Genomic DNA, 144,179 nt, shown 5'->3' with positions numbered 1-144,179 from the left:
CAGCTGCAAGGACTTTGAGGTTTGAATTTGAGCTAGGACTTCATTTGGTGCAAAAGAATGTGAAGGGGGAGGGGAGCCTATGGTTTGTTTATTTAAAATTTTCCTCTCTACGTTTATGATTCGGCAACCCTCCCCTGAATGTTAGTTCAAATTATACTTGTACAAGTGAGGATGGAAGAAAGCGGATAAAAAATATGGATTATAACATCAAACGGAACTGTGTGTGTGTGTAAAAAAGGGGTAACAGGAGGGAAGCTCTATTTTGTGAAAGGTTTACAATGGAAACTTAGAGCTGACTCTTCCCCATTCTTTGTTATCTACAAAGTAAACTGAATAATGCTAAGAGGGCTTGGAATTTAATTTAAATGGAAGGATAATTGGCCATATATCTTCAGCTGGAGGGATGAAAGGAGTCTGTGAGATGCCAAGGAACTGATAAGGGTTTTTATTAAGTCATCTATAGTTCAGCAGATTGCACTGCTTCCCAGGCTGAGGTGAAAAAATGGTGACAACAGTTTATTTACTGGGACAGAGCAACTTTTGCATCTGTTGTTAAAGTTCTTGGTGCAAAACCATAAAGCACGGGATGAAGCAATGGAGAAACTTGTGGAACAACAATGGGATATCAGCTCCACCCAAGGCATGATGTATAACAGAAACAATCAGGGGAAAGAAAGACATAACATCTTACAAGGACAGCAAGAAACATCACAGACAGAATAATTGCTACACACAGGAAAGAACAATGATATAGTTTGAGTCCCTCACTTGAAGTTTTATAAATCCTTTAACGTGTCAACACAATTGGAAGTTACTAATATTGCATCTGTTGTATAAGGGATTATTATTATGACTGGAATGTAATTGAAACTAATAAGATTTTGGAGCGCAGAAATAAAGAAAACCAGAAAGCCATCAAATCTAGCACACTTTAATTGTATTATATAATTTGGTATTTGAATGATTGGCATTAATAATTGTATCATAAATTGACATTGCCATAATGAGACTATTATTGGAATGTAATTGAAAATATTTATGAAACCATGGTATCACTGCAGTTCCTAGTAGTCAGGTGCCTTCACAGATCCTGTGTTGTGTCATCACTGAGTGCACGTGTAATCTTTATATTCTTCTCATTCTGACTAGTGGAGGGAGATGAGGGTAAAAGCAGGATGTAGCCGCACTGCTTGCTGAGCTCTCTGACTTCCTGTGCTGTGGAAGTGGGCAGTGAAATTATCAGGTTAGTGTGGAAAGAATGTGTCAACCCAGTTGCCTTGGCAACGAGAGCAGTGTTCCTTTGTCCATCCACCATTCAAGATAAGGGCAATGAGATGGCTATGTTGGCACTTAATGACCAACAATGATTGGCTACATAATAGAATGATGTCATCATGCTGGCTGCCTGGTCCCTGATTGGCTGGGATCATGCCACCAGCCTGGTAGAATTACACTGAAGTGAGGGCAGTGTGAGACTGCAAACAAGCACCAACAGGATACATTCAGAGGAATATTTTTGGCCCCCTAAAGGTCTCTTTTTCATACTGAAAGATATTGAGCCCCCAAAATGCAGCATATCATTTCTTTATTTCTTTGGCAAAAAAAAATGGATAACATGTATTTCAGGAAAACATTTTGTCATTTATTATGTCATAAGCAAAAAAGAGTAAAATAAACTGTTTATTATCACGCATAAAATGCTTTTGATCAGCCAACTGAAAAACTAATTTCATTTTCTCATTACACTGCCTCAGGCATCCTTTAACGTCAATTTTTATTACAGACAAAGCTGGGGAAATTAAAATGATCAGTTACAGTGGAGGGAAAAACATTCATTTCAGAATTTCCAAAAAGTAAGAATAACAAGTAGCAAACCCATCAGTCTTTGTAATTACAATTAATTTTGCAGCAATGGAGGAGTAGATCTTATGGGCTATGAAATGCTATACTTCTTTTTTTAAAAAAAGCAGGGATGCTCTGGCATGCTGGTAAATGCAAGTGCACCTGGGCAGCATAAAACCAGCAAATGTTATTGCCAAAATCCTTACACATACACACAGTTCCACATGCATAATAAGCAACAGAATCTCTATATTCCCCATAAGAAAGAAACAGCAAAAAATCTCTAGGGAGCACATAGTCAAGCCAGAGCTAGCGTCAAAAGTCAGAATGCTTGGGTACCTGCCGAGGACCCATGCTCCCACAGGGAGCACACTCACAAGATCTCCCACTAGACCTGCTCCCCCCTTCATTAGTGCTGCCCCACCTCTTGCTTTGACCCAGACAATTGTGGTGGTGAGCAGGAGGAGCATTCCATTTCATTGCCTGCTACCTCCCTGCCTCCCAAGCAAATCTGTGGTAGCAATGAGGAGGAGAAGGACCATCAGCTGGTGGCAATGTTGGAGAGGATGTACCAATGATGGGTTACCTGTGGCCCACACTAGGTGGGGTTGGATCCCCCTATTTCTCCTCCCAGAGCTACAATTCCCAGAGTTCCCTGTGAAGAAGGGATTGCTTGTTAAACCACTCTGGGTTATAGCCAGAGGTTTCCTCATGAACTGGGAGTTTCTTGTAGGGGTGTGGCTTGTGTGGCTCTTTCTAACCACTGGAACTGGCACCCAGCATCCCCCATAAAACAAAGACTGTCCCTGGTAAATTGCAGTAGTTGGAATGCGGGTGGCTCTGTGGTCTAAACCACTGAGCATCTTTAGGCTTGCCGATCAGAAGGTTGGCGGTTTGAATCCCCACGACGGGGTGAGATCCCTTTGCTCTGTCCCAGCTCCTGCCAACCTAGCAGTTTGAAAGCATTGCAGTGCAAATAGATAAATAGGTACTGCTGTGGCAGGAAGGTAAACGGTGTTTCCATGCACTGTGATTTCCATCACGGTATTCTGTTGCGCCAGAAGCAGTTTAGTCATACTGGCCACATGACCTGGAAAGCTGTCTGTGGACAAACACCGGGTCCCTCGGCCTGAAAGCAAACTGAGCGCCACACCCCATAGTCGCCCTTGACTGGACTTAACCATCCAGGGGTCCTTTACCTTTTTTTACCTAGTTTGAATGTAGAGTGTGATCCATTTCCTGACATTAAGTTGCAATTTCTACAGGGGAGGCAGGGCCATTTGTGTGAATGGGACACTGTTCCACCAACGCACCTTCTTACAACCAGTTTAAGGGTTGTGCAACAAGCACTGCCTTTTCCGCTTCCTCCTCCCGAGTCTCAGTTCTGTCCTTGTTTTCCTCAGCAAGGAAAGGGGTAGAAAGAAAACTAGAGTTAGTTGGCTCTGCCTACCATTGGTCCTTGTTCTGCCTAATATTGGATGTGGGTCCCCCTGCTGTTGGCTCCCTGCCTTTCACCCTTCCAATGAACCAGGGGTGCCAACTCTCCCTCAGGATTGTGGGTGCCCAGAGGCTAGAGTGCGTGATATCGCACATCCGTGTTGCAGCAGTTGGCAGTGGTAGCTCCTTTTCCTCCTCCTCTCTGCAGTAAGCGAGGCACCCTTTTCCACAGGGAGGGGGATGGACTTGGAGACAGAGAGACTTGGAGACAGAGAGCCTCCACATCCATGCCCTCTCCCAAGAAAAAGGTGTCCAGCTGGGCTCCGAGGACTGAGCTGAACTGCTTCTCTCTCAGAGGAAGCATCACTGCCACCTTCCAGGTTTTCTCACTGAATTTGTGGATGCCCGGCCCCCACAATTATATTATTGTGGGGGCCCAAGCACCCATGGCCCCCTGGAGTTGGCTCCTATGCAATGAACACCAACCACCACTGCATTTCTATCAGTGTGTCAGTTTTTAGAGCAAAACCATTCATATACTTTTCTTGGCAATTTGTCTTCAGTCAACTTGTTATCCCCCTCCCCCTCCCCACAAGTGAGACACTACAAGGGGAAACCCAATCATTATTATCTATTTACAGATAGGTAGCCGTGTTGGTCTGCCATAGTCAAAACAAAAAAAATTCCTTCCAGTAGCACCTTAAAGACCAACTAAGTCAGTTCTTGGTATGAGCTTTCGTGTGCATGCACACGAAAGCTCATACCAAGAACTGACTTAGTTGGTCTTTAAGGTGCTACTGGAAGGAATTTTTTTTCATTATTATCTATGCATGTGTACAATTTAAAGCCAAGCTACCATTGGCCTGTGTGAGGTCTTAAGCATGAAAAATGATAGCAAGGTAAAAGGCTCTGGGGAGATGTATGGACAAATGAATGCTCTTTTAATTGGCCAGCAGATTGAACTGGCATCTTGACATGGATATTTTTTATATATATATATATATATATATATATATATATATATATACCTAGGGGATAAGGAACTGCTCTTTTGAAACTGTAGATTCTGAACTGCCTGCTTATAATTTCACCCCATCAACTCCGTAATTCCAAGAAATCAGAACGCTTATTAAGATTCATTTTCACATTATGCAGTATTTTCTTAGTTGGTGGTCAAAATTAGCATCATATCCAGAAAGGCTTGACTCTGAAAGCCCTGGGTTGGCTTTGCACATTTTGAAGAGTTACTGGTATCTAGCATGTGCAGAAAATGCAACTCTGGCAAAGACAGAAACACAGGCTCCTAAGGTGCACAGGAAAAACCAGGTTCTCCCTATTCCTTTCTGCCTTGAACAGGGCATTGAGGCTGCACCAGTAACTCAATTTTGCACTTCCAGGTGTGCTCCTCTTCTGGGCTCCTTCCAACCAGGCTGCCCATGACCTTTTCCAGAACATTCTGCTCCTCAACATCACTTTTTCTCCTTCACACGATGGACACACCATACATTTAAAGCAGCCACCCACCCAAGAATCCTGGGAACCATAGTCTACCCCTCACAGAGCTATAATTCCCAGCACCCTTAACAAACTACAGTTCCCAAGATTCTTTGAGGTGTGCTTTAATGTATGATGTGTACGCAGCCTGAGTGTGTGCTTTCTTCATGGCCTGGAGCAGGGGGAGGGGGCTTAAAAGATTTATTGTTCCTCTACAATGCTGTGTTTTTCCCAAGCTTAATGATCTCTCCCTCTTGTTCCTTAATAACCTCATTTTAGCTCCACAGTCATCAGCACAGGCTAACTTCACTGTTAGATAAGTTTGTGTGTGTGTGTGTGTGTGTGTGTGTGTGTGTGTGTAACCAAATTTGAACTATTCTTAAACCATGCAGTCCTTTAAATGTTCAGACACTGCAACCCATTGAAAGCAAGAGGGTTTTTTCTCATAATTGGCATGCATGCAACCTATTTTTTAAAACCTATTTTATCCTTGAAGCAACCCTGTAATGTAGGCTACAATGAGAATTAGCATTTGATTAATTGCAGTCTTGCAGAGATTTGAACCCAGTTTTCCATGGTCCTAACCCAACACTCTAAACCAGGGTTGGCCAACATTTTGGGGGCTGCATGGCCTGATCCAAAAGGATCTTCTGTTGCTCTTAAGTAAAAAGAACATATCTATCCCCAGACCATTTAAACAAACAAACAAAAAGTGGATTAACACCTTCACTTCTACACTTCAATTTTAAATTCCCATTCACCAGACAACACTCACTGGAGTGTTCTCATGCACGGCTATGGCTGGATTTCACCCTGTTCTATTACCTTACATACTGTTTGCCCCAGTTAAAATTCTATTCCGGCACATCTCATTCTCCCTTCCCTTCATCCCAGCCTTGTGAAAAGCAGTGGGTTGCTGAACATTTGCATCCCACCCATCCCTCCAAGCAGCTCTAGGCAACAAGCATGGTTCCTCCTCTTCGATTGATCCTCACAACAACCCTGTAAATTAGATTAGGCTGAAAAGAGAGTAACTGGGACAAGGCCGCCCAGTCGGATTCATGGCTGAGTATGGATCGGAGTCTCCCTGGTCCTAATCAGACACACTAACCGCTACAGTGTCTGTTCAACGGGAATAGAATATATATATATTTTTCCACTGGAGTGACATATCGATTCAGCATTCTGCCTGGCACATCTGTTAAAGCATGACTAATTCTTAATTATCATTCTATTTAAGACAATGCATTGCCACCAGTTCCTATGCAAATCTTTCACACACAGATTGTGGCAGATACCTTTCAGAATCCTATGTCTTCTTCTATTTTTTCCCTTACATTTGATGTCATTTAATATGTGTCTACACCCACAGCTGCATACATGCTATACACTTAAAGCCCATTGCTTCCCTCCTCCAAAGAATCCACAGAACTATAGTTTGTTAAGGGTTCTAGGAATTGTAGCTCTGTTAGGATAATGCCCGCTCCCTGCATAAACGGGGGGTGCCCTTTGCGTGGACGCGCGCAGCCCCTGGATCTGGAGCGGCTCCATCAGCATAGGCTTGGCGTTGCCTTCCCTCAGGTGGGATACCTGGAGGTCTCCGCCTACCTCTGTCAGTTGTCCAATCCCACCTGGAGGAAACATTGCCAAGGAGACCAGGCCAGGTAGGAGAGGGATTACCTGCCCACACAATAGAGGGAGGATCTTACCTGGGAATCCTCACTTGGCTCCAGAGCTTCTCCCACCCTACCCACCCTCAGTTAATGTCTTATTTTGCAGGTTAACTTTTCTTCACAGGTTTTGCAGGTTAACTTTTCTTCACAGGTTTTGCATGTTAACTTTTCTTCACAGGTATGCAGGCGCTGCTACGTTAAGGTCACTGTTAAAGGGCCAGAAAGGAATTTCCCTGCACTGGCAGGTTTCGCCTTTCCCGTAGCAAAACGTCACAACTTTGGCGGTATCAAGCCTTGGGCGGAATCCTTTAGTCCATCTTCCTCTTTGCGGCGGCGATACCAAGTTTCCCCGTTAAAGGGGTTTCTGAAGGTCTGAAGGGAGGCTTTGACCGTACGCCGAAAGGTCGTCATTGCTCTCCCCTGCGACGGCGGCGTAACGGGGGCAGCTATCTCTGCTTGAACATATGTTCTCCAGAGCCGGCCCATCCCCCCCCCACACACACACACTGGATAACCCTGATGCTCCCTAGGTCCCCGGCTGGGGACTGGGGAGGGAGAACGCCCAATGCCTGAGCCAAGGTCTACCCACATTTGAAATTTAATAAAGTTGTGGCCAATTTAATCCCATAGCACATTGTCTTGAGTCGTTATTCCACATGACAGGGGGACCGCTCAGGGTCTGGGGACTCCACCAGTCCACGCAAACTACAGTTCCCTGGATTCTTTTTGGGGGGAGGGGGTTAAATATGCTTTAGATGTGTGGTGTATATACAGCCTACACCTCTATCTATCTTTCTATCTATCTCTATCATATTCCTTATCATAAAGGGTTAGATATCAGTGGGAAAGACACCAGGTAATGGCAATAATGATGATGATCTCAACAAACTTACACAGAATCATGTTACTTTTAAATTCTGTATGGCCTTTCAAATAGAGCAGAGTGGAGCTGGAGCATATGGCAAACATTCCCTTAACCAAAAGCAATATTCTTGAATACATACCACCTCATTTCCATGCATATTCTCCAGGGATGGCCAAGCCTTATATCACAGAGATAATTAATGCAAGCTTCCAACCATTCTATCCCCTTGTAAAGACGGGAGCAGTAGGTTACAGGGCAATAGAGTGAAATTAGTTTTTAGCCGAACATATGTCCTGACCTTTTCCTTAAAGCCAATCTATTTACTTCATAATGCAGTTCATCTTGTACAAACCAATGTAACCGGAGATGGTGTAAAGGTTAAGACATCTGTGAATCCGATACCAGCCCGTTTCTATTGCTAACATTGTTTCTTTTCTTACACAGAGATTTTGAACATTAGTGATGTGGGGAATAATATCTCAGAGATGGAGTCAGCCCTAGCTAGCAGAAGGCCAGGAGCAGAGTGGCGCCGTGAATGCTTTGGAGAGTTCGTTTGAAAATGATCACTGGGATTATTCACGTGTCCAGTGGAAATGATGGGGCAAGTGCTGGAAAACTCTGCAGGCATGACCTAGTGATAGAGTGCTAAAGTAGGTTTCTTATGCATGCAGCCAAGAATACATCTGTACCATGCTTTTAAAACACTATAACAAACCGTCCAAGTGTCCCTATTTTCCATGGACACCCCTGATTCAGTGAAGCCGTCCTGGTTTCTGATCTGATCCCAGAGTGTCCAGCTTTTTCTTAGGATGTCCCTATTTTCAATGGAGAAATGTTGGATGATATGGAGTTATCTGCCCTCCAAGGTATCTGACGGCAATCCTGTATAGGGAAGGGGTTTTATATGTTGGAAGCTGCCTTGAGTGCCTGGTGCAACCCAGTCAGATGTGTGGAGTATAAATAGTCATTATGGAATGAGACATCCCTATTTTCATCGGAGCTTATGCTATAATACCACCTTAACAGTCTTGGGGTCGCCCAAATAATCCAAGGAACTGTAAGAGTACTGAGAGTTGATAGGTAAAGGTAAAAGGGCCCCTGACTGTTAGGTCCAGTCACAGACGACTCTGAGGTTGTGGCGCTCATCTCGCTTTATTGGTGGAGGGAGCCGGCATACAGCTTCTGGGTCGTGTGGCCAGCATGATTAAGCCGCTTCTGGCGAACCAGAGCAGCACATGGAAATGTCATTTACCTTCCCACCAGAGCGGTACCTATTTATCTACTTGCACTTCATTATTTCGAACTGCTAGGTTGGCAGGAGCAGGAACCGAGCAATGGGAGCTCACCCGTCTCGGGGATTCGAACCGCCAAACTTCTGCTCAGCAAGCCCTAGGCTCTGTGGTATAGACCACAGTGATAGGAGACCCCAAATTCCCCTTCCAGAGCTGGAGAAGAGGTAAAGATTGATATGGGTCTGTACATTCAAAATCAACTCTGTCCCCTCTCTTCTCTCTTGGAATATCCTGATTATATTTGCACCATACATGTAAAGCATTGTGATGTCATTTTAAACATCTCATGGCTTCCCCCAAGGAATTCTGGGAGTTTGTTAAGGTTTCTGGGAGTTGTTAGGAGACCCCTATCCTCCCCCAAGAGCTGCAATTCCCAGAGTTCTCTGGGAAGAAGGATTGGTTGTTAACCACTCTGTGAAATGTAGCTCTGTGGGAGGAATAGGCACTACCAAACAATTCTCAGCACCCTTAATGAAAAGCAGCTCACAGAATTCTTTAGAGAAAGGCCATGATTGTGAAAGTAGTATCATGGTGCCTTAAATGTATAGTGTAGCTGTGACCCAAGTGAGCCTTCTTTGCTGTCTGTCCACAATCCCAATGCAAGAAATTTATAATAATAATTTATTATTTATACCCTGCCCATCTCCCTGGGTTTCCCCAGCCACTCTGGCTCCCAACCAAATATTAAAAACACAACATTAAACATTAAAAACTTCCCTAAACAAGGCCTAAACAAGGAAGTCTAGCAAGGAACCCTCAGGCCCAGAAAATGACAAAGGCCCTACCAATGACTGCAGTGTAGCACATCTTTGAAATATTGAAACTTCCCATTTTAGCCCAGAGTGCCTACCCTTTAAGAATATCTCACATAGCCTGGCTACAAAAGACCCTGGAATGGAGAGCCTTTGCTAGTCAGAGCAGATGATACCAGACTAGATGGACCAACTGTCTGACATAGAATAATGCAGCCTCGTATGATCCTTTTATCTTTTCCATTTCCAAATTCATGTTCATTCTCTTTTGTCTTCCATTATGAGCTGGAATAGAGCAGGACTGATGAACCGTAAAAATAGCAATTGATGTCAAAATGGTAGGATTTTCTTTTAATGTGCACTCAGTTCAATGAAATTAGTATCTTACGTGGATTATTCTTTCCATAATAGAGAAAGCAATCTTGGGCAAGTAAAGGAAAATAGAAAAAGCAAACCTCAGTCTGGCTAAACCACCCCCTGCAAAAACATTTGTCGCACATGTTATAGATGCATGTAAACTCCCATACTTTGGAGGGGCTGTAGCTCAGGGGCAGAGTGCTTGCTTTGCATGTTACCCCAGGTTCAGATCCTGGACATAAGAATGTGAGAAGAGCTTGCTGAATCAGGCCAGTCCAGAATCCTGTTCTCACAATGGCCAACCGGGTGTTTCTGGGAAACCCAAAAGCAGGACCTGAGCACAAGTGCCTTTCTAGCAACTGGTTTCCAGCTATGGAGGCAGAACATAGCCATCCTGCCTAGTAGCCATTGATAGTCATATCCTCCCCTACATCTCCAGGTAGGGGTGGGGGAGACTTCTTAGAGAGATGCTAAGCATCAGTGTAGACAAGGAATGGTGGCCCATCAGTGTGCATTCTGATGTTGTTGGGCTCCGACTTACATCAGCCCCTGAAAGCATGGCCCATGGCAGGAATGAATGAGGTGGATGTCCATCAACATCTGGAGGGTCATATTCCTGCTGCAGTGGAGGCTGGAGCTCACTGAGATTCATAAGGCAGAATTCAGGTACCCAAAACCAAAGGTGGCATGACCCATTTCACCCCATGAGAGGAAATGGAAAGTGCCACCTTGCCCCACTGCTGGCACTGCTCCTGCCCCCACCCACCTGCTCCTGCGGTCACCATTCTCTCTACCACCACTTGCCCCACCACATAGACATCTGGCAGAGAAGTGATGCCACCGTTGATGCTGATTTCACGCAAGATCGTGCTGATTTGGGGTGAGATCTCACCCCAACATTGTGTGAGGTCTTGCACACTCAGATGAGATCTTGCCCCCAATGGACATGATCTTGCCTGAAACCAGTGCCAATGGTGGTGGTGCTTCACCACTGGCAGAGGTGGCGGGGGGCATGCTGCTTGGGGGGCTTCTACTGCCTGATGCAGCGGCCTCAGCCTATGTCAGTGGCTGGCAGCTGGGCCAATGACAAGCAATGGCAATGCATTTTTGTTTGCTCCCCATCCTCTACCCTGCAGAGTGCAGCACTGAGACTGAGGAGGAAGCTGAGAGGTGGTGCCACCCCTCTGCTGGAATGGCTGTGAGTAGGAAAGGCAGAGAGATGGAGACTGGATGAAGACAGATATAGATTGGTAGCCCATTTGCCCATAATAGGCTAGATTCTACTGCCCTACTGTACATAATTCTGTGCTTAAGGAGACCAATGCCCTGACTCTGTATACGACAATTTCCTACGTCCACTAACCATTTCCAGTGGGAAAGTAAATGCCAATACCTGGGTTCAGTTCTGGGAAAGAAAAAGGGAAATCAGAATAAGACAGAATGTTCCTTACAGAATAACCTTTTTGTAAAGCTTGGATAGGGAGATGATTCTGTAACACACTCAAGTCACATGTCATTAATCAGAAATGACAGTCTTTATTCATGTATATTTGACTGAAGCTGCATAATTTTAGACTCTGCTGGGCCTGGATAAATGACCCTAAGTATGGTACTTTTTCAAAATTGACAATGATTGATGATGGAGCAGGAAATTATGAACACAGAAACAGCCGATCGGCGTAAACATGAAAAATAGACAAGCCTTTTAGTGTCGAGAAAGATTGCTCATTCTCACTTTTCAAAACTCTTTGCATCTCATTTTTTATCTCTGCCATTCTGCTCGTCATGTTTTAATTTCATTTTTTTTTAAAATGCAGCTGTATTGGTTACATTCTGCCTCGAGTGTCCTCATCATAAACTTCAAGATTGCTGAAAGATCCATTCACATAAATGGAATTGATTTCATATTTGCCTGTTAACAAAAAAGAAAGGAGGGGGGAGATGTATCTTGAGTTTGAGAGAGTGGTGGGGAGGGGGGACTCCTCAAGCAAAAAATGGGAGTTGAAAGATTATGGTGCATATATAAGCAGTAATTTCAAAGTGCATAGAGCAATGCATTCATTTGCAATGAGAGCGCAAATGGTGTGTTGAAATCCACCACCCCACTTTGCAGCCCAATTCACAGGTGGAGAAGAAATTCAATTCACTTAGCACTGAAAGGCAAAACTCTCTAATTTGCGATCTCCGAAACAATATGAATCACAGTTAGTCTGTGAAATTCGCACTTCTCCAAACTCTGCCATGCATTTCTCCAGCCAAGTAATATGCACAGAAATGCATACACTAGGGTAAAATGCATATATTTGCTGAGCTAACATGCAAACTTGCATTATATTAGGCAGCATTGTGTATATTAGGGAAATTTGGATGCAGATGTGCATATTAGCATACATTTGCACTAAAGCACTGGTGGGTTTTCATGAGGACATCTTATTTTATTTCCCTCACCCCACCCCGGGGGGGGGGGGAGAGAAACAGAGAAACTGAAATTGATGGATTCTTCCATCCCTATGTTGTTGTTGTTGTTGTTTAGTCGTTTAGTCGTGTCCGACTCTTCGTGACCCCATGGACCAGAGAACGCCAGGCACCTCTGTCCTCCACTGCCTCCCGCAGTTTGCTCAAACTCATGCTGGTAACCTCGAAAACACTATCCAACCATCTCGTCCTCTGCCGTCCCCTTCTCCTTGTGCCCTCCATCTTTCCCAACATCAGGGTCTTCTCCAGGGAGTCTTCTCTTCTCATGAGGTGGCCAAAGTACTGGAGCCTCAGCTTCACAATCTGTCCTTCCAGTGAGCACTCAGGGTTGATTTCCTTCAGTATGGAGAGGTTTGATCTTCTTGCAGTCCATGGGACTCTCAAGAGTCTCCTCCAGCACCATAATTCAAAAGCATCAATTCTTCGGCGATCAGCCTTCTTTATGGTCCAGCTCTCACTTCCATACATCACTACCTTGCCGTGGCGAAGGGGCTTGAAGAACTCAGAGAAGCTATGAACTATGCCGAGCAGGGCACCCAAGATGAACAGGTCATAGTGGAGAGTTTTGACCAAACGTGATCCACCTGGAGGAGGAACCGGCAAGCCACTCCAGTATCCCTGCCAAGAAAACTCCATGGACAAAGACAACAGCCATCCCTATGAACAGGCCACAAAAGGGAGGGATCTGGATCAATTTCTTGAATGGGAAGCAAACTCAGCAGTACTTCACCCTGATAGTAATCATCATTTGCCCCCCAGAACATCCTGGAACAATCAAGACGTAGCATTATTTGAAGGCAGCGAGGAGACCAAAAGGCACCAGAAGCCCCTGAAAAGAGCACTGCTACCTCCACCACAAAATAGAGAGTAATGAAATGGGGGGGGGGTTGAGAAAAGTGAAAGCCACCTCCCCACTAAGTTGGGAAGAAGTTTGTTGAGAACTTCCCAGCCCATGTCAGCAAGAAATAAAGCAAATCAAGAACTCAATATCCCTGCTCACCCAAAGTGCCCGTAGACAGAAGAATCTGTCTGCTGAATCTCTGTGTGATTTGTTGTCCTGGCCTTCAATCTTTCCAAGGAGCCTCCACTGGAGTTCAGGTGAATTTGTGTTATCTTTGCACAAGGTGTGATTGGCTCCTTCATGCACTCCCAATGTATGGAGGCAGCAGAATTATCACTTCCTCCAGGAGCCAACCCAAAGGGGAGCTTCTCTTTCTGTTTCATCCCCTTCGCAGTGATCCACTGCCATAATGAGCTCTATATAAACAGGCTTCCCTCTCTGGAAGACAGCTACAGTTGGGGCAGAGTTTTCTCCTTCCCAGGTAAGACTTTCAGGCAAAACCTTATGCCTCCCCCCAAGAGGATGCTGTTTTCAGGTGCTGGAGAGGGTAAGCAGTTGAGCAGCTAGAAAGGTTTGCTAACACATGTTCAAATCTGTGCACCTGTGTTAAACATTTCAGCGACACCAACAGCCGACATATCCTCAAAGTCTCTTTTGCTCCAGGAGGACATGGGATTGCTCCCATACACTAAGTTAAGGCTGTTTGTATGAGTAATCACTCCCTGCGCCACATAGGAGACAGTAAAACCAAGCCCTTAAGTGTTCCTACGTTTGAACCACCTAGTTGACTAGTGGATAAATAAGGCTTTCAAAGACTAAGAATTACTATTGATCTTTTGACAAACCATTGTGTATTTACTGTAATGGATGAGCTAGGCTGGGAAAATGGAGCCATTACTGGGGGAGAGTGGGAGGAAATGTGCCTTAAGTGGCCCTTTCCTCCTTTGTACCCCATGCCACAAGAAAATGTCACCCAAATCTTAGCCAGCAGGTCTCTTCTTTAGAGGTCATCAAAGCAAAATAACAAACTGTGAAGTTAATGGGGAAAATGCGGGTTGCATCTTTGGAACAGGGGCATTTTTATCTCCACTTTCTCTCTACCAGCCTTCTGCTATTCACAGGTCCCCCGAGGTTTTGTGGCCTCAAAAAACAAAGATTTGGGGCAAAATGAGCCAAATATCATGCCTGGGTTCCCTTCCCCCTCCCTCTCCTCCATGAATTTGTCAAATCCTCTTTTAAAGCCATCCAAGTTTGTGACTCTCACTGCTTTTTGTGGGAGCAAATCCCATCATTTAACTATGCACTGTGTAAAGAAGAACTTTATTTTGTCTGTCCTGAATCATTCATGGGATGATCCTAAGTTCTAGTCTCACAAGAGAGGAAGAATAACCCTAACCCTAAGACAGGAAGATTCGGCACTTCCTTATGACCCTGGGACATCTTCCAAGATCCCATAGGGTTGTAGGGTATATGTGTGCCATTATCCATCTTGACATTTTGTAAAATGATTACTATAAAGAAATAATGTAATAAACTTTTTCCCTGAGCCCCCTCCTGACTCTAGAGAATGTGGAAAGGAAAATAAAATAGTGGCAGAAGTCGGATGCCCCACGCAATGCAATTCTACAGTCATAAGAAGGAAGAGAAAGTAATGTGCAGATATTGCATGTCAAATTAGTATCTTGAACACCACATTTTGGCCCTTTGAGACTAGAGGAGCTTCCATTCCCTTTATGCTGAAAATAGCTTGTATTTTACTCCCAGTTTTTGATTGATTGCCTTTGTTAATGAATGAAGCCTTTGAATGTAATTCAATTACCCCCAAAATGCTTGATTTGTAATAAGCAGCATCTGGTTTTCAGCAAATACCCACTTTTGAACCCAGGGTCATCCCCAGGGCACAGAAAACATGAGGCCTATCAGTGTCCTCCTGTTGATGAGAAACATTGGGACACCATCCACCTGCTTGCTTGTGGAGAGAGAGATAACTGTTGTTTCTCTAACCTTCAACCCTCTAGTTATATGGGACATGGTTAAGAGATGGGTCCGTCCTCAGTAGCCACTGCTATCATCAAAAGCAGGAATTGTTCACTCCTCAAAATCCCCAGAGTGATCAGGTGCTGAGATGGAGAACCATCAGTCCTGGGGGCTGACTGTGCCTCTGTCAGGCTCTTGGGGGGCTCCACAGGCCACACAACCCTCATCAGGCCTGCTTGGGGCCATTGCCAGGCGCTCTTACCTGGAATGGGTCAGCAGCCAATAGGTTACCCCAACAGTTGGCAGTTTTTCTGGAACACATACAAAATTTCATTTTACTCCCTTTTCACATTTTTAGACATTCGTCCCCCAAAATATGCATTCCTAGAAGTTATTCAAAGCATTTCCTCTAAAATGCACACCACTGTATGCCTCCCCCTTATAAAATATGCAGTTTCATGTGATTTTTTTTTATTTTTTGCAGTAAAACTGCTTCAGAAAATTTGGAGAGATAGGTCATCTGATTGACGGCTATGTTCCAGTCGGTATACAAATCCAGAATAGGCAGATCAGGTGGGTCCACTTTGATGCTGATAGTTCTTTGATCTTGACTATTGGCTTCTTCGCCGAACTCGTTTCCCCTTCAACCCTGATTACTCTCCAGTCCTGACTCCTGGTTCCTGATTTGCTCCAGACTGTTGTTCATTGCTCACCCTCGACACCTGCCTCTGATACCACCAGCCTTCAAAGGAGTGGTGTTTGTGTGTGACAGGACCTCATATCTCGTTGCTTCAATTTAGAGCGTGTCGATTCAGATTACTTCACCTGGGAACCAAACCTGGCCTGACACAATGTAATTCCAGGTAACTTGATATGGAATGGCATTACAGGATGCTGCATGTCACAACATTCAAACATTTTCTTCTCTGAATGAATCAAGTGCTATCAGATTAGGCGTGAGGGAGATACTTTCTACCTTCTTCTGGCCTGCCCCGCCCCTTTTTCAATCATATTACTGCATGGCCTCAAATCTCCAAATGATGAGAGATTTCAGAGGGACAGCACACTTTCCCCTATTTGTTTCCTTGGAATCATAGAATCGCGCAGTTGGAAGGGACCACAGCGGTCATCTAGTCCAAACCCCTGCAATGCAGGAAACGATGGCTGCTGAAGAATGCGATTAGGGAAGGGAGATCTAAGCCAGTGGAGTAATTAAAAAGGGGGGGGAATCATTATGATCAACCCACTCTAGTTAAGCATACTTTAAAACAGTACAGTGGTGCCTCAGTTTTTGAACGTAATCAGTTCTGGAAGACCATTCGAGTTCTGAAACGTTTAAAAACCAAAAACTCAATAGCCGACAGCTAGGCCTCAGGATCTTGGACTCAGTGGAAGCCACGTGGCATGTTCGACTTCCAAGGCATGTTCAAAAAGTGAAGCATTTACTTCCGGGTTTAGGGCGTTCAAAAACCGAAATGTTCATCGACGGAGATGTTTGAAAACCGAGGTTAATTTTAATTAATGCAACATTCAAGAGAATGCTTTACAGAAGCACTTAGCTTGCAAAGGAATATCAAGTGAACTGATGATTCATTTTGTTATAATAAACACCAAATGAATAATAATCAAGGTGTTATTTCCACCATTACCCCATAAACTTTATACAGCTGGCCTGTCCAATCTACAACCTACCAAGCAAAATGGAGCTGACCAGCAATGTGGGGTGGCAGCTGTAATTCTGAGATGTCTCCATCAAATTGGGACAATGGAGAGGAATGCATTAGGGAGGCTGGGACATGGAAGAGGGCATTCTCTGTACAGTGTTGGGATTATGGAGCTCCCTGGGTCAAGGGGTCCACTTTGCCCCTTCTCTCCTAGCTTTCCACAACCTACCAAAGACAATTCTGTTCTGATCATTATTTGGCTTGGCAGGCTAACAATATTTCAGTGAACTGATTGCTTATTCTTAGGCTTAAAAGAAACTCCTTACAATCCCCTGTGGGTTTGGAACTGTCATGCGGGTACTTCTTGATCTAAAGGACACTACAAAGGAAATTGGGGAAGATGCAGAGGTGTCCCGTCTTGCCATATGGCATACAATGAGGGGCGTGGCCTGGGAAGAGTCCCCAGGGCCAGATAGACTTGGTGGGCCAGAATTTAGCTCCAGGTCTGAAGTTCTTCACCACTGCTAGATTCTCTCAAAGCTTTATAATGTGTAGCCTACATTGAAAACTCTCCCACAGCTTTCAGTGGATTAATGGAGAAATATCCAAGGTCTATACTCCCGGAGGCCATTCTGTTTAATTTTAATTAAGGGACATTTTAATAAAAGGAACAGGCTACCTTAAAAAAAACAAAAACCCAGCCAAATCACAGCCAAATCCAAGAGTAAACATAATAAAATGGACCATGTGGTTGTTTACAACATCCCCCGTACATTGTTAATATGCAAGCTTCAAGTGTAACTGCACCTCTAATTCCATAAAATGTTTAATATAACAGCTGAAGTCCTCCAATTATACAATGGGAATTGCAAGTAATTATAAAAAAGGCCTATTTAATGACACTCTGCAAGTCTCTGTTCATGTATGCTATATAAACAACACCATCTGTAGAAAACAGAAGACATTCAGCTACTGTATGATGACAAACACTCTAAACTGGGCCTGGAAAACACACACACACACACACACACACACACACACACACACACATTTAGCCCTATTTAAATCCTGCAAGCTAATAATTATGATGATGTGAATCATTTACCCAGGTCAATGTAGAGTCCTGCTTCATCACTTGACTGAATGCAGATTTCGTTTGGTGCCATGCTTAAAGCTTTAGGCCTGCATCTTGGAAACAGCTCCACGAACTTGCCACAGCCTTTATTACTCCCCTGCATTAAACCTTCTAATTTTCACCTGTGCATTCTGTTCTACACCGTCCACTTTTGTGTTAATGGTGATTTTAGCCCAGGAGCAGTTGACAAGGAGAGAGGCGGCCCTTGCATTTATTTACTCCCCGAAAATATTGCAGAGGTGTTCTCAGAATCGGCTGCCACTCTTGAATTCTGTCAAAGTGCCGTTTGTTCCGCAGAGGGCCCCCTAAAGTCTAAAATGGCAAAAAAGAAAAGTGATAAAAATGTAAGGGCAGGAGAAGAAAGAGAGAAGAGACTTGGAGCCCTAATGCATTTTAGAGTCAGGCACTAAAACTTCACTTAACGGCTATACAACTTCTGCTTGTTCTCCTCAAGAACCTTGGAACTCGAGGGAGGAACAGAACAGTATGTGTATTTTGCTTTACTGTTAGACAAACACATTGTTCCAGCACATACACCAAACATAAACACAAAACACAACTTCAGATAATGGGCACAAAAATATCCACTGAACATTCCATGAAAACTTTGCAAAAAAAAACCCATGTGCATGCATGCATCCACCCCCACCCCCATTTTGCATGAATTTGACTTCATATCTAAGCCTGAGGCAAAAGGTTAATCAAATAGGAACACTGGTGTCACTCCTCAGTTATTGATTAGCAAATGCCAGATCACATCATCATCTGACTAAATGTGTTTCAGTCATGAATATTTCCCCAGATGTCACTCCCTTCCCCTCAATTCCATTTCTTTATTTAGGCATTACTTTTGTTCAGTAACAATACTTTTCATATGAAACCTATGTTATAAAGTGAAAGTTTCTCCTTTAAAATAAGTTATAAAAAGAAAGCTTTTCTTAGCAACTGGAAGGAAAACCAGATAAGAATTCTACCTATGTTTCTAGAACATTCTGAAACTTTCATGCCTCATGCTGATTTGCCACGTTAATGGATTGCATGAGAAAACTAACTGAATCATAGAATTGTAGAGTTGGTAGAGATACATCTAGCCCAAACCCCTCCAATACAGTGGTACCTCGGGTTAAGAACTTAATTCATTCCGGAGGTTCATTCTTAACCTGAAACTGTTCTTAACCTGAGGTACCACTTTAGCTAATGGGGCCTCCCGCTGCCGCCGTGCTGCCGGAGCATGATTTCTGTTCTCATCCTGAAGCAAAGTTCTTAACCCAAGGTATTATTTCTGGGTTAGCGGAGTCTGTAACCTGAAGCGTCTGTAACCTGAAGCATCTGTAACCTGAGTTACCACTGTACAGGAATCACAACCAAGACATCCATGACAGTCAGCCATCTAACCTCTGCTTAACAACCTCCAAGGAAGGGGAGTTCACCACCTTCCATGTGATTACATTCCACTGTCGAACAGCTCTTGCAATCAGAAAGTTCTTACAACTTGAAACCCTTACTTCAGGTCCATACTGGGAGTTGTAGCTCTTCAGGGGGGACAAAGGGATCTCCTAACAACTCTCAGAATTCTTTGGGGAAACCCAAGTGTTTTTAAAGGTGTATAGTGGCATGACGCAAACATAGCCTTTGTTCCTGTTAGATCTGTGGCTGTGTCTTTGTGTGTGTGTGTGTGTGTGTGTGTTTATTTTAAAAGTATGGTTATATCTTATATATCTTATATATCTTATATCTTATATATTAATGATATAAATACGTGTATAAAAATGCGTCACGAGGCCAGCTAAAATGACATTTGCTTAAGCCGACATTCTCTCATGTTGCTCCTGTCTCCTCTGTTAATTAATGCACATTGTTACAGATTCACATGTTCCTGTGACAGGGGGGGAAATCCCCATAGCGTACCAGACGACTACAGTGATAGATTACATGCGCACGCTGTGTCATATCCAATTAATTCAAATTGACTGTGCACCGCATTATGTTGTTAGTGCATGGAAGATCAATAAATATGGAGAAAACCCAACAAGGCTCTCTTCATTCCCCCTCTGATGCGGGTTGGTCTGAGACAGATCATACTTCTGTGATCTGCGCTGCTGCTGTTGAAGGAGGCAGGTGGTGCATAGACACCATTCAGACTTGGCCTATTCAATCTAGGCTCCTCTGACTTGCCATTCATGCATCGCAAAACACCATCTGGTCCTCTTTTGCCTCCAGCAATCACAGCTGACCAAAAAACGATAATAACAGCTGTTGCGAAACAAAAGACAAACAAAGCAGGGAGGGAAAGGGTTAGAATGAAGTCCAGGGCTGTAGAAATACTCCATGAAGTGAGAAATGGGAAAGGGTGCTATTCATAAGTCTAAAAAACCCCATTGTGTGGCATCTCCCTGGTTAAACTTGAAATATTTAATCCATCTGTCTCCAAAAAGGGGAGGGGAGGTAAGGAGACCCCTTCCAGCTACAGTGGTCAGGTGATAGATAATATATCATGGAAACTTTGCCCGATAAAGGTATTTAAAGCTTTTGTTTGCAGTTGGAGACTAATGACCCCGTTTCAGCTAAAAATGAAAACTCCTTATGTTCTTTCATCATATGTCAGCCTAGGTTAATGTGGAAGCAGAATGTAGTTAACTGGGGTAATAAAGTGAAGAAACCCTGGGAAAAGGGCGGGGAGTAGTTATAAATGATAGGACGGAAAACATGATTTCACAGGTGTCAGGCAGAGAGAGAAAAAGACAGGAATCACTTACGCACTGCACTGTTCCACCACAACATTGCGCATCAATACAGTTTAAGGCTATGTTATGATCTCTCCATAGAGTTGCAGCACTGAACTATGGTGAAATCCACAGTGGCAGAGGGAGAATAGTGTGCAGGATTGCACCCCCAGTTCATTGGGATATTTCTGACCTCTAGCAGGTGAAAAGGGCAAAGGGTACCATACTGCAGCCAAGCAAAGGCCCATCACTAGAAGAACACCTATACCATCAAAGGCATCCATCCATGGGAAGTTCCAGTAGCATGAATGTCTTGCCAGCAGTGTTCAATCAGCTGTGGGGACCAAAGCACGCCACTCTTGGAGAGGGAGGAGTTGGTGTGTTTGTGGATTCACAGGATCCGAAGGCCCCTCACCTCCCTTCCAAAAAGGACGTCATACTATACAGCCCTGGGAATCTCTCCTATACACACAGGGCCGTGCCTAATGTTAACTGTGCTCTAAGTCAACCCATTGAAATCAATGCTCATAATGAACTCAGGTCTACCCAACATACAAACCATATTTGGATACATAGTTGGATACAAACCGTATTTGGATTGCTGAGTTAATGAAACATAAAAGATGCAACATGGGTGTCTATCATGCAAGTGAGCATGTGTGTCTGCAATAATGGCACATATTAACCAGGATAAGGTATATGTAAACTTAAGAAACTGGCTCCATTCACACCATAAAGTTAAAGCACTATGAAAGCACAGTAATGGCTTTCCCCCAAAGAATTAAGGGAACTGTAGTTTGTTAAAGGTGCTGAGTTGTTTGGAGACCCCTGTTTCCCTCCCAGAGCTACTATCCCCCAATTTCCCTGAGACTGATTCTCTGAGATTGGCAATTGCAGCTCCATGAGGGGAATAGGGGTTTCCTAACAACTCTCAGCACCCATAACAAACCACAGCTCCCAGAATTCCTCAAGGGAAGCCATGGCTGTTTAAAGTGCTATCACTGTGCTTTAAATGTTTGCCGTGAAAGAGGCCAGAGAGGGAAAAGGCTTGATTTTAAACGTACACATCCACTTCAATTTTTACTACATTAAAAGGGCAATCCTATGTATGTTTACTCAGATGTGACTCCCACCATGTTCAATGCGCTTAACTGTGTTTAGGATCACAGCCTATGTTCAGCTGCTTTGGTGATTACTATTTCCCTTGTCTCAGAACTGATCAACAGATCTTCAGCCCTTCATCACGTGTGATAAAACCCGGGATTTATTAAATCCTTTAATGAGTAGACTTGCACCTGCTTCTTCCTCCAAACTGTAGAAAACAGACTTCTGTTGGCATTAACCCTTATCACTTGTGACATTTTCCCAAAGATGCATCCTGGCTCTTCAAGAACACAATTACAGGCCATATACACAATTCCTGTCACTTGCGGTTTAGCTTTTCTTTGTTGAAGAGGTTGGTTAAGAGATTTCAAAAGCTCCAAGAAGGGCACTGATTGCTACATTAAGTTAGTTGAAACTGACACATGGGTTAAAAACTAAATTGGACACAATCCCATGGGGAGTTCTCCCATGCAGGCTCCATTAAAATAAATGGGAGCTTCAGAACGCAAGTGCTTCTGCACCACCCTCATTCATTTCAATGGCTCTTGGCGTGCTTCACTTGATTGTTTTTCTTGTTGCAATTAAGTATTATCCTCCTCCAAATTTATTAGACAACATGGTAAAATGAGCACTGTTCAGGTGTTGGGTTTAGCTACATGCCATGTGTACTGAGGAATGGCTCAGGGCATCACCTGCCGACCACATCCCAATATCTTCATTCCTGCCACGTGAAGGTTGGAAGAGGGATTCTAAGCATGTTCACCTGACTGTTGTTAGAATCTTCCTTGCAGTTATCATATTTTTCTGTGTATAAGACGCCCCCTATTTTGGGGGACTCAAAATTAAGAAAATGCACTATGCGCTATCTGTGCATAAGACGACCCCTTATTTTGAACTTCAAAAATTTAGGAAAACATATAGTCTTATACACGGAAAAATACGGTATATATTGCTCCAGGTTCTAGATTGTGGGGAGGATTCTAAGAGCGTCCTACCTGAAAGTGAGATGAATGCCATAACCCCATAGTTGACTTAACCAACCAGGGGTCCTTTACCTTTTACCCATTACTGAATGCTCATTTTTTAAAAAAGCTTTGTGCTTTGGGAGTAGAGAGGACAGGGAGACTTTGGTGCGTGACCCTGCTCCTTTTTTTCATGTCCTCTGATCGTGAGTAGACCCAACACCTGAATAGGGCTGCTGTTACAAACATTGGCTTTTGTGAAATACTGTCTATTTGATCTTGGAATCCTTATATAACTTAGGACCAGTATACCTCAATGACCACTTCCTTCTATATGGGGCCTTCCTGAATACTGATTCAGAAAAGTAACTTTGGTTCACACCAGAGGTCAAGTGGGTGATGACTGAAATTAGGACCTATTCAGTGGTGATACCCTATCTTTACAAATTCAACTCAGTCTGCATTGAAACACAAACTTACCGACCTAATTCATACTTTCCCAAAACAATATGTAAATTGAAACACAGCCATTCTTTGAAATCTGCAGTTCTCTGAATTTTGTAACACAGTTCTCCAGCCAAGTACTGTGTAAAAAGAAAGAAACTTAGGTGAAATGTGTGTATATATTAGTGAAACTAGTATGCAAAATGTGTTATATTTGGAGAAGTTGTTCTGCAAACGTGTATGTCGTGCCAAATCTCATACAAAAATGTGTATATTAGGAAAAATTCACACTAAAATGCTGATAAATTTGTGTGGGAACTTTTTTAAAAAAAATCACAAATGGATGTGGAAATGTGGGAAATTAAATTTAAAATTGGTGTCAAATGAGAAACCGAGAGGAGCCAAAATGGACTCGTTCACCTGTCCCTACCATCTACCAAACACTCCTTCAAGTTCCATGGGAGCAAAAAGGGAAATGGGAATGGACTTTTCTCTCTCTCCGTGGATTGCAGCTTTGAAAACTGGTTGGATTTGTATTTCTCTCCCCCCCCAACCCCCCGGTTTGTGTGTCTCATGAACAGTAGCCATGGACACCACCTCTGCTCAGCCTCATTCTTTTTCAGATTAGGATTCGACTCAGGCTCCTCGCTTGCTGTTTTTAATTTTCATTTTATCATAAGCAGTTTTAAGATTGTTGCCAGTGGTAATTTGCAATTTTTATCAAGACCTCTTCATTATAGCTTCTGACAGGACAGATGCTGTAATTAATCATGCAAGACAACTGGGGATAGTGGTCAAACTGCTCTCCTAGTGCAGGGGGAGGGAGTGGGGGGAGGGAGGGAGGGAGAAATGTGAATACAACAGAATCCTCGAGATCCTTTGGAACATGAATGCATAATGCATGCTGGCGCGTTGGCAGCAAAGGCACAGACCCTGAAGCAGTAGAGTGGGAAATATCTGTTTTCCCTCCATGATTTGTTAAAATAAGTACAACAAGTGAAAATAAGTGAGTGTGCTGGTGCTAACAACCAACACAACCAATGGTTACGAGGCAGGATGACTATGTTCCACCTCCATTGTTGGAGGCAGTAAGCCTTGGAAGAACAGTTGTTGGGAATCGCAAGAGGGGAGAGCAGTGCTTCACTCAGATGCTGCCCGAGGGTTTCTGGTGATTATCATGCTGCTACAAGACAAATTCACGGGGCATAAGACTGTTAATGGCAACTAGCAGCCATGGCTATGCATTGCCTCCACCAGAGGCGTACCTAGAGTCCCGTGCGTCCTTGGCAAGGAACTGTATTGCCGCCACTCCCCCCAAAATCACTTCATGGCATGCCTTTGTGCCGTGGTGCGAGAAGGAAGCTTCTCCCACGATTGATCTTGCTGCAACATTGGCGTTATGTTGCCGCACGGATATATGTCATACACTCCATAGTCTGAGAGGTGATATTGTGCCACCAGCCCCAGCCTGCACCTCTGGCAGGGGATGCTTTTTCCAACCCCTAGGCCTGCTTCTGGCCTTCCCTGTCATGCCTCTGAACTGCAAGTGGGGAGAGTGCTGTTGTGCTTCCCACAGGCACTCAGTTGGCCACTGTGAAAACAGGAGGCTGGACTAGGTGGGCTTTGACCTCATACAACAGGGTTCGTCTTGTGTTTAAATAATAACAGCATCAGAATCATATTAAGGCTGCAACCTCATGCAAACTAAATTGGGATCGGTAGCAGCTGTGCTGGTGGCATAGAGCTCTGGAACCACTTTTCCAGTGCTGCCAATGCTGTAGCTTCCCTAGATGGAGCTGGGTTGGGGCAATGTGGACTTCATGGATTCTCCAGTAAAGTCAATCTAGTGCTCCTACCGGTGGTTCCACATAGCCCTGAAATTACTAACTTTCCGCCCCACCCCAGCTATAGTGATGGTGGCATTGAGAGGGCAGCTATGTGGCTTTGCCCCACCACACCAAACACTACATTTTGGGAGGAAGCTATCTTGAACTCAATGGAATATAGAGCCAGGATGATATTGACCATGGGGTCAATCCAGGTTCTTATACCCGCACAGCCATGGAACTTGTTTACTGACCTTGGGTTTGTCACCATCTCTCAGCCCAATCTACCTCACAAGGTTGTCAGGTGGATAAACTGCACATATACTGGTGGATGAGCATGGTCTGGGGCGGGGAGTAGTCATCTGACACACCACTGCCAATTGCCAGGATATTAGGATTGAAACCTGATTCATGACAGACAATGGAATTAGTTCTTCACATTGCACATAATTTATGGGATGTGCTGTTGCAAGATAGCAAATGGTTTCAGTGCTTTTAAAAGGAAGAAAAGTCTGTTAGGATGCAATCCTATGCACACTTACCTGGGAGTAATCTGCTCATTTCAGCTCTCTCCATTTCTCATTTTCCCAGTCTTACAATTCAGTTCTCTACATGTTGCAACAATTGCAGATGGTTTCTTTTAAAAATCCGTATGAAAATACACCATCATTTTAGTGCAAAAACGCTCATGAAAGTTCATCATTTTGGCACCACTTTCTCTGAACACATTTTTATATGCAGTTTTGACTAACGTACACATTTTTTGCCAGCAACTTTTTCTAATATAATGCATTTTTGAATGTTATTTTCACTAATGCCTTCATTTCTATGCACATTTCTGTAAACATTAGTCCATCTAGCTCATTATTGCCTACATTGCCTAGTAGAAATTCAAAGTTTGACATGGAGAATCTTTCTCAGACCTACCAGGAGAAGCTGGGGCTTGCACCTGGGTCCTTTTGCATGTGATTTGCCTCTGCCACTGAACTATGGCCTTTCCCCTTGTTTGTTTTCAGGTACTTCTCAAATCCACAGCCACTCTGCATTTCCTCCACTGACAGCAAAATATTATTGAGTCCCGTCAGGTGCAAATCTGGCCTCAAAATTACCCCGTACCCCCAGCTGAGACATTAAGAAAGACTACGAACTAAAAATTGTTACTGAAATTAATTAAATGGTTTATTGAAGCAATTAAAGTGGCAATCATGATGGATATATGTCACTGAGTACCAGCATGCCTGCTGTGGAACAATGGGAGATGGTTACTAGCTCCATGCCTGTTTATGGACATCACTGAGGCTTTTGATTGGGCACTACAGTTCTGGACTAGATAAATGCAGGAGGGGGGGTTGAGCACCATTTGGGCCCCTTCCAACTCTGCAGTTCTATGACTCTAGGAATGTTTGAATGCATCCAGTGGAGGTCTTCTTGCATGCTTATGCTTTTAGTGAAGAAGAAGAAGAAGAAGAAGAAGAAGAAGAAGAAGAAGAAGAAGAAGAAGAAGAAGAAGAAGAGGTGCCCAAGCTGATAATCCAAAACTCCAGTTAACATAATTGGACTTTCCAAGTAGGCATGCATAGGAGGGTTTTTCGTTCTTGTTTTTAAAGGAATTAATTAACTAACTGAATGTTGCATCCCTGCAAAGCAGTCAAAATTAGGCCAAAGAATTCATATGCCAGACCAATTTTCCCATGTATGAAAGTAGACGAAGCAATCCAGTGGGGATAACCTGTTAGCATGAGCTGCTATGAGGCACCATCCCAGCTTATTTGTGCATTTATCTATTCAAAAGCATTTATAAAGCGCTTAATATCTCTTCCTGGCTTTAGCCACCATGCCTAAGGCAAATACACCAATTCATGTGCAGCTTCAGAGGCTAGGAGAGGCTAGCACTTTAAATGTCCCCCATTGCCTTAACATTTAAGGGTAGCAGAGATCAATACCCTCCCAGCTTACCCCCACTTCCTTCCTTCATAGGAAACCTCTTTTCTCAGAGGCTTGAGAAGCCATTTTGCAATGTGAAGTGCAGCTGAATGGGAAGATAGGCAGAAGCCACATATATATAACTACAGGGGTTAGAAGCAGGCGAGAGATTTTACATTGGAGCAAGAAAAAGAGGGCAAAGTTGCTGCCACCCTGGACCTCCACTTATTGCTTCATCTTAGGATGATATGGGTGATGAAGGGCACAAGCTTGAGCCCTATGCAAAATCAAGAGACAGACAGGAAGCATTGGGAATTTACTACAAGTTTCCAGCGTCTTTCAGCAGATGTCAAGGGGTCAAGAGTGCTTCAGTAAAATTCCATTTCATTTGCAAGGTTAACCCTAAAGGGCAGATCAGCTGGAGATTTCTTCCTTGGAGAAGCATCTCCAGTGCAAAACTTCCCAGAGAGACCAACATATTTTCTTTAAGCTCTTTTTTCAGACTGTAATATGCCTTGACAATCATTTCTGATATATAAGACAAGTGTTCCAATGTGCTAGTGGCCATGACAAAATATTAAAACCACATCTCCTTCCCCGCACCTCCAAAACAAATTCTAAACACAGCAGCATCCTGAATAGATAATTTATCAGGTGCCAAAGAAGCTCTGACACAGGCAGTTATAAGATCATAGGAAGAGCCTGCTGAGTCAGGCCAATGACCCAGCTAGGGCATTATCCTGTGCTCACAGTGGCCAACCAGATGCCTGTGGGAAACCAGTAAGCAGGATTCAAGCACATGAGCATGCTCTCCTTCTGTGGTTTCCAGCAACTGGTATTCAGAAGCATTACCACCTCCAATATTAAGGCTGCAACCATAATATTGATAGCCTTCTCTTCCATGCATTTATCCAGTCCTCTTTGGAAGCCATCAAGGTTGGTGGCTATCTCTGCCTCCTGTGGGAATGAGCTCCATAGTTTTACTACGCAATGCATGAAGGGCTTTCTTGTATCTGTCCCAAATCTTCCAACATGCAGGTTCATTGGATGTCCACAAATTCTAGTGTTATGAGAGAACAACCTTCACCATATCATGATTGATGACTGAAACTTCTATCATGTCGCCTCTTACTTGCCTTTTTTCTTAAAAGTTCCAAATGCTGCAACCTTTTGAGGCAAGTTGCTCCATCCCCTAGATCAGTTTGGTTGCCCTCAACCTTTCCCAACTCTACAATACCCGTTTTGAGATGAGGCAGGCAGAATAGCCACCCAGCAAAGTCTGCAGTCCCCGTCTTGATACTCTCCCCCTCTGCAAAACCTCTGCATTCCCCGTTCATGATTTGTGGTTGCTGCTCACTCAGTCATCCTCCTGCACCCCAAATGCAATCTATTGCCCTTTTCCTTTCCTAGCAGTAAGGACCCGCCATTGAAGTAACAGGAGTTAGGACTTCCCTTTTGCTGGTGGTGGCAAAAGGGCTTAATACAGACCATTGCTCCCCAGTGTTTTTGGATTACACCTTCCATTGACCCTGACCATTGGTCATGTGCTGGCTTATGTTAATAACATCCACAGGACAACCAACTTGAGAAAGGCTGATGCAGACCATGTTAAATAGACTCTAGTACATCCAACTTCCGGCATATGCAAGTGCTTCTGGCTTCATCCAGATCTTTCCAGATTCCAGGTAAAGCCTGCAATGCTGCAGGAGTGGTTCATTTGAGCTCAGAGAAAGACTGTGGCCTCCATATGATATCAAGTTTGTTTATAGCTTAAGCTTGCCTTGTTTAGGCTGAACCTGCCATGGTGGAGGCACACTAACAGAGCTGTTCTAGCTAGGACACTGGCAGAACTTACACCCACTTAGCATAAATTGGCATGTGCCAATTCCATTCAGGAGCAGGGCAGCTGCTGGCTGAGACAACCCAAACCTGGCTGAGGGAAAACAAGCCTTTGAAGTAAAGTTTGAACTTTCACCATCCTTTTTGCCAGTGTCAAGTTTTGCTGAGTCAACAGGGATTTTGAACAGATACAAGTCTGCCCCTGCTGCACCCCCCAGAATGCCCCTTTGCAAGATTACCCTACTCTTGGTTCTGCTGGTTTTGGTAGAACCCTGGCTAACAAACTTACCCTGGTGAATCTCCAGCTGGGCTGCAATGAGGGGCTTCATGGCCCAGGCTCACTCAGCAATCCACCTATTCTAAACTCACTCATCCCAGTGGATCTTGGATTTGGATGACACTGTATTAGTGAGAGCAGCCTTGGATGCCAGTGTAAATGTTAGGGCTGTGATCCAGGTCTGGACAAATCCCAACTTGAATCGGGCCAATTGTTCTGGATTCGATCAGGTGCACCCTGAGCAATCTCGAGAGTAGTGGTGGTTTGGCAACCACGTTTAATTAGGGTTTTAAACCCTAATTAAACATGGGAGTGGTGCCAAGGTGAAGGGGGTGGGTGGGAGATGTAGATAGAAACTCTCGCCTGGACTACGTTTAACCCCTTTGCCACCACAAACATTAGGATTTAAAATACCAATTAAACTTAGAGCTAGATCAGGTCATACTAGGTTGAATCAGGCAACAAACCATATTAGAGGTGGGCATCTACAGCCCTGCTTAATGTTATGGTATGAGGAGGAGGTGTAGCACAGGCAAGCTGCTATTTTGTTCAAAGGGTTAAGGATTAGCTGATTGCAGTTTTGCAAAACACTGGGGGTATGTGGTTGGATTTTTTCTTCTTTTTTACTGAAATGTGTTTATTCTATAGCAAGATAAAAGCATTTGTTTTAGATAAGCAAAATACAAACAACTCAATTGCTGCTATTATAACTCATAAAAAAGTATAAAAACAGCATAAAAACACAGTAAGCAATATTGCAGTTAAATCATTCATGTTACCAGTGTTTACATTAAAGCCTCATTTATGAAAACTTTACAACACATGATATGAAAAACTTACAATTTTTTAAAGGAAATATTTACACTGATTATTCAGATGTAGCAATTCTTTTAAATAGTCTACTGGTATTACAGCATATATTTTTTAAAAACTCACATTTTTCCTTCTTACCTATTTTTTTTTTGTAATAACAGTGCATTTAAGTGCATTTCCTTTTTTAAAAAATACAGTGTATTAAATCTGAAAGTTGTCACCCAAACACAGGATAGAATATTCACATCTTTTTTAAAAAAAACAACAACAACTTGGAATGAACAGAACAGGGTAAGAATATATTTTGTAACAAAGCACTGTAAGTGTTTGGAGAAATTATAGCTTTGATGGTAAATATGGGCTCTGATATTTAAGAACTTTCACTTGCAGGTTTTCCCCCCACGCCCTTCTGGAGACATATTAAAAAGAGAAAAAGGAGCTTTGGCAAAAGTCTATGATTTTTACATTAATCTTTATATATATATTTATATTTATATATATATGACAGAGAAAAACACCGTCAACTACTCATGTCATACGAGTGTGATTGCATGGAATCCAATCAACATTTTACAGGTAGTTACAACTGTGCTTTTTAGGACTTCATGAACAAAAAAACAAAAAAACAAAATCCCAAACTGGTTTGAAGTGCATTCACTAATCAGTTTTAATCTGGAACTGTGAAAAAGGCCAAAACTTTTTCGCTTCACTGCCCAGGCATATCCAAGACTATGTAGTTCACATATTATGGGTAAAGCTCAAAATAAATAAAGAAAACAAGAGAGCACAGCATTTTCTTTAAAAAGATCGGAAAGAGAGAGGGGGGAAACAAATATTTATAGTCAGCTAAATGAATATACACAGCTACATTGTAGTTCTTTATTGCCTATCTAATAGACAGCTTAGAGGCTCACTCATCTGTTATGCATCCCTGCATAACTACCATCAGCAATGTACAGTTTCCAGCCGTAAACAGTCCCCCTTTGCTTAACTCACAATGCAAAGCAGCTTTGCAACATGTGTCTTCAAAAAATACTGGCCTGCGATAATAGCTGAGTCTGTGTCTGGGTTTGTATTTGGGACTGGTGTTGTTGGGGGGCTGGCGGGGGGCTCCCGATGCTGGGGATCGGGGAGGTGATCTGTGAGGCCACTGGGGAATGTTGCTGAGGTGAAGGCTGCGACTGGTGCTGCTGCTGCTGCTGCAGGTGCTGCATCTGCTGTTGCTGCATCTGCTGGAGCTGGTGCTGCAACTGATGCTGAATTTGCTGCTGGCTCAGCTGCTGCTGCAGGTGCTGCTGCTGCTGCAGGTGCTGCTGCATGTGGTGCTGGAAATGCTGCTGCTGCATCTGCTGCTGGATCTGCTGATGCATGTGCTGCTGGTGGAGCTGCTGCTGCTGCATCTGCTGCTGTTGCATCTGCTGCAACTGCTGCAGCTGGTGCTGCTGGCTCTGCAAGGAAGGGCTGACCTGGGAGGGCGCCGATGCCGACGTGCCCACCATGCTGCTTCCCATGGAGCTTATCAGCGAGGTGGAAATGTTTGTGGGCATGTTGGGCGCAATGGTGACCGAGGCAACTATCTGATTCATGGGCAGCCGCATTGCTAGAGGCTTGGGGGCAATTGCCCTGGGGAGCGACTGCTGGAGAGTCTGTGGAGAAGTGGCCACGGCCGCGTGCTGGGAGAGAGGGGTGTTCAGAAGGAGGGACGAGGACAGGTTTGTAGACGCCAGCGTTTGCTGAACAGAACGGATTGTTTGGGCTTCAGCTGACTCAGCAGCAGCCTGCATTTAAGAAAGAGAAGTTCATGACAGTTAATACAGGGGCCGCCTCTTATGTTTTTATATTTATACGTTTATATTTATATTTGTCACATTTGCATTTCTCTCGCACCCGAGGAGCTTGTAATAGCATCCTTGGCATCTTCCCCTTTTTCTTCCTTTCTCTTTATTAATAATTAAAAAAAAAAACACTTTAACACAATTTTAATAACAAAGAACAATCCCCTTCCCATCTCAGGGAGGACACAAGGGGTGGCTAAACTAAAACAAAAGGCAAACAAAAAACAATAACAAAAACATTAATCCATCAGTAAAACCCATCATGAAAGTAACACGATTGAAGTCCATTGTGTTCATTGCAGCCAAAAAGTTTTCTATACTGTGGGAAGGTATCTTTTTACTTGAGCTTTGCTTTCCTAAACAGTTCCAGTTTGTAAAAAATTTTTTAAAAAAGCATTTCGTTCCTTTAGCCAGTCACAGATTATTTGTTCATTTTTCCATCAAGGCAACTCACCAAACCACCTTATACTCATAAGGCAAAATCCTTTAAGTCATATCAATAGCTGGTCAGGCAACTCCCCATTTTAGGAACATCAGAAGAGCATTAGGCCAAAGGTACATCTAGTGCTGGGTTCTGTTCTTACAATGGCCAACCAGTAGCCAACAGGAAGCAGGACATGAGTGTGATAGCACTGTTCCCCCCTCATGTTTTTTCAGAAAATAGCATTTGGAGGCACATGCTGATGCTGGAGGTATTACATAGCCATCATGACTAGTAGGCATATATAGCCTTATCACCCAAAAAATTGTATAATCCACCTTTTAAAGCCCTCCAAGCTGGTGGTCATCACTACATATTAGGGAACTGCATAATTTAATTATGGACTGTGTGAAGAAGAACATTATTATTTTTTCTATTCTGAATCTCTGAATCTCTATTCTGAAACCCTTCCAGGTTCCATTTTTATGAGGGAAGGAGGAGAAAAGGCTAGAGCCTTTTCAGGAAATTTGGAGGGGGAGGACTAGATATTTTTAAGGCATCAAGTAGGAGACTGTTGCCAAGATTCAATTTCCTTGCAAGTATTAATTGGTAGAGTGGAGGAGCCCTCAAATATCTGAAGATAGCTTAGCTGATCAAGGATATGAAACCCACAAGCGAAGCCCAAGACAACCTACTACACCTCACAGACTCGCTCTGCATTGGGTTCTGATTTCTGCAGATACCAAATCGCTTCTGCAAAAGAATAAATTGCCAACAGTCTCATACTGCTGTTTATTATAAGAGCTTTCACGAGAGCTTTATTCAATAAATAATGCAGCATATACAGTAACTTGATATTACACCGCCTTGTAACATGCTCTATGGTTCTGCAGTGCTTTACTCAAAGACCATTTCTCCTCTTTTTCCAAATGGATAGTGCCCAGTTATATTTATAGTACTGAAATTTTGCTGTTTTCTGGTATGTTGTTATATTTGTTATTATGTTGTTGTTGTTCTGTTATGAAGCTGTGATTTGCAATGATTGATTTTGAGACCTATTCCTGTCTTCTTTGATGTAAGTCACTTTGGACACGATTCTTTTGTGGAAAAGTGGCATACAAATAAAATTATGAATGAATGAATCTGCAAGATGTCCTGGTTGCACAGAGAGCAAAGCAACCTGATTTTTGTAAGTGGAATAATGCAATTGTAGAGTTGGAAGGGCCTAAAGAGTCATCTAATCCAAACCTCTACAACACAGGAATAAAAGATGGATATACCAGAGACTTAGTCTCAGTCCGTCTGCATGCAAAGCAGGAGCCTCTAGATTACTGTCCTTCCCCAAAGATAAGGCTGGTTAAAAAAACAAACTCTCTGCTTATTTATTTATAAGGTGAAAAGAATCCACACTGAAGGCATTGCACTACTGGATACGTAACTGAAGTCAGATTCGAGCTCACCTTGGAAACCAAACTTGCTCTGTAGGCAGCAAGTGCCTTAAGGTATTCTTTCTTGGCAGCTTCTGTTTTCCTTTTATATACCTGTTAAAAGACATTGCAATTAACACCACCTTCAGTGTTTAAATTTCACACCATAAAGTAGCTCTTGCCCGAAGAGGGATGTTATGGTCTTGTAAAACGAAGAAAGTCAAAAGGGACAATGCCAACTCTGCAACAAAAAGGTTCACAAAAGTGTGTGACTCTCATCCCTCCTCTCCTTTAAAACAACGAGCCAAAACTGCTACTGTGTACATTTTCAGCATTAAAATGGGAAGGAGTTGGAGCTGAGATGATTTTAAAAAAATCTCCTGAATTCATCCTCCTCCCTCCAAAGGTTACCTCTTCCATTTCTGTTTGCATTCACATCACCCATCGGTTACTTCTTTGACTCCATTTATTATATCACTTCCTGGAAGCAGTTTCATAGCCAATTAGAAATGACTGTGATGGATTTTGTTTTCTCCCAGTGATGTCATCACAATTACAAAATTTACTTGCTATATAAAAGCAGTAGCCTCTCAAGGGAGAACATTTCACAAGCAAGTTCACCTCATTTTCATTGATCATAGAATCATAGAATCATAGAGTTGGAAGAGACCACAAGGGCCATCGAGTCCAACCCCCTGCCAAGCAGGAAACACCATCAGAGCACTCCTGACATATGGTTGTCAAGCCTCTGCTTAAAGACCTCCAAAGAAGGAGACTCCACCACACTCCTTGGCAGCAAATTCCACTGTCGAACAGCTCTTACTGTCAGGAAGTTCTTCCTAATGTTTAGGTGGAATCTTCTTTCTTGTAGTTTGGATCCATTGCTCCGTGTCCGCTTCTCTGGAGCAGCAGAAAACAACCTTTCTCCCTCCTCTATGTGACATCCTTTTATATATTTGAACATGGCTATCATGTCACCCCTTAACCTCCTCTTCTCCAGGCTAAACATGCCATGTTCTGAACTTGCTTGTGAAATGATGTTCTGAACTTGCTTGTGAAATGTTCTCTCTTGAGTTCCATTCAGCCCTCACTGAGATTTTAAGAACATGGACGTATGAAGTTGCCTTAAACCAGACCATTGGTCCATCTAAGTTCAGTACTGTCTTCACTGACTTGCAGCAGGTCTCCAGGGTTTTAGACAGAAGTCCTAACTGGAGACAGCCAGGATTTAACCCGGGACCATCCATATGCAAGGTTAGTGCTCTGCCTCTGAGCTTTGTCATTAAAGGGGTAAACCCATTACTAAACGCTCTTTCATGCTTTAGGGAACAGTGAATGCCTCTTAAGACGGTCCTTGCATTTTTAGTAAGTACTTACATTCAAAGCAATATTTTGCAGTGCAGTGCTCCACCGTCCAATAAATCAGGAACTGTTTAGCCGGTCAAAAGTGTTTTTCATTGATTAATTGATCAATCAAGTCAATTAAAATATTGCAACCTTACTACTACCACTGCAATCAGAGAATGACAAGGGGCTGATATGAAGCCAGATCCTTAGCTGGGTTGATAGGAAGCATAACTGTGCGCCGACTCGTGCTGCTGCATTTCTAATTAATGAAGTCAAAAGGATCAGCCCACTAGTGTTTAATTAGGACTTTGGCATCTTTCAGTGCATCACCCCTTTCTCCCCCAAAACTCCAAAGGGGTCCCTTGGTTACCTGCTTTTGCTCTTCTCCTAGGCTATCCCACATAGACGCTACAATCTTTGAAACCTCTCCAAAGGTAGCATTGGGGTTCTGCCCTTTAATTGCTGCTTGTGTATCCCTGAAGAACAGGGCATATGCTGACACTGGCTTCTGTGGCTCATTGGGGTCTTTCTTTTTCTTCTTCTTTGGAGTCTTGGGCTTCTTGCCAGAATCTGGGGCAGCTCTCTTTTCTCCTGCAGCCTTGATAAAGAGCAACACAACCAAAATCAGTGTCCAGCACGAGATATTAATTCTAAAAATCAGCTATGCATACACAAGGCTATTTATGCTCTACTTGCAAAGACGTATGCCAAAACACCACAATATAGGGGAAATAAAAAGAAGACCTTTGTAGTAGGCATTAAAAAACAATTCAAAATCATAAGACATAGAATATATTTCTGATAATGAGGGCGAGAAACTTACTTTTCTAGTTTATTTTTTAAAGTATCCATCAGAGGCATCACATTCACCATATCAGGTGCACAAAAGAGCTCATGCACAACTGGAAATGGAGAAACAGTCCTGTCTATGGGCAGCATTATACAAAGTATTTGAGGCCATTATCTAAAGCTTGTTTCTGACAAACGTGACACAGTGCAACACCAGCTCCCACTTAAACCATATACCAAGCTAGTAGCCCTCCAGCCACTTAGAATGCTCTCAGAAAAGAAGCATAGGTCACTGATTTCCATTTTTAACAGAGGTGTTTGTTTGTTTGTTGAAGCCTATCAAATGAGCTTCACATTTGTTCATAGCCCACGTACTGGCCCTGCCAAATGAGCCTATTTCCTCCACTAGCTCCTTCACTCTGTGTTGTCCCACAAGCAAAAGTAGCCAGCGTTAGAGGTTTGCATAGTTCCATATGGAAGCCAACGGCCTATCAGATGAGTTACAGAAATAAGATACTCAGTATGAAAGGAGGAGGAAACCACTCGTCATTCTTCTTTCAGCCTTTTTGTTAAGGCTGCTTACTATGGCTTTTGTTCCTTTTTCCGGGTCACAGAACAATTAATAGAGTCATTATTCAATCACGACTGAGCTCCAATGAGTCCCTCTGCAGCTGCCCTGCATAGCCTGTAGGCAGAGTTCTGGTGGAAATGGCATTTGATGGATCCATGCGATTAATTTCAGGCCTTCCACATGCTCAACTCCCATGGTCTTCATCAAAAATTCTGCATACATAACCTGCACAACCAATCTCTTTATTTAGCTTGCTATAACCTGCTCTCTATCCCTCAGGCTCAAGGCTAATAACTGCAAAGTAACAAAACAAATAAATGCAAAACTGTGCTATGTTAGACATAGATATTCCAGCCATCGGGCATCTGCTCTTTGTTTATATCCCAAAATAGGCTGTCATTGTTCAGAGATATTTTTCAGTTAGCTGTCTATCCTTTGCAAACCTATTTAATCTGATATGAAAAGGAATTTGAGAGCACACTCAAGGCTTTCCCAAAGAGGTGAAGGTATTTTTTATTGATTTTTTTATTGAAGAATGCTTAGGTTTTTGGTTTTGTAAAATGAAAATTAATTTACAAGCAGGTATGTCAGTCAGAATTGCTGCATCTAGAAAATGTGGAAGTTGCTATAAAGAACCCTATACCAGCAACTTTTTCTTTCATTTATTTCTCGCTTTTTTCTTCAAGGGGCTCCAGGTGCTATATACATGGTTTTCTCCCCTCCTCATTTAATCCGCACAAGAACCCTGTGAGGCTGGTGAGGCTGAGAGGCAGTGGCTGGCCCAAGCTCACCCACTGAGCTTCATGGCTGAGAAGGGATTTGAACCCTGCTCTCCCAGTTCCTACAGTTAAGTCCCACACTCGAACCATTACACCACATTAACACACACCAAAAGCCACAGAATAGCAGCATAGCATCATTATGGTAAGCAACTAAATAAAGCTACTGGGTGATACTCAACTAAGTTTTATTCAGAGCAGACTCACTGAAATATTGTATTTAATTACGGGGTATCAGAGTTTTTAGGGGGTTAACCAGGCTGGGATAGCTGGGATAGCAGGCTTGTTGGTTTTTTAATGTCTGATGTAGATTTTTTTCAATTTCATTGTTCTGTATGGGACAATGACAATAAAGATTATCGTATCGTATGAAATGATTCTACTCTGAATAAAACTTAGCTGAATTCCACTCACTATGCGGGGCTGCTCTTGAAGCTGTCCCAGAAACTCCAGCGGGTACAGAATGCTGCAGCGAGGCTCCTCATGGGGTCTCTGCCATGGGAGCATATTCACCCAGTGCTTTTCAAGCTGCACTGGCTCCCGGTGGAGTACATGGTCAGATTTAAGGTGCTGCTTTTGACCTTTAAAGCCCTTCACGGCCTAGGACCCTCGTACCTACAGGACCACGGAGAGCCTCAAGGTCCATAAATAGCAACACCTTATTGGTCCCGGGCCCTAAGGAAGTTAGATTAGCTTCAACCAGAGCCAGGGCCTTTTCAACTCTGGCTCCGGCCTGGTGGAACGCTCTGCCTCATGAGACCAGGGCCCTGCAGGATCTGATTTCTTTCCGCAGGGCCTGTAAGACAGAGTTGTTCCGCCTGGCCTTTGGCTTGGAGCCAATTTGATTCCCTCCCTCTCTCTCTTTTTTTTCTCCTTTCTTTTCCTTCTCCTCCTGCGATGAGGCTACATTTTAATATTTTAATGTTCCATTATTTTGATGTTGTATTTTATTTTTGTTTTTAAGTTGTAACCATTCATCTTGTTTTTATTATTGCTTGTAAGCCGCTCTGAGCCCGGCCTTGGCTGGGGAGGGCGGGGTATAAATAAAAAATTATTATTATTATTATTATTATTATTATTATTATTATTATTCCTTTTTGCCCTTACTGAACTCCTCTTAAAAACAAAAACAAAAGTTTGGTGGTGGGAGAGAGAGCATCTTTTTACAACACATGATAGAACTTACCCTGTTTGAGTCCTCCGCGTCTTCCTCATTTATAGAACTGGATGGAGAAGGGGTTGCGGATTTGCTCGCAGGAGGGGATGGGGAAGTGTGTGGCACATTGGTCCCGCCCAAGTTCAGCCCCAGTTGAGCACTGAGCTGGGATTGGTTAATAGTGGTCAGCTGGTTAGGTGACATAATTCCCGAACGAGCAGCGTCTGTCATATGGACAATGGATCTCATAATCAAAGAGTGGTCCTGGCGATACTGAGGCACATCTGCATGACTATGATCCTAGAAAGAAAGAAAAAGGTGGGGAAATATGATATTAAGCTGCTAGAATTATCAAGTCAATTCCTGTGCCCTACTCCAACTCAACTTATAACTCAGCCTAAGGATGTGCAACGTAATCACTAGGTGTTGTTTTCCGGTTTACTGCCTCACCCACTTCCCTCTCCATCACCTACTGTTTTTCATATCTCCAATTCTAGATTGCATGCCCCTTAGGAAAGGGATCTGTGCTACCACACTCTGTAAAAGACCATTCATACTCATGGTGCTATATAAATTCAAAATAATAATCAGGATTGGCAGCAAGCATTGGCATGCTAAGGCATCTGCCAGGAGCCCACAGTCCAGCAGAGGCCCCCTGGAGCCCACCAGCCTGAGCCCCCTGGAGCTGCTCCTGCTCTTCACAACCACCTCCCAAATTTATGTATTTATAAAATTTCTGTCCCATCCTTCCTCCCCAATGAGCCCAGGGTAGCAAATTATAAGTGGGAAAATAATGAAAACCACTTAAAAACAATTCCAATACAGATGCAGACCAGGGAAGATCAGAACGCAAAAGGTATTTAATAGGTGCCATAAAGAGGCTGCCTGTCTAATATTCAAGAGGATGGAATTCCAAAAGGAAGGTGCCACAACGATAAAGAGCTGATTCCTACATTATGCAGACAGATTTCCTGATAAGATGGTATTTTCAGGAGGCCCTCACCTGCAGAGTGCAATGATCAATTGGGTATATAAGAGTTGAGGCAATCTTTCAGATATAATGTCTAATAATAATAATAATAATTTATTTGTATCCCGCCCATCTGGTTGGGTTTCCGCAGTCACTCTGGGAGGCTAACAACAAAGATAAAAAATACATTAAAATGCCACACATTAAAAACTTCCCTAAACAGGGCTGCCTTTAGATGTCTTCTAAATGTCAGGTAGTTGTTTATCTCTTTGACATCTGATGGGAGGGCGTTCCACCAGGCGGGTGCCACTACCGAGAAAGCCCTTTGCCTGATTCCCTGTAGCTTTGCTTCTTGCAATGAGGAAACCACCAGAAGACCCTAGGTGCTAGACCTCAGTGTCTGGGCAGAACGATGGGGGTGGAGATGCTCCTTCAAGTATACTGGGCTGAGGTTGTTTGGGGCTTTAAAGGTCAGCACCAACACTTTGAATTGTGCTCAGAAACGTACTGGGAACCAACGTAGGTCTTTCAGGACAAGTGTTATATGGTCTTGGTGGCCGCTCCCGGTCACCAGTCTAGCTGCCGCATTCTGGATTAGTTGTAGTTTCTGGGTCACCTTCAAAGGTAGCCCCATGTAAAGCGCATTGCAGTAGTCCAAGCGGGAGATAACTAGAGCATGCACCACTCTGATGAGACAGTCCACGGGCAGGTAGGGTCTCAGCCTACAAAGCTGTATATGACTTTGTACATCAAAACTAGCCCCTTGAACTTCCTGTGTCCCGATGTTATAACGCAATAATTCTGATACACGATTACAGTAATCCTTGCTTGCCTTGAGCTCTATTTATATTCCGAGAATGTTTTGCTTCTGGTTTCCCAGTGTTAAATTCACAAACTAAATAAACAAATAAAGCTTGTAATACAAATGTATCTGAACCAGACAGGAGTTGAAGTTGCCTAATTCCTTCTGGATAACTCTTCCTGTGAATTCTTACTGCTGCTTTAATAAAGGAACCCTCACCTAGGATTATTATTGTTGTTATTTTTGTTAATTTGTGTATACTGCCCTTCATCCGAAGACCCCAGGATGGTTCACAACAGAAAAATACAAAATGAGAATACAAAATACATAATGAAACAAAGGCAAGCCAATAACTCCCACAAACACATTTGGAAAAGCCACAGACTGTTAATCAGCTGAACACCTGGTTAAAGACAAATGTTTTTGCCTGGCACCTAAAGATGCATAATGAAGGAGCCAGGTGAGCCTCCCTGGGAAAGCATTCCACAAATAGGGAGCCACTGCAGAAAAGGCCCATTCTCATGCTGCCACCCTCCGATCATTATTGTAGGGTTTGGATTAGTTCATATGGGGAGAGGTGGTCGTTGAGGCATTGCAGTCCCCAGCTATTTAGGGTTCAATAGGTCAAAACCAGCACTCTGACTTTGGCTGAGAAACTAATTGGAAGTCAGTGCAGTTGGGCTAGGATTGGTGTTATATGCTCAAACCATCTTGCCCCAGTGCCAAAACTGGACCTAAACCCTGATTGAACTGGATCTAGAAAATCAGTTTCCTCCAAGAGCATCTGGATCTGGTCTGCAACCATACACTCAAGAACATTTCCCCAAAAGGGGAGACGGGCTGGTCTCAGGTTTTCTGAATCCAGGGAGGGTTTCTTGAGGAGTAGTTCAAGCAGGCAGGGACCACCCCTTCTCATGAGGAGGAATTAGTTTTTGCCAGCCAAAAGGAGCAAAGGTCCAGTCACTCTGACTGATCCAAGCACCTTGTCCACATCCTTGAGCCTTAAGAACTGAAATTCGTCCAACACAACAGGACCAGACAATGCTCTGGACATCCCCTTGAGATTCATCTGCTGTAATAGCAGATTATATTGGCAGGGGTATCTGGAAGTCATTCAGAATCTTTTTAAGGATATCACTTTCCACAAATTAAATCACCCCACCCAAATCCCGCAATGCCACTGCCAATTCTGCATACAGTGTCCTACTGCCTTAAGGAATAGTTTTTTAATGTTAGAAAATAAAAAGACTTGAAGAGAATAATACTGTAATTTGCTGGGGGGGAGTAGGATGTCAAGGCATAAAGGTAAAGGTAAAGGTACCCCTGCCCGTACGGGCCAGTCTTGACAGACTCTGGGGTTGTGCGCCCATCTCACTCAAGAGGCCAGGGGCCAGCGCTGTCCGGAGACACTTCCGGGTCACGTGGCCAGCGTGACATCGCTGCTCTGGCGAGCCAGAGCCACACACGGAAACGCCATTTACCTTCCCGCTGGTAAGCGGTCCCTATTTATCTATTTGCACCGGGGGGTGCTTTCGAACTGCTAGGTTGGCAGGCGCTGGGACCGAGCAGCGGGAGCGCACCCCGCCGCAGGGATTCGAACCGCCGACCTTTCGATCTGCAAGTCCTAGGCACTGAGGCTTTAACCCACAGCGCCACCTGCGTCCCCCTTGTCAAGGCATACAGAGAGCTATTTCCTGGTGGTTTCTCACCTATAAAAAGCTGCTCTTTTCTCTGCCACAAAAAGAGGTTTCCCTTAGTCCTTATTCAAATAAATCATAATATAAAGACATGGTTTAACAAATGCTTTACTCTAAATCTTGTCATTTTGGTTCAGTTTGAGGCTTTTATTGAAGCTAAGTTCTGCTGACTTAAACAGGCCCAGAAACCAATTTCATAGGCAAGTCTATGAATTCTTAACCATTTCATCTAAGATGAAATGCATGGTACTGCTTTTGCCTCCTGTTCATACTTCCCTTCTCTACTTTTTCTTGCAGGGGGAAGCTTAAGAACGTCCTGAATTCATTACATTAGAGGTGGGGGACTTGTGGCCCTCCAGATGTTGTTAGACTCTAAATCCCATCATCCTTAACCACTGGCTCTGCTGGCTGAGACTAATGGGGCTTGGAATCCAAGAAAAACTGGAGGGTTGTAGGTTCCCCATCACTGCATTACACCAAAGTTCAGTAGGTGCTTGTACATCTGCAGCAATGCATTTGCCCATGGCAACATGCAAACAAAACCCCAGTAGCCTAATACATAATTACAAGAGAGAAAAGTTACAGAGGGCTGCAAAAAGGAGATTTTTACAGAGGTGGAAATATGAGGACACATAATACAGTATAGTAAATCTGTATTTTGATATAATATTTGATATAAAAGCTGAACATAATTAACATAATTAGCATAATGCTAGCCCACCCACACATATACACTTAAGGCTTTAACTTACACATTGTTATTCCAAAAATTAATGAACAAAGACTGTTTTTCAATAAATCTATTCATTTTCTTGAATGAGGTCTAGAAAAATAAATCAATTTAATTACAGTGCCATATCCCTTTTTTCTTTTTAGCTAATTTGCAGAGCACATCCTGACAGCAACAAATAAGTTAAGTGATAGTTTTAGATCACAGTTTCTACATCTCATTTCAGTTACTCAAAAGTCATTTTGTTTAGGTCAAGTGGGGTATTGCATTATGGCACTTCATTAATTTTACCTGAACCTAGCATAGGTTAAAGTTGTATTTAAGTATTTATTAAATTTGTTACATTTGCTCCCCAAAGCACTCAGAGTGATTTTACATTTGAGTTCGCCACCCTAAGAAAAAAACCAAAAAGTCCTCTCAACAATCCTGTGAGGTAAAATTGGCATGAGGCCACACTGAGGGAGGATCTAGAAGTTTCCGTAAAGGTGCCTTCTCATCCTCTTGCAAACCAAGAGAGGAAAATGTATAGGATCACAGGACACAGCTTTATACCAAGCCAGACCAACTTGGGTCCCTTCTAACTCAGGAGCTGAATCTTCAAACATTCAGCAGATGTGCTACCACTGAGCTACAGCTCTTCACCATACACAATTCCATACACCTCTAACATGTCTCCTCACCTCACTCGCTTCATATCATCCAACTTTTTCTAATCAAAAAGTGGAATGTGCTACCATGCAAGTTATGTGACCTGCACTGTGCTCTCGCTCCCTCCAAAGTGGGGGGTTTTGCGGGGCCTATTTTTGGGCACTACATGAGATCATGGTCCCCCTAAAAGCATTTTAGCCAAAATAGCTGCCACAATCTCACGAGAAAAAAATCGAATGTCCCATTTTTTTCCGGGGCACTTGGCAAGTAAGTCACTATCCTTTGCTAAACTAAAAAGCCCAAGTCTTTCCTCACACTCCCCTATTTTTTACCTATTCATGGGCTTGGGCTTGGATCTCATGCCTTAGGCAACTACACTGCGCCAGTCTTTAGGTGGCAACATAGCAAGTTGTGATTTTACAGCAGATCTAGCCCTGCACATTTGGATACAAGCAACCTGATGTAAATATCTAACACGATGCCAAAAAAGTAATATAAAATATTTACAAATCATGTATTTGTCTTGTTAAATGTGCCGAGATTTAGGCTCCTGAAAAAGCCTGAAGCCACTGGAAGATTGGTTGTTAACTGCCTAAAACTTGCAGTTCTGGAAGTATGGGGGCTTCTGGGACACTGTTGCCATAAGTAAATGGAGAATTATGATTCAGGGCTATCACAAAACAATTCTCCATGTTGACACTGAAAAGGCTCCTGAAGCCATTGACTGATTATGAAACTGGAGAGGTGGAAAAGGACAGGGTGGCAGACTGCCCAGGATCCTGAATATATGAAACTGTCTTATAATGAATTACGATGATTAATTCATCTGTACAGTACTGTGTGTAGCAATGTCTTTCCCCAGTAGCAGATCTCCAGGATTTCAAGCAGATATTTTTCCCCCAGGTGTATCCTTTTAAGTAGAGATGTAAGCATGCAGAGTGTGTCTCTGCCACACAACCACAGATACTGACACTGCACCCAGATATTTTTTTAAAAGATCAGTTCACTTTGTGCCAGAATCTAGTGCACAAACAGTTTGATGCTAGCTAAAATGTATCTACAATTTTGCTTTAGAAACCCACTTTAAACTTTGTCTCCTTACAATCCTGCAAGCACTGATATACATGGAACCCTAGAAACATAAGGAAATCCTCAGTGGCCCATCTAGTCTGGCATTCTGTTTTTACAGTGCCCAATCATATGCCCAAATGGGAAGTCGAAAGGCAGGATAATCCCCTATGTTTAGACTAAAAAACCATGGCTGAAGAAATTATTTGGGACCAGAATAAAATGCGGTTTCTTTGAATCCTGACTTTTTGAACCTGTGTGGGCTGTCTTTAAACAAATCGTTTTGGGGGCCTGGATTAGCAGATTTCTGTGGTTGTTTTACTCTAAATAGCTGGCAAAATCAAATCAATCAATTTAAAAGTATTGCTTAACATGATAGGTAAATCACAGTATAGAATAATAAAACAAGAGAGACCTATATAATACAACAAACGTGGCAAGAAATGAAACATTAAGAATTAAGCATAAATCAATAAAAAGCACCTTAATTAAAACTTGGTAATTGATCTTTCAAATGGAGTAAATCACCAAGTTTAGCTCAGCCCATTATTTACCTAGATTTAAATTCCTTTCATACCATTTTCTAATTTTATTTTGGCCATGAAACATGCAGAGGTAAAACAGATACAAGAACCCCAGTTTCCCCAGTAGTATATTTTATATTCTAAAATTTGGTTTGTGCCTTGACTGCTTCCATTAAAAAAAGATGGCTACTCCGTATTGTCACATACTTGATAAAAAGCAAGAATTCTATGTTCTGGCAAAATTTAATAATAGAACACTGCTCTGTTCGATTGGACTATCACCAAAAGCAACAATAATCCCCAAATAAAAGGAAAAACCATTGCCATAAAGACACACACGAATCGAAAGCCCAGAAAGAAATGCCTCTCTGGGCACACTGTATGCATCTCAGTGTTCTGAGAACGTTTCAACTCTCATGTGGTTCTGCAGAAGGAAACCAGCAATTGCTTTCCCTTGACCCTTTCAAGTGCACCTTTGAGTGGGGCAAACCAATATTTGGCCCTGAATAAAATTGCCTACAAGGTTTTCACCTCTCCAAATGTCAGAATGATATTTTGGGAATGGGCTCACTGTGTTCGCAAATCTATGGGTCAATGCTTCCCCCTCCCCTATTTTTTCATGTTCTACAATACTGAAGATTCGAATTACTGCATAATACACAGGTGACAGAAATGAGAGTAACCTCAAGGAACAGGAACCGTTGGAATGGCTTCCTGATTTCCCAGTGCTTATTCCACAGCTTTCATTTTTTGCTAACCTTTTACCCGGTTAAACTTCCACTTGCCGTTCTGCAAAAAGAGCAGCATCCTGCTGCCAGTGACAACTAACTTAGAAGCACAGGGAGGTTCGCCTGGTGCCATTTTTGTGATCTTTTTGGTACCATGTGAAGACTTTGTTATTCACTCGCCTTTTAATGCGGGGCATCTGATCTTTAAATCTGTTTTTAATGGGGGCGAGGGGTGTACAGAAAGTTCTGTTTTGCCACCTTTATATAAGTCTCCCATTTTTAAGTAGGTTTGTGCTTCAGTTTTTATTTCAGTCGGGGTTATTTACTTATTGCAAACTGCTCAGAGAACTTTTACATTATGGGGCAGCACAGAAGTGCCATAAATCAAATCAAATAAATAACAGGCTGCTTTTTTTCTTTTCTTTTTTTAAGAACCAGAGCAATTTAGCAAGGACAGTATGCACACTGTCCAGCAAATCCCTGCAGCAAGGCCAACTGAAAGCATCTTGGCAGATACGCTTCTTTTGGCTCCACTGGTGCAGTCAAGGGAGGTAAGTAGGAGTCTCATTATCCTATCAGTGTGATGGCATCCGAAGTTAACTCTGGTAGGACACCACCCTTGTCTTCAGTCTAGAGATATGCCAAATATCCATTTTGCTCTGATGGTTACCAAAGACTGATGGTTACCAAATACATGGTATGCAAAAGAGAAATAAAATATGTAGGTGTTCCTACTATAGATATATGGTTTTATGATGTATTGTTGAATTCATCTGTCAAAAAAGGTGTCAGAGATGTACAGTAGTACCTCCGGTTATGTAACCCTCTGGTTATGTAAACCTCAGGATGCAGAAGTATTTTACTGGGTTTTGCCGTGCGCGCATGCGCAGAAGTGGTCTACCACTGCACGCGCATGTGCAGAAGCGGTCCTCAGGTTGCGGAAACCTCAGGATCCGACTGGACCTCTGGAACGGATCCCATCCGCAACCAGAGGTACCACTGTATATTCCTTTTGTGGCATGTTATATGTCCAATAAAAGTATTCCTGGACAACCAGCTTGATAGGGATAAGTTCCACAAAAGTATGTGGCTCACTGTTCTCAGAAGAACTGTGCACATGCCATTTTCTGAAGCTTTTTCTCAGATCATTCTAATCCTGTGACTAAAAACCACATCTCATTTTTGTTTGTTGGCTGTGGGTAAGGGTGGGAAAGAAAAGTGTCATGGTTGACAGTGGCACCAGGTGAGAATTGACTATTTTTTTATGAGAACAAAAATAATCACCAATAGATTTTATATGTGTATTATTTAAAAAACTTATCTCTACACACTTTCTCCATGCCATGTATTCGTTTTTAAACATCTATCATGTCACTTCTTTCTCTAAACAACAAAACTAAACTGATTGGTGTCTGATGATAAAATGCCACACTGAGTTGTTAAGTGCCTCCTCAGGTGAGAAACCGCCATCCTTATAAATGAACAAATGATTGAATTCAGTAATTAGTTGGGTTTCCCCCTCTTAATGATGACAATAAACATGTTCTTAACAACAAGAAAGGCTTCTTTTAATAAAGAGTTCCAGGCACTAAACACATTAATGAACCATGAAATAACTGTTTTATTTGTAATATAGTAAACAATACTGCTGTAACTCTGTTGTAATCACAGTCCCTCTCTTTTCCCCTATTCATATCAAGATTGTAATGTGGATATTAAAAATAAATTGTGGGAGTTTCCTTGTAAATAAAATTAGAATGAATAAAATGCACATTTTATGAAGGAAAATAACCTGAAACCATGCCTATCTGACAGATTTGACATAATATATTGGTAATTTTCAATTCCTTGCTTTACTGAAAGGCTAAATCAAGAATCTGGATTATAAATGTCTATATTTAAATTGCCTTTTAAATAAAATAAAAAATCTTTCCTTCATATGATTATATCTATGTGAAATACTAAAGGTTGTTTACAGCAACCTTTACAGCAGTAGCTCCTACCTTTACAGCAGTAGCTCCTACTGGATTTAATGGGACTTACTCCAAGGTAAGTGTGTACAGTGATATGGGGTGTAATGGTAAATATTCCAATACATTATTTCATCATGTAACAGATTCCATTTCATAAGTTCATTAGTAACAATGAATGGATGCCAATTGCAAATGTAATATTTGAAAGTTTTGCAGTTTCAAAGTTTTAGGTTGTTGGCTGAATACAAATAAAATAAGCATACAAAATTAAATGGGTCTCTAGAGCATCAAAAATTTCCCAGTGCAAACTGAAAATTTCCCAGTGCAAACTGCCATTTGCTAATTAGCCTAATTTGCATGAGAACGTTTTTCAGAAAATGTTCCAAATGTTATTATTCTTTTCTGAAAAACCTACATCATTGCATGTATATAAGATTTCAGTTGCTGAAATCCTATCCACATTTGCATGGGAATAAGCCTTGTTGAACTCAGTGGGACTGATGACTAGGCATGGACTGCATTGTGAGTGACTGATGCTAGCAATCCTTTAACCTTATATACTATTTATATTAGCAATTTTTGTCCCTTAGCATTGTGATAAATATATCAACCAGGATCCACAAAATCAAAAAACAATGAGATCCAGGGAGCATCAGATTTGTTTTCTTCAGTTGCTCTATGCACATGGCGAAGAACAGAACAAATCCATTGGAATGAATGGTCTTTTAATCATGCGCATTAATTTCAGTGGAAATGCATTAGATGCAACCCATCATTAAGAATTTTATTTAAGAATCTTTATGCATTCAGCACTGATTCTAGGGAGGTTTACATGTTAAAACAATAAAAATTAGTAAACTGTACCATTAAAGAAGGAGGCTGCAGAGTTCCCAAATTTGTTTAAGATACCTGCAGGGTCTGGGAGAATTTAGAACAAGAACAAAATATTTACTGGGAACTTTCACTGAAGGGCAGACAACAACTACTACAACAACAGAGAGCAATGTAGGCACTAGGTAAGCTTTTGTGGGGATAGAAGGCCAACATTGTGCCATAGGTGCAAAAGTCCTCTACTGGGTCACCATCCATCTCACCTCTGATCAAGGAGAACATCAATAGATGACAGCAGTGTCCTAGCAGGTTCTTTGTGATAGGATGTAAGAGAGAGTTGTTCAAAGTAGTGGGAGCAGGAACTAAAAATTTCCAGTGCACAATTACAGTCATGTGTTCAAGAATAAAAAAAAGGTGTGGGGGGGAATCAAATCTAATCTAAACATTTTGAACACAAAGCGAAGTTCTGCTATACATTTTTGTGGCAGAATAATGATTATCACATTTTCATATAGGAACTTCTTTACACAGAGATATACCAAAAAATGATGCACTTACAGTTAACTCTATTTTTGTAGAGTTAACCAGAGGTATTTTTTTAAGGCAGTGAAAAATAAATGCAGGCTGAAAAGAGACAATTATTTTACTGTCTGTTTCTTAGATATCAGAAAGGGAATTTCGAAATTCATCAAAGCTAACCTTCTGTTATGTACAACAGGCTAAGCTGAAAAGAATGTTAACAAGTTCAATTTTCATTCAATCAGCACCACTGCTCTCTGAAATGTTTCATTGCAGGAAAGAAATAAAAAATAATCTATATGGTAATTATTAGGATGAATCCCCCAGTAACTTTCAGCAACATGAAAGGTCAGTTCTATTCAAGATATTTTATCAGTCCCTTGCACATACTCCTGTCCTGTCATTTTAAATCTGAACAGCATTTTATTTTCCCATTTACAGCTACCTGCAGAATTAAGTACTTAAGCCAAATAAGGAAGAAAAAAAAGAAGGAGAAAATGTTGAATGCTGGCAAAGGCTATAATAGCATGGAGATAAATCGTTCAGCTGCTCTCTCTCAAGCCTCTAGGGCTACAGATTTTTCTTCTCCTGATGCACTGTGGGTATTCAAAACTTGTTCAACATGATTTCATTTCATTTCAGGCAGTGCCTGAGAAAACTAAATTACAGAATCAATCATACAGAAGGTCAGAGTGAGACTTCATTACAAGTATTGCATGCTTGCATGAATATCTTTCATTTATGACTGACCCAATATGTCACAATAGCTGTCTAGTAAAAATAATCCACTTTCTGAAATTGATGTACTACTGATGTCAGTGCTACTCAGCAGGCTGGGTAGATTATAGAGAGATGTTTAAAGGGGAGAGGGGGGGAGAGAAAAGAATAAAAAGGAACCCTATAGAGCACAGGCAACAGCGCTATGGAATTGCCACCCTTTGTAGATTAAAATAATTTCTCAGGTGATCATCTAAACAGTCAACTGTGCTTTAGTCTGTAATGACTTTTGATAGCATATAGCAATTGATTTCCATCTATTTATGTGTAGGTCTATATATTTTCCCACATCTTGTTAAGTCCCAGGTGTTTTTCTGAACTCAAGCTAGAACTCGTTCATTCCCTGCCAGTAATTCATTTATGAAGCTTGATTTTTTTGGTATTAGCATATTATTAAAATGCAAATGCTAATCACAGTGCATTTCTTTTATCTTACGTTTTCTGTTGTGCTTCCTCATTTTGGGGCGGGGGAGAGTGGGGAAAATCCCAATGTAATAGCATACATTTAAACTAAGATAAATGTCCCTTTGTATCCTGTCAATAATAATGAAGCTAATCAGCAACATGACGAATTGTCACTTTTTCTATAAACAAAAGCAATAACAGGCTGGGTAGGAAATGCAGGACAATACATCAGGAGGTCTTTTTTTTTAACTGGTAGGAAGAATTGTTAATCCATCAATACATTCATTTTTAATAACCGCTGGGCTACATATACTTTGGTAATAAAACAGCTTGCTTGCACTTAAAATGGATTGCTGGATATAGCAATCCTAAGTCAGAAATGGAATGGAAAGTATTATTTATTATTCCAGCAGTCTTCCTGCAGCAAATCTAAGAGAAGCCTGCAAAAGTACTGTTATGTAGCTGGCCAACTCCGCACCCTGAGGGAAACATCGGAGAACCTTGACATAACCTATTTCTACCCGTGCCTCTGGCGATTTTGCATTCAAGTTTATAGGTGAACATGTCAGGTACTGCTCAGAACAAAGCCAGAGACACACTGTATTAATCATAGCTCTGCCCAAGTACATTTCATTTCTTCTGTTTGTGCTTGAAAATTTCATGACATTTTCTTCAAGGTGAAATTCTACTGGACATTTCAACAGGGTCAATCTATAAATCCAATTAAAATAGCTATCATTTGCAGTGAAGCTGTCTAACACAGTAATGTTTCCAAAAGTGGCTGGGATTTCATTTGGTATCTTAAAAAAAAGGAAAAAAGGGCTATGTTATTCTAATGGTTTCGGTTTGGAAAAAGTATCACTTGCCTCTATAGACATCTGGGTCTTGTCTATCATTACCGATTAGCAACTTCTCAACAATGCAGTAAGATTTGACAAGCTGAATGCTGCTCCATGCAGATATTGTTCAAGAGTGTAGATGAATATCATAATTATTTTATGGCTCCATATTTAGTTCTTTTAGATACAGTAAGCCCAATTGACCATGAAATGAAATTTCATAGTTAAAATGCCTCTTTTACGTTTTTTTTATTGCAGTAATAAAAAAAAATTATGGCTCTAAAGAAAGGTAATCCACGAAATATACAATCTAAAGATGGATTCTATTATTAATAAATATTTATCAGTTTAATAAAGTGCACATTTTCAATAAATGATGAGAGACATTTACCGCCACATCTATGGAATTTAGATTAGATGTTCAGACTGCAAGAGGGAACAGAATGAAATGGGGGAGAATTTAGAAGAGCTTTTCAAGTCACCACCCACCCACCACAACACCCCAAGCTTTTGCTGCCTTGAAATATCCAGGACTATATTCAGTGATAGTCCTACTCAGAGTAGACCCATTGAAATTAATTGTCATAAGTAACAAGCACATTAATTACTAAGTAAAACTAACACATCCCTTAAGCTTCACCTATCTCTTTACTTTATTTATTTTTTCTTTCTTTCTTTCTTTCTTTCTTTCTTTCTTTCTTTCTTTCTTTCTTTCTTTCTACTTGCTTACAGCTGATACTGGGGAAACAGTAAGTATTTAGCACTTCTGCTCCACAGAAAAAGCTACGAGGATAAGAAATTAACTATCAGGGTGTACCTTACAGTAATGCTATTACACCTATAAAGGTGTGAAGGAGGTGTAATCTCTGCAAATGAAGATTACATCATACAACCAAATATACACATTACTGTGCCTTGCAAATGGGTTGAATGCAAATTCAGCTGCATTGCTAAAAACACTGTCCTGGTTTGCACATTACACTAAGTACAGTGGTACCTCGGGTTACAGTCGCTTCAGATTACAGACTCTGCTAACCCAGAAAGAGTACCTCGGGTTAAGAACTTTGCTTCAGGATGAGAACAGAAATCGTGCTCCGGAGGCGTGGCGGCAGCAGGATGCCCCATTGGCTAAAGTGGTGCTTCAGGTTAAGAACAGTTTCAGGTTAAGGCGGACCTCCAGAATGAATTAAGTACTTAACCTGAGGTACCACTGTAAAGCTAAACAGTGGCTTACTATGAATGTGCAGGCTCCCAGAGAGGAGACTGTGGCTATCAGTCCCTTCCCCAATTCCTCCGGTTGCTGCGCTACTCAGGACTAAACTATTGTTTGGCTTCATGTGTCATCTGAATTTGGGCTTGCTGGTTTCCTTGCTCCAGATTCATGCTCTGCCACCAGCTCATGACGCTGAATATGCAGTCTGCAACTTTCTCCTTTCTCTCTACTGCTGGGAGCCTTCCAAGCAATGAAATAAGTCAGGGATGGGGAACCTGTGACCCTCCAGATGTTGTTGAACTCTCGCCCCCATTATCCCTGACCATTGGCCCTGCTGGGACAGGTGAGGGCTGGAGTCCAACAAGATCTGAAGGGCTGAAGGGTCTCACCATCCCTGAAATAAGTGAATGCACATTATGGTGCCCACTGAAAATTTATGAAAATATCCTGCCACAAGACACTAGTGATATCGACTGTGCGTCACTACAACAAAAGACAACAAATAAGGATGCTGTATTGAGTGTAAGGAGTACCATCTTTCAGCAGCTGGATGTTATTTTCATATGCTTGCCAGATAAGTTATTGGAGGGGGTGGCAGGGGAGCATAAATGTTTTGCTCAGTACACAACACTGCAATGCTATGCAGCAGTAAGAGAAGTTATGCAGTCAAATGGAAAGGAAAGGAAAAATCCGTACCATATGTAACCCATTGCTTTGGATGATACCATCTTGTTCCACAAGATTTCGAGATATTGTAATGGAAGGAAGATCCAAGCTCTGCGGTGGAAACTGTGGCGTGAACTCATTCCCTTGTGCAGCCAACTGATCACTTAGACCTTGAAATGGCAACAGTATATCTGCCATCCCTAAATTGGTGGGATCCAGTTCAGGTGGTGGAGTAATTGGTGGGATCTCAAACTCTTCATCTCCAAGACTTGGAGTGTGGAATGTTTGCTAAACGAAGAAAAAGAAGAAAGAACAGCAACTTCACTGCAATGAAACACTGCTAAATAAATGACTGCAGCGTGTGTAATAAAAGGGAGTTGTTTACACCCTGTAAGATTTAGCTCACGAGCAAACCATTTTATTTTACTTTATTTTGTAAATCACAAGTGTAGCAATATTCACATATGCCCAGCTTTTATGGATCCTTCAGATTAAAGATTTAAGTCTCATTATCATATGGCTTTAATGGTGTATCAGTATTAACTGTTTTTTAATGCACCCTTAATTAGCAACATCTGTCTTTGTTGTTGGTGTGAGCATCAGCTACATTGGGTTGTGGTTTTGGGTTGCTTGTTTTTTTGGCTGTATAACAAATTGCCAGTTTATTGATATGTTAGTAAAACAGCACAAACAGCCTAACCATTATTCTGATGCATCAAATAAAATGCTGGCAACTTTGGTAGTACACACACAACATTAATCTGGTAGTGAATACTTCAAAATTCTTTTACAACCCATAAATGTGAAATATTAGAATCCTGCTTTTAAGCTCCCTCCATAAGAGGAATAGGAGTATGATAGAGCCTTTGATATGAAGGTGGTTGTGAGAGACATGGACTTTTGGGGGGAAATGGCTTATAAATGGAGGAATTTTGGTTTGATTCAGAGTAAGGATTGTGTGGGGGATTGGTAGGTTTCTTCTGAAAAACTTTATGAAACTTTTATTTCTAATTTTCTTCAAGGTATCTACACATACTTTTAACCCCTTTAGAAAAAAATTCAAGGTCATTTGTTGCTGAAATGCTGCTTATATCTGGCACAGAAATGAACACTTTTTGCTATCGTTCCCTGCGAAACAATGAATAAATTATTCTGGAATACAGCTCTTTCTGGATTCAAAGTGGAGACATATTTACATTCAAAAGTGTGTCTCTTCATGGATGCTTATAACACCTCCACCCCTTTAATGGAGAAGGGTAGCAGGATCATGCCCACTAGGCATGCCTCCCTCTACACCAATACACAGCTATGCCCCTGGTGGCATGTACCTGTGTAGGGCTCTTCCACTTTAATGAGACCCCTGGCCAATCAGGCTGTCTGTGTCCAGTCGTAGTAGTCCTATGCATGTGTGCAGACCCAATCACCCTAAGGCCAAATGTGCAGTCACATGGGGTGCGTAAGCATGGAGGCGGTGTAGCTAGTGGGTGCCATTTTGTTACTCCATCACACATTCATTGTGCATGTGTGGATCTTCTGAACATCCCTTGTATTTCCATCATATTCCTGACTTTCTCCCTAATGCATCCTCCTTGCAACTATTATCTCCACCTTCCAGCTTCCTATATTCCCTTTGCCCAGTTAGTTGGGGTTCGTGAACAGACTTGCACTCTCTGAGAAATTGTAATGGTTCTGGATGTGTGCTTGTTTCAGAGGCTGAAGATTAAATTCACTTGTGTGTCTGTCTGAAATTCTAAGAGTTTGTGTATGTGCGTGTGTGGAAGGAGGTACAGTGGTGCCCCGCAAGACGAACGCCTCGCAAGACGAAAAACCCGCTAGACGAAAGGGTTTTCCATTTTGGAGGCACTTCGCAAAACGAATTTCCCTATGGGCTTGCTTCGCAAGAAGAAAGCCCATAGGGAAATCTCCGGGGACCTCTTTTAAATGCTAGCGTGGGGAGCAAAGCCTTCCCCCCCCCTCCGGCCTTCAGAAGAGGTCCAGGAAGGCCGGCGGGGGCCGAAAGGCTTTGCTCCCCACCGCCAGCATTTTAAAAGCAGTCCGGGATAGCAGGGAAGTGCTTCCCGCTATCCCGGATGGCTTTTGAAGGCAAGCGGGGGGGAGCAAAAACTTTTGCCCCCCGCCCGCCTTCAGTAGAGGTCCTGGACCTCTTCTGAAGGCGGGCAGGGGGCAAAAGTCTTTGTCCCCCCTGCCTGCCTTCCCGGGGGCTTTTAAATCGCCCCGGGACAGCAGAGAATTCCTCCGCTGTCCCGGGGCGATTTTAAAATGCTGGCGGGCAGCAGCGCTGCCGCCCGCCAGCATTTTAAGATTGCCCCGGACAGCGGATAAGTCCTCCGCTGTCCCGGGGTTTTCAAAATGCTGGCGGGCGGCAGCGAAGGCTTCGCTGCCGCCCGCCAGCATTTTAAAATCGCCCCGGGACAGCGGAGAAGTCTCCGCTGTCCTGGGAAGGCAGGCGGGGGGGGGGAACAAAGACTTTCGCCCCCCGCCGGCCTTCAGAAGAGGTCGGGGGACAGACTGTCCCCGGACCTGGTCTGAAGGCGGTTTCCATAGGAACGCATTAATTGATTTTTAATGCATTCCTATGGGAAACCGTGCTTCGCAAGACGAAAAACTCACAAGACGAAAAGACTTGCGGAACGAATTAATTTCGTCTTGCGAGGCACCACTGTACTTTTAAATACATTTTGGCTTAAGGTTTCTCATTTTACTCAAAATAAAATGTAAAAAATCCTTGACACCATGTCAGACACTGGCTTGGGTGCTCCCAGGACCATGAACCACCTTGTATTTATATGTAACTTGAACCTGGATAACCTTGGAATTTCACTGCCATCATCCCAATGTTTGTGGGGAACAATCTGTAGTGAGCTGACGTATACTGGGAAGCTCTTACGTCCTCACTTGGGGTGAGGTCATTGCAGAGAGACCAGGGAACCAGGTGCATGTGCCTCTATTGCTCTAAGAGCCACTCAGTGATAGAAATATCCAAAATGGTGGCTTAGTTTTTTAAGAGGTGGCGAAACTGTGCACCTCCAAATGTTGCTGGACTAGAACTCCCAGCACCTCTAGCCATTGGCCATGTTGTCTGGGTCTGATGGGAAATGGAGTCCAACAACAACCCACAGTTTCCCCACTCTTGTTTTAGCCCCTTGGTGGCACAATTGTCTGGGAATTGCTAACCTGGTCACATTTTCATAAGCAGTTACAAGCTGCTTGGGATCAACAGCAGGAGAAAGTTATTGCCTTCATGCCTGCACATTTGCCAGTAATATCTGGTTGGCCACTGGGGGATGCAGAACACTAGAGTATATGGCTCTCATCTATAAGGGTTCTTCTCATGATATTCTTAAGACATTATTAACCTATAGAACAATAACCTCAATATAAAGACCACTGTGAGTTTTCAGAACATGCCATGGCTACTGAGGCAGTCTACAGGGTGCAGCAGCTGTATGGCAACAGAGAGGGAAGAGGAATTCCTACTATTCCAGTGCCGGGAGGCAGCAGCTGAGGAGGAGGATGCCACAGCTGAGTGGATAGTTGCCTCTACTGGCATCAGAAGCATGTGATCACACCAATAGAACTGTCAAGTGAAACCATGTGATTTCACAGAGTGGCCTGTGGCACTGCCCACTTGACTACTGCGGAAAGGTAAAGCTGGGAATTCCGTCCCCACAGCCATAGTGGCCACTTGTGGCTTAGGGGAAGAGTAATAGCTTTGCAAATAGAAGGTCCCAGGTTCAATCCCTGGCATCTTCTGGTAGGGCTTGGAAAGGCCCCTCCCTGTCTGAAACCCTAGCAGTACTTAATAATTTGAGCTAATGGTCTGATTCCCTCATGCAGTTGGTATAATCCTGTGTTCCTATGCCTACAAACCGCCTTGCCAGCTTCCACTGCTTCTGCCCACTGTCCCATCCCATAAACACTAACAAGCTACTGGGGAAATAAGCAGAAGTCTCCAAACTTCTAAAAAGTAATTTGTATGGCAGACAGTGTGTTGCTTTCAAGCACACCGGGGTGGGTGGATCTGTCAATTTAAGGTTTTCTCCATTTCTCATTTTTCCAATCTTACATCCAGTTCTCCACATTTCCATATCCAGTTTGCATTTTTTTAAAAAAGTTATCATGAACATCCATCAGCATTTTAAGTGCACATTTCTTCCAACATACAGATTTTTTGCAATGCAATTTCCCCTAATATAATGCATTTTTGTGTGTTGTTTTCATATTCTCAGCCCTGTACAGTGAGGTTTTTAATGTTTGAGGGGTTTTTTGTGTTTTAATACTTTGTTGGAAGCTACCCAGAGTGGCTGGGGCAACCCAGTGAGATGGGTGGCATATTATTATTATTATTATTATTATTATTATTATTATTACTTCGGCATTGCAAAATTCAGAGAAATCCACATTTTGAAGGATGGCTGTGTTTCGGTTTGCATATCGCTTCCGAATTAGGTAGTTCTGCCTTTAAAAGCAAAACAAATCAGATTTCTCCCCCAACCCTGCAAGCGTGGAATACTACTTTGAGATTTGTCTGCCTACACTGGCTTAAGTTTTTACTGCAAAAGTGGAGGCTTGGGGTGCAGGAGAAGGGGGAGGGACCCTTCCTTAAATGCATTATTTACATTGTCTGAAAGAATGACTTAATGCCAGTTAATTTAAAAATGATATGTTCAGTGAAAGATCTCATTAAGTGCTGGAAATTGTCATCCTTCAAACTGTTAATGATGATATAAATTAATAACCGCTTGAGAGAAAATGGAAACTGAAACACACACACAAAGAGAGGGGGGGTGGAACCTTCGCTTGCATATAAAACCTGTCAGCTGTCATTATTGGTCTCACACCAGAAATGATGAGGTAACACACAGCTACAGTCTGCAGGAGTAATACTGACAGAGTCTTAAGAGACTTAAGCAGTCTTTCCTCAGTGCACAGTGAGCAAAGTGAGCACACACATGTTCAGAGATTGCAACTTAATTCTGGTTGCGAAAGCTTTCTCTTACATTGGGGATGCATTTACTGATGCTTCGTAGGAAGAGGGGGCATCTTCATAGAGGGGAGGTGTGAAGTTCACCAACACAAAAGGATGGATTGGCCATGGAAGGCGGATGGCTAATGAACATAACCCTATGGCTACATTTGCCGTTACGTTTGGCACTAATGTGGTCTAGTAACAGATGCAATGGTAATTTGCGAGTCATTTGCTACCCCATTACTGCTTAATGAAATCTAACATATCACATTAACAATATGGATAAACACTCATTCCTGATATGTGGCATTTGGCTGTTTTCATTACTGCAGTAATTAACACTTGAAATATTATTTCAATAAATATTTAAGGTGCTTCAGGAATTAATGGTGGGGGGAAGCCTGGGTCACTGCCATCACGACACAGAAGCAAGTTGCAACAAAAAGGTGACATGTCAATTTCTCATCTTAGATGGTCTTGTAATGCTAATTCCACAATGATTGCTGCATGCATGGCATTATATTAAAAGAAGCAGCACCAGCACGGATTTTCAGATTTGAGATGTCCACACTCAAAATACTGATGTTCACTTAAAAGTAAAAGCTGTGTAATTGAATTTGCTTATAGGGCAGTAATTGCAGAGTTATCCTCATGCTGCAGTACAAATATTAACACTCAATCTTATTCCACTCCTTCAGTGTAATTAAACCAATAGTATAAGCTTTAAGCATGACATGGAGGAGGCAGCTGGATTAATTTCGAGAAGGGAACATTCCATGTTAAAAAAGAGAGAAAAATAAATCCATAATGCTTCCAGACATGTACAACCAAACTATACAATATTACAGCATTTTCTCAAAAAATATATTTATCACGTTAGTAATATCTTCTTACAAGCACATGGGGTGGGGAGCAGTATCTTGTATGCTAGTGAGGATTTATTTAGGTTTTTTAAAAAAGAAGAATTCAAAACATCAAACTGTATCTCATGCCATGATTGCTGAAAGTAATGTATGGATAAGTGGGTAAAATGAATGCAATCTAAATGGGGGGAAACCTCATAGTGAAGTAGTCTTATTCCAAATCACAGGGACTATTCACATTGTAAGAAGTGCCTGAATGGCATGTAATTTGATGGTGGAGAAAGGTACCATTATGTCCAGAACAGTATAATGTTTTTAAGGGGTCATGTTACCAATCACAATTTTAAGAGCTATTAACTTTTCATACATTTCTCTCTTAGATTTCTTTAGGAGAGCTAGGGCTTGGGTGGGGGGATAACTCCACCAACCCTCAACAAAAACTGTGTGTGTGGTTAAATGCCATCTGCACTGAAATGTTCAAAACATTTGTTCCTTTTGATAAAAATGCAAATCTGGAGAGCTGTTGTATCAACATATAACAGCCAATGTCTGACACGGTGAATTATCACAGCTGGAATTAAATTGTCTTTGAACAGCTGCTGGCAGTAGAGCTTTCATCAATGTTTGATTCAAATGGAGGAATGAAATTCTACAGAATGAAACATCATGTTGTCATTACAGATGGGGGTTTGTGTTCATTATCACAACTAACACTGGAGCTGGTGCCAAGCAATCTTCCCTTATCTAAGCAGTCTTGTTGGAAGGAGAAAGAGAGACAGAGAAAGAGGCAGAAGGCAGCCATTGTTTTAAAAAGCTGCTCATAAAAATGCTATTTGGAATATAACCACAGTTACTGTAGCATTGCCCCCACCAATAATTTTTCCTCCTTATACCCTCACTCCCCATGGGGAGGGGGCACATTCAGTGGGCAGAATGCTGTTTTGGACTCAAAATGGTCAACCCACTCCACATTTTATTAATCTCAAGCCTTTTTTTGCCCACGGTGTTGACCTCAAGCAGAATTCAGACGCTGCCTACTACTCGCTGTCACCTTCATTCTCTACCATGTGCAATCTCTATATTTCTGTAAATAAGAAAAGGAGGAGGAGGGGCAGGCACATCCATGGGGTAATGGCTACATATGCTTTTGTCCTGATTGCAAAGGCATTTGCTTTGGCCAAAAACAGTACAGTCTGGAACTAATGTCACTACCACTGCACTGACATCCTTTAACTGGCTGTCATGGGGGTGGGTGGAAGAGAGAGAGACAGAGACAGTAAGAAGAACTACAAGAACAAAGTGGTTGGCATCCCTTTCTGCTTACTACCCCGCTCCCACCTCTCGCCCTCCCAGGCTAGAGGCCAAATTCATCACCTCTATGACCTAGTCAGGCCCCATCAATTCAGATCTATGGTTTCTTCTTGAGCCTGCTGTTGAACACTTTCCACTGAAAGACTCTTCCTCATTTCCCCAGGAAACAAATGATGCCACCAACTGTGCTGCTTTCCTTTTGTTTTCGTAATAGTGTTAAGAACCCAAATTAAAAATAAAATGTTTGTATCCATGACCATAATTAGCGCATTAGCTTCTAATGACTGCTACTCTGTTTGCTTTAAAGATGTACACCTACTGTGCCTTTCATTTGTTTCCTTCTGGTTACATTTTTAGGGGGAGGGAGGTGTTGTTTTTCCTGTGTGTGTGTGTGTGTGTGTGTGTGTGTGTAGCAGATTTGCTTCTATTGACATGCTATGTAAGTAACAGTCTAACAGACAAGTAAATTGACTGGTAATGGAGAGCTGTCAGGTTATTTTCTCTCTCATTAAAGTCTGTATTTTGTGCTCCATAAAACACATACCCAAAAATCAGCACTTTGCCCGTCATCCACTGAAAAGTCTGTAAAAATTATCAAAGCAAATGTCAGGGTTTGAGCATTAGGTGGGAAACGGGGGAGAGAGAGAAATTCAACGCCTACCTCGTTTGCAGTGAGAAATGCATTGTTGGCTTCAGCCATGTTCATGTAGTTATTGTTGTTGCCGAACTGAAAAAAGAAAAAGAGACGCCTACATTTTAACAACATATGCCACAATGAAAACAGTCAAGTTCTGAATGCATAGAAGACTTTAAACACAAAGGACATTAGGACTTAACCTGCAATACCCTAACAATATCAGACAACCCCCATTCACCCCAAAGCATAAATGTTACATGGACAACTGAAATTGTAAGCTGGGTGATTTTAAAAATTACTTTGCTATACTCTTGGCACTTCTTATATTTCCAAGCAGTACCATGTGCCACTTAGGTGAACTGGAGCTGGGTGTAGAAAACTGGTTCTTAGAATTATTGGCACACAAACATAGTGTTCATTGGACATCCACAGGAGTTATGGTAGCTACATATGCATCACCAAAAGAGAGGAAAGGAAATTATGCAGATATCGATACATTTTGCATATGCTGATAATGAGTATGATTATATATGCCAATTTTAAAATAATTCCTACAACTTAAAGAGAAATACAGTGCATCCCACTATAATGTCAATCTGCCCAGGGGCTAACTGTTGATGGGCCACTTCAGGGCCCCTCCTCCTCTCCCTTCGTAGTGGTTATCTTTAAACCAGACTTTGAATAGGCATCTCTTCAAATAGAGGACACCTCCAAATAGAGGGCTGTCTTCTGTGAAATAGGGCGTATGGTTACCCTATGGAGAGGGAACACTGAGACATAGGAAATTGTATCAATCCAGAGCAGATCGTTGGGTCAATACATAATTGGTTGACACTGGCTCAACAGAGTTTCAGATAGGAATATTTGCCACCACAGAGGCATGGTGTTTGCGGCTAGTGCAGGGAACACTGAGGAAATCTGCACAGGAGAATGTTATTGGGCTGAATCAGGCCACAATTTTATTGCTTACAGGTAAGATTAGGCATTGGACATGTATCCAGAAACAGGCAGCCTGCATGCTGGCTGATAGGAACCCAGTGGGTCAACCCTGTGTGGGGAATCGCACCTCACATGGATCAGGTGCCACAACCCCCCACAGGCCTGCCATTGGGAGAAGTGTTTTGGCCCATTGGTCCCCATGTGGACTCCTGGACAGAGTCACCCATTCCTACACCCCTTTAATGGGATACCCACATGACTAAACATCCAGCCCCATGTGTTATCCACTAAAGTTGTGACAATTGCTAAGAGGTAGGTGAAAACCTGCAAGCCAGCCAATCTGCTTGCAGGAGAAAATTTCTCTCTGACCCTAAATATGGTGCCTAATTAACCACAGCAAGGTCCTTACCCCAACTTGCCCACTCCCCCACTAAGTGGGCCCCAACAGTATGGGTGGGTGGGAGGTAAATTGAATAGCCACCCAAGAGGGTGGGCTGCACCATGTTGCCCTCCTAAATACACCAGGGATGGACAGATCACAGCCCTCATGCTCATGCCTGGCCATGAAGAACAAAGGCAATTATTCCTGGATCCAGTTGTGACCATGCCATTCAGCAGACACTGCCCCCCCCCCACCAAGCCCAAGTGAGCGGATATTCTCAACCCTATTGGAAGAAGAGGCAGACTGAAAACTCAGGGCTTCCAGCATAACTCTTCCTCTGAGCTACAGCCCCGTGTCCTTGGGAAATTATTGTGAAAGCTATTCATTTTAACAAATACTGTGGCCTGTCTTTCTTTTGAAATGAAATTTGAAATTTTTGTCAACCTTTCATTGGCAGTACATAAGAACTTCCTTGCCAAAGTTAATCTAGTCCATTGTGCAGCCCAATAATAATAATGATGGCTGAGATATTTTCATTCCATACTTCTGCTGTCACATTCAGAGTGGGGTACAAAAACAGAGCTAAATACCTATATCCCATAATACAAAAAGTCCATACATACAATACAACAATAATGCAAGTTAAAAGAAACAATTCCACTCCATGTATAATAAAACAGCTTGGAAAAAGAGGCAGCAACCTTTCTGAAACAAATGGGGTTTCCATTTCTGTCTTAAGCTACATGAAACTCACTTGGAAAGCATTCCAGAACCACAGTGCCACTACTGAAAAGACCCTGTCTCTTGTTCTAATATGCCAAATCCCACAAAATGGCAGTAAGGACCTCTGAAGCTGATTTTAGGGCTTGGGCAGGTAGTTATAGGAGTGAGGTGGTAACTGCAACTGACAGACCCACATACTACCCTTTCTGCTAACTCTTTCAAGACACGGTTTGCCTGTTGATAGAGATGGTAGAAGAGATGTTTGTTATGTCATTCATTAGCTGGGATGAACCAGTTTGGCATAGTGGTCAAAGTGCCTAAGCACGGGCCTCCCCCAAGCCTAACGATGACCACTTCCATCTTTTGGAAGACTTACCAGCTAAGAAACAACAACATACTAACATGCAATCTCCAGTCAGCCATGCCACTCACTTACTTATGGAAGACAGTGTGGTAAAGTGGTTAGAGTATCAGAGTAGGGTTTGGGAGACCTAGGCTCAAATATCTGCTAAGCCATGAAGCTCACTGGGTAATCCTGGACACACACCCTCTCTCTCAACCTGACCTACCTCATATGGGTGTGAGGATAACATAGTTGGAGAGAAAACCATATATATTACCTTGAGTTCCTTCAGTGAACAGCAGGATAAAAATGTACTTAACTAAGACAAAACTCCTTAGAATAACTTCTGTATCACTTGAAACCATGTGACACATTCATGTACTGCACCATGTGATTATTCAACAGATATGAATTCACTGAAAGGCGGTATTTGGAACGATACACAAATTCTGCCTCCAAGTCTCTTGGGTGCTAAGATTAGCAGAGGGGAGCCCCTTGATAGTTCCTCCACCATCAGAGGTTCGAGGAGTGGTGGCCTATGAGAAGGCATTCTCTGAGGCAGCCCCTAAGTTGTGGTACTCCCTCCTCACAGATGTGTGCCTGTCACCTTCATTACACAGCTTCTAGCAAATGCTGAAGATGCACATTTTTACCCTTGCTTTTGACACTGGATGTGAATTATTTTTAGGAGCCACATTATTTTTGTGCTTGCCAGCTATTTTAAACAGTTTTTTTAATATTGTGCTTTACTGTTTTAACCTGCCCAGGGACCTTAGGGTGAAGGGTGGGTAATTAATTATAATTATAATTTGGACGTGCCAGTCATTCCTTGATTCTGTAACCAGTGACAAATTGACAAAAATGCAGACTGGTCCTTTGAAAACTAGGGATCAAGTGCCCTGGATTATCACTTTCCTTTCTGTGGAGGGGCCATATCTCTCTTAGAGGTAGCTAGAGGCAGTTGCCTCTATACTCTAGAAGTGCCTCTTCTTCTACTCCTGCCCTCTCCATCCTGACAAATGTAATCACTGCAAATCATGAAAAGTCTTCCTTCCATAGCTCATAGGACTGAATGATAGGAGAGGAGAAACACACTCTGCCTCATTTGAGATATGCATTGCGCAGGAAAGCTCAAGTTACCAGTTAGGAGCCAAATTGCAAGGTATAACAATCTTGGACATATATGGATGTATCTTTATATTTGTTCCGAAAGCCATATTGGCATTTCACAAGCTTTGATTTTCAGGAATAGAACCCACTAGCAGGTGATTCTCTCGCCAGCTAGAACAATAAGCCAGGAAGTTTCAAGCAAAGCCAAATAAACTGTCGTTCCAATTTCCCAAGAAGACAGATAAGCTTTACTTGGCATTAATTGTTGACAGAGGCTTAAAAATGGGAGTTTAATATTAATATTTTAGGAATCATTAAAATAACTTGTTGATTGTTATCACTAGATGAAGAACTGCTCCTTTATACCAACTGAGATCGGTGGTCCATCTTGCTAAGTGTGGTTTACAAAGACGGGTGTCAGCAATTCAGAGATTCAGACAGTCTTCCACGGCCCTGCCTGGAGATGCTGGGGATGGAACCCAGGGCAAGCTTTCATCAAAAGACTACATCAGGAGTCCTTCCTCTTTTGGTTGTGTGACTCAAACATATGCTTTGCTTTGGTTACCGGTAATCTTGTTTAACAAATTTAGCCAGAGGGCAACCATGTTAAGATGTTTTTCAAACACTTTTTTTTCTTCTTTTTGCAACAACAACAACAAAATCTCCCAAAGGAATTTGCAAGCAGCTGCTTACTCCTTCACAGATTCTTCTAAGTTGTGAACAGTGAAGATGTTTCACAGGACTACAACATTATTGGAAAGTGCTGTGCATGTTAGCTCATTATCACTGCCCTACAACCACCACCATATACTGGAGGATAGTGCACGCTGCAGCAGGGTACCCTTTTCAGATCCAGGGCCACATTTCCTTCTGTGCCACTTTCCAAGTGATGGGTGGAGAAACAAATGCAAATTTGACCACTGTACACAGTGCTATGTATGCCAGGGGGCATTAGGTTTGGGGCCTCTTGAATGCCTGTAGTTTGCATGCCTGTATGCAGCAATTTCAAACAGCCACCAGAAGATCAAATGTTACGTGAATTGCTCTTGAGATCTTAGATAATGTCTACCCAGGAGCACTGGAAATCTGCTGACATATGTTTCAGGTGTTGTTGTTTTTTTTGTGGTTGATTTTTTTTTAAGATACATGTTAAGTACAGTCAGGAAAAAGCTGCGACGCAGCATATACTTCTCTGTGTTGCACAAGGCAGAATCATAATCCTTTTTGGTATCACAAAGTGCTTTCCCCATGAAGACTTTTCTGTCATGGGAAAGCCCAAACCCAACACTTGCAAAGCCTTTAAAACTGGATAGGCTGATCTCAAATTCCCTTGTATATCCACTGCAAAATGACATCAGTCTTGCAGTAGGTGTAGTATTTGCAAGATTACAAATGATCCAGAGACTGGATTAGAAGAAACAAACTTTACTGAGCAGCATGCTGCTACCAAACTATATACAAAAATACAACTAGTCACATCTTGGCATCCTCTCCCTGCTGGTCTCATCCAGAACCGATTTCCCTCCAATATAACCATTAGTACATGCTCACATTATACTGGGAGTGATAATTGTATGAACTCACCCAAAACACCTTCCACCACGATGCCAAAGTAGCAAAACACTGAAAATATTAGTTCTCCTAAACTCTGGTTGGAGTAAATTGCAACAGTTTTTTTAACACAGAGAGACCTCTCTGAAGTAAATGAATGCTACAGTGATTCTATGTTTGCAGGAACTCAAATTTATTGCAAGTGCATAATTCACAAGTAGTCCAAAATACAGCGGTACCTCTGGTTAAGAACTTAATTCATTCCGGAAGTCCGTTCTTAACCTGAAACTGTTCTTAATGTGAGGTACCACTTTAGCTAATGGGGCCTCCCGCTGCCACCGTGCTGCTCAATTTCTGTTCTCATCCTGAGGTAAAGTTCTTAACCCGAGGTCTGTAACCTGAAACGTTTGTAACCCGAGGTACCACTGTACAAGATTATGAACTGGGAATACATAATATTCTGTGGTTTTAATTTATGTTTTTAACGTAAACTGCACTAGCTTTAACTATGTTTTTTGGTGACCTGTTCTGGGGCCATTTGATAAATAAACATAGCCCACAAAAATTCCTGAAGGCCAGAGAGGTCTGTACCTGAGGTTCCCCATCTCAGACTTAACCAATGGCATTCAAACAGTGTACAGTGATACCTCAGCTTACATACACTTCAGGTTACATACGCTTCAGGTTACAGACTCTGCTAACCCAGAAATAGTGCTTCAGGTTAAGAACTTTGCTTCAGGATGAGAACAGAAATCGTGCTCCGGTGGCGCGGCAGCAGCAGGAGGCCCCATTAGCTAAAGTGGTGCTTCAGGTTAAGAACAGTTCAGGTTAAGAATGGATCTCCGGAACAAATTAAGTACTTAACCCGAGGTACCACTGTATTTAATTACTCTTATTAGATACACAGTGATGACTCCTATCAGTTCTACAAACAACTACTACTGGTGATTTTAAATTAATTATCCCAGTGGGATTTTTATTGGCTATATGTGGCCTCTTTCTACAGGAAATTAAGCCTACCATAGTAAGACCAGGGTAGGGAACTTTTGGCTCTACAGATGTTGCTGAACTACAACTCCCCAGCAAAGATGGCCAATGAGATGTATACTGTAGTTCAGCAACATCTAGAGGGCCAAAGGGTGTCCACACCTAATCTACAGAATAATCTGCGCTGATCAACTTCCGAGGGTCTTGGGCAGAGGCCTTTTCCAATACTGCTAAATGATATCCTTTTAACTGAGTTGTTGCAAATTAAACCTGAGATCTTCCTGTACACAAAGTATGTGCTTTACTACTGAGATACAGCCTATTTAATTATTTTTGTAAGAAGCACTCTCATTCTACAGGCACAAAGAAAGAAAAACAAAAGAAGAACTAAGTTCTGGGCCAAACCTTTAGCAGCGGCTAGATAGACTATCTATCTAGGCTAGTATTGTCAACTCAGGTTGGCAGCAGCTCTCCAGGGTCTCAGAGGAGGAGTCTTTTCTAACCTTTTCTGGAGATGCTGGGGATTGGATTTGGGACCTTCTGCAAGGCACACATATGCTCTGTCACATCACCTCCCAGTTACAGGTAGGTAGCCGTTTTGGTCTGCCATAGTCAAAACAAAATTTAAAAATTCCTTCCAGTAGCATCTTAGAGACCAACTAAGTTTGTTATCGGTATGAGCTTTCTTGTGCATGCACACTTATCTGAAGAAGTGTGCATGCACACAAAAGCTCATACTGATAACGAACTTAGTTGGTCTCTAAGGTGCTACTGGAAGGAATTTTTATACATTACCTCCCATTTATGCTCCACTGATTCGGTGCTTCCCGTAGGATCATGCAGACTCTGCCTCTGGGATCTGATGCTCACATGGAAGACCCAGTTCACACTGTTGGGTTAAGGGAAGATATTGCACTGCCTCTCTACCACAATAATAGTGCCTATCTAAAAGAAATCATAACCTTCCCTGATGGATCATCATCATGCTAATGATTTTTAGTAGTAATGTTTTATTTGACTTCCTCTCTGTGGTTTTATCTGCTGATATATCTGTATATCTTCATTGTTTTCTTGTATGTTTAGAGCAGGGGTGGGGAATCTCAAACCCACGGGTCAAATGCGGCCCTCTAGGCCTTTTTGTCTGGCCCTCGGGACACTCCCTTTCTCTAGGCCACAGTCCCTCTCCTGAAGCCATACCTTTCCCCAGTCTTGCTCCATGCCTCCTTGTGTTTTTGCCTGTCCATAAAGTATCCTTGAAAAGTGTTAATATCACCTTCATTTTACAGTCTCTAACTCCTTATTATGAAATATATATATATATTGAATGTGTTTGACTAAATAAATGAACTAACCAGGGAAGACTAAAACCAGCATTTGCTGCAAAGGTCCATTGTGCCTCAGGTTACATCTACAAAGATTTATATTTAACAAACAAATATATATATATAAAAACACGGTATTAAAATGTCATTGATGCTTTTCGTGTTTCAAAGCACCTACTCCACACATTCACAGTAATTTATTCTATCCCCCAAATCAAGATTTCATGGTGACTTTTTGCACACAGTCTTATTACTCATTACTCATTCAGGTGCTGCAAAAAGTGACACGATAGACTTTTGTGTGTCACTGAACCGAGAACAAAGTAGGATTTACATGGAAAACACTAATGGTTCTTAAAAGAGCTGTTCTCTCAAGCACTGCTTTTTTATATAAACACACACACACACACACTAAAATGAATGAAAGAAAAGATAGATGAATAAAAAAAAAGCATCAGCACAACCTGTATATAAGCTAAAATCCCAGAGAAATGCAGTAAAGTGCAGAATGTAGTACTGGTAACAGAGTTCAGCTTCCCAAGAACTATTATCCATTCAAGACTGGATTACTGCAATGCGCTCTGTATGGACCTTCCCTTGCGCTTGACATGAAAGCCACAGTTAGTGCAGAATGCTGCAGCAAATTACTGACAGGAATGAGATATTGTCAGCATATAACACCTTCACTCACAGATCTGCACTGGTTGCTGACTTGCTACCAGACAAAGTTCAAAGTGTTACTATTAGTATATAAAGCCCTTACTGACAAGGCCACTTTATCTGCAAGATTGCCCTATTCCATATATGCCCACTCAACCACTTTAACCTTGAGAACTGGCACTCTTACAACAGATGCCACATATTACTTATTCCACATTGGTAAGAACCCAATAAATTAGTGTGGCAGCATTTACACTTTAGAACTCCATGCCTAAGGATATCATGCAGGCCCCTTTACTGTACTTTTTTTGGTGCCTGGTAAAAACATTTTTCCTTAGATACGGCTACCCAGGTATGTAGAATGTTGGTGCGTGTTTTGAACTGGTTTTAGTTTTGTTGATTTTTTTTGAAGGTTTCGTATCATTGTTTTTAACTAGTGATTTATTTTTTGTACAATCAAGCAGTGTATAAATATTATGAAATAAATAAATGTTAACTAAAAAAACCATCCAAGTGCACTGCAGAACTATGAAATAGCACAGGAGAGCCTAACCACGTGATTTAGGGCAACTGGAGAGCCAGGTGCCATTGGACTCCAATTCCCATCAGCCTCAGCCATCATGGCCAATGGTCAGGGATGATGGGACTATAGTGGAGGGCAACAGGTTCTCCACACTTGCCTTAGTGGAGGATAACATTGTCCCAAAGGAAACTTTCTGTCTAAATAGAAAGAGCATGCCGCCAATGCCTAGAGAGGTAGGTGATGCAGAGGGCCACATGGAATTAGACCAAGGGCCACATGCAGCTCTCAAACTGCATGTTTCCCACCCCAAATCTAGACAATAAATAATAATAAAAACCAGAGTGAAATAAATTCTGGGTAAGAAATCATTCTCTGAACTGTTAGCACATGAATGTAATTACTGTAGAGTCTACGGCTAATCAGCTGTGAATTGTATCCATTAATTAGTATTGGCCCTGGAGAAATGAAGGGAGGGAATCAGTAACAATGTTAACACTGAAAAGCTCTGTTGCCCTGCCGAAATGTGGGTCTCCTGGCACCTGAAGTCGAGCAGGTAACTTGAGTGGTCCTCACCTGAAGCAGAAATTACAAACTGCTTCTTGCACATCTTTTTATCTATACAAGGTTTACATTTAATGGCTTTTAATTTAAAGAATTCTTGGTGATCAGCTGGGAACAGCTATAAATCATGCTAAGTAGAACAAAAGGTTCCCATGTTTTACTCCTAATAAAATATTTGATTTGCGAGAGACAGATAAAAAAGCTTAGCACAAAATGCTTCTTACACTGCAACCCACTATTTGCTGCTTTTGTTTGTACAAGTCCCTTTTCATTTTAGTGGGTTGCACACAGGCGAAGAACTCAATGGATTACAATTGTATTTCCCTACCCCACACCCCACCCACGAGTTTTGACCATCATTTAGCCAGATCACTGAAGAAATAATTGGGAGCAGATGGGGCAGAAGACCAAGAATTGCATGCCACTGACCAGAATCACAGTCTTTAACATAGAGCCAGTGCAGTATAGTGGTTAGATTGCTAGACCTGGGAGAGTTCAAATCGCCACTTGGCCCATGCATCTCACTAGGTAACTCTCAGCCTAACCTACCTCACAGGGTGGTTGTGGGGATTAAATAAGGAGAGGGAGAACCATGTACACCCCCTTGAGCTCCTTGGAGAATAAAGGTGCAATACAAATGCAATGAATAAAATAAATAAGCAAACATGGGCGAAAGAAATTCCCAATTGTTCATCAGGGCATTGCTTTGAACAGATGAAAGCTAATGATCATTCAGTGGTAATCTACTGCAAGAATTAAAAGCAGTCAAAATCAGTAAATTATTTAAAAGGTTATGGTCAGTTCTGGAGGAAAGGTGATTTAAGTGTCACAGTCAGCACCTTTGCTGTGAGGAAAATGGAAGTGGAGTGGCTTCGAAGGAAGAAGGAGCAGGGGAAAAGGAAGTTAAGAATTAGGCCTTTTGCTAGTTAAACAATTGATGGCCTTTTAAACTGTGGAGAGGGTATTGTTTTTGTTTGTTGCTATGTTATGTATTTTTGTGTTTTATTTTGTGAAATATAAATATGTGATCCTCAGATGAAGGGCAGTGTAGAAATTTTATTAACAAAAGTGTGATGGCCAGACTCAATTTTTTTTTCTGCCTGAAAATAAATAGGATGGTTATAGGTCTGCCTGAAATGAAATGGGGTGGCACCCCACCCCACCCCACCATGAGCAATGGGGACCATGATCCACAAAGCAAACCGCTAATTTCAGTCCATCACAAAGCTGTAAAATTCTTTAGTACCAGGTGAATCACAGGATTTCAACTCCCCACCCAACCACTTCCAAGATTCAGATCCTAATGAGCCTTTCAATAACAATAATAACAATAACAACAACAACAACAACAACAACAACAACAATAATAATAATAATAATAATAATAATAATAATAATAATAATAATTTTTATACCCCACCCATCTGACTGGGTTGCCCCAGCCACCCTATTCTATTCAGCAGAGGAGATAGGAGTCTTGAACCCAGCCATTAACTATCAAATAACTCTTCCATATTTTCACAGCTAGGTTTGTAAGCAACATCTACAACTGAGGTGGGGGACCCTTTTAGCCAAAGAGTCACATTTTCCTCTGGGCAAATTTCAGTGCTGGGTGGGGCCTGAGGCAAAAGTGGGAGGAGCAACAAAATGCAATCTTGTTCCTTGACCTTTGCGTGATAGGCTAGTTTCCACACACACTCAAAACACCCCTCTCTATCCACCGTGCAAACCAGTGATGTATTTACTGTACTGGAGTTCAAGGACGAATTGCAGCCAAACAAAAACACGTAACATGTGAAGCAAGGCCAGCCAGGGGTGTGGCCTGGAGAGAGGGTGCATGGTCTAGGGAGAATTCCAAAGGCCAAATGGAGAGGCCTGGAGTAGATGCACTCACAATTGGCCCATGGGCCTGAAGTTTCTCACACCTGATCAACAACATTCCTCAATAGGTTCCTAATATTTGCAATGCAATCACAAGCTTAATCAACATATCCTGTTGCCCTTTCCCTTCTCAGAGCCAGGGGTTTACACTTTCAGGGAGCCTGGTTGGCATTTTCAAGGGAGATTTGGAGAGCTAACATAAGTGGGAGCTCTTGCCTCCACATTTACAATCATCCATTTGTGTGTGTGTGTGGCTTTTCTCTCATCTTTCACCATGAAGACCTGTTTCTACTGATTATCACATTATAATAGCTTTCACCCAAGCACAGCTGCCTTCTATCAGCAATGCAAGCCATTCTCAATGGTAATAGCCACTGATTTCTCAATGACTGATGCACAGTAGTGCTCCAAACCCGCAGCTTCTTTCAGCTGTAAGAAGCCTAATATACACAAGGATTCCCTACATTTATAGCCTTCCTTACTCACCCACTCCAGCAAAGGAGAAAGCTCCACACAACCTGCTTTCATAAATGTAAAGCTGCTGGCTCCCACTTAAGTGAATAAGAGAAAATACTGGATGTGTGTCAGAGGTCACATAGAGCTGTGCACTGGAGTATGGGAATGCTGTTCAGTGCTGTATATAATACAAATATTTCCTACTATTTGTGCCGTTAGGTGTCAAACCCACAACTGGCTCATTAGTGTATAACTTCCTTTGAAAAGGACAATAGGCAGCAAGGGGTTATTTTGTTAATCTGTTTGGCCCAGGCACCATTAGCTGCAATATCACAACTGAGAGATGCAACATAACAAAAAAGGGGGGAGGGGGGACAGTACCAGCCATAACTATTTACATTGCATCTAATTATAAATATCCAAATAGGTATTTCAAGGATGGTGGCTCTGCCATACTAGTTTCAACAAGGCTGTAAGAATGATTAAGCACTTTGCAAGGGATTGCGGGTGATTAAATTGACAAAGATGCTAATGCTTACATGATAGCAAGTTTACTATTTTAAAAAATGCACATGCAACCCTAATAGCAAGTTTTTTATTATCTTTATCTTCTTATTAAGTTATTTATGTAGGATCATATATTGTTATTACACTGTGACCCATCTAGCAAAGTTTGGGTGAAGGGTAGGATGTAAACACTGAAAATAATTTTTCAAAAATTGGGCCCTAATATGAGACATTTCATATACTTTCTTTTAAGCAACAAGCAATCAATATTCATCCATTTCTTTGTGCCCCCCCCTTCTCTGCTTAACAGTTCTTAGATTGTAGAGCTATGAATAGGGACTGGTTATTTGTATAGATATGTATCTTCCTGGTGTATCAATTGTGTAAAATTGCAGTCAGGATCAATTGTATCCATAGAATTATTGAGGTGGGGAAAACTAGAATTCGGTCCTTTTAAAAAAACAAAAAAAAATTGGTATATTTAATATTACTCCAAAAAATACCTTCTTCGGAAGCATTCATGCTCATAATATGTTTCTGTCTCCATTTTGTTAAACTCAAGTCATAAGAGGTTGAGCTATCCTTATGGGTAAAGGAAACATAATGATCCCAAAAGATGTAATTAAAGACCAGAACTAAATTACTTTACAGGTTTAACTACTGTATCTTAATAACTCCACTAGATAACATCTTTTCCAGCATTCGAGAGGGTTTCATTACATTGCTGGATGTCTGATAAGGGCATGAATTAAGGATGAGTATTAGGGGTTTTTTATTTTTGTTTGTTAGCTCACCATGTTCATTCTGATTGAATGAAATGCCAAATTAAATTAATGGAGATGGTTAAGTCTAGTTTGCTGGTGGGAAGCCACATGGAAAGTGGGACAGCCTAGACAATAAACTGTCTGTAATTAGAAGATGAGAAGCTGAATGCTGCTTCAATAAGATTATCCCAAACAACTACAACATACACTAACATTTTCATGCCTACAATGACAAAAAAGGCAAGCAAATCAAATGGAAAGTTTGCTTCAGTTGAGCATCTTAGTCATTGCAGTAGGTTTAGATAAAATATATTTTGTGCATTGTACAGCTTTCACTAGTCTTCACAATACAGTGGCCCAGTTCCCATGTGATGCTAAGCCAAACCATGGCTAAGCATGAATGAGCAAGCGTGTGGATAATCACAGCAAAAACTGCAGGCACTTCACTCTTTCACATAGTCCTGCTGCTGCCTGCCATGCTACCTGGAGCCAGGGCCAGTCCAAGACATTTTGGCACATGAAGTGAACCACAAAATGGTGCTAGAATAGTGTGTAAAACCAAAATCACATATCAAAACTCATGGGGTTCAATGGCAGGTGGGATTGAAAAAAACAGATTTCCCAGACGTCTGCTCCTGTTTTGCCCCCCTTTAAGTAGCCAAGTGTGTAAAGCTGAATGTGCACAAGTTAAATGTGTATAAGTTGTGTTACCTGCATATATAATGGAAAGTCATTCATTAGAGCAAATGGGGCACAGCCCCACCAACCCCAGTCTACCCTCATCTGCTTTTCATGGGGTGGCACTGGCTGTCAGCTTCCTTCTTCTTTGTCTCACTGTTGCTATTGCAAAAGGTAGCAGGGAGGAAGATGGAGGCATAACCAGAATTTGTTGGCTCCACCTGTAATTAGCGCTCGCTCCCTTCCTTTCCATCCAACCAGTCCCAATGAATACCAATCAGCAATGAATATATGCCACAGATATGGATGGCTAATGAGCTTTGCTGAGAGTTTCAAGATATGGGACAGATGGGTATATTTACAAGTCCTTTTGGCCATGAATCATTGTCTTTACCAAATGTGGTGTCCTACATTCTAAGGAAATGGGGATACTCACTTCCAGCATTTTACAGAAGCTTGCAGCTAGTCTTAAACTCCAGAGGCCTAAACCAGATATGACCCTCCATATTTTGTAGGACTCCAATTCCCACCATCCTCAGTTAGCATTGGTCAATGTTCAGGGATGATGGGAGCTGGAGTCCAGCAACATTTGGAGGGTTCAGGTTCCCTAGCCCTGAAATAAATAAAATAAGTGTATCTACCATTGTATTTATGAATGGAATCTTTAATTTCACAGTATTTCTCACAGATGTGATCATAAAAGAAGTTGAACCATATAGGGTTGTATCCAATGCCAGCCCGACTCAGAGTAGGCCCACTGAAATTAATAACCAACTTAGGTCCCTTAATTTCAATAGATCTACCCTGAATGAAACTTAGTAGGACACAACCCATAGTACTTAGTGTGGAAGCAGAATATGTGGGTCTGGTGTATACACTGACTTGGGCCTATAGTAGGCTGTACCCTGTTCGGATCTTATATTGATGAGGCTACATCTCTCAGGGTGTAAAAAGAAAGTTGGCATGAAAGTGGGAGAGAAAGTGAAAGAATGAAAGAAGCATGGAATGTTGAAGGTTTTGACTTCGGCAATGCTGATTTTCCTGTTAAGCAAGTTTCTTACGGTTTCTTATAAACTGGGTTGTGACAACTTTCTGATCCCCATAAAAAAGCTTTTAGTGCCATATGCAAGCAGAATGTGAACCCTATTGATCAATTCAGAATATATTCTGGTTGATGAGGATGTTCTCCAACACAGTTGCTTTGTCTTAATAAACAAAGTCTTAAACAAAGTTTCACTCTAATCGTAGTGTGAAGGCTTTAATTTCTTCAGCATTACGTACTGCCATAATATTGCTTACATGCCTAAAACCTGAGGGGGCTCTTGACACAACACCCTCTGGTGAATCTCACCATACATAGGGGCCCTGTTGTGAAGTCTGTTGGGTTTACCTGGTGGTACAGATGATGGGCAACAGCCATGTTGCTCTGATAGGTGCTGGCATTTGAATTTCCCACAATACCCTGGAGCACCCTTACAGATGGGGTGCTCGGCGGGAAGTTAATTGATTTTTGAAAAGGTGTACTGGGGCAGTCAGTTGTTTGCTGTAAAAAAGGGGGGCTGCAGTGTTTGAAGATAGCTGTCTGAGATGCACAAGTAATGTCAAATCTTATACCTCCCCACCCCACATGGACTGATTCCCATACTGATTTGCGTATAGAAAAGGTACCATACGCTATCCAGGCCAGCATAAGAACAACCCTTCTGTAAGTGGCACCCTCAACAGTATAGATATGTATGAAGTGGTTAGTGGTGGGTCCAGCCATCCTACTACCTGCCTGGGGACACCAGATGCTCACTCTGGCATTGCCAATCCTCTCTGAACAATATGTTTTAAAGCTTCTTTTCAATTTAAGAATGTAGTGTATTAAAAAAAAAATCAGGGCAATGTCCTTTTAATGTGAACATTTACACATTCTCCCATTACCTTCAAAGTGCTCCTCTAATAAATGTATGAACTTCAGGTCCGTAATAGCTTTTAAAATATCACATGCATGCGCGCGCACGCACACACACATATAAAATAGACAAGACGGATATGAAGGGACTGAATCTCGTTTCTAAACATAATGACAGCATTTTATTCTAAGAATCCCAAGGAATGGTTTTCTACCACAGTATCTGAGATTACTGTAATATTTTCACACTTGAATTTCAAGGAATATATGATTATACTGCAATTGGACTATAAGTAGCTTTTCTTAGACTCTTATATCAAATTTCACTCACTTAAGCAAAAAATGTGAATTCTAATCTGAAACGTTATTTGGCTCAACTGCACAGTTTCAAATTATACTGAGTTATAAATGTAAAAAAATTAATATAGGAAGTTTGAAGCAGATGTAGGTATTTTATTCATAATGAAAGATTAGTCGAGACATTTTTAGGCTAAACACAGCAGATGAATGTACTTACAAGTGTCTTAGTTCTTCTATACCTCTCTTCTAGGAGAGGATAAAATCTGCAGAGGCCTTTAAGACTGTAACTGCTAGCCATATAATGAACATTTCACAGTGAACTGCATTCCCTGAAGGTGACCAGGAAGATAAAATGAGGATATTCTTTGGGAGTAGATGGTCTTCAAGGAGGACGATGAGAAGGAGAAGCAGAAGCAGAAACAACAGGAGGAGGTGATGGCAGAGCCTTTAAGATGTGAGAACACACCATGCCTGGCATACCCCACACTCAGGGCAAGAGATAAGATGGCTTCTGTGGCACTCAGTAGATCTCCAGCCATCTAGGGAGGGGGTGGAACGCCTGTTCCTCCCAGTGATTTAACTTGCTCAATTACATATAAAAATTAAAAGTGCCATAATGGTTTTGACATTTGTCCATGCACTGGCAAATTCAATATTGGATTTGCACTCTGTGCAGGGTTGCAATGCACTCTATGTGGAGCTATGCTGGAGGCTGTTCCAGATTCTGCAGCTGGTGCAGAATGGGGTGGCTATGCTGCTTGTGTGGGCAAATGGCTGCCAGTATATAACACTTTGCTTGGGGGACTTGCATTGGCTTTCAATCTGCTACTGGGCCAATGTCACAATATCAGTACTAACATAGAAGGCACTGCATAGCTCAGGACCAGGTTATCCATTATATAACTAGGTAGGTCACTGCAGTCTGCAGGAGAGCTTCTCCTTCAAGTCCCAAATATATCTGAAGCCACAATAACTGAGCAGGGCTTTTAGTGTGGCTGCCCCAGTTCTGTGGAACAGTATCCCAGTCAAGATGCAACAGGTACCCACTATCCACACTTTCTGGAAACATTCGAAGCCATTTTTGCTCTGACAAGCTTTCCCAATTAGATGAAAAGGTCTCTTCTATGGGTGTCTTCTTTGTATTAGAGATTTTGGTAATTAAGCAGTATACAAATAGTCGAAATAAAACCAATTGTTTTTAAAGGAAGGGTTGGTGGAATGATGATAACAGGAAATAAATAGTGCATATATAACTTATGGAATTTGCTAGCAAAGTATGTTGTGATGGTCACCAACATAACAAGGTTTTCTGCAGGGGTGCAATATGCAACAACTCCTAGGATATGAAGCTTTGGGCAGGTATCAAGATTTGCTAAACCTGTGGTGACAGCAGAAAATTCAGTGGAAGGACGGCCCAGAGGGATTATACTGAGGGACAGCCCAGAGAATTTCAGTCATTGTGTAATTTTCACCCACCAAATCAGAAAAAAACTAATTTCCCCAAAACTAAATATTGCATGGACGCAGGTGGCGCTGTGGGTTAAAGCCTCAGCGCCTAGGACTTGCCGATCAAAAGGTCGGCGGTTCGAATCCCTGCGGCGGGGTGCGCTCCTGCTGCTCGGTCCCAGCGCCTGCCAACCTAGCAGTTCGAAAGCACCTCCGGGTGCAAGTAGATAAATAGGGACCGCTTACCAGCGGGAAGGTAAACGGCGTTTCCGTGTGCGGCTCTGGCTCGCCAGAGCAGCGATGTCACGCTGGCCACGTGACCCGGAAGTGTCTCCGGACAGCGCTGGCCCCTGGCCTCTTGAGTGAGATGGGCGCACAACCCCAGAGTCTGTCAAGACTGGCCCGTATGGGCAGGGGTACCTTTACCTTTACCTTTTTAAATATTGCATGTGGGGTGCTGGGTTGTAAAATGGCATCATAAATTGACTATCATGGACAACTAACAGGATGCCTGAAACACAGCAGGAAAACTAGAAGGGCAAGTTACATGATCCTGTATTCCAACTTTTATGTTTGTTCTAGAAGATTACTTTCAGTGTTTATTAACTACTGTCTCACCAAGAATCTCATTTTACCCTATACATCTCTCCTCCCTACTAATGCCAGGTTTGGGTGAAGGTGAGCTGTCTATAGCCATGTGCCTTGGAAATCCAAGTCATATCAATAACATTAAGAGCCATTTTTCTACACCGTTCCCCTTATCCTTAGCGTCCCACTGTGAGCATTTTCCTTCCAAGCCCAGCTTGTAACAACAAAAACAGTAATTCAGATTCTGTTAACAGACTTATTTCTGTCAAGTTCTCAGCACTGGTATTTTACTGCAACATTTGGGAGCTTGGAGAATTCCAAAGCTCTGAGAGGAGCTGACCCCCTAGTAAATCAGTACTGTATTGTCTGAAGGCTAATTTAATATTCCTTAAAATCCTAGATATAAATAACCAAGGCTCAGGAGAAGTAACCAAAGCTCAGTGGTAGAACATCTGCCTTGCATGCAGAAGGACCCAGGTTCAATCACAGGAATCTCCAAGCAGGGCTTATAAAATTTCTTGCCTGAAACCCCCAGGGAGCCATTACCAGGCAGAGTAAACAATACTGAACCTAGGTGGACCAATAGACTACGTATGAGGCAGTCTCTTATGTTTCTATGTGACCTGGGGTGGGGGAAGGGTCTATTATGCATCTAGTGCTTCTTCAACACAGTGTCCATACCAACTTCCCTTCAGTTGCATCAACAGTAGCAGTTCAGGAATCTTGAAACTAGCAAAAGCCCATTCAGACATATCTTCAGAGTGGTACCTTGCCTCTAACTGTACCAATATGGGAATAAAATAGGTAAAGATAAGGTAAAGGACCCCTGGGTGGTTAAGTCCAGTCAAAGGCAACTATGAGGTGAGGCACTCATTTCGCTTCTGGCCAAGGGAGTTGGCGTTTGTCCACAGAAAGCTTTCCGGGTCATGCGGCCAGAATGAATAAACCGCTTCTGGCACAACAGAATACTGTGACGGAAGCCAGAGCGTACGGAAACACTGTTTACCTTTGCACCACAGAGGTATCTATTTCTCTACTTGCAATGGTTTGCTTTTGAACAGCTAGCTTGGCAGAAGCTGGGACAGAACAATGGGAGCTCGCCCTGTCATGTGGATTCGAACTGCCGACCTTCCAATCAGCAAGCCCAAGAGGCTCAGTGGTTTAGACCACAGCGCCTCCCACTCCCTTATGGGAATAATCAAGTATAGAAAGTCACTACCCATCCTTTGATGATCTCTCAGTAGTTTCATCTATGCGTTAAATAGCACAGGGGTCAAAACCAAACCCTGCAGAACCTCAAAGGCCAAGAGGTTCAATCCAATTTCCTCAGCACCTCCTTCTGAGACCTACCTACAAGAAAGTATCAGAGCCATGCAAAGCAATGCTCCCAACCACCATCAGCAGCCAGGGCGTCCAAAATGTGCAAAAAATTCCAGCAGAACTAAAAGGGATACCCTTTCCTGACTAGGCCCCAGAGAAGATCTACTAGGACAGCCAAGGCCATTCCATTCCCAAACCAGGCCTAAATCCAGATTGAAATGGGTCCAGATTACCAGTTACAAGAAGGAGTTGGGTTGGAAGGGCTCATAGGCTGTACCACCAGCAACACTCTCTCCTCTTTTGTTGTTTAGAGTTTGTTTTTAGTAGAAGAATACAGGAGGGTAAAATAGAAGAAGAAGTACAGCTATATATCGTATATATAAAGGGTTGGTGTCTTGTTGCAATTTGGAGCTAAAATTGGGTCTTTGGACTGATAAGACTTTAGGGAGAATGATGTCCAAACTATTTTCTATTTTGGCTTCAGAGTCTGGTCAGACTAAATGAAAGCAGAGCTGGTGAAACAGTAGTAACTAGTAGAAGGTGGATCAGGAGATATGGAGAGCTGAAGAAAGGGAAACAGAGAGGCACCTGGCACACTGAATGGTATTCAACAAAGTTTTACTCAGAGCAGAACCACTGAAATTAGTGGACCTAACTTAGTCAATGTGCATTAATTTCAGAGGATCAACACTGAGTAAAACCTAGTTGACTTCCACCCACTAGGTCGTATCCAATGTTAATTCTGCTCAGAGTACACCCCTTGAAACTAATGGACATTGCCAACATAAGTTCATTAATTTCAGTGAGTCTACTCTGAGTAGGACTGGCATTGAATACACCCCATTGTTACCGAAGTAAATGGGTCCTGAAGACAAGACAATTTCCCACAGTGTAGGAAGTATTCCGTAAACTAAATCTTTGCTATAAGTTCATAGCAAGGAATGTTGCTGATAGTGTCAGTGATAAACCTTATGGCTTCCAGACTGAGAATGTTTCAAGAGCCTGTGGCAGTATATCACACAATCAGTAACATCCTTGCCAACCAGCATGTATGTATTTATATATATATATATATATATATAGATAGATAGATAGATAGTGTGTGTGCGCGCGTGCGTGTGTATCCTGCCAGACAGATCTTAAAATGGAGTACTTCAAGTGATCCTGTCAGTGGCAGGATTAGCTTCTAACAAGCAGAATTATATATGTACGACTTCTAAGTTTTTAAGAACAGCATCTGGCTTATATCAAGTTGACACTTTAAGATAAGATACAGCAGTATAACAGGTTATACTTGCAATAATAATTTTTGATTGGCATATCGTTTATCTTAACTACTGTTTGGCGTCATTCCAGAGGAGGGTGCAGTGCACTATAAACTGTTATGAAAGATGTCTTTGTATCGTTCAATATTTACACAGTGTGTGCTTTATTTTGTAAATGTGAAAGCCGTCAGAAATGGAAAGCATTGTAAGCTGTTCAACTCTGAAAGATCTGCACCACTATCCCTGACCAAAAAAAAGAAAAAAAAAAGAAAAAATGTTTTAATAGAGGCAGGTGACAATTTTGTTCAGAAATGTTCACACCATGGCTAAATAAGCTCTCGGGGTTAAGAGAGAGAGAGACGGAAAGAAAAGAAAGAATGAAAGAAAAACGGATTGCTTTTGTGCAGCTGCTCAAACAGATTTCTATCTCAGCTAGATTTGCATATTTCTGAATATTCTCTTTCAGACCCCGACATTTTTGTGAGCAAAATCAATTTTCTGTGGGACAAAAAGTGAGATTTGGTCTAATGATTTTAAGCTTTTAAATAAACATGAACTGCAGCGGCATGAGGAGGTTCCCTCTCCTTTCAAGAAAAGCCCCTCGTTGTTTGAAAATAAAAGATCTCCTTGCTTCCATGGATATCAATTGTCAGTGACACATTTTTAACATGCAAAGGAGAAAAAAAGGAAACAATGAACAAGGCAAAGGCAGCACAACCAAAAAAAGACCAGAGTCCCAATTATGTAGCCACAAACACAGATGGATACTAAATTTAATTATAGAGAAACATGATGTGCCAAACTCAATATTTATAGACACAAAGTATGAGAAACAACCAACTATGATGTCTAACACAGCTATCACTATCTCTTTAGTCCTGCATGCAACAACAAAAATATGTTTATGGCCGGGGGCGGGGTGGACCTTTTCCTACACCCAAGTAAGATCGGGGGTGGGGGGGACATTTTCAGTAAAACCTTTAATACCAAATCCAATGCAAGTTTTTCCTCTCAAACCTTTTGCAGCCTCTGCTAATAGTTACTGTTTGCACAACTGTAAGTAAGTACATTACCATCCAGTTCTTCAATCTATACAAATTTAAGAAACATGCATTGCCAAGGAATGACTCATCTATCAGTCTATTATATGCTACAGGACTGACTGTATTAAACAAATCACTCTCCCTACTGTTGAGGAATACAAGCTATACACAGAGCAGAGGTTATTGTCTAATTTAAATCTTGGCTTGCTTCCCAGTGCTGTACAAGACTCCAATTTGTGGAAACGCTGCTCTCTGCTACTGCCAGAAAGCCTGCAGAAAATGGTATTGGTTGCCTTCCAGAAATATGTCTGCAAAATGCCAATCAACAAGTCACAAAAGATTAACAGTAGGACTGTACCGAATTAATTTAAATTATAGAAACATATGGCTACAATGTTTGCATTGCACTTTAAAAACACCTGCTTAAAACAGAGAGAAAGAGAGGGAGAAGGTTGCCTTAGCTGTATAATATAACATTTATATCCATTGTTGAATTTTCCTCCAAAATCTCTGGGGTGGGGGAGAGAATTGGATAGCAAATTGCTAACCTGCATACATTGAGCCAGAAACCGCCATTTTGAAAAGATGCAAGAATGGAATGCCCTTATCTTTGAGGGGGGGAATGAAGAAAATCAACTCTTTCATGATTAGTTTGGTTTCTTTCCACCAAATAAGATGAACATGTTTAATTTGCAAAATTGGGATACTGGGGGGGGGGTAAAAGAAAAAAATTATTTATGCTTGAATGGGCAAATCCCAAATTGTGTGCATTTTAAATGAGCAGGCTCTTTCTTATTCTCCTAATCTCTGAGTTTTGACTTGCTTCCCTGGAAGATTATTAAATGAATGTTCTCTCACTGCCCTTTCTGCACAGAAACATGATATATGGGAGAGGTTCATTGAAAGTATTCAGAGATAAAAATTTACACACTAGCAGTAATATATGTTATATTTCCTTCATGCTGCCCATTATTTTCACAGGAACCTAATATATATATGATCATGTCATGAAACATGGGGGTGGAGGGGAGTCGGTGACAAGCTTAGCAATACTGGGCATTAGTATATGTCGTATTTCAAACCCCCCCCCCCCAAAAAAAGGAGGAGGAGGAAGCTGTTTCAAGTTTCTCTCCAGTGCTTTTCTATTATTGCCTAGCTAATGGAAATACATCAAGCAAATGTTCTACAAGAGCCATATATATTAAAGTTGACCTATCCATCTAGGAAGAAAGAGAACAATGCTGTTCACTTTTAGCCCAAATATGACACTGATAAATGGCGCCTGGGGGTTCCATCACACAATTTCGCCAACCTGGGCTGTTCGCCCAACATATGACTCTTATACGGGCAATTTTCTTCATTCATCTTCATTAGGCAGTCACTTCACCCGCTTCTTAACATCCCTGTCAAACATGAACATTTTCCGTTATTTATTTTGTAAAGTTGAGGAATCTTTTTAAAGGACTTTAAAAAACTTGATTTTTTCTGAGGGGTGGGGTGCTTACATATTGCAGATAACTTAATGTTGTTCTGCTGTGCTCTTTCAGTTCTTTTGCAATTTAAGAGTAGATCCACTGAAATCAATGGACATGCCTAACATGGTAATTAGTTTCAATGGATCTATGCAGAGTATAGCTTAGTTGGATAGCACCCATTATTGTGACTTCATTGCATGTGTTTTAGATTTATATTGTAAGCTAGCTCGGGGGCTCATGAAGCCAAAAAGGATATAAATCATGAAATAAAGACTGTAATTCTGCATTATTCTGAATTCTGAATTATTATCTACTCACATTTTCCCTCATAATTTACAAACATACACACACAAAGCATCTATTGATAGATAAAGCGTATAAACCAGAGACATTGGGGGTCTGTAGCAGAAAACCCAAATGCCTCAACACACACACACACACACACACACACACACGGTGGCAATTTTTTATTTTTTTTGCTTTTATTATTATTTATGTAGCACAATGCTTTAGACAGTACAATAGATCAGGTCCCTGCCCCCAGGGCACTTAGAATTTAACATTTGACACAAAAGAGACAACAGAAGAAGGCAAAGAAAAAGAAAAGAAACCAGAAGTACATTTCTTTGCTACAGCAGCGTCAGGTTATTGAACCTATTTTCTATATATGTGTTGTCTGCAGCTAACCTGTGCTTTAAGTAGACCACTGAAATGAATAGCCCTAAGTTAGTAATGTGCATTATTTTCAATGAGTCTTCTCTAAGTATGACTTATGCTGGCTACAACCCAGTATTTTATTTTATTTTTTAAATCAAGGCCAGTGATGGCTTCCCACCCCACCCCACCCCACCCCACCCCACACAAAGCATACTGGAACCGTACTTTGTTAAGACTGCTGAAAGTTGTTAGGAGGTCCCTGTTTTCCTCACAGACCTACAATTCCCAGAGTTCCCTGGGAAGAGAGATTGACTTTTAAACCACTTTGAGAACCGTAGTTCCCTGAGGGGAATAAGGGCCGTCAGCACCCTTCAGGAAGGAACTATAGTTCCCTGGACTCCTTGGGAGGAAGAAGTGACTGTTTAAAGTTGTATAACAGTGTCTTAAAATTAGTGAGTGGATATGGCCTTTGGCTATCTTATCTCCATTTAATTAAATGAGACTTACTTTTGATCATGCCATAAATAAGTGGCCCATGGCTACCCTTCAGGGGTACCTGAAATCTGCCACCTGTGAGTGGCCTTTCACAATCTCCTTAATAGTGGGTTTTGCTCTGATCAAAACAAATGTTCAGGGCTAGGACAGATTACAGTCCTCTTCCTGAGCCACCCATCCCATTCTTGGCCCTGAAAAAGGCAACTACGCATTCAAATTAGTATGTACATGGCAAAATGAAAATGCCTTCTATTTTCCTTATTCAATCACTGTTTCTAGTGAGCTGGAACCAGCAGGTTTAGCATTCTTAATCGAATACAATGAGAGTTTCATTACATTAGGAGATTTATGTTACATCCCCATTATTTCCCTTTTTCAATGCCCCAGTAATAATGGTGGGCAATTTGATTATTCTGTATTAACTAAAATGAATACCAATTCACTATATAAAATAGCTATTACATTTGAGGAGAAGGGGGAGCAGAGTCTGAGCACTACAAAAGAGAATTCATATGTAACCCCAAGAATTTTATTTAATATATTTATATACCACTTAATACTATTTCCTAAACAGTTTACAGATAGATAGAAAGATGATAATGATGATAGATAGATAGATGCTAGAATTGGAAAGAATAAAATTTCCCTTGAAGAAATGGGGAAAAATTAGTAGCACATTTTGAAAGCAACTTAATATTCAGAGATCCCTTCCCTGTTCTCTCTCTCTCTTGCGAAGGCACATCCTGACTCACAATATACAAATATACAATGCTCACAAATAAACAATACATATCACATGTAGAAACCATCTTACAAAGCATGTACTCTTCTAGCACCATGCAATCCAGTCTACTCCTATACTCTCCTTCATTGGAGTTTGTAAAGCAGAGGTTGGGTGACCATCTGTGACCATCTGTCATGGGTGCTTTAGTTGAGATTCCTGCATTGCAGGGGGTTGAACTAGATGACCCTCAAGAATCCCTTCCTTTTTTTTTTTAATAAATTTTTATTAGGGGTTTTTACAGAATAAAGTACAAAGATAAACAACCTTTCTTTTATCTCATCAGAGTTTCATAACTTCTTTGGACTTCCAAAGTCCAAATCCCTTCCAACCCTACAATTCTATGATTCTGTTACCTCCACCAGTAAACACAAAGGCACCATTCACCCAACCACTCCAATATCTCTCCCTCAGTTGGCAAACTATGGTCCTCAATCACTCTTTCCACTCTACCAGTGATGGACCAAAAAACCCCAACTATCACAACTTAATGATTGCCCACGGGACACATGGGGAGGGGGGTCACTGAAAAAGAACATCTTGATAACAAATAATTGTTTGCTTATAGCATACGTTGGCTGACAGATCAAAAATGTCCAAGCAACATGCAATTAATGCATAACAATATTAAAACTTTAAAAATCAATTGAAGCCACTTCCTGCCTAAGAACTTTGGATATTCATGTACGTATGCCAAGTAGAGAAAAATCCTGTCTTTAATCAGATTTAACCTCACTGGACATATATACAAACATGAAAGCCACATTTATCTTTCAAAACATATAACCTTGATAATGCATTGAGTAAAAATTTAGGTACGTTCCTCTCCCAGAATCCAATTCTATCACCATTATTGAAACATAGCACTTTGAAAAAGAAATAGTTGATCTTGGGTTGATTCATATATTACTTTGCTTACTAGCAGGGAGAGAAGTACACAGAGAGAAGAAGAAATTTCTATTATCACTACCAGTCGTGTCAACAGCTAAAGCTCTCCCCCTTTTTGTTTTTGGACTAGTTGCATAAAAAGCAAAGTACAACGTTGCATACCACCAGACTCCACAATGGCTATACCTCCACTAATTCTAAATATTGTTGGACTCCAATTCCCATTAACCCAAGCCAACATTGCAAGAAAACTGCTCAAGGTGACTTGCAACAGTTTTGATAAACACACACACACACACACATTGTCATCAATAAATGTGACTGACCCTTATATTCCTGCCTGATAACTTAAGAGTTTTGAGGGAAGTATCTGTTCATCTCACCTGGGAACGAGCCACAGCTCAGCAGCACAGCTTCACTTGCAGAAGGTCCCAGGTTCAATCCCTAACATCTCCAGGTAGGGCTGAGAAGGACTTCTTTCTGTCTGAAGCCCAGGACAGCCACTGCCAGTCAGTATAGACAATACTGAACTATATAGACCAATGGTCTGACTTGGTATAAGGAACGCCTCAAGGCTCAGATGCATGGCTTGTATCTACTAGAAACTGTACATTTAAGTATTCTGGGCCCAAATCCTATGGAACTCCCTTCCTGGCTGAAATTAGACAAGTTTCCTTCCTGTTGAAACTTGGCAAGGAACTTTCTCTTTCAGCAGCGTTTTAAGAAAAAATTTCTGTTTCAATTATTAATTTTGCTTGATTTTATTCACTTCACTTGTTTTATCATTGTTTATGTGCACCACTCAGAGCATAGTTATTAAAAACTTAAAAATGCATCAAATATAATTTCACTCTCTGGTGGACCAATCATATACTTTCAGAAAAAAGCAAATTCTTCACATGGTGGTCAAAGGTAAGCATAGAAGGAACCAGGTGAGTCTTCTTAGGTACACAGTTCTAGAGTCAAGAGTTGGCAATACTAAGTTAATAATAATAAAAAAACACCCTAGTATTTATTTCGTTTAGTTAGTTACTAAATTTATATACTGCCCTTTGCCAGAAGCCCACAGGGCAGTTTACAACATACAACATAGATGTCACAACTTAACATCTGTACAACAGAAGTATCAAACCAATTATATAAATATAACTACAAAATAGTAATACAGTGGTACCTCCGGTTGCAGACGGGATCTGTTCTGGAGCTCCGATCGGTTCCCGAGGTTTCCGCAACCAGAGGGACTGCTTCTGCACATGCACGCGATGCAGTAAAACACTTCTACGGATGCACACGCAGCAAAACAGTTTGCTGCTTTTGCAGCCCAAAAGCCGAGGTGCTACTGTATAAAGATTATCTTAACAGCAAGAGCATAAAAAGAAGAGAAACACGGCAACAGGATATCTAAAATTCAAAGCACACAAACAGAATCTTCACTCAGAAGTATCTCTTTATCCTGACCACCTACAGAAAATGATGGACCCTCCCAGATCTCCAGTGGGAGCTTTCACTTCCTCTCCCAATTTTCCATCCTAAAACATATCCTCAGGATCGATCCAGTCCATCAAGTCCATTTGCATGTATTTATGCACTATATACACATTGTACTTCTTCCCCAGCCACCCCCTAGAGCAGCCATGGCCAGACTTGGCCCTCCAGCTGTTTTGGGACTACAACTCCCATCATCCCTAGCTAACAGGACCAGTGGTCAGGGATGACGGGAATTGTAGTCCCAAAACAGCTGGAGGGCCAAGTTTGGCCATGCCTGCCCTAGAGTAACCCCCATAAATTTTCCTATTCCAGAGTTAAACATTTTCTATGCATGGACATTTTTTTTCCATAGGGAACAAGAACCCATAGAAGAAAATGACAGAAGTACTTTCTATTCATTGATTTTGAAGATATTATTGATTAAGATATTCCATGTCTGTGTACTGTGTACAGTTGAAATGCTGAACAGGTCTTCTGGAAAGTACTAAGGCTCTCTCTCTTTTTGAACCTCAGAGGAACAGCATCTCCTCACAATGTCACTCAATCTACTCTTGTTGCTCAAATTAGAATAAGAATGGGTACCAAGAAGAAACCATCCTCAATTAATCATGATGGTTGTGATGGTGCAAAGGGAGAAACTAATCATCTGATAGTTATCTTCAGTCTCAGACCATTTGTTGTCTCATGCCTACGTTCACCTTTATTGGCAACACAATATATTTGGAATACATTTGCTTTCAAAATTCACGTGATTCCATCACTCCTACTTTTAAAGAAATACTGCAAATCAAAGCCACTTCCAATTATCATAGACAATACCAAGCCAGATGCAGCAGTGGTCTTACTAGTATGAAGTGGCTATCTTCCTAAGTTTATACATGCAGCCCTTGTGACTCCCATTTCCCTTCCATAACTTTGTTTATTTACAGTGCCCTTCCAAAAACAGCTTCTTTGTGGAGACTCTATCACTTTTAATGTAGTATTGTTTATCTCAGAACTCCGAGGCAAGGTTATCACAGTAGGTTAATGGATTTATGTTGGAAGAAGCCACGATTAGAATAGGGTTACCTGCAAGGACCTGCAGTCCACATTATGCAGTGGAAAACATAACAGCCTGATTGTTATCAGCTATCAGAATGGATAGTAGGAGTCTTAATATACTCAGCACACCCAATTCAGGCATGTTTGGTATACAGGACTGTGGCAGTGTTTCACATGTGAAAGCTCTGGATAAAAAGCTCACTGTTATTACCGATCTCCCTAAACAAACAATGTCCCTATTCTTTGGAAGTAACAGAAAAGTTAATAGATGTTGCAGAAGTCCAAGAAATATTTGTTTCTGAAGGCCATTCATGTGAGGCTCATGGGTATTCAGAACATTGCATGCATTTTTGCTATTTTTCATCTCATACGTCATATGCTTTTGTATTGCCTGGGTCAACTATGCCGGCATAACATACTCGGTACCAATTGCAAACTCCTTTCAGGAGTGGGGCTCCCCAGCTGAGTCAAAACAAGCCTTTTAAAAAGACCACCCTTTCCATTAGTGTAACTTCTGCTTAGTTGCTAGGTCATGTATCCCAGCTGAAAGGAGTTTGGAATAGAGATAAGTCTCTCCTTGCCCTGTCCCCACAACACCCCTTTAGGGGACTTATCCTGGCCTTGACTGAACCAGCTTTGGCTAAGCTGGGATGGAGGGCTTACACCAGTTTATCTCTGGCTGAACCAGTAGGGGGGACTTCAGCTAGCATGACCCAAGCTCAGTTCAAGATCCACCTACTCCAGACCCCCTCATTATGGCAGATCTTAAGTTTGGATTGCTGCCTACATTGCATTATAAAATAGTGACACAACAAGATAAAAATGCAACCAGATAAAAAAAATAAAAGCCAGATAAAAATAAAGAACGTGCAATGCAAATTTCATTAATGCTCAGCCAATAGAGACAAATCCTAGCTCACCCTGCTAAAAAATGATCACCACAATAGAGGCCAGCTTAACTAGTAAATGTCTGGGTAATAAAAAAAAAGTCTTAGCCCAGCACCATCTAGTTAGCATTTCTATTTTAATATTCTAATCCATAAGGAGCAGAATCATCACCTTCTGCAGCAGGCATGGGAAATTTTTTTTTCTGTCCAAAGACCTTCTTTTTACTATATCAGTACTAACATCTATTAACAGTCGCTGTCATAATCTTCTGGTGTAGGGTCATGTTTGACCTAATGCTTTGGACACAGAAAAGATGGTCAAGCAGGGTTCCAATAATAGCCAATGTAGAGAGTAATATATAGAAGGATCTGAGGAATGTACCCACACAATATTCTCTGGTTTCTCTTACATGGCTGGAGTGGTTGCCCCTATCCACCCAGTAATAAGACCAGCCTGACAGTGCATCAGGATGGAGCATAGCTCAGTGGTACAACATCTGCTTTGCATGCAGAAGGCTCCAGGTTCAATGCCCAGTATCTCCAGGTAAAGATGGGAGAGAACCCGGCTTTGAAGCCTTGGAGCTAGGTGTGGTCTGACTCAGTGTAAGGGAGCTCCCTGTGTTCCTATGTTCCATAAATCTGAGCATTAAAACTTTTAGTATTTCCTCTCTTTTTTATCAACTTTATTACATTTTCAAAATTTACAGAAAAGAATAAAAATAATACTTGATCCTCAACTACATATTCTAAGATGAAAATAGATGTTACAAAATACATAATCAGAATAACATTGAGGAACAAAAAATAAAACTTTTAGTATTTTCTTTCTAATGCTAGACTGATTGTTGTCTCAAAAAAATATTTTAAAGCTTGCGTGTATTTTTTATTTTTATTTTTGCCTTTCCTTTGCTATTGATTCTGCATTCACAGCAAAAACCAAGCTTGAAATTGATGTAACAACATTTGCTCATATTCTCCCATTGTTTCCCATGTTCCTCCTTCCACCACCCATCTAAATCTGTACTATAAATTCCTCAGGGCAGAGACCTATCTTTTGCTGACGTTGCTTTCTAAATCATCGTGTACACTGCTTGAACTATATAAATATTAATGAAAGAGGCTAACATTCTATCTCCCCGAACCCTGCTAAAATATATGCAGGTACATGTGGTATGTGAATGTAGAACAGGGGCGTTAACATCATCATTGGTTTGTAATTTCTGCTCATTCCTTATCTACATAGCTTCATGACAAAATGGAACAATGTGCATAAAGAAATCCACTCCCCATCCCCCCCACACACAAATACAAGAAATTATTTAAAAGAAAAAGGCCCACTTGGCATTTCACTGCAAAAAATAAAAAATAAATTAAAAATAGCCTATTTGCAGAGCATAATATAATTAGCCCTCCATTTCAATAATTTCAAGAAACAGTTAACCTTAGACAACTGTGCAGAAACCTTTTAATTAGCATGTTATCTTTGGTGCAATTAATACCTTGTCGCTCATATGTTATCTTCAAATTAAAAAGTTTTACTAGCTAATTAACCAACCAGCTCTAAAAGAGCATCAAGAGAAATCAAGAAGAATATAGTTACTGGTATTATCATTGTTGCTGATGTATGGAGTGGGGAGACTTTGGGCTTGTCCGATCTGCTTTGTCTTTTGTTACAAGTATTGTACCCTATGCTATTTCAGAAACTGTGAATTAAGTAGGTTCACCCAATTACGTGCAACCCAAAGCAAATTTCCCCTCTAAGCCTAAACTGGAAAAATATGTCTGCTTCAGACCCTAAAGGCACATTATTAGTCAGGGGACACAGTTTTGGTCTAGTTGCATGTTATGGAAGAAAACAAAATATAATTTATTTATTTTTACAAACAAAATAAGCATCTACTTCAAACCAGAAGATAAGGTTCAATATTTTGGCATGGCAGGTAGCAATACAGCAAGGGATCTCATATAAGCCCCCCCCCCCCCCACCGGCCAGGTTATCTTGGTTTACTTAGAGCAAAAGAAACTCTGGCAAAAAAAATTAAAGATGAGGGGTGAAATAGGATGAGCAGATAGCCAAACAGTTTCAGAATTTTTTTAAAAGGGTTTTGTTTTATCCCACTTTCCCAACAAAGAACATTCCTGTCACCATGCTTACATATAAATGCTGTTGGCGATTTAGTGGAAAAAATATGAACTCTGTGGTGCACCATTTCTTTTTTTTAAAAAAAAAAAGTTTCCTGCAATACATAGCAGAAGTCAGCTGGCAAACCATGCCTTTATTTTTGGAACAAAAAACAGTGAGGGCCATACTCTCCCTGCATGCCCTATACAGTGGAACCTCGAGTTGTGAACGTAATCCATCCCAGAGGCATGTCCACAACTCGAAGCATTCACATCCAGAAGCACTGTGTCTGCACACACACACGGCACAATTTAGCGCTTCTGCGCATGCATGAGCGGCGAAACCTGGAAGTAACCATTCTGGTACTTCCGGGTTGCTATGGGACACAACTTGAAAAGGTGTAACCTGAAGCGGACGCAACATGAGGTATGACTGTACTAGGTTTGGTGTTTCTGAGACTTCTCAGAGGACACAACATTAAAAATAAAATAAAAAACTTGAAAACTTTTGTTTGGCAATGGTAGTTGATCTCTGTTGAGACAGTAGGGCAGAAGGCAGGGAGACCAACAATAGATGAAGCCAGAGAGCAAATGGCAGGCAGAGACAATAAATTTTAGTCCGTCCCCCCACATCTTCATCCCTGTTGAGTTCCACAAGGACATCACTGAGACTAAGAAGGAGGAAGGTGACAGCCAGGGCTGCCCCCTGGGCTTTGTGCAAACAGTAAGACAGACAGACAATTATGGGCTGGTTGATAGCAGACCAGCCTCCACTGTTGCATGGTAGTCTACCAGAACCAACTGAACACTGTAAAGTGCTAAAAAAGAAAACAAAAAGTTCTTAAAACCACCACAAGTCACTTTCAACACCCACACCCCATGCGCTGCCAAATATTTCCAATGGAAAATTGGAGAAGCATGGAGGCAGCTCTCCAAAAGAAATCCAAAGATTGGGGCGGGGGGGGAGAGATCCTATGGCAAAATTTGCCAGGATAAGCAGTTTAGGAGGCAGCAGATCTCTGGCTCTGTCAGGTGTTTTCCTGCTCAGCCAGCATAAAGTCCCTGGCTCAGTTGTAGACACATCAGCATAGCTTGAGGATCAGGTGTGACAACCAAAGTTGGTTAAGTCAAGGCCAGTTTAAGTTTCCCAAAGGGATGTGGCTTGGGAAAACAAACTGGATCCCAGGCCCATTCAGGTTGGTCATGCAGACTGGCAACCCAGCATAAAACACTACTTTTGGCTTGCTCTTCTTCTGTTGGGTTTACGCAGAGCAGCAGCAGCTAGCCTGCTGCTAAATGGGGTTTGGATCTTATTTAACTTTACACTGATTTGCTTTATGTCAGCTTCTACTCCCTTAGCCTGCACTTAGAAAGAAGATTCTGGGATGCCTTGCATCCAAAGTTGTCCTGACAGATGACACATCCGTCCCACTAACATTTAAAAGGGGTGGGATGGAGGAGGGAAAGACCTCCCTCCTCCATCCCTGGTTCCCAGCCTTGCAGCCCCCTGCCATCTGCTCCTTCTCCTTCATCCTCTTCCTCTTGCAAAGGTGTCCATGACACAGGAAGCCAAACTTTGTTTTTTTCTGGGACCACATGGATTCCGGGAGAGGAGGTCACAGGTACCTTATTCCTCCTTGGTATTTTTTATTCTTGCTCTTTGGCTACAGCTCATGGTTAGCAAGGACAGAGGAGGAATCTAAAAACCCAGGCATTTGATGGTTGAAACATACTGTTCCTGGAAACCTTGAGATTATTAGCTGTGAGGATATGTGACTGTTTTAAAATGTTTTGATGTTACTCTTCTACTGTTTTGCTGCTTTGCCGTTTGATGCCCAGGGGGCAACAGCAGGATAGAAATTTATTAAATGACAATAAATAAATTGAATCTGAACAAACGGAAATGTTATTTCCAAGTTTAGAAAAAGTCAGGATCTAAAAAACATAGTGGTTCAAGATCCTGTCTCATTCCGAACTTGGTTACCATAGTTCACAAGTTCAGACGTAACAGGAAACTATGGTTAACAGCAGACTTCCAGGCAGGGCTTTTTCAGCTGGAACTCACTGGAACTCAGTTCTGGCACCTCTCAGGTGGGTGCCAATGCCATTATAAGAGAACGAGGGAGGAGTTTGTGGTGATTTCCAGCACCTCTTTTTTCTAGAAAAATAGCACTGCTTCCATGGTTAATTGTGGGGTGCCAAAAAAGGATGAAAGAAAGAGCATTGTGCAAATGCAAAACATTCATTCATTAAGCCAGTATATGATTGTCCAGAAAATTATCTTCCTCCATTGCTAGAGCCAGCTCTCTCTACTTGCATTGGGGTAGCAACTGCCATTACGGCTTTGCACTGACAAAACATTGTAAAGGGATGAAAGTAACTGCAGTGCTTTTAATTAGCAAGCAGAAGAGGACTGGAACTGGGTTCTGCAACCATTTACTGGACAGGGATGAGGTCTGAGCTGTGCTGTGGGGAAAGCATGCTTAAAATTACCCACCTGTTGTACCAGACTGAGGCCACAAGCCAGGAAATCCATTTACCTACCATTCAAAGCCAGCCTGCAGTGTGCCCTGAAAAAGCAGTTAGGTTTGATTCATGTTCACAAACACTATATTTGTACTACACTGTGTATTTTAGAATTTAAAAAGCCAAAGTCTTAGTTTAAAATTGTATACTCTCGTACAGTATCACTTTTGCGGTTGTAAAAAGATGACATTTATTAAGTGATGCAGTATTCTTGTTCCGCCTTAAGTAACTGTAGGTGAACTGCATCTTTTCTCCTTTTATACTTAACCTCTCACATATTTACTTGATTCTTAATAATTACTGCTCTTTGGGCAAAAAGGCTTTCTCTCTCTTTTTTTTTACAGTGTACTGCACTCTTACAAGCTGCCCACTCAGAGCATTTTTCACAGATCTCTGCCAGAACTGCATAAATTTGATTCTTTTTAAATTTAATAAGGGTCAGAATATATCACAAAGCACAAATACACATGGGAGAAATAGTTATTTTGCATAGTTATTATGTGCCCATTCAGAGATAGGCAGTGCAACTGAATATACACTTACTTGAAAATAAATCTTGCTGAATTCAATGGAGCTTACTTCAGAGTAGACACATATAGCACTGAACTGTGGATGTGCAAAACTAGAACACCAGACCAGAATTAAACAAAGGGAGAAAGACTAGTTGCATGGTAATTATTGGGTTATCAATGGCCAATTAATTACCTATTGAAAGCCTTTAGTAGGCAGAGTGAGCAGTGTTTGGCTAGTGAATTTAGGTTAGAGGGTAAACTGTTGCAATCACAAATACAGAGATACTTGTAGGCAAGAAAATACTAAAATTCTATGAAAATGTATTGTAGTTGTATTGTAGGAAATACATAACGTGGGTTGAAAAGTTTCTAGTTCTAGTCTAACTAACTAATCTAGAGAAGAACAAGGCTGCCATGCTTGCTCCTCTGTTATCTCAGAGGATAGTTAAAGATGACCACTAATCAGTGAGAGAAGGAGAAAATTGTAAGCAGGATACAACTTAAAAAGTACCAGTCTAAACAACAAGGAAACAGAGAAGTATGCTGATACAGTAGATTAAAGGTACAGGAATAGTCTGGGAATGTGGATGCCCCTCCCTTAACTGATGCAAACCCCTTTTCTGCTGGCTGAGTTGTACCCCCACTTCCAGCAATCATGAACTTTGGAATTAACATTTGATAAACATTATTAACCATACCAATGCATTAAAATAGAAACATGGCAATGATTCTTTAGGTGTGTCTTTTATCTGGGTAGCAAGAAAACAGGCAAAGCTAAAGTAGGCCTTGCAAAGAACTATCACTTACTGCTGCAACACAACTTCTGAACACAACTTCATTTATGAGCCACTGTAACATGCAAACTACAGGAACCCAAAATGCTAACTCTGAACCACAGCATCCCTATCACATAACAATAAGTATCAATACACAACATCTAGTAACTTCTGTCAGGCTCCAAACTGCACTTCTAAACACACTTACTGGGGCGTAAGTCACACTCTAATAGAAGACTGTTCTCTGTAAAGTAGGATTCATGACCCCTCTAATCAATGCTAAGGTAGAGTCATGTAGTACAAGTGACTTCTGGGTCACACAACTGCTAGTTCTATTTCTTAAATACATACATGTGTCATATTCAAATGACAAAAGAAGCGAAGAGCTTTGAAATGTATCTGTTAGAGCAGACTCACTGAAACTAATTGGCTGCTGCTAGCCATGGACATTCATTTCAACGGAACTACTCTGCCTTTCTCCTTGTTCCTGATGTAGATCTTCACTCACCCCCTTTTCCCTGGCCAGGGAAGAGGAGGGTGTCATTTTGTGGTGTCCCTCGAGTGCCAAAATGTCATCTGGCCCTGTATAGTGCCTCTGACAGGGGAAGTAAAGCACAGCCATTGTGGCTAGGAGCCTTGAAAGCCATCAATAAACACAGAAGCTACAAGAAAAAGATAACTCTTTAAATGCATCATAAGAGTCTTAAAATTGAAAGTAATGTATAGGTGAGCCACTTTCTGAATCATAACAGATGCAAGCAGTCATGACAACAGTCTTTCCCATCACGTTAGCCATGAAGATTGTCATAGAATCATAGAACAGTAGAGTTGGAAGGGACTACAAATGTCGTCTAGTCCAATCCCCTGCAATGCAGGAATGTTTTGCCCAACATGGGGCTTGAACCCATGGCCCAAAGATTATGAATCTGATGCTCTACTGACTGAGCCACACACTTTTGCCCTGTATAATCTAAAAGTACCTGTTACAAAACCAAAGGTAAATATTGCCCACTAGTCATCATCATGGAATCTATCGATCGATCAATTGTATTAAACAACCTGACTTTAAAATTCATTGCAAGACTTAATTTGCTTGCTTTTCTGAGTTTGTCGGGCAACTCTAATGCTATTTCAACACACTACTTTGTGTTTATTAAGAGAACACTCAGCTATATTATTATTTTTTCACTTCATGAAATTTTCAATATAGGGGGGAATGAGGGGGAAGTCCTTAGATCCCTATTTTGTAAACCAGACTGCCATTTATATTCAAGGCTGTATTTTAATATACCATCAATATTTAACTACTTCATGAAATGAAGTGTGACTTTTATAGTGAAAATGTCAGTCTTTGCAGTTCATTAAATTCATTTAAAGCATAGATGTCTGATTTTTTTCTCTTCCTCCTAGAGAAATAAAGGACTATTAACTGAGACATAAATTTTAAATTTAGTGTGTAGGTTTTTTTCTTCATCCTCAAAATTAACATTCAAGATTTCGCTGTGTTTTTTGCAAATTTAAACTCCTGTATTTTCTCCCCATTATCCCTAAGCTTAGAATATGCCAGTCATATAACATATGCAACTGTTTATCACAGTTGGATGTGACCAGTAGGAAGCCGCAAAGGATATTAAGATGTCATATGCTATTATGAATCTGCAGAATTCCACATGTAGTATTAAAAGTGCATTATTCTGAACTGCAGCATCTGGAGAAATAAACCATATATGAGTTGAAATGTAATAACTCACATATTCCAACAGGGGTTTTGTGAGTGGCATACCTCTGTTCCATTTAAAAAAGAAATAGTTAAGGACTCTTTGGCAGAAAGGAGGAGCTAATAGCTTTTAACTTCAGAGAAGAGTGTTATGACACTCCTTTTTTATTTTACAAGCTTATTTATCGTTTTCCCATTTTACAACACACACAAAAACAAAAATTGTTTAACAAAACCAAAAATACACATCAAATTGACTTCTCCTCAACACACACCCTTAATCTGGAACACTCAATCTGTTCCCTTCGCAAGCCTTGGGGGCAGAGCCAGCCCAATACATTTTGGCACCTGAGGCAAAACATACAATGGTGATCCTCATACACCCTGCCAAGAAAGAAAAAGAGTGAGTGAAGATCTACATCAGGACCAGGGGAGGTAGAATAAAGATCTACAAAAAAACACGCCTTAATATTACTCAGTGGTGGATGGCATGGTAAGGAGAAGGTGCCACACCACCACACTGTCACTACTACTGGTATTAGGCTGTGTTATCATTGCTCTCATTGGACTGTAGCACTCTCTTGCATGGAACTCATGGACTTTCAATGAAGCTGAATGGTGGAAAATTCAGGACACATAAAAGAAAGGACTTTATCCATAGTATTGAAACTATGGAACTCCCACAGGAGGAATGGAGGGCCCCAGATTGGACGGCTTTAAAAGAGGATTAGATAAATTCTTGGAAAACAATGCTACGTATCAATGGCGACAAACCATGATGGCTATCTTTTACCTCCACTGTCTGGGGCAATATGCCTCTGAATACCAGTTGCTGGGAATCACAGGTGGGGAAATTGCTGTTGCACTCATGCCCTGCTGTTGTGCTTCACACAGGCATCTGGTCAGCCACTGTAAGAACAGGATGCTAGACTAGATGGGCCATAGCTTACTGCATCTCTTTGCAGTTTTCACTCAGGTATATATGCAAAAACTATGTTGGCAGAAAAATGACATTCAGTCACACACACACACACACACACCTTAAACAAACTTCCACTAACTACATTGCATCATACTAGGTCAAATTTCAGGAAACCTGCCAATACTAACTTTTAAAATTAAAATATGATTGCTACAAGGCATCTTAATATGCATAAAAGTCATGGCCAGATATGAACACAGCAGAAAAAAAAATAAGAAGCCTCTTTTTCTCCCCACCTCTGTGCCAAAAATTGGAATTCCCCAAGCATTCTTAAAGTGTGTTCACAAGGGCACCTAGCTACAGGTTTCCTCCTGGAGAGTTCACAATGTACTAGCAGTTATTTGTTGTTAACACTTAGCAGTAATTCACTAATATTTTCTTGGGAATGGCTAAAAGTAGAGTGGTCTGTTACACCTGCATAATTTTCTTGTCCTCTTTTGCACCTGGGCCTTATCTGAAAAACAGTGCAGAGAGTTCTGAGTTACAGTGTGATGAACTTTATCCCACCACCACCAAGTATGCATCTAGATTTTCAAGCAGGGATAACTGACTCTATATTAACTTCATCAGTGAAGTATTTTCTTCACTGACATTTCAGCGGAGATTAGCGCACTTGCTGTTGATCATGTTTCCCCTTGTATTGAAGATCCTGACTTAGAAAAAGCAACTCTACTCAGGTCTGCACAGAGGATAAAAGCAATTACACTCTACCCCACAATTGCCTGTACAGATGAAGTTCAAGCATTCCAAGGGAAATACCAGTGAAATACTGCTGGACATACACCATATATTAATTCATTCTCTCATGTGTGTGTGTTTATTTATGAATATGAGATTTCAACACATTTAAGGTTGCATGCACACTATATCTTTACAGTTCCCAGCAACCCTTAACAAATTGCACTGCCTATAATTCTTTGAGGGAAAAGGATGTGCTTTGAATTTCCTTTAAAGGTAAAATGTGTATGCAGCCCACATCATACCTAGACCAGATTAAAATTGATAAAGATGGCTAACTTAAGTCCAGTTTGCTTGCCGAATCCAACACATTGCATGACTGAGATGTGGAAGATGTGGCAAGTAGAAAATGAGCAACAGCTACATCAAGCACCACCATAAGTATGTCATATTTGCCTTCCCTCCCCTAAAAATCCTAATCCACCAGCCACAAAGGTCTGCTCCACAAAACAAAATGTTCTCCTCCATTACCTAGAGTAGAATAAATTGTTTAAGATGTGTCTGTTTGCAATCCCTATCTAGGTTATGAAACACAATGGTTGATGACATTAATTATTAAGGTAGACAGGCTTCGAAAATCACCACAATTCTGTCTAAAATAAGGCGAAACTCCCACCCTGCACATATACATCAAAGCACATTTACTAAACAGCAAGTCCCACTGAATTTAGCAGGACTCCCTTCTCTGTAGACACTCTCAGATCACACTGGCTTGATACCATTTAAATAATTTGTTTCAGACTGAAAATAATTCACATTAAGAACACATGCATTAACTGCTACATTAAAAAGGGAGGAGAGGATTTTTTAACAGACATAATTACTACTTATAGTAACTTTATTGCACCTTTAGAGTCAGCAATGTTCCATCATCTTACAAGAAGCAACAACTATGGGATGCTGATCCTTAAGATTTGCTCTAATGGTTACAATGTTCATATAACCTTATGTTTTCTACCAGTATAACTACTGATGTTCACATCATGTGTCAGTGTAGCAAGTCTTGGGACTGAGCTGTTGTTACTCATGCCAGCTTCTATTAAGACTGCAGTCCTACTCCTAATATAGGAGTGTATGGTGAGACCTCTGAGTAAGGATACATGGAACAGCACATCCATACAATTCAATGCAAATATATGGGTTAGCATAATTTGCAAATGATGGCTTTAGGAATCAGTCTCAGGCACATTTAATTGGGACGAAATATTGTATCATGCTGGGCAGTTAGTCTTCTAACCTGGAAACTCCAGCTGGTGCAAAATGCAATGGCTAGACGGTTGATGGGGCGAGATTACCTTCAGCACTTAACACTGGTGCTTAAGAGCATCTACTGGGTACGTATGTTACTGGGACAGGCTTAGTTTTCTTGTAATAACAACTTGAGTCTAGGATATTATGCACAGCCTGAGATCTTTTGGGGAGTGTCTGTTAAGTTTTCAGATGTACAGCTTGTAACTACCAGAAGCAGTGCATTCAGTATGGTGGACCCAACACTGTGGACGTCCAACCTGACTGTGATTAGGCAGGCCCTCTCTCCCTGCTGAACCCCAGATACTTGGCAATGCACATGTATTGCACATTTGAAGCACATGGCCTCCCACAAAGAATCCTGGGAATTGTAGCTCTGTGGTGGGTAAACTATAGTTCCCATGATTCTTCGGGTGAATCTGTGTGTTGTGACATGCTTTAGACATTCCTATTTCATCTGTCATTTTAAGGTAGCTTCTGTTTCTATGGTTAATTTTATTTGTTCTTATTCTTTGTATTTATTTTATTACTTTATGTACACCCCTTAGAAATTTTGCATATTAAGGGGTGTATAAATAACACCTGAAATTTAATAAAACAGAATAAAATAAGGTAACATCTGCTGGAGATGCAAGTTACATCATGAGGATTGTATACATATATTTCGACTAGGCAAGTTTATTCTGGAATACTGGGCATCAATATTAGGTAGATATATGAAAAGAATCTTCCTAGGAAGATACTTACGGTATGTGTACATACCTAAACTGAAAGTTCCATGCCACTTGCTAAACTATAAAGGATTTTTATCAGCATAAAGGCATTCTGTCTCCTTAGTGAACACTTTCTTCTCTATGAGTCCTGCCCCTTGTTCCAGAAGAGGTGTACCCACCAACCAGCCATTCTTCCCAGCTTGTTTTTGATCTTGTGGAGGCCATAGGAACACAGCTAGCTGCCTTTACACTGAATGAGATCTTCAGTTCATCTAGCATAGTACTGTCTACACTGGCTGGCAGTGGCGCGCAAGGGATTCAAACTAGAATCTTTTGCAGCCCTGGGTGCAGGTGCTGGGTACTGAACCTGAGATCTTTTTGCATGCAAAGCAGGTGCTCTGCTACTTTGCTACTCCTATCCCCCTAAATTTCCCTCTACAAATAATGGTGCACTGCATTCAGGGCTTCATAAATGATAGACTGAGACTGCAGAACAATGAAGAATAAAAACCAGTAGTGTGGCGATTATTTATGACTATACAAACAACTCAAGATATTTGTTGTGAGCAGGACCAGCCGAGCTATTATTCTGAAACAAGACTTTTCAGTGCCAAAGTCTATAGAAATAATATTGCCAAAGCCATGAGTCAAATAAAAGTAACAAATGTCCCACTATACTCCAACCAGGTAAACTTCAAAGCAATACACGCTTAAAATTTACCTTAAGGAAAACACATTGTCCTTGGCAACAGGTAATTGCCACATGCAGTCTGGAAAGTACAATCCCAGGAATCCTTCACAATGACATTGGTGAGTGGGCGGGTGTAAACTGAATTCAAGATATTAATCTTGTGAAATCATCTGCAGTACATGCTGGGGAAAGAGGACACTTTCCAATAACAGCAGTGTGGATACCAACCTCTGAATGCTGCAGTGAGAGACCCAAATGGTCTGTTTTCATGACCAAACTAGAGTTGTAATATATGGATTCAGAAGTCCATTTGTCGCCACTACTTGAAGACTGCTGGAGAAAATTTCACTCAAGGGCCACATTCCAAACTTGGTGTCCCTCAACTCAAACACTATTTCCACAAGTAAATGAAGAGCAACCTTTCTTCAAGCATCCCCATCAGCGATCCATCCAAAGTCATACTGACAATGGATGTGCTTCATCAGGCACCCAGAGCCAGTCATTTAAACACGAACTGGGTTTCAACAATGGGGAAGAAACAGCATGAGTTAAACACCAAAACTCATAACACATCAGCTATGTTTTATCAGCGCACCATTGGAAGGTATCAATGACAGTGAAGTTATTTAGTAATGGTCTCCTTTGGGAGGATGGGTGGGATATGAATTCAGTTTAAAAAAATTAATAATAGGAATGTACAATATTGCAGTGTGGAGTGCTGCTGATTAGGATTCAAGCCAGCTAGGAAGCTGTGCCATCTTTCGGGACATTCCATTCCATTCCATTCTATTCCCCAATCCTCACTTTTCAATGTTTCTCCTGGTCCATTTAGTCAGCATTCCACAGCCACTGAGCGTGCTCATGGGGCTATTGGTGAGGGTCCTCCCTTTAGGGTTTTTTCAAACATTTTGTTCCCCCCAAGTTTTCCCAAACCTCCTCTTCTTGTATGAGGGCGGTGTCATTTTGGCTACAGAAGCATCAGCACTCAAAAGCCTGAAGTTGGCAATTCCCTATCCCCTCCTGCAGTTTCCAGAAATGCATTCAGAAGCATAACTGCCTCTTATCCTACACAAATTGGTTTAATCCTCTTTTAAAGCCATCCAAGTTGTTGGCCCTCACTACCTCCTATGGGAGCAAGTTCCATAGTTTAACTATTCACTGCATGAAGCCTACTTCCTTTTATCTCTCCTGAATCTTCCAACATTCAGCTTCATTGGACGGAGCATGAGTTCTAGTGTGATGAGAGGGAGAAAAACTTTACTTTGTCCACTTTCGCTATACCATGCATGTAATATCACCTCTTCGTTGCCTTTTCTCTTAACTAGGAAGTCCCATATGCTGCAAACATTCCTCACATAGATCTCACTCCATTCCCTTGATCATTTTGGTTCCAGTTCTACAACTTTCTTTTTAAGGTGAGGAAACCAGAACTGTACACAGCATTTCAAATGCAGGTACATGTGTTTGTGTGTTTATGTTTCACACACACTATATATGCTGCATATGAACTTTTGCAAGTTTTTATTCTGGCTCTCTGAGTAAATAAAAGAAAGCTCTGACTTGGTTCTAAACTTGCATGCCTCACTACCACAAACAAAAATGATGCAAGTAGTCAATTTGTTAACCAAAAAACCCAAAACCTTAATGTACTGGCTGCGCAGCTGAACAACGTTATAAGAATAGCAACAAAAGAATTGTTCTGCATTTCACATATTCTGGCTACCATATATATTTCCGTGGATAAGGATTATCTTTGTGTGGGAAAATTGTGCAAAGAAAACCACAAAAGTTAAGAAAGCTCAACACTATTTATTTATACTTTTCAAGTTCTCTTTAAAGTATTTCTGTTTCGGGAAGATGCCAAACCAACATCTGATTCAAAACAACCGCCTTTGATGTGGTGAAGCCACAGAATTGACACTTTCCTGAAATTCTGACATGAGGGAGCATTTTAAGACTCCATTCCTAGCCCAGTGACCCCAAACAGCATTGCAAAGGTACGCAAAATATCAGGAGAACCTCTGACTGCCAGTTTGCTGAGGACAAGTAGTGGAGTGCTGTTCCTTCATGCCCAGCTGATCCATTTGGCTGGCCACTGATGGAAGCCCTGTGGGACACAGCACAGTGGGAAAGAATCTGCTTTGCATGCAGAAGGTCCCATGTTCAATCCCTGCCATCTCCAAACAGGTCTGGGGAAAACCTCTTCTCTCAACACTGGAGAGTCTTTACAGACAATAGTAAAGTTAGATAGATGAACCAGTGGTCTGATTTAGTATAAGAACAAGACAGATCCGTAGCCCAGTCTAGCCACGCTCTTATGTTTATTTGTCTCCAGATCTGCCCCTCTAAAACAATTCTGTACTTTCATCCTTGCTACATTTCTTATGCCTGGAGCTCCTTCTCAAAACACCAAGATACCACCTCACTGCTATCTTTTTAATGGCGACTCCAAATAAACTTCAAGGGACAAACCTATATTCTATTGAAGGTACTCTTTAAAGGACAATCTACACCAGGGATGGAAAACCTGGTTCCTTCCAGATGATGCTTAACTCCAATGCCCATCAGTCCCAGCCTGCATGATAATGTGAGTTGTAGTCCAACAACATCTGGAAGGCCACAGGTCTCCACTCCTGATCTATAATGGTGGCATGATATAATGATACCCTGCTAACATTCAGAGTTACAACAGAAACTACAGTTTCTGAATTTTAAAAAGTAATAAATAGAAATTGGGTGGCCACATACGTGTCTCCACAAAAAGGGAAATGCATTACCAAAAAGAATAAAGGACAAAGTGCACAGATCTGCATAACATTTGCATATGCTAATTTATATACAAATATATAAATAACGGGTTGTATTCAACATTGCTGTTCCACTCACACAACAGAACTTCCTCTTTTTTCCCTTACCCCTGTGGCCATCCATGAATTCTTAAAAATCTGCACCAAAGGGTCAGAGGTAAATTTTGGAGGTGCACAGGTGAGGAAAGGAGTGGGAAGTCCCAACATTTGAGGATTAAAAACAGGCATAGGCAAACTCAGCCCTCCAGATGTTTTGGGACTACAACTCCCATCATCCCTAGCTAACAGGACCAGTGGCCAGGGATGATGGGAATTGTAGTCCTGAAACATCTGGAGGGCAGAGTTTGCCTATGCCCGGTTAAAAACATAAGAAGACTCTGTGCTGGATCTAGTCCATTATCCTGGTCTCACAGTGGCCAACCAGAAAGCTACAAACAGGACCCAAGCACTAGAGCATTTTCCCCTCCTGTAGTTTCCAGCAATTGGTTTGCAGAAGCATTACTGCCTCGGACCATGGAAGAAAAGCATAGCCATCACAGCTAGTAGCTTTGATAGACTCATACAGCACTGGATATAACCAAGTCACTGTAATTTAAATGGAAATCTATATCACCAAAGTGTGGAAGGTCAGGTGCACACTCAGTCTGCTTTCCAGGTGCTGTTAATGAGCAAATTCAAGGCCCCTGCAGGTGTCCTTTCTTGTGGTTCTTTATCTTTAAACCAGACCTAGGCTGGACAGCCATTTAATGTCTGGTAAACCTTAAATGTACTGAGTGCAGGGATTCGAACAGAAAGAAGTTGACTTCATTTGGCGGCAGGGTGAGATGAAGTGGGTAGGGATGAATCTGCCTACGACTTCATTTTTCATTTGTTGCCATGAGAATTCATTAATTTCCCAAATTTAGCATGCACACAGTACATGATAAGCAAGCAAAATTGCTATTTTAAGGAGTATTTACAAAAGTACACACTGTACCACAAACACTGATTGCTTTAGACACAGGCATAGTTGCAACTGGTGCATAGTTGTTAATTACTCATCTTGCCCAACCATTCTTTAAAAGCAAAACGATCTCAATCCTCAAAGCATTCTGCTATCACAGCCCCATTTAAATGAACAGAATCTTTGCCAGAAAAACATGATTTGAGGTTCCAGCTGCAAGGCAAGAGAAAGCTTCTAATTACATGCAACAATGCGAAAGAAAAATAGTCATTCTCGTGTCGTGGTAAGAAACCATAACCGCAAAGGATCTCAGAAGAATCCATCTATGAAACTAGAATCTTGTTCACGTTGCACGGTTGTAGTTTTTTGTTAAGCCATGTAAAACTTTCTGAAAAGGAGTATTGTATTGTCCAGCATACTTAAACACCTTAATGAAATTAATATTAGCTTTAAAAATCTTGTCAGTTGGAGACCACCTTTATTAATAAACACACCATTAGCACATATATAGCTCCATGAATAAACTCCATTAAGGGGATTTTTAAGCCATTTCAAATGAAGCTATTTATAGTGATTACTATACAATACAGTAATTTAAAAAGAGCTTAGTCATGAACTATCTAGTTTTCAAAATAAGCAGAATTGCAAGTCCCTTGAACTTGGGTTGTTCTTTTTCTGTATGCTATTGATACTGAACACAAGTGGGGGGGGGAGAGATAAAACAAGATTTGTTTTCATTGTACAGTATGCCTAATTCATCCAAACCTCACAGCTGGTATGCTTTGTTTCATTTACTGAACTAAGTCCACAATCGAGTAGAATTCCTCTCATGTGAACATCTATTATTTGCAGAGTACTCTGTTCAGCAAGGTTGGAGGCAGAAGCAATGCTTCTGAACACCAGCCGCTGGAAACTGCAGAAGTGGGGGGGAAAGATAATGCTCTTGTGCTCAGGTCCTGCTTCTGGGTTCCCACAGGCATCTGGTTGGCCACTGTGAAAAGAGGATGGCATTCCATAAAACAAAGAACCACTAGCCAAAAGGCCCAGTTACTTGATTTTCCCAACCACAGGGGAGGGGAAGTGGGAAAGTGGCTAGTTGCTGTAGTTATTGTGAGGTTCAGTTTAATCTTTAATTCATCTAAGCGTGGACATATGAACCTTAGTTGTTGTAAATCTTGACTGTATTTTGACACAACATCCTCCTACCATCTTCCCTGGTGTTGCAAGGAGTAAGGAGTGTAGTATTGCCACTCAACAGATGAAAGACATATAGTAGCGTAACTGGTTTAGAAACTCATAAAGCTCAAGCCCTTTGCCTGCTTTAGGGCTGGCAGTAAGGAAAAGCAGAGCAGTTGTGCCTTTAAAGTTTGTGTGGCAGAAAGAAATGCAAGAGGTTAAGTCTTCCCTAGTATGGAAATCATGGAAAAGGCTGCTTCTGTTGATATTGTGTCTGTCAGACATCTTATGACTTTATTTAAAAGGATTTGTAAACCACGTAATATATCAAAAATATTAAGTGGTGTACAAATAAGTAGCTCTTTCTTACATGACACTTCGGGTTTATTTTCAGGACCCTACACTCACCCCACAAGTGGAAATACAACTCTGCATATTGTATGAAGTCTATGCAAATATTACACAAATTTGTGTCCTCTTTTGCAAGTGGAGTAGAGGGCTCAATCCACATATAGAGTACTGGGCCCAGATAACCTATAAGAAAAAACACATAGGCACCCCTAGATTGAATTTTCATGTCTCCCGACATCCCACCAAACTCAGTTTTGTTTTGTTTTATTGAGGCCATCACACATACAGCTGGGAACTACTGAGTACAGATATAGCGTGATGCATAATCTCAATCTGTGTGACTCAAGAGCTGAGAATCTTTAAAGTGTATTTCCCTATAGGTTCCAATTTTTCAATCACACCACATCCTATGCAGCGGTGGTGAACATGGTGCCATCCAGATGTTCCTGGGCTACAAGTATCATCCTCCTCCACCATTGGCCATAGTGGCTGGGACTGATGGGATTTGGGAGTCCAAAAGTATCTGGACAGCAGCATATTGGCCACCTCTGACATATGACAAACAAATGAAAGGAGCTTTGGTCAGTAACAGTCAGATCTCAGGAGGAGAGTGAATGCTTGGCATGCTGAAGGCAGTTGGTTGAAACCCTAGCTCTTGCAGTTAAAAGAATCGGACACCAGGTGTTGAAAAAGAGAGAGCCATTACTGTCAAAAGTAGAAAAAGCTGGTCTATATGGAGCTACAGCCATCTCAGTATAAAGCAACTTCCAATGTTTATACTTATAAAAGTTTCTCTCTCTCTCTCTCTCTCTCTCTGTGTGTGTGTGTGTGTGTGTGTGTGTGTGTGTGTGCCATTTATATCTCACCTTTTTCTAAAAGGAGCTCAAGGTAGCATACATATCCTCTCCATTTTGTTCTCACAACAACCCTGTGAGGTAGGTGAGACTATGAGCAAGTGACTGGCTCAAGGTTAGCCAGTGAGCTTTAAGTCTGAATAGGGATTTGAATCTTGGTCTCCCAGGTCCTAGTCCAGCACTCTAACCACTACATCACACTGGTTCTCCAAATATACCAGCAAGTTTATTATGGAATAAAATATCATTTTAAAAAACAGTGTAAGCCTATACCGCCTATTCAAAAGTAAATTCCATCGAGGAAAGTGTTTGCAAGGTTGGGGCTCTGAAGGTTCATTTATTTTAAAAAAGTTTTTAGTCTTCCTAGAAGTTTGCATCCTTCCAGTTACTGAAAAGATAATGAAAAACATGGTTGAACTGTGTGCCCCGGGCAATATTTCCTACTCTGCAGCCTGATCCTTTTTTTGCAAATAGGTGATTCTTTCCCGTAATTGCCATGTTGAATGAATGACTCTGTTAATTGGTTAAGCCGTAGGCCTTAACATCAAAAGATACAAATAGCACATAACAGATTGTCAACGATATCAAAGTAACAGAAGCTGACTCAATTATACACACAAGATCATTCTGACAGCAACATTAGATTTTAATAACAATTAGCCATAATCCTAACAACTGCAGTAAGCAGCATAGCCTTATGAGTAATTGCCAATTCCCTACTGCTGACTAAATAATTTGCTTCTATGTAGCAAGCAACAATAATTCTGTTCAAAAAAGGGCTAAGGGTATTCGTCAGGTAAAGAGGAAAGAGCAAAAGAGGTAACTTCCACAAAACCATTTCTAGGTGGGTGGGTGGGTGTATTTAATGAGCATCACCAGGAATGGGGAACCTTAAATAATGTAGGGTCCAGAAGTCCTAATAACTCTTTACTGAGCAAACTTAACAAAAACATTATGGCAAGAAAGGAACAGAGAGGTGTGATGTTGCTTTTCCTTTCTCAATTCTGGCTTTGTGTACAGCAGGGACATACAACCAAACATACAGAGGGGGGAAACTCCCTCAGAATAATAGGTTGATAATAGGTCTGGGCAGGTTGATATGGGAAACGGTAGTCTACCAAGTCCCAAGCCATGAAGGGCTTTTCAAGGTCAGAGCTTTCTCAACAGTAGCACAAAGAACTGCTAGTGGATGGTAAGTTTACTTCACTGAACATAAGAAGAGCCTGCTGGATCAGGCCAATGGTCCATCTAATCTAGCACCCTGTTCTCATAGTAGCCATCCAGAGGCAATCAATCGTGTTTTACAGGACTTCTAGAGATATGTGAATTTCCCTATGAAGGCCAAGTCATTGTTTTGTTTTTAATTCCCCTATGAATTGAAATCCTTTGTTTTTGTTTTTAAAGGGAGATGGCAAAGCAACACTAGTTTGTACTGGTGAACTCTTTCTATTACTTTTTATTCATATTGTTGTTGGTGCTTTTTTTCTTAAAGAAAATTGCAGGGAAATCATTTTCAACAGCAGGGTGCATTGGTTTCTGCTACATTAATTGCTTTCTTAAAAACAGCTTCTCTGCATTTATTCAATGCAAAGGAAGTTGCTTAACTTGATAAAAGGGAGGAGAAAAACATGGTACACAGCACAATTTAAGTACCATCACACCATTATGCAGCACAAGGGTTACTATAAACTCTTGAGTTGCTGCCATGGGCATATATTTTCAACCCTTTTCATTTCATTGTTTTTTCTTAGAGAATCTTCACAACCAGGAAGCCAAAAACAAACTCTTAGTTGCTACCATTGGCATATTGTTTCCTTTTTCGTTTCATTGTTTCAGAAAAGATTGGAAGGCATTGAATAAGGGTGGTAGCAGTATTCAATGCTAGTCCTACTTAAATTAGACCCATTTACATTAACAGGGATGACTAATAAGTTAATGAACTTCAATGGATTTACTCTGAATAGGACTTAAGGTGACTACAATCTAAGATTCCTGAGGACTCATAAACTAGAATGTATGCACAATGTTCATGGATCTCCAGCACCCAAGCCCATCTCCACTGCTGCAGATAATTCTTTGCTGCTACCCAAATATGATCTCAAGCAGACACAACCGTGTTGTGGACCACTCACTGATCTTCACAGTGTTGTGGCAGAGTGAACTAATTCCTCCCAACAATGACCTTGAGCCGGAACTGCCAGTCTCTCCTGGGAGCTCTCCCAGATACTGAAGAGCTCACTGTATTATCCAGTGTTGGACAACTCTTACCCAACCACAGTCTCTCAACTGAAAGACAACTCCAGAACATTTTTGTTTATGGGTGGGGGGAGGCAGTTCTGCCACACATTCTTGGCACAATAATAATGCATTAGTTGTGAATTTATTCTGCTTTATTAGTTGTCCCGTGATGCTGCCCTGATGCTACTACATTACTGCTATCTGGAGGGACTACAGCAAAAATGAACCAGAATATCTGTGCCATAAAAGTTAATGGGATTTCAGCAGGAAGTTACGAGCTATGCACTGGTTGGAAAGGAAGCAGTGTGGACACCAAAACCTTTGCAGGTGCAAACAGTAATGAAAGCCACCATGTGTGACTGCCCCTATAGTGGCATGAGCAGAGATCATCACAAATGCACAATGGAAAGGATGTCTGGAGAAGCCCCTAGTCTTACTTACCATTCAATGCCTCCCAAGCTTGTTAGAAGTAGACAAACTATCCCTCCATTTCTGACACCTTCTTCCATCCCAACCATGGTTTAAAATTAGTAGGGTGCCAGGTGCATTTTGCACCCAGAGATTCTCCATTTACAAGCACCTCAAAAAGTCTGGGTGCCATTTTTTTGTGCCTGGCTGACACTCCAGGATTACTGAAACGTATGTGCTTTGAAGCCTCAAAGTATACGTTAAGAATAGACAATATGTTAAGGAGTTTAACAAGAAAGAGTAGAGTGTTTTGCAAACTGAAGTATGGTACCAATATTTTAATTGTAAACACCCAATTAAACATGTATGAACAATTTCTGCTAAAAAATGTGTCACTTATGTAAATTGCATATTAATTCATTCTTATCAAAATAAGACCCCCACTACCACCCTGAGGCAACTAGACATTTTGTTTTGGTACCCACAACCCAGGTCCCAGAAGCCATTTGGCTCCTAGCTTTTCTATCCCAGTTTCTAACATTGATACCAACACAATGTTGCTGGAACAGACAAGGGTAAGGAGCTTCCCTACTAGCTATAACTTTTGTCAACTTTCCCTTTTCTTCATTTTTAATTTATTTAAAGTATTTATATACCACTTAATCATTGGCATTTCTAAGTAGCATGTATAAAATTACAAAACATAAAAAACATACAAATTTATCTTGAAACCAAACACTACCTTAGCATGCCTGCTGAAATAATGAAGTCTTTGTCACGCACCTGAAGTTCAGCAAGAAAGGTGCTTTTCTAATCTCAGTTGGGAGAGACTTTACAGCCTGGGGCCCACAACACTGAATGCACAGGATCTCATAGTTACAAGCCATGTATCTGAGCCTTAGGGGACCACCAGCAAAGACTCTGGTGATCTCATTGATCAGGCAGTGATAAGAAATCAGAGAGTTATTAAAATACCCTGGCTCACAGTTGGACCTTATAAGAACATCAAAGCAGATGAATTATTGCCTCTATTTCAACCACATCTCTGTGGGCTGCATCACCCCAAACTGCTGTTCATAAAGGCCAAGTACAACAAATAATGCACTTGCATAGCTTTTAAGATGTTAATGTGGCACTCAATCACTTGTTTTTCCAAGGCTATCAGCCATCTTTATCCTAGAAACTAGGACAATTTGTTGTGATCAACAAAACCTCAGTGTTCACTTTCTATCTGATAAAATAGAAGAGTTCTCCCTAGCTGCTGAGGTAACCTACACGATTGCTCCAGGCAAACTAAACATGTTATATGTTCATGATCTCATTTCAGAGGTATTTATTCAAGGATTTAAATACTGTTTAATCACCCATACCCTCTAAGCAGTTCATATAGGTAGGCAAGTATCCTGTGGACAACCACAAGTGGACAGTCAATGGCCTTTTATTTTTTTTCTGTCTTCAATATATGATATAACTGTGAGCTCATAGGGGACAGCTCATTTTCAATTTAATGTATGACCCATCAAAATTTATGTAGGATTAACTGCAGCAATGCAAGCTTTAAGAGACAGTCTCCTTTGTCAGGGTTGCTTTTATTATGGGTAATCAGTGTTCCTGATTTACAGTTACCTTGACCAAGTCCTTTATATGAGATTGTCACAGATCTATTTTAGTCCTACTCACTAAGTAGTGAGACAGTGAACCACAGTCTTCAGTAATGAGGGCTAACACCCTGCCCCATGGCTCATTGCTTCCAACCGGGCAATTTCTGGAGCTCTCCCCATTCCAAAATTCACTATCATTCTTCCTTATGCAACTTCAATATGAAATCCACTTTAAATTCTTCTCTATGACATCCTGTTTGCATCCAGCCATGGACACAAGAACTGAGGTGATTCGGTGCCAATGCCAAATAGACCTGTCCAGGCATTGATATGTGCCTCAGACATCCTGCTCATGTAAGCCCACCTGTAAAGTCAATTTGGCTGGTGGGCATGAAAGGCAGGACCTTTTCTGGAACTCCTCCTCCTCTTTGGGGATGCATGGCCTCACCGGTTTTTCTTAATCTCTTCTTTTGAACTGCCTTTTATTAAACAAGTTCTTTTGAGGAAGGGCCATCGCTCAGTAGAAGAGCATCTGCTTTGAAGGCAGAAGGTCCCAGTTTCGATACCTGGCATTTCCAGGTAGGGCTGAGAATGTACCCTATCTGAAATCCTGAAGAGCTGCTGCCAGGCAATGTCGACAATAATGAGAAAGATGGCCCAATAGTCTGATTCTTTTTAAGGCAGCCTCCTACGTTACAGAGAGCTATTTTACAGAATATAGCTCTGTTAGCTGCTATATTAGTCTCTGTCTCAACTGGCCTTTTTAATAACTGTTAACATTGCTGCCTCTGTCAGTTCTGATTATTTTTAGACTGTGTTTTTATGACACCATGAACGACCCCTGGTGGGCTATGCTCCAAAAGGCAGCATATAATTTTAATTTTTTTATATTAAAAAAGCTAAAATGAAAGTTTCCCACTGGTGTTAAGATCATTCCAGCCACACCATCCACATCAGCATGCAAGTAACTAGCATTGCAATTCTAACTATGTCTACTTAATTCAATGGGGCTTACTTGCAAGTAGGTGGAATTGGGATTGTAGCCATGATGCTTGCCACCCAGAGCAATTGAAATAGGTTTGCATGTGGCATCCATAATAATGCAAAGCTGCTTTCAGGTAGTTCTGGTGGGTGATCAGCCAAAATAACCAAATACATGAAATCAGCTATCCTGCTGCAACCACAGTGCTGGCAACAAGTCAGAATTAAAAGCCCCTCTGGCCAAATGCAGAGGATACACACACACAATCATACAAGCTGTAGGCAGACGTGTCTGCCTGGAGGTGCTAGAATAAGATGAGCAGTTCTCAAGGAAGAAGAAAAGGAGCAATTGTTAGAAAGCCCCCCCCCCGGGCCCCCACCAAAAAAAGGAAAAGCAACACAAAGAAAAGGAAGAGCTGGTAAATGAGGGCGAAGAGCAGAACCTGGAAGAACTAAAAACCTTGGGGGGGGTATCTCTGCTTCTATCAAATGTGGGCACTATTTTTTCTTCAAACAGATGAATGTTTTCAACAGAAAATGGAAAAACACACACATTGTCTCCAAACAGGCTGTGTACACACCACACAGTTAAAGCACATAGTAAAGGTAAAGGGACCCCTGACCATTAGGTCCAGTCACGGACGACTCTAGGGTTGCGGTGCTCATCTCGCTTTACTGGCCGAGGGAGCAGGCATACAGCTTCCGGGTCATGTGGCCAGCATGACTAAGCAGCTTCTGGCTAACCAGAGCAGCACACAGAAAAGCCATTTACCTTTCCGCCACAGTGGTACCTATTTATCTACTTGCACTTCATGCTTTTGAACTGCTAGGTTGGCAGGAGAAGGGACCGAACAACGGGAGCTCACCCCGTCACAGCGATTCAAACTGCTGACCTTCTGTTCGGCAAGCCCTAGGCCAGAGGTCAGCAACCTTTTTCAGCCGTGGGCTGGTCCACCATCCCTCAGACCATGTGGTGGGCCGGACTATATGGGGGGGGGGGAGAGAGATGAACGAATTCCTATGCCCCACAAATAACCCAGAGCTGTATTTTAAATAAAAGCACACATTCTACTCATGTAAAAACACACTGTTTTCCCGGACTGTCCGCGGGCCAGACTGAGAAGGTGATTGGGCCACATCTGGCCCCCGGGCCTTAGGTTGCCCACCCCTGCCCTAGGCTCTGTGGTTTAACCCACAGCGCCACCTGCGTCCCTTAGTTAAAGCACATGGCTTCCCCCAAAGAATTGTGGGAGATGTAGCTAAAATTCCTAACACCCTTAGCAAGCTACATCTCCCAGGATTCTTTGGAGGAAACTATGTTTAAAATGTTTGGTGTGTATTCAGCCAGAAAACTTCCCTTTCCAAGGCATAGCATACAGGCACCGAAAAAGGTGAGGGAGTTTAGTGCAGCAGTAAGATTAAAACACACTACTTAATATTTTTAAAGTGCACATGCTAGCAGCATGCAAGCTGAGGCTGTTTAACAGACTGTTTAGAACTTTGGTGGCTGCTAAATATTTTCAGCAAAAGGCATGTAATTGACTCAATAACTAAGAGGGGGAGAAGGGTTGTTTATTTAAAAAGCTACTGAACTAAAGCCAATGCCCAAAATTAGTTTCCCATCAGCAAAACCATAAAAGGGCTCAAGATAGAGGCAGAATGTCGAACAGCTGGTATATTTCAATGTAGTGCAATTTATTTTTATTTTTGCAACTTTTTGATGTGGGAATTCCCCATCAACCCCCCCCCCCAAATGGTACTTAACAGTTAGAGGGCAAAATGTTCCTTGCACAAGCTCACTACATCATTCTGCAAATTAAAGGTAAGCTTAAACTGCATGCAAGTATTAGAATCAAGTTGCACCACCAGCCAGCCCATACAGTACACCAGCCCCAACCAGCATGAGCCATGATCAGGCATGATGAGGCTTGCAGTCCAACAACATCTGGAAGGCCACAGGTTCCCCATCCCTGGTCTAAACAAACTCCAACATTATGTCTGGGGTGAGGATTACTAGCCACTAGAAAGCCATATTTTGAAACATTTCCATGGCAGGGAAAAAAGGTATAGTGGCCTACTACCTACAGCTCAACAGCAAGTGTTTCTTTGCCACCTGCAGTTATGCAGACAACCAGTTTTGACAAGGTTACAATTTGAGAGATCCGTAGTTGCTTTTCTAGCCCTGGTGACCAGAATTGCGAAATATCCCAGTACATCAGATACCATAAGTAGCAGGCATCACCTGCCAACACATGTCCTAAAAAGGATTTAAAACTATTCAGTCAATTTGTACCAACATGGTGACATTTAAACATCACAATTCTCATGAAGGTAATACTTGAGTACTTTAACCAATGTTGGTCATAGGTCTTAATATTCCTACTCCATAATGAGCTTCCTAGCCCAAGGCTACCCCTTTCTGTACAGGACCAGAGATGGCAACCAGAGGGGGCAATGACAGTTGTCCTGGGCAAGCTCCACTATGATATCAGAGAAGAAATACCATTTGTTGTCCAATGACACAACCATGGACCACTTTTGTGTTCAGCATTCTACAGAAAGCACGAAAAGCCTCTTGACCCAATCCTCAATTAGGGCTAAGTGACTGCAGCTGGTATTCGATCCAGGAAAGATGCAAATGGCAGAGATCCCACCATCCATAGCTGTCCTGTCAGCCTCTTACGGACATCCCAATGTGGCTCCCACCAAAACCAGCTGAGGTGCAACCTCACTGGCTCCTGGTCAGGCTGATCGCAGCCACCTTAAAGTGACACACAAAAGTTTTAAGCAAGATATTGAACCCTCTTCAGAAAGTCTTTCATGGCTTCTGCGTGTGTATAGCAAGCAATGTAGCATCTTTGTTGTCTCTGAACCATTGCGAGGCAATGATTCACTCATATGTATACAGTGGTACCTCTGGTTACGTACTTAATTCGTTCCGGAGGTCCATTCTTAACCTGAAACTGTTCTTAACCTGAAGCACCACTTTAGCTAATGGGGCCTCCTGCTGCTGCCGCGCCGCCACCACGCGATTTCTGTTCTCATCCTGAAGCAAAGTTCTTAACCCAAGGTACTATTTCTGGGTTAGCGGAGTCTGTAACTTGAAGCGTATGTAACCTGAAGCGTATGTAACCCGAGGTACCACTGTAGTTTGTTCATGATGTTTTCCTCCATTTCTTCTTCCATGTCTTACTTTGAATCGTCATCTGCATTGGCTACCAGTGTTAGAAACTGAGATATGAAAGCTAGGAGCTAAATGGCACCTTAAACCTAGGTTATGGGTGCAACAACAGAATGTTTAGGCATGCTTTTTTAATAAGAATACAAAGATGAAAACAAATGAACTGCAACTAAAATATTATGTTTATTTTTCACATGGTCTAGTCCTTCCCCCATGCCCACCTTAAATATTCTTAAGAGGGTCTCTTCTCCAGCCTTCAGAAGTGGGGAGGCAGAAAAAGGTCCTCCTTTCCTTCTACTCTGCAGTTTTAATCTGAAATCTTAGGCACAGTACTGCATCCAGAGCTCAGAAACTGCTTGCACTAATGAAATTCCCTGTCACAAAATGTGCCTAGAACAATGGGAGTTTCGAACACTGTTAGCTACCTGTTCACTTCTGGGCCCAATTCAAGGTGCTCATGTTAGTTTGAGGCTCTAAATGATTCAAGCCCAAAAGGTCACATTCAACACTGGTCCTACTCACTGAAGTTAACAAAGATCACTAACTTAGGTTCATTAATCTCAATGGGTCTACTAGTGTCAAATACCACCCAAAATATCTGAAAGACCTTCTTTCCTTCAAACCCTCTTGGGGTTGAGATCAACAAAAAGGCCCCTCTTGGTAGTTTCACTGCCTGCAGAAGCTTGGGCTCTGGCCCAGGAGGGTGCACTCTCTGTGGCACTGCCAAAGTTAAGAAATTCCCTCCCCACAGAGGTGTATTGGTTACTTTCAATATATGGTTTTTGTTGAATGCTGAAGATATACCTCTTTAATCCAGCCTTTTGAGATATATACTTTTAGGACCTACCTCATCCTTGTGATTGCAATTTGTTTAAAATCATTTTTAATGTTGTATTTTAAATTGTATTAAACCACCCTAGGGGCTTTGGATGAAAGGCAGGCAATACATCAAATTAGTAATCATCATCATCACCATCCACTTCCTTCTATTCTTTTGGAATGTATGCTAGTCACCAGTTATTTCATCTAAGTTTGTAGTCCTGCTAAGAGGCTCCTTTTTAGGGACGATGATGCACTTCCAATGACACCACTGCCTTTTGCCACTATACCCTTGATCATTTTCATGCAGAGGTACAAGGTCCCCAAGTATCTACATTATGCCCTACTCTCTTCTTTGCTTTATGTTCTTTCAGAGGCATCTACCCCTGCTCTGCACAGTAAAATAGATACAATTAAAGTATACAAATGACAACTCAATAAAACCATGAATAAATGTAACCAATCCAGCAGTTATAAAATCCAACACAGATGGACAGGTTAAGTGCTACTGATAATGAAATATTTTGATTTAATTTGATATTTGTATTCTGTTTTCCCAACAACAAATGTTGAGCTCAAAGTAGCTCACACTAATCACAATAGCATTTTTTAAATAAAAAAAACCCCAACAACAACTATTGCAATCATTATACTATCAAATGCAATAGCATATAAATAAAGCAAACAGCAGCAACAAATTCATCAAAATAATACAATTCAATAAAGCCATATTCAAAATGGTGGTAACCCCTTCCATGGAAGTGATGATCAGTATAGGGTCTCAGACTAGTAGAAATTTGTGTTTTTATTAATGGTTGACATGATGCTTGTCAATTATTTACTAGAAGAACAGAATAGACGAATAGCTGCAGAAGGCTCTCTCACTGACACTTGGCCAGGAAGAAGGAATTCAGAGTTGCACTGGACAAATCGGTGTATACTATCTCAATAAATTAGCTGCATCAGTCTAGCAGAACAAACTGAGTTCACTGGTGATTAATAACTTCATAATGTCTTGATAACATTCCCTTTGGAGGTGCACTTGGAAAGGAAGTGCAAAAATCTAGGGAGAAATATCATCTTCATGCACACAGAGTCTTAGGCTTGTGTGTAATGTAGCACTAAGTTAAAGTCCTATAGCGTCCTACCTGTTTGGCTGGCAAAATGTTTTGCACAAGTTGAATGTTGCTAGTAACTTTTGCTGTGCAATAGATTGTGCAAACTGTTGAATAATGAGTTTCTGCTAGAGCAACTGTTGTATTGGATTATGTTGCACAACATGAAAACTTGAACATCTGCTAGTGCAAAAATCCTTGCGCCAGCAGACATTAGATACAGCTTTATAATTCCCCCACCAGTTATGAGCACAAGTTAAAATAACCGTCTCATGGCACTGGACTCTAACTGATGTGTATGAGATTTGTGGGGGTGACTGGCAATCTGACTTGGGAAGAAGAGTCACTGCTTTGTTTTAAGGTTTCCCTTTGCAAGGTTTTTAAGAGGGCAGTGGCTTAGAGACATACTGCTTCATTCTACTTTGGGTGCCAGTGTTTGCAGTAATGTCTCGATTTACAAATTCTCATATTCAGAAGCAAAATGAATGCATGTCACCCGGGGACAGATAGTTTATTTCAACTTCAGGGAGACCAAAGCATAGGTTTTTATCAAAGGACCCAACTTCTGGAAGTTGGAGAAACATTGTGCTAGCTACTAATGAATGTAATTTGAGTCTGGAAATAACATGATGCAATGAATACTCATCAGAGCACTCATAAGACCAGGTAACAAACCCGAAAGCCAATTCATATCAGCTTCACAAGAGCAAAAACTATCCAGTAGATCTAAATGTTGAACACCACACAAAGAAAGTACAGCTGCCAACAAGCAATCTGAATAATGTCCCTTTTTATGTAGAACATCTAGTTAGTCTTTAAAAACAAGACAGGAAATGACAGTTATTTGGTTGGTATATAGACTTCTCTGGGCAAACATATTTGATGCAGTTCACAAAATGTCCAAGCTTAAAACAGTAAAAAGCACACCGCAGAAAATAGAAATTGTAACATCATCAGAATGAACCCATCTCTAACGTATTGTCAAAATAAAAAGGAAGCTGTGTGCACTAAAAAATCTAAAATCACAATACTTCCTATGCTTCTGCACCAAGTCAGCACCATGTCAGAACAAGTCAAGAAGAATCAGCCCGAAACCATTTGGAAATGTGAATGACTTGCTGGCTATACTGTGCACTCGGTCTAATATTTTGCAATAGTGTTGGCTCAAGCTCTTGGTGGTTTCACTACTGTAGGCCAGGCTTCCTCAACCTCGGACCTCCAGATGTGTTTGGCCTACAACTCCCATGATCCTTAGCTAGCAGAACCAGTGGTCAGGGATGATGGGAAATGTAGTCTCAAAAACATATGGAAGGCCAAGTTTGAGGAAGCCTGCCTTAGGCTATATAGCATAACCAAACACTATCACATTAAACATGGCCAGTTGAGGATATGGGTGTGAAAGCCACAAAGCTTGACACTGTAATATGATGTCCTGTTACACAGGAGCCACTAGACTCCTATCGAGTTGCCATTTGTACACATCTGAAACAAGATGTTTGTCCAGGGCAGTGTGTGTGATCTGATAGCTAATTCCTCTATTAAAGACAAACCTTTAGAGGTCCATACAGTTACAGTCACAGGCACTGGCATTCCTCTCAGTGTGTTTAGGTAGCTTCCTGTCGATTTTACAAAATCAACCACCAGCAGCTGATGCTCCTCCTGCGTGGTAACCAACACCTAGTTACCAAGTGCGCAGCAGTATGTCATGGTCCCGCATGGCTTGTTTGCATCGTTAAGTATTTGTGACATTTTCCCTGGGGTAAATTAGCTTAAGCCAGAATTGTTGCCACCTCTCTTCATGTTAGAATACAGGGAGCTTGTGCTTACTTCCTTAGCTATTTTGACAGCAGACTTATTTATCAAGAAAAGCAAAAAATCAACAACACCCACATAAGTACTGAACAAAGCAAAAATACCAGCTCAGAGCTACAACTCCTAGAGTTCACTGGGCAAAGGGATAGATTGTTAAACCACTCTGTATTTTGTAGCTCTGGGAGCAGAATAGGGGTCTCCTAACAACTTTCAGTGCCCTTAACAAACTACGGTTCTCAGGATCCTTTGTGGGAAGCCATGCCTGTTTAAAGTGGCATGATACTGATTTAAATGTGTATCACAGAGAGAGCTTAAGTAGTGATGGGCAGCTTAACTTCTAGGAAAGCCTATCCACCATTACTGATTGTTTCATTGAAGAAGCTCTGATGAGCATCCAGGGAAGCCACCAAGTTCTCCAGAACACAGTTTGATAAAACACCAATTTAAAACACCAGTTTCCAAAAGTGGTAGAAAATGATACACAGTTCGTTTTACTGGAAAAATAAGAAAGAACTTAACAAAAGTCTCCTGGAAAGTTCAGTGAAGGTATAGATTCATCACACACTCTTCAAAGTTGCCCCAGATAAAGATGCAGTAACGTTCAACCTTCGACCTCAACACACTCATATTATCTTCCTTTACCTCACTTTTGGCAGGACTAAAAATTCTGAGAGATGACAAACTAGTCTAGTCTATATTGAAATTGAGTGCACACTATTCAAGGTAAATGCACTGCATAGATCTTCTGTGGAAAAATTAGCCTAATAGTCTTAAGAGTCTATCATTACAAAGATGTTGATGCTTTTCAGATGAAATGCGAAAAAGCTGCATTTTAGTCTTATTGTTTCCCCTCTCCACTCCACCCCACCCCACCCCCCGCCCACCAGCCAAAAGGATTCATGGAAATCACACCCCACTTTCAGTTCTATCCTAGTTGTTACTGTAGGAAGAGTACAATCATACAGAATATACAAAGCTACAGGCCGTACTGCAGCCCAACCCCCAGGAAACAATGCCACACGGATAGCAACTGTTGCTCTCCATCTTACACAGGGTGAAAGTTTAGGCAGGTTGCATAGGCAGGAAAGTGGGGGAAATTAAATGGTTCTTCCTGGTTACAGAGCGTAAGCAGGTAAAGGGTCACCACAATGTAGCGATATAGCCAAGCCTCGCACTGCAAGCTATACAAGCATCCATTGGCCATCTGCTCCTTCTTTTATCTGTACCATCTATTTACCCAACTGTGGTGTTTGCATTGAATGTTTTAGATAACTGCAGCTGCAGAAACTCATTTGCTGTGCCTTGTCTTGTGAAACATCATCTGTATTATCGCTCTCCCTCTCCCTCCCCCCAAAATTGTCTATTTATGAAAGCAGTGTGCCACAACCCACAGCATGCAGCAATTTAGCTTATGCCACATACAGTCTTTTTCCAGATCAACCCAGTTGTTTGAGAGTGTGTGAGAGGGGGGTAGCAAAGGCATAATGTCCCCAAAAGGACACCAACATACTCGTGGCAGAATTGTTGATCAAATGAATGGGGTGTCAGCCTGTCTGCTACTATCCCTTAACTGATCATCAGTTGTAGTGTGGGAGAGATACAGTTAGAACCCAGTGCCACCTGCTTCTCTCCCCCTACCCACCATCATTCATGTGTTTTATAGATTCATATGCCACCCTTCAATATGATTGTTCCAAAGCAAGCTTTAACAGAAAAGTTTTAACAACACGTGGCAGAATAATATATTGCAGGTGGAAACATTCTCAAAAGCTCAACAGAGTGTGTGTGCCAGGGAAGAGGACATACTTCAGAGGTAGCATGCATTCACCTCGGTGGTAGGGCACATGTTTTGCAAGCCAAAGTCAGAAGTTGAGCCCCTGACATCTCTAGTTAGAAAAGTGGTTGGGAAAATTGTGACCAGATGTCCAGATGTTATTTGACTCCAGTTCCCATCGGCCACAGCCAGCATGGTCAGGGGTGATGGGAATAGTAGTCCAGCCATATCCAGAGGGCCACAAGTTTCACACTTCTGAGTTAGAAGAATCAAGTAGCAGTAATGTGGAAAAAAACAACTGCCTCAGACCCAGAAGAGCCATTGCTAGGTAAGAATGAATATATTGGTTTGAACAAACAAAAATTCTGGTGTAAGGCAGGTTCCTGTGCTCCCCCCCCCCCCCCCCGCGCTCCCTGCTGTATATTTTTCCATGGGAAGGAGAAGAGAAAAATCTGTCCTACTAGATTGGTGCAACAGTATTTATTTGGCTATAAACCAGATAAAGCACCAATCCTAATGAGATTTGACTAGTTTGCAGATGGACCTGCAAATGCAAACTTCTGAAACCAGTAACTCTGGAACAACCCCATCAACTTCACCCTACCATCAAACAGGACTGAACTTACACATTATAATGTCTTAATATGGTACACTAGAAATGTAGCAAGGATGAGGCAAGGACAAAGCCACTCAATCCCTAGTAGTCCATATACAACCCAAATAGCATAAACTTCTTAACTATGAACATGTACAATGAAGCCTTGCACAATTGCCTAGCCTCAGAGCATTCACTCTAAACAAATCCTATTAAATTCAGATTTTCCTGAAGTTACTCTAACCCAGGCTTCCTCAACTGTGGCCCTCCAGATGTTTTTGGTCTACAACTCTCATGATCCCTAGCTAGCAGGACCACTGGTCAGGGATGATGGGAATTGTAGTCTCAAAACATCTGGAGGGCCGAGGTTGAGAAAGCCTGATCTAACCCATGAGCTATTCTAGACACACACAAATGATGTATTTTGTGTTATTGCCCATTGTATTCAACTATATGTAGAAGAATGTCCTCCCTACTATGTTGCCAGTCAATACTGCTGGCCTGTTCTTAAGCTTTGCAATGACTACAGCAGGAATGCCAACTTGAACAAAATATTGAAGGGCGGCAGGTAAGCCCTGTCCTGCATAACTGATCACACGATGTGGCACACGTACACCATTTGAATGGCAATGCCCATCAAGTTTGGGGGGGCAGCCCCCTCAAATATTTTATTGGGTGGGCCAAAGAGACATTGGCCCCTAGGAGTTGGTTCTTATGGTCCACAGTATTATTGCCGTAGATACTGATTTTTATTTGCAATGCAACTACTAACATTGCTGCAACATTGTTACAAATGGTGGATACACATCTTAAGAACGTCAGCTAATAGCTATGTATGTAAAAATACACTAATGCAAAGGCATTTTAGATGACAAAGCAACCAGGAGCAGCTTGGATGAGCTCAGCAAAAGAAAGAAGTAAGGTTCATCTGAACAAGTCATCAACCACCCAACCATCTGTGGTTTAAAACTATATGAATCAGAATGAGATTTGCAACCACTGGCTTCAAACTGTTTACCCTAGAGTAAACCCATAGTAAACTTACTTTTTAAAAGTGCAATAAAATTATCGTCTTAACATCCTGTTCCTAAACATATTTTCTTACAAAGCTTGTTGATTTCAATGATCTTTATTTCAAAGTGTGTTTAGGATCACAGCCCAAGTCATATCCATCCTCCACCTTAATTGCAAGTTGGCAATACAAGTGTTTTTTTAACAGGGGCAGGAAAAGTGCAACAGAGTTAATAGCTTCCTACCAGTTTAGTGGTTTTTTGGTTTTGTTTTGTTTTGAGGAAATTGGTGTTGTAAGAAATGGTATCCAACAGCAGTTTCACACTTTCCTTCCTCGTGATGCTGAAGATACAATAGAACATTATTCAAAAGGTACCTACAATTGGTCTGCTTCCGCAAATTTCTAATTTTGGAGCTATTCACATGTTGTAGAGGCACACTCTGTAGAGGCACATAGCAAACGAAGAAGAATGTACACAGTGTCTTTTCATTATCACCAAGGATAAATAGCCAAACAAAAAAATATGGCTGGTATGTAGTTTAGCTCAAAAATGTTCATGAATTAATACAAAGTGCAGCAAACATTTAGCCATTCTCTAAATGATGGCGACTTTATACATTTGGCTGCCCTAACAAGCGACTGTGCAGAGTTATTCAGAGCATTGAAAACTCTTAAAAATCAACGGTGATGCTCTAGCCCCTAATTTGTGTTGAGTCCCTCCTCTCTCTCTTTTTTTCCTTTTTCATACTATCAAGGCAGCAGCGTGCTCATATTCTCAGTGGTGTATCTCCCAAGAGCACGCTCAGGCATGCATTCTCCAGGAGCAGCTTAACATAACCTTGGTGAAAAGGAAATGGTATGCTTTGGCTACATGGGACAAGGCAAACACCAGTTCAGCTTCCATCAAACATGACCATCATGCCTGACCAAGCACATTCGAAAACAGAGCCTTCTTTAAAAAAGAGCTTGCTTTGGTGACATCCTTTTTTCAAGCAATCCCCATGTAAGAAACTTTTGATAACCACAGATATTGCTTTGAAAATTCCGTCTTCCCACCCCCGACCAATTCCTTTTTTCTCATGCATTACCTAGGTAATCATCATTACATTCTTCATTCAGTTAACCATTTGCACAGTATCTCGACAGGCAGTATCTCACAAGGGGCCCCAGAGGCTGGGCAAAGGCAGCATGGTGGTGGTGGTGGTGGAGGAGAGAGACAGCTAGCTGTGAAAGGGATCTTTATATACATGTATGAAGGCCCCGTGCTAATAACTCCGTGAGCTATTGACACAGCCTAATGCAAACAGTGAAGTCCCTTTCAGAATAGCATGAGTCACCATGTCTCTCTTTAAGTTTGCATTTCCCTGTTCCTTCCCGGTTGTTGGCAAAAACAGACTAGCTGTGGTTGAAACATTTATTATTATTATTTGTAAAATGCATTTACAAGGGGAGTGCCCTTCTCTTCTGCTGACTGCTGACTGCTGCTGCTGCTACATCTGCCTTCTCATCTATAAACTGCCACAAGAAAGATGTAAATAAGCCATGGAGCTAAGTAGTACCAACAGCTTCTCCAGCAGACAAACAAGTCAAATGAAACAATTCGCTTGCTTTGTAATGTTAGCAGGCAAGGAATCATGCATCCACTGAACTAATTCCCACTTGGAATGACCTTTGGCACCCAGATCCTAAACACATTTTTTTCTGGGATGTGGATCCCACAGATTTCAATAAAACTCCACACAAGCATGCTTTGTCAGAACTAAAGCCTTAGTTAATGTCTTAACTGTGGCGGAATGTGAAAAAAGTGGGACCCAAATGAGTTGGGGGGGGGAGTGGGCAGCAATGCACAATCTCTGATCAGCATTACATTTTATCCTACTCTAAATACCAAGGACTGTAAGAAAAGAAATAGATTTGACTTTTTTAAAAAAATAAGATTTTTTAAAAAATAAATACAACACAACAAAAAGAAAGAAAGAAAGAAAGAAAGAAAGAAAGAAAGAAAGAAAGAAAGACAGACAATAGTGGCAGCTGCTCATGGGCTGCAATTCCCAAAGTACTTCTTAGAGCCTCAGCAAAAACTGCCCATTGTTCCAGGGATTCCAAGTAAAGCAGAAAGCAGCATCTTTGCAAACTGCACAAGCCCATTTTTGCCCGGATACACCATGCACACACTTTCCCTTCATCAGCAATTTCCCCCACGGCCAATGAAATAGTAGCTATTCCGCAAGCCCTACATTTGTATGTGTGTGTTTACCAGGGAAACTGTGCTTTATTTCAAAAGAATTGTGAGAAAATGATAAGGGATTATCCTTCCAAAGTTGGGGAGGGGGAGTAGTAACAACAACAACAACCACAACAGCAACAACAACAACAGGAGCCAGAGATGGCTTTTTGTACAGGCCATGGAAAGGAGCAGCGAGGCGGTAGCGTTGGAGAGAACACTTGAGAAAGTTTTGATTAAAAAATTGCTGCCCCATTTAACATCAGGGAACGAAAGTTTCAGTAGTTGCAGTGCCCTTTCCCCCTCGTTCCACCTACCCCCTAAAACAAAAACAAAAAATATACTACCGCAAAACAGAGCACCACCAGGCACAATATTATGAGGAAAACTAAAGAGGCACACCAGAAACAAAGGTATAAAACAAGAAAAGTGGGGAGGAATTAAAGAAGTAGTCACCTTGTTGTAGTTGTAGTAACCCAAACACTGGGCAAAGTCCAGATTGGAAGGGTCTCCAGGAAGGGAGCTTCCAGATGCAGCAGGATAAAATCTTACATCCATGTTGAAGGGATGGGGGGGGGGGGTTGTTTGGGGCAGGGGGGTGGGGAAGGAAGGGGGTGTTGGATGGAAGAAGAGTTAAAGAGAGGAGGTCCGTGTGGTCCAAAAAGGGGTGAAGTTCTGAGAGGCTCTCAATAGATCCACCTTCCAAATAATAAAAAATAAAAAAGTGCCCGGGTTTGGAGGGAAGAACGTTGCTCAAGTTGTTTGGGAATCTGCGAGAAGTGGAAAGAGGCGAAGCTTCCTGGAGGACAAGGAGGGAGGGAAGAGGAGGGAGAAAGAGAAGGAGGGGGACAAAAACAAACAAGGGATGGGATGAAAGAGACGGGGGAGGGGAGGGGGCAGAGCGGCAGGTGAGCCGAAGGCGGGGAAGGAGAGGCACAGGTGAGGCGAAGGTGAGGGGGGAGCAAGAAGGGGGAGCCTCTCGCGCCTCTGGAGAAGTGGGGCGAAAGCTTTCTCTCAGTCCTCTCTCTCTCTCTCTCTCTTTCCCCACCCCCCTCCAATGGCAAGTCCCCGGGTTTTGCCTCTCTCTCTCTCTGCCTCCAGAACCAGCTGCACCACACAAAGAAGCCACGCGCCCGGCTCTGAGGAGAGAAAGAAGCAGAAGCAGCGGCTCTCTCGCACTCTCTCGGCTTCTCTCTCTCTCTCTCGGGCCCCCTCCTCCCGCCTGTCTCAGGAGAGGGGGGAACGGCGACCGGGCGCGCGGGCGGGCGCGCGCTCCGCCGCCGGCGCAAGGGTCTCTGTATGTGTCTCTTTCTTTTCCCTTCCCCTCTTCTGGAAGTGACTGTTTTGTGTGCGTGTGTGGACAGAGAGAAAGGGCAGAGGAACTCGTGAGGGGAGAAAGAGAAGGCGCCAAAGAAAAGGAGCCCCGAATAGCTGCGGAGAGGGAGGGTCGCGCGGCAGGCAGCTTCGCTGTCTCCAAGCGCACACACACGCCCCAAAAGTGCTCCAAAAGCGGGGGGACGGTGGCGGCTGCTCTTGGCACCGCCCAACTTGAATGAGGCTGAAGGGGGGACTTGGTGGTGGGGTCGCCGGGTTCTTCGCCGCCGCTTTGCTCTCTGGCAGTACTGCCCCCCCTCTTTTTTTCTTGCTTTCTCGCTCCCTTCAGCAGCACACCGCCGAGGAGGGTTACCTCGCGCGCGCGTCCAAAGGGGCCGGGGCCCGCTCGCTTCTCTCCCGCCCCGCCCTCCCGCGCGCGCTCCTTGGCCGGCCGGCCGGCTGCCTAGAAGGTTGGGGGGGGGGGAGGAAACCGAAGCGCACGTGCGCAGGGGAGGGGAGCCGCGAGGGGGGAGACAAGTGCACGTGTGAATGGGGATCATGGGTCTATTACGCACCGCAGCCAGAACTTTCAGCAGTGCTTTGCTACGGGCTCCTCTGAGCTTGCTGGGCCGCCAGGGGAGGGAAAATGAAGAGAGTGTAATACACGTGTATGTCTGCAGCAGACTTTCTGTTGGTAGAGAGGAAGAGGGTAGGCTGGCTCGCAGGTGGGCATCTGAAGGGAAACCTTTGTAACCCCTTGAACGTGGGAACCAGTCTGAGCTGGGTAGAGCACCCTAAAGCGGGCTTTGACTTAGTGTTGCCTCCAATCTAACGCTCCTCCATCGAGTTTTCACCCGCGGTCTTCTGTTCTTTTAACAAATTTGTCCGTTGTAAAGATAAAGGAATTGGTAGGTGGGAGCAGGATTGTTGAGCATCTAACCTCCGCAGGTTCGTTTTATACATGTACTCTGTGCACCTGGAGTGCTTCCCCAGCCCCCAGAAACCCAGCATGGAGAAAATGTGATAGACAGCTGGATATATGGGGCTCTTTCAAACATCATAACAAATGTATTCAGGTGCTACACACACAATCCTGCTCCCCACTGTTATATACGAATACACTGGGTGATGAAACAAGTAATGTGCATTTTTAAAAATTATTTATTGCATTTATATCCTGCCTTTTTCTCCAAGGAGTTCAAGGTGGTACACAAGGTCCTTCTCCCCCTCCTCATTTAATCGCCACAACAACCCTGTGAGGTAGGGTTAAGCTTGAAGATGGTGACTAACCCAAGGCCATTCAGTGAACTTCATGCCCCAGTGGGGGATTTGAACCCTGGTCTTCCAGGTCCTAATCTGACTCTTAACTTCTCTCTGTGAAATTCATCCATATATGGAAATCTCCATGGGTGCTGCAGCCAACAAGTGCTGGGTGTGCATCAACATGCACAGAACAAGAAGCATTCTCAAAGCCAGGGTCATTGAGAGGGATGCCCCAGAGAGAGTACTGAAGGCAAGAGGGGACATTTGGCCCCTAGGCCTGAGGTTCTCCCATCTGTGGCTTATAATGAAAACAGTTGAGAGCAGAAAGTAACATGAATCTTCCATGCAGGATGGTGCTTTATACTGAGAGAGGCCATTGGGTCATCTAGCTCAACAGGGTTTATGCTATTCCAAGCCCAACCTGGAGATGCCAGGGATTGAACATAGGACATATCATTGGTCCATCTTTCTCATCATTGTCTACATAAGAACATGAGATGAGTTTGCTGGAACAGCCCAGAGGCTCACCTAGTCCAGTATCCTGCTATCACAGATACTTGTGGAAAGCTAGACATGAGCACACAGCACTCTGCACGCCTGTGGTTTCTGAAAACTGGTAACTACCCAGACTGGCAGCAGCTCTTCAGGGTTTCCAACTTTCCCAGCCTTACCAGGAGACACCGAGAATTGAACCTGGGACCGCCACTCTATGGTCCCAAGCCATACATTTGCTTGTGTAATCATTTGTAAGTTGATCAGATCCCTCCTCAGCCTTGCATTCAATTCAAGAAGAAAAGTTTGGCAGAGCCATATCTAGTGCACATCAGTGCATTTCCATTTTAAAAGGACCATTTTCATGCATCCAGGTCCACCCTTCCACACACATTTAGCATCACACAGAAGCTTAATATCAGCATTTCTTTTTCAGTGGTCAACTATAGAACAATGGCGGTAATGAGGGCACTTCCTCATAGATCAGACAAATATTTGATATTTCAAACATTTCAAGTGCTCTGGTTTTCGTAGAAGATAACAACAGAATTTTCAGAGTGGAAAGGAAGCTAAAAAAGAAAGCCCACTGAAAAAAATGATGTTCAGTAACCTTGTAGAACACATATCATTCTCACTAGTAAAAACCTAACAGCATACTTCTGCTAGACTCTGTTGTGTGTTCTTTCCAGAAAGCAGAATTTACATGTCCTAAATCACAACTATCCATAACTAAAGTACAATCTTATGAGTTCAGTGGTAGTTAACTTCCAGGTTAAGTGTGTATAGAACTGCAGCGCGAAACTGGCCCTGTAATTGAAGGGAAGAAACATTTGTCATAGTGTCAGCAATGCTGAGGCCAGGCAGCATTGGATACTTTTCATAGTATTACACACATCAGTGGTATTGATGCTGCAGTGTCCATTCATCCTTTGGCTTAACACTCCTATCCCCATGGAGTGGGGGATGGTAGCTCCCAATCCCAACAGGAGAGTTTGGGGACTGGGAAAGAGTGACTGATGTGAATGAGGAAGACCTGACTTTCAATAAGATTACTGATACGGAGTAAAAATGATAGAAATATTGCACATGAAGAAGATATGTGTTCCTGACAATAAAAGTTAATACTGAATCATTTCTGCAGTGGATTTTTCTTTCTCTGTTCTTTGACAGGGAGTGTAAAAGTTCTTCACACAGAAGTTTTCTTTTCACATTTTCACATTTTAATCAGGTTAGTAAATAAATCAGTATGGCCTGGGAAATTCTTGCAAAAAATAAATTACCTGATCTCAATGGCACTCCTATTTGTCTGAACATCTGACCAGATAAAATGTTTCCCTTGTTATCTTAGCCATTCAGATAAATATGTGTTTAGTAATGTGTAAATTAAGGTTACCAGATTTTTTTCAATGAATCCAGGGAGACTTTTCAACTTCAATGGATTTTGTATGGGGACTGATTTGCAAATCAAGGGACTGTCCCCGGGAAACAGGGACATCTGGTAACCTTAGTGTGAATGCAGGCAATGAATTTCATGTGCATTTGGTTGTACCTTGTAAGAAGAGGTATCAGTATCTGGAAAATCTGGTTGGTCACTGTGAAAACAGGATGCTGGACTAGATGGACCATTGGCCTGATTCAGCAGGCTCTTCTGGTGCATTTGTGTAAGTAAAGAAAAACGTGTGTGATAGGGTTCAGCTGATAGGGTTCAGCTTTATGAAAACTTTTATGGTAAAACCTGATGGTGAAAATCCCCTCCTTTTTTTTTTTCAAGAAGGGAGAGCTGCAAAAGAGAACAAATGTATTCACTTATTCAAAAGGAGGGCAGCACTGAACTGAAAAGTCCTCACTCTAAATTCGCTTTGTGACATTACTGTCATCATTCTGCCTTTCCATGGTTAAAACAATGTTCAAGGCAGCTTACAACATGAAAATATTTACATAATTACAAAAGTATAACTAAATGTGAGTACTGTAATCATAAACAGTAAATGAAAACATCTCAGTAAGTATACAATAAAATTAAGCAATCCCCACATAATTCATAATGAGGCCTAACAATAGCGATGCAAGAATACAATACCAATAACAGCAGAAACTGAGCATCTCCAAAATTAAATCTTGACCCCAATAAAATCTTATGTAGGGATATGGGAATACTTTGTGACCTAAGCTGATCAGCTACATTGCATAATGCCATTATCACACTGACTGCATGATTTCCCCAATTGGCTGGATAATTATTCCAAGACTATCTGTTTTGATAATCTTAAAAATGAAAAAATTAAAGCACCAGAGTGGGAACTGACTTAAGGACTAGCTGGGTTTGGTAAACATTTCAACCCCCGGTAAGCACTACTTTCACTCCCAAAATCAAAGCAAGCAAATGTTCCATTCACCCCTAGTTCTGGAATGAAGTTAGCATCCTGTGGCTAGAACTAAATGTTTTGGCAGATGCAGAGTTGATGCAAAAACAGGAGCCCAGCATTTTATCCTTATTTTGCCCAAGTAACATCTTGTTAAAAAGAAAAAGCATGACATGGCATCATCGCCACAGTCGGTATAGTGGCACAGCAGTGGGGAAATTCAAAGTGTGGTGATGCCGCTTTTGTATAGCTACGATTTGCAGAGAAGAGGGAGGACAATTCAGTTTTAATGAGAAACAGCATAATTTGTACTTCTTGAACCAATATGCAAACTGAAACACAACATCCTTTTAAATCTGCACTTCTCTGAATTTTGTGGTGAAGATCTCCCATCAATCAATATGTACCAACAGGCATATATTAGCAGATAGTTTGCATACAAATGCATAAATTAGTGAAGATGGTGTGCAAAAATGCATTTTATCATGGAAAATTGCTTGTAAAAATGTCATATTAGTAAAAATCGGATAAAAATGTGTATATCGGAAGAAATTCGCACTAAATTGTGGGTGAAATTTCATGGAGATTTCTTTTCAAATTTGCTGCAGAAATGTGAAGAAATTGAATTTAAAATTGGGAAAATGAGGAACTGAATAAAACTGAAATTGACATGTACATCCATCCTTAGATGTGAGTTCTACACCCCTGCCATGGTGTCTTGCTCCAGCTTTAGAATTCCTGTGTAATTCTCCTTTTTTAAAAAAGAAAAGAAAAGAAAGCAGTTTTTTCTTACTTAATGCTACAGAGATAAGTTATTGTCCTACTTCAGAGAAAGCACATTTAGGAATTGGCTGTAAAATAATACTTCAAACAAAGAAGATATTGGTTGCCCTCACTAATATGTTACCCTCCCTTTAAGATGTAATAATGCTAAATTTTACAAAACTCCAGCAAAGTATTCAACAATGGAGGGCGGGAAGCCTCGTCCTTTCTGCTCCCCATTTACATGGATCTGTGTCTGCCTTGAGTGTGAATACTCCTTGCTTTGTAAGCAGGTGCATAGCCTGCTTAGGAGTTAAACCCCAAACTCATCACTGCTGCTTGACTAGAGTGGGATGGGGCTTCTTTTCTGGAACCGTTTCAAGTCTTCCCTCTCCTGCTTCCCAGCATTTCAGCCACCTGTTTAGCGAGTTCATACTCCAAAAGAGATCTATGCAATTAGAAACAAGGAAATGAAAATAAATGACCTTGTTTGTTATTTATAACAAAGGGGCTCTGCAAAATTAATCCAGCAAAGCTTGACCTTACGACCTGAATGAAAGAGGGGAAAAACCAACCCATTCCTTTGTGGCGACCTCACAATACTCCAGCCGCAAAGCAGCTCTGCCTCTTTATGATGGATATTGGAGGAGTATATTCAAAATATTAAATGTTTGACGAGCAAGATTGGAGAATTTGCATGAAAAAGGCATGTCTAAGCAAAGTTAAGTGAGCTGTGATGGAGGTGATTTTGAGACCTAGGAAACGAAGGTAACCCCTATACATACATGCAGTTCTCTTTATTTATTGCAATTAGACTTAATACACTTCTTGGTATGTATCTGAATGTGCATTTTATTGGGTCATACAGTATATTTTAATATATGGAGGATTACAATCTAATCTATTAAAGAAAAGCAGGATAGCAGTCTAATCCATAATTATGCATGTGAATGTTTTGTTTCCCATAATATTCAGAATGTGTGAATGTTCCATTTATCAAGTGAAGCACTTAAGTTTTCTGGACTCCATTGCGTTACCTTCCATGGCGTTGCTCCATATTTCCTCCTCTTCTATATATTTCCCAGGTCCCCTTTAGGTCATGATCCTTTGTTCTTTATTGCAGAGTAGCTCAACCAGCCTTGTAACATTTATCTTCTCAATTCCCTTCAGTGTTCTCTCCAACCCCGAGACGCGCCCTCTTAATTTCCCCTTTTCTAAAGAACATAGACCTGGTTTCTGTAACCTTCATAAATAAGCAAGATCTTTTTGCCCCAGCCACCGCTAGCTGGACCTTTCATTGCACCTTTCCTGTTTGTACTAGATCTTCTCCATAATAAGGTAACCAAAACCTCATGACGGTCTTGTGTGCACTGACAGAATAAAGTCATGTTGTGCTGAAACCTTCCTATTTGGTGCTTCTGTGCTCTGGAGTGTTTGGTTTATTATCTCATTAAGAGCAACACTAATGGTTTTACCCTGTATCCTCAGTCATCCCCAGCCTCCCCTCATCTCTTTGCTTTAAACACCACTGGTTGTTTAGCTTTGAAGGACCTGTTTTATTTTTCTTTGATTTAGCTCTAAGCAGGACTTTCCTGCTGTTGCTCAATTTTCTCTGTGATTAATGTTTACTGTAGCTTCTCCATTGCTGAAGTCAAGATTACAGGCCTACAGTGTTTCAAATATGCCTCCTGTCTATTCTTAAATAGAGGCTATTGCCAATGCAGCCATATGATTGTTCTTTGCAGAGGGGGTTAAGTACAGCTATCATATCAGAATCCATATTGAATGCTAAAAAGCTATTAATACAAGATATTAAGTAGGACATCTGCAGTCTACCAAAAATGTCCTAAACATTCATCACCTGGGTAAAGAAAAGAATATCTGGATTCCGCCATCCCCATTTTATACTAACAGCAAAGTTGGTGCAGAACACATTGTCTTTTAGGCACCTAAGTCAGTACCAGTGTGATGCAGTTACAATTGGGAGTGCTGAAGCCAACAGAGCTCTCTGAATTTTTCCCAGCATAGGAGCATAATATGTTGCCTTACACTGAGTCAAGTCATTGGTCTACCTGGCTCATTATTGACAGCAGTTAATCATGGCTTCAGGTACGATTCTTTCCAAGTTCTGCCTGGAGATACTAGGGATTGAACCTGGGACCTTCTGCATGAAAGGCAGGTGATTTGCCACTGAGCTATAAGGGACATTCTCTGCCACTGAGCTATACAATCTAATATGGTGTTCACAGCTGCCTCAGGTTGCTAGCTGGTAGGAAACACCCCCATTTTCCCAGCTATCGTCAGGACCATTTCGATTCATGTGCGCCACACCTTAACCCAGACCTGGAATGCAGGTTCACAGGCTGAGGAGCCAGGATGGACTCAGCAGCTTGACAAGTTTCCAGAGCTGTATTTTTCCACAGAATCCCCTCCCCCCCCCACCCCCATGTTTCATAAATGAATTAGTAAAAATGTTGTTAATTGCAAATACAGTATTTAGACAAACTTGGCTGTTTCAAAGTTTGTTAACTGAACAAAAACAAAATAAGCATGCTAAATTAGATATTTCTCTAGGGCATCAGAAAATTTGCATTTTAAGTGTGTGTTTTAATGTGGGGATCGCTAATTGTTTTTATACTTGCAAGCTGCTTTGGTCAACTCCTTTGTGGAGGGGGAAAGCAGGTTATAATTTGTTGATTGACAAATGGATGAATAAATGCATGAATGCTTGGTCAGTAGATTAGTTGTCCAGCACATACAACACATTAAATATATGGATCCCAGTGCTGGAACCCCCTATTTCAAAACCTTATTTGTCGTCTTCTTCTTCTTCTTCTTCTTCTTCTTCTTCTTCTTCTTCTTCTGATTATTATTATTACTACTACATCTCATCTTTTTTTATCTCATCACATATTTTCCTCCAAGGAACTCAAGGTTTGCATACATGGCTCTTACCCTTCCCATGTTCTCCTTACAACAACAACAACTCTGTGAGGCAGAACATAAGAAGAGTCCTGCTGGTCAGCTCAAAGGCCCACCTAGTCCAGCATCCTCATCTTATAGCCAACCTGATGCCTGTGGGAAACACTAGCAGGACCCAAACACAAGGGAACTCTCTGTTCCCTACCAGTGGCCTCCAGCAACTAGTATTCAAAATTATTACTGTCTCTGACAGTGGAGGCAGAACAACAGCCATCTGACAACTTTCGCCTCCATGAATTTGTCCAATCCTCTTTTACAGCCATCCAAGTTGGTGGCCATCACTGCTTCCTGTGGGAGCGAGTTCCATAGTTTAACTGTGCATTTCACAGAAAGAGAAGTGAGAGGTGGTGTCTCAGCCAAGGTCATCAATTGATTTGAACCTGCTTAAACCATTCCACTAAAAAGCATCTAGCTAAAGCTGCAAGGATCCCATTTTATTTTATTTTTTCTTAGACTGGGACCCTGTCTATTAGTTGGCGGGCCTTAAACACAGTTTGCTATGAAAACAAAACAGCAATGGCAACCCATATTTGCCAACAAGCTTCCATTGGTGCCTGCTCCACATTTATGTGCCAACGGACGGCTTTCTTTCAGCAAGGCTTTGTATAGTAGTGAGGTCTGAGGCTGGTAGGGCTGTGCCCTATTTTCCCTTAAAGACCAGCCTCCACGGCAGCAGAGGTCCACCTGCTGAGAAGGTAGGGTAGTGGCTCTGCCTTACCTGGTGAGCCACTTCTAGCAGCAAGGGTTTTATATTACTGCAGTTCCAAGCACTTAGGCTATGGAGCAACCTCCCCAATGGTAGTCTGATTTGTTCCATCCAGCCTTCCACAGAGGGTGCAAAAAGAACCTAGTTAAATGGGTGTTTGAGTTTTAATGAAACCTTGCTCCTGCTGTGTTGAATGTGGTGAGGTTCTTTTTCCTGCTTCGTACAAGTTATTTATTTATTGTCCCACATTATCTTTGCAGGAAGCCAGTCAAGCATTGGAATGGTGGGGCCAAAACATTTTAAACAAATGTACCTGTACCCTGATACAGGTAGGTGCACCTGTGTTGGTTCCAGCCCTCATTCATTCCAACAGGGGATTCATTCATACAGTTGCACAATGAACAGCACAGATTAGGCACACGACATAATTTCCATTATGTTAATGTTGCTTTAAAATATATTGTGCAGAGTGCCGCAACAATCAAATTATCAATTATAATGTCTACTCTGAGTAGAAAAGTGTTGCGAAACAGAGGGCTGATTATGGCTCCGGTACTTTCAATCTGCATACTCATTGTTTAGTACAGGGAAAACAAATTATCTTGTGTTGGCCTCAGTTCAAATTTAATTAAATGAGTGCAAAGCAATTATAATAAAGTACAATGGTGTAGTAATGAAAGGAAAATAACTCATTAACCTATTAATCTTTATTTATGTTCCTCTCAAATAAGTATGTAATTTCTTTATCACTGCATCCCATAAGAAATTGCAGGCTTTCCCACCGCTCCTGGGATCTGCCTGCGCTAAGGATCATCGTTCAACTCCATGCTTACTATTTATATACATTTGCTTTTCGTGTCTTGTCTTATTCTCCCCTCTCTTCCTTACCCTTCTCCCTTTAGGAGGTGCATTTTCAACCTGTTTCCAACATATCTCTGTGATGTCGATTACAGACTTGCTCGCTGAGTCCTCCCCCCACTTTTTCATTGTTTTCTTTTTCTTCTTCTTCTCTGCCTGACACTTGTCAGTTCCAAAAGGTAAACTGCATTCCCAGCATTGGTATGCCTCGGTCATTGCATAAGAGGAAAAAGCATTCCCCAAACATCTGCTATGTAAGATAGTGTTACATTAAGACATAGGATGAAAGCATATTATTTTTAAGAGGACTTGACACAGCTATCACTTTCTAATCTTTCTAAACTGAAGGGGGATGACAACAAAACACCATCTTTCTCAAGTAGGCTGTTTAAGATTCTCAGAGCAAGTTCCTTGGAATTGCTTGATTTCTGTTCAGAGCCAGGGTACGGGTGGGAAATAAAAGAAACAGGTTTTAATTTTTGAGAAGGGCAAAGCACAACAAATAGCGTTTCTACAGCATCTTCCATTTGTCAATAGGCACCAATTTTGCTTCTCTTTTCTATTGGTATCTAGTGAATCAGTTTCACTTTTGAACCAAGCTGTGGGTGGTCATACTTGGGAGACAGGCGTGGACCAGGTTGGGGGCAGAGGAGGAGGGCAGTTGTTTGCTAAACCAAAGTCCCTACAGTCAGCTGCAGGAGAGAGAGAAAGATGGACCAGAGATGGAACCAGGTTTTGCATTTAAGAACATAAAACGAGCCCTGCTGCAAAGGCAGCAACCTTCCAGGGGCCACATGGGTGAGGTGGTGGGCAAGGCCAGAGGCGGAAGTGGGTGGAACAACACATGTAAATTTTACCTTTGTGCAGTATGCTGAGGGACGTGGGTGGCGCTGTGGGTTAAACCACAGAGCCTAGGACTTGCCAATCAGAAGGTCAGCGGTTCGAACCCCCAGGACGGGGTGAGCTCCCGTTGCTCGGTCCCTGCTCCTGCCAACCTAGCAGTTCGAAAGCACGTCAAAGTGCAAGTAGATAAATAGGTGGGAAGGTAAACGGCGTTTCCGTGCACTGCTCTGGTTCGCCAGAAGCGGCTTAGTCATGCTGGCCACATGACCCGAAGCTGTACGCCGGCTCCCTCGGCCAATAAAGCGAGATGAGTGCCGCAACCCCAGAGTCGGTCATGACTAGACCTAATGGTCAGGGGTTAGGGTTACAAACTCCTCTCTATCCTTCATCCAGCTAGGAAAAGGCATGATCAGAGTTTGACAGCACCTTCCAGCTAGGCAAAAACACTCAAGGGAAGTGCAGAGCAGAGCCACTTAGGGTCATGGCCTGGGGAGAATGGGCATGGCTGGGGAAGAGTGTGGGGTGGGGAAAGACCTATGGGTCAGATATAGAGGTTTCCAGGGTTGCAGTGTCAAGCTGGGGTGGCATAGTGGTTCAAGTGCTGGATTAGGACCTGGGAGACCAGGTTCAAATCCCTACTCAGCCATGAAACCAGTCACTGTCTCTTAGCCTAACCTACCTTACAGGGTTGTTGTGAAGGTAAAACACCACCTTGAGTTCTTTGGATAAATGGTGGGATATAAATGTAATAATGAATAAGTTCGGGGCCTTATTCATTATTTCACAACATTTACATGCTTCTTGATTGCAATAAAACCTCCAAGCAGATTGTAAAAAAAAGTAAAACATTAACATTACCATTAACATTACAAATAAAAGACAGGTAAAAACAACAGGCATTTTAAAAGCATTCAAAAGATACTTAAAATCAACAGGAAGCTAAAAGAGATTAAAATACAGAATTCTGCATGTCAGGACAGGCTTGCCTAAACTAAGATATTTTTAGGAGGCTCTGAAAAACGTACAGGGAAAGGTATCAAGACATAGGGAGTTCCAAAGTGTAAATGCTGCACTGCTAAAAGATTGGTTTCTTACAAGCATGAAATGAGCATCATGTGGCACGTGTAATGGTGAAGTGGCTGAGTGGGCATATTAAGGGTAAGGCAATCCTGCAGGTAAAGTGGTCTCAAGCCGTTAAGGGCTTTTTACACATACAGTAACTCATTGACCTTGGCCCTTCTGCCATCCATCCAGGTGAGAAGGACAAGGACAGATTCTGGGCTTCAGGTAAAGTGCCAAGAACTAGACAAAGTGCTTCAGGTCTGACCAAAGCAGAGTAGTGCCATTACTTCTCACAATATGATTGCTGTACTAAACCTGCACTGCCCACAATCCCCCAGTCGTATTATAGATATCTCATCTCCATTTTTTCTTTTCTGCATTAGCAGTCATCAGGTATGAACATAAATAGCACCAGAGAGGCTCAAAGGCAATTTGAGCCACACATGTGAAAATGGTTTAAGGTACTATCTAAATAGACTGGCATATACAGTGGAACTCATCTCATATTTGGGCAGCTACAGCAATTAAACTTGGGTATTGACCTCTGTGTAAGAAGGAAGCATATATTGGGAGCATCTCTCAAGCTTCATCTCCCCCCCCCCCCCGCATACTTACCTTTCATTTAAAAGGAAAACAAAGGCAGCAATACAGTAAAATGGATCTGAAGTTAACTTATAAAAAAGGGGAAGTGTTTGTGCATAAAATTCTATCCTAAAATACTTTGTATGGTATCCAACTAACCCGGCAATGCTAACCCCACTTACCTGAGAGTAAACCTCCACTGAAAACAATAAGACTTACTTCTGAGTAAGGATGAAAGAAATCTGCTCATTTCTAATTCTCCTAATCCAGGCATAGGCAAACTCGGCCCTCCAAATGTTTTGGGACTACAACTCCCATCATCCCTGAGCACTGGTCCTGTTAGCTAGGGATGATGGGAGTTGTAGTCCCAAAGCACCTGGAAAGCCGAGTTTGCCTATGCCTGTCCTAATCTTATATTCAGTTCTCCACATTTCTTTTTAATCCTAATGAAACCTTTCAGCATATTAGTGCATTTTCTCAAAATAAACATATTTTGACTAATACATTTTTGCAAGCACTTCCCCCTAATATAATGCACATATATATGCTTCGATGCGTGCTTCCCCTAGTATATGCATTTTCCTGCTAGTATATGCAATTCTATCCATGTTACCTGGCTGGAGAACCTCATTGCAAAATTCGGAGGAGTGTGGATTTTGAAGGATGGCTGCATTTCAGTTTGTGCATTGTTTCAGAGAGTGTGGATCTAGCAGGTTCACCTTTAAGTCTGTACTGAATTAAATCTCCCCCTCATACTTACTTCTGAGCAAGCATTGTGCTGTAAGGTCAAATCTACATTATATATTTAAAACACAGGGGATCTCCCAAAGAATACTGGGGCCTGTAGTTGACCCTTCACAGAGTTACAGTTCCAGCACCCTTAATGAACTACAACTCCCAGGATTCTTTGGGGGAAGCCACATGCTTTAAATGTGCTTAAAGTCATACTAATAGTAGACACATTACACTCATTAGTCTTTGCATTAGTCATGGCCATTAATTCCAGTGGGCTTGCTCTCCTTATGGCTAAGTGAGAGTTGGCCCTTTGTTTCTTTTCCATTGTTCTCTGCTTCCAAGTTTTTCTTTGTATCATGTATTAGTACTGAGCAGTTTCTAAATCTCTACATTGCTCTGAAGGCCAGTGGACAGAAAAGTAGCCTATGAATTTTCATAGCTGACTAAATCATACCTAAAATTGATCCACTGAAACCAGTAGAAACAACTAATGGAAACCCATTATTTTCAATGGGTCTGCTCTTAATATGACTTTGCCAGACACAACCCCCTTTTATTTTAAAATTCCTAGGCCTCTTTTCTGCCTGTTGACCTTCAAAGCAGCTTAGAGATTGTTACCATTAATTGCAATGAAAATCAAATAATTATTAAAAAAATATATCATGAACCAGAGCCAAGGAAAGAGCCAGTCAACGCCAAATGCCTGACAAAATAAAAAATATTTATGAGCATGCTAGAAAGCCAATAGTTTATAGTTAGTACATAACATTCTATGTATATGAAACAAAGTGATTCTGTGTTTGCAAAAGTGATTTCATGGTTTAAAAGAAAGGGGGGGGGGAAATAAGAAATAACAGATTCTCTGAAAGAGGACCACCACCATCACTATTATTACCATCCCATATATATATATATATATATATGCTTTCGTAGATTTTCACGGGTACAGGAATGCAGGTTTTGGTGTCCTCGGGTGTCTTCCCGTGTAAAAGTTGGGGTGTCTAGGCGACGTTTCGACGAGGTCTCACTCGTCATCTTCAGGCTGGTGCTTTCGGCTTCTTGTTACTGGAACAGAGCGGGATCTCAATGTTTGAGTTCCTATAAATACTGTAGAGGGGGTGTGGTGTCTAGCCTCCAATGTTCTGGGCAGAGAGGAAGTTCCCAGGCTAGTGTGCCTTTTCTTCTTTTGTTCCTTAATTACTTGAGAGATACCTTGAGTGATTTCTTGAGTGATATCCTGAGTACCACTTAGGTGGGTCATTAGGTGTGGACACAAAGACTTTAGCAACTAATCCACACCTAATGACCCACCTAAGTGGTACTCAGGATATCACTCAAGAAATCACTCAAGGTATCTCTCAAGTAATTAAGGAACAAAAGAAGAAAAGGCACACTAGCCTGGGAACTTCCTCTCTGCCCAGAACATTGGAGGCTAGACACCACACCCCCTCTACAGTATTTATAGGAACTCAAACATTGAGATCCCGCTCTGTTCCAGTAACAAGAAGCCGAAAGCACCAGCCTGAAGATGACGAGTGAGACCTCGTCGAAACGTCGCCTAGACACCCCAACTTTTACACGGGAAGACACCCGAGGACACCAAAACCTACATATATATATATATATATATATATATATATATATCTCCAAAAGTGCAGATTGGTTGCTCATATGTGGGGAGAAGTGTGCCACTGCTTCACACCTAGCAGTAAACTCTTGCTCCCAAGCAAGTTTCTTTCTGGTTTAACAATCTGTTGCCGAGAGCGGTGTTATCAGGGAATGTAACTGCAGCCCTTTTTCTTAGTGGCCCCCAGTCAATCACCTCTTTTGTATGCCTTTTGCATTCTCCCTCTCTTCCTTCACACTTACTGCTCAGTTACTGCTATTGCAGCATTTCACTCTTTGTGCAGGGCTAATGCTACATCATTCCAACAAAGCCCGACCGATTGAATCAGACCCCAGAAACGGCAGGAGTATGGTGCCCTCTGCCCACCTGCTAATCAGAAGTGAGGCAAGCCACCAGACATAAAGTTGGTGGTGATTATTATTGTTGGTAAATATTCATTCTGTGGTAGGAGGTCTTCCTTCCGTTAGCATTTCAGTGAGCTTTCAGAGATCATGTTCCTGCCATAAGGAATATGATATTTTTGGTTACTAGCAAGTTTTGGATCTAAGTTAGCTCAACTCCTGGTTCATATTAAACAGTTCAGCTAGAGAATGAAGAATGATCAGGATCTAAAACAGCTCCTTACAGTGAGCCTAGAGTAAGAATTGGGGAGAAATTTGATTCAGTTCACAATTATAGATTAAATTGCCCTAATTCACACTTTCTGAAACAATACACAAACCAAAATGCAGCCAGCCTCTGAAATTTGCCCTTATCCTAATGTTGCATTGTAGTTCTCTAGACAAGTAGTATGTATAAATTTATAAACATTAGGGAGAAGTGTTGTAAAAGTGCATAATTGTGTTTGTGTGTGTTAGAGAGAGAGAGAGAGAGAGAGAGAGAGAGAGAGAGAGAGCCTGAAATACTAATGCAATATGTTCCACTAAACTGCCTGATTAACCCACAAGCAAGATCTAGCAATAGCAATATCTAGGTAGAGGTCATAGTGATCAGATATTAGGTCCTGTGTAACTGGAACAATACAAGCATGATGCAGAAACTATGTCTGTCTGTCTGTCTGTCTGTCTGTCTGTCTGTCTGTCTGTCTATGAGACCAGGAAATGCTGAGAACTACAACCCCCTGGATTCTGTGTGGTGATGCAGAGGGCAGTGCTACCCCCAACAGTTAAACTGCAATCAGAATTTGCTACTGCTGCCTTCAGAGGGAGCTGTCCAATTGCTGCTTGTGATAAACTTACCTTTAAAAATAATAATCATACGTGGTGAAGATGGATCAATCCCTAATGGGCTGTTTCTAGTGTTGTTGTGTTGCCCCATTAAGTTCTTTTAACAAACACGCACATAGCAATCAAATAAATTGTCTAAAATTTAAAAAGGCATTCAAACCTAATTGTTTGCTATACTTATTTCTTCAGTCATGTTTGTGTGTGTCCCCCCACCCCTTGGCTGTAGCAAAGTTCTGAATAATGCCATTTCTTCACAAAAATCTTCACAACAACCACCCCCCTGTAAGGAAGAGAAAGATAAGAGAGAATCCCAAAATCACCCAGTGAGGCTCTGGGGTGGGTGGGTGGGTAGGTGGGTTGTGGGTGGGTGTGTAATAAAGGTAAATGTGCAGGTATTTATATTAGAATAATTCAGGTAACATGAAGAGGTGGGGAGCCTGGAATTTTGGCAGTGAGTGGTGATTAGATGAGCATTTGAAAGAAGAAGAAGAACAGTTTGGATTTGATATCCGGCTTTATCACTACCCTAAGGAGTCTCAAAGCGGCTAACAATCTCCTTTTCCCTTCCTCCCCCACAACAAACACTCCATGACGTGAGTGAGGCTGAGAGAATGTGAGACTGAGGCCCAAGGTCACCCAGCAGCTGCATGTGGAGGGGCGGGGACGCGAACCCGGTTCACCAGATTACAAATCTACCGCTCTTAACCACTGCACCACACTGGATATGGGAGTTAAAATGTTGGGAACAAGACAGAGGCTAGCTAGTTCAGTTCAATGGAGAGTGGTGTTGGGAGCAGATGTCTGGTGGTGTGAGAACTGCTGTTGGGTGTGAAGCAGGGTTGGCTGGCTTAGTAGTGCAAGGACAAGCTTATAATACCCATTGTTGTAACTGAAAATCATGTAACAAGACAAAGAATGGTTAAATCAGCCCCGGTCTTCACAGCTGAGATGGCAAGGCTGGGCTAGGTTAGGCTGTCAAGAACAGCTGATTGAACAGTTGTCTGCCTCGCAAACTGTCTTCACATTCCACTCTCTCTGTGGTGTCACTTACAACATTGCTCAAAGAGATGGCACCACCACAGGACATATGCCCTCTCTCTGTTCTGTAAATGGCTGGTACCCCCCTGGGCTTTGACAACTTCCCCTCGCATGAGTGTGTGCCATTTCTAGGGCAGACATCTGCACAAATATCTCCATGGCAGCCTAAGGGGATGAGGCGGCCGTTCCCATCACCACTCTGAGACATCAGCATCTGTGAATTATATCACCTGACCTTGCCGTAGACCATCCCAGCATAATTGCCATAAGTGATAAGTTGATTGCTGTGCGGCACTTAGCGTTTCCAGATGCTTTTGCTGTCGTCATTCATTTCATTGTATCCCTTCTCGTGGAGCTGTGACAACACAAATGCAAAGGGACAAGGTCAGATCAATCGTGCAGTAACATATGTGATGTATCTGTCACATGCAGCCATCCACAGAGGTTCACCTTATGCGGGGAGTCTGGAGGTGGAGATAACATACCTGAGGGTCTGTATGGCTCACAGGGGATGGGACATAGCTCAGCGGTAAGGCAGCTGCTTTGCATGAAGGAGGTCCCAGGTTCAAGCCTTGGCATGACCTAGTAGGGCTAGGAATGTCTCCTGTCTGAAAACTTGGGTGCCACAGCCAGGCAGTGTTGACCAATCTGAGCTAGATGAACTCATAGCATAAGGCAGATTCCTATATTTTTGTGGTTAATAAGTGGTAGCCATAAGGGCCCATAGGCTCTAGGGAATCCAGCAAATCCAGAAAACTCTTCAATTTTTATTTGAAAGGGTTTAAAGTTATTAAAATTAAAAGACGCCTGCTTCTTGGGAGAAAAGAGATGACAAACCTAGACAGCATCTTAAAAAGCAGAGACATCACCTTGCCAACAAAGGTCCGTATAGTTAAAGCCATGGTTTTCCCAGTAGTGGTGTATGGAAGTGAGAGCTGGACCATAAGAAAGGCTGATCGCCGAAGAATTGATGCTTTTGAATTATGGTGCTGGAGGAGACTCTTGAGAGTCCCGTGGACTGCAAGAAGATCAAACCTATCCATTCTTAAGGAAATCAGCCCTGAGTGCTCATTGGAAGGACAGATCCTGAAGCTGAGACTCCAATACTTTGGCCAGCTCATGAGAAGAGAAGACTCCCTGGAAAAGACCCTGTTGTTGGGAAAGATGGAGGGCACTAGGAGAAGGGGATGTCAGAGGACGAGATGGTTGGATAGTGTTCTCG

At 41.8% G+C, this 144,179-nt stretch overlaps 1 protein-coding gene and 1 long non-coding RNA gene across 2 annotated transcripts; both read right to left on the bottom strand.

Moving 5' to 3' along the window:
• Positions 1–19,745: 19,745 nt before the first annotated feature.
• Positions 19,746–21,061, bottom strand: LOC310850153. Its single transcript, XR_014567242.1, has 2 exons — positions 20,788–21,061; positions 19,746–20,057 (listed from the first exon to the last, which is right to left on the bottom strand). It is a non-coding gene; the product is annotated as an uncharacterized lncRNA (long non-coding RNA).
• Positions 21,062–29,536: 8,475 nt separating this feature from the next.
• Positions 29,537–126,850, bottom strand: TOX3 (TOX high mobility group box family member 3). Its single transcript, XM_083750511.1, has 7 exons — positions 125,561–126,850; positions 60,256–60,321; positions 52,461–52,718; positions 38,071–38,340; positions 35,116–35,343; positions 33,432–33,512; positions 29,537–31,493 (listed from the first exon to the last, which is right to left on the bottom strand). Exons 1-7 carry the CDS (start codon positions 125,660–125,662, stop codon positions 30,741–30,743), a joined length of 1,758 nt encoding a protein of 585 aa, XP_083606637.1. The 5' UTR covers positions 125,663–126,850; the 3' UTR covers positions 29,537–30,740.
• Between the last annotated feature and the right edge of the window lie 17,329 nt (positions 126,851–144,179).

The sequence above is a fragment of the Podarcis gaigeae genome (genome assembly GCF_964106915.1).
Source record: "Podarcis gaigeae genome assembly, chromosome: 8".
Taxonomy (NCBI): domain Eukaryota; kingdom Metazoa; phylum Chordata; class Lepidosauria; order Squamata; family Lacertidae; genus Podarcis; species Podarcis gaigeae.
This window is presented reverse-complemented; position numbering and strand designations above follow the sequence as displayed.

Excerpts from the sequence above, each read along its gene's own strand:
- TOX3 (XM_083750511.1), bottom strand. The coding sequence starts at position 125,662 with ATGGATGTAAGATTTTATCCTGCTGCATCTGGAAGCTCCCTTCCTGGA. Across the intron at positions 52,719-60,255 it reads CATTTCTCACTGCAAACGAG|CAAACATTCCACACTCCAAG; the intron begins GTAGGCGTTGAA and ends TTCTTCGTTTAG. Across the intron at positions 31,494-33,431 it reads GAGCAAGTTTGGTTTCCAAG|GCTGCTGCTGAGTCAGCTGA; the intron begins GTGAGCTCGAAT and ends TCTTAAATGCAG.